This window comes from Haemaphysalis longicornis, unplaced genomic scaffold (genome assembly GCF_048455015.1).
Source record: "Haemaphysalis longicornis isolate Haplotype H1 unplaced genomic scaffold, Haemaphysalis longicornis Haplotype H1 scaffold_14, whole genome shotgun sequence".
Classification (NCBI taxonomy): Eukaryota; Metazoa; Arthropoda; class Arachnida; order Ixodida; family Ixodidae; genus Haemaphysalis; species Haemaphysalis longicornis.
This window is the reverse complement of record NW_027526245.1, coordinates 29,934,160-30,078,338: the sequence shown is the minus strand read 5'-3', so window position 1 is coordinate 30,078,338 and position 144,179 is coordinate 29,934,160. Positions and strand designations below refer to the sequence as shown.

General features: G+C 47.6%; 1 protein-coding gene and 1 long non-coding RNA gene across 3 annotated transcripts; one reads left to right on the top strand and one right to left on the bottom strand.

The window, feature by feature from the left end:
* Positions 1 to 58,052: 58,052 nt before the first annotated feature.
* LOC144165020 (uncharacterized) lies at positions 58,053 to 60,823 on the bottom strand. 2 transcript variants are annotated; one of them, XR_013321312.1, is made up of 3 exons: positions 60,533 to 60,823; positions 58,341 to 58,419; positions 58,053 to 58,254 (listed from the first exon to the last, which is right to left on the bottom strand). It is a non-coding gene; the product is annotated as an uncharacterized LOC144165020 (long non-coding RNA). The 2 variants fall into 2 exon arrangements; XR_013321311.1 differs by having other exon boundaries at positions 60,547 to 60,823.
* A 7,355-nt stretch (positions 60,824 to 68,178) lies between these two features.
* Positions 68,179 to 135,441, top strand: LOC144164825 (neprilysin-1-like). Its single transcript, XM_077695086.1, has 10 exons — positions 68,179 to 68,327; positions 74,267 to 74,289; positions 74,626 to 74,769; positions 93,412 to 93,495; positions 107,175 to 107,336; positions 114,599 to 114,685; positions 116,430 to 116,632; positions 116,710 to 116,892; positions 133,872 to 133,958; positions 135,307 to 135,441. The coding sequence occupies exons 1-10, from the start codon at positions 68,179 to 68,181 to the stop codon at positions 135,439 to 135,441; spliced, it is 1,257 nt and encodes a 418-aa protein (XP_077551212.1).
* The last annotated feature ends 8,738 nt before the right edge of the window (positions 135,442 to 144,179 follow it).

Sequence of the window (144,179 nt, the reverse complement as noted above, 5' to 3'; positions counted from 1 at the left end):
TCGTGCTCCTAGTGTGAGCACGGGTTCAGCCGGCGTAAGTACGCCATTGAAAACTTCCGCGGCGGTGCCGCTTGGGCTCCAAATTCGTTGCCACATAGAAAAATTGAGTTACAACCACCACTCTCAGTAAGTAACCTATGACTGTTATAAATTTGTTGGTTGATCACTATAAGGCTTGGTATAGGTAGGTGTACGGATTCATGACGTTGCTTGAGTTTAGACCTGTCAGGTGTGTTATAGGGGTCCCAGCTATCATACACCAATATTTTAACAAAGAGCAATGAAGTTACTTCAAGAAAACATACGGCATAATGCTTCCTGTGCAGTGGAGTAGCGGCATTGAATTTTTTCGCGAATGAGCAGTCGAGTAGACGCCCTAAAGTTTTTCGTTAATTAGATATTATTAATTGCATTTTATTATCTAACTCGGGAAGTAGTATCTAAATCATTAAAGTGTGAATAAATCACTTGTAGGTACACACGAGAGGTATCTGACGGAGGTATTTTCAGCGACGAATTAATTACCTACTCCTTAACTTTGACTGATAAATAAAGACCGCGAAATATGAAAAATACCACGTGACGGCGCACCCACTTGAGGCCCTATTCTCGACTGCACAAATTACAATGCAATTCGCCATGTTTTTCTGCGTAAGCACAAGGCAAACAATAATAGACATGATGCACGTATGACGACATGCAGTGTAATATGACGCTTCACTCATAAAGATCACAACCAAGGTATCAAACATTGTGCACAAAAGATACAAAAACACTTGGTATGTACTATAAAAATTAGGACGGTAGCTGAGGCTGGCAAGAGAAACACATTTCTGTAGGTCAAAATTGGCGTCAACACCACAAGAAGATCGAGTAACGTTGATCCAAAAGCGAGCTAAAGGCGGATGTCGAGCATCGCACAAGTTTTTTACCGCATCTATTTATTTCATTCGATTGCTTTTAGTAACACAGTTGGGCTCACAGCTTCAATGCAATCTTTGTTGCGTTATCACCTTCCCGGCGCCGCCACCGCCACGCCATCGTCTGCTGCTATGGTACAAGTTTATGGCGTGATCACAAAAACAAAACGGACGCGAACATCGCTTGTATGACACATAAGAGCAGCGAAGCGCTACGCCTGATAACTGCGGAGCGCACCGATGTCGCCGATTCCCTCACTGGCCAAGCTCGACATCAATCAGCGCAGTAATGAACAAAAGAGTCACTTTTATTCGTTATTTTTCTCTCGACTTCGACAAATAATTTTTGATTTTATTCCCAAATATAAAATCAAAATAGTGCATGGTGTTTGTAGGCTGCGTGATCCTTGACTTGGAAACAGTCGAAACTATTATTCGGTACCGTAGAGAACATGCTTTAAACCGCGCACTATGCGAAACTGCGCCTGCTGCAAATTCGGGGACACTTCGCGGCGCCGAAAGTCGGCGAACTTTTTTGCCCTATTTCGCGGCAAAAGCAGCCGCCATTTTCAAGCTGTAACGTAACATTACGTCACTTTTACGCAGGCTGAAGTTGGCTGTGCGTGACGTAATTGTTCCCGCCAGTGTTTAAAATTCGTCTCGCCTTCTCAGTCAATAACAGAGAGAGCGTGTATTACAGGCATTAATGTTGTTGAATAGCAAAGACAGGCCTACGTTGCCATGTCCGGAGCATTTAGTCTAGTTTTTTATTGCCAGCCAAGTATTGTGCACTTCACGTAGAGAGAAATAAGGTAAAATATAGAACTGTTGACAGTAAACGTCATGTAACGTCAAAATGACGAAAGCAAACACAACCGCTTTTCCTATTTTAAGCCAATCAGAAAAGACTTCCGGCAAATTCCCCAGTTCCCTGGGAATTTGTGTATTCGAGCGTAGGGCCCTTGCCTAATAAACCAGCACCCTTATATAACCTGATTCAAAGCAACTGCTTTGCCGGTCACACGCCCGAAGAGGCAGCGCATCCCCTTGATGATGTAATGCATGGAAGGAGCAGCAACAGCAAGTTTCGCAGGGCGCTTGTTGCAGATACGGCACCAAGTCGATCGGGATTTCTTCTCACTCGTATTATTATTATTATTTTTTTTTTGGCTAGCTCGGAGGGAGACTGTTCGAGGTCATGGCTTAACGATGCCGACGGAAGCGCCGCCACGTTGGAATTTAGTGCAGAGCACTTTAGTGGCTCGCCTTGTCATCGTCGCTCGCTGTAACGGTCGATGTCAAACGACTGCAGCAATCAGGCGACGCTGCGAGATAACGGGCCCAATTAGAGCTCGCCATTTCGTAATAGGGCGTCCCACAGAGGCTTCGAAAAATGATTTAAATAGTCATAAGCGTTCCAAACGCGTGAAACGCTGGCGCTTGTCATACATCTCCTCGTTCTTTTGCGTAAAAAAAACTACAGGTATATTTGGCGCAAATATATGTAATTATCCGGCAGTACCCGCGTTCATTTAGTTCGGAACGCTCGTTGGTTTGGTTTTTGCGATAGTAACGGAAAAGTAACGGTGCGCCGCTGGCACGTGTAGGTGGATACGAAAGTACAAAGAGAAGAACTCCCGCTGGCGCTGTTTCAGGCAGGGGGCGCGTGGGCAATACGATGGCGGGAAATTTGAATTTCTTTGGATGGTAACAGTGGAGGACAACGACGTTACAGCCCATCATGTCGAATCACTTTCTCTGAACTACCGTCAGCTTTCACGTTGAGTGAAACGGCTTTAATTTTTTCGTGTTTCTCTCGGTTTTTTATCAGTCAAAATAAATGAGTACGCGATAAGTTTGTCGCTGAAAATACTGCAGTTAGATGCCCCTTCAGGGTACCTACAAGTGCCTCATTGGCACTTTAAGGCGGATTACGCTACTTCTCCAGTTACATAAATATTTACAAATGATTACTTGGTCTCACTAACCGAAACATTACATGCCGATACTTTACTGTACTGGAAACATCATGCACTGGCTTTTGTAGAGTACCTCGTTGTTAAAAATCGCAGTGCATGATAGCTGTGAAACCCTGTATAGCACTAAAATATTTGCCCATGCGTACATGTAACAAGATTGTTCGCAGCATTAACAATGGAAAGAGGAACACGAACAAAGATCTCGCGGCTTCACTCTTTTTCTCTGCAGCAATGCGAAGAGATAAGAAATTACATATAGCCATCTGAGTGTAGCATAAGAGGAGTTGCGCACCTCATTCAGCACATTCAGCATGGACAAAAAATTCGCGTGTGACATCCTGTCGGTTCACGAAAACGAGATTTTCTTATCACTCCAGGCCCCTAAGGCATCTTGATCGGCTATCTTTGCAGTACAGCTAACCAGGCGACAAGGTGGACATTCGCGAATATGTATTCTCCCCCCTTCATAACCTCTCTTCTAAACAAGAAGCATTGCAAGGGCATGTGACCTGAGCTTGCCTTGTCACCTTATTTGGGAACGTAAGGTAGTCAACGTTCATGGAACCGTAATGCGTACCCAAGACACCCTCGTACCTGTTGCCGATCATAAACAGCTCTTTTGAGCAATTACGTAAAAAAATTACACAAGAAACATTACGATTACAAACGTTGAATTATTTACACGACAGTAATTACCTATCGCGGTGGTGTGCACGATACCACACAGTATTTGGTGTGTTGTGAGTGTCATGGCAATCATTTTTCATAACGTGACCCTCTCTTGAAACATGGAATACTATAGCAAAACGTTTTATATTTCAAATTTGTAGAATGCACTGAACGATGCCGATTACTGAAGTTTGTTGGAAAATTTGGGCTCGCTGGGGTGTTTTTGCGAGAGCTGCTTTATATTCTGAAAATGAAACGTTACATAGGAAATGTTCTCTCGCTTTTCTTGAAATTTTTGGTGCACCTGCTACCAGGTTTGAGTGCTAAACCCACTGCACCAGCCGCAATAATAAGCAACCTTGAAATGTTGCATTATGCAAATATTGAAGTCTTCCTCGTAATTGTGTAAATCTTCTTCAGCGAAGGCATTCAGCATGACTTCTTACTGTAAGGCCACCACGAGTGAACTGCGGTTTAGGCAGCTGCAAGAGTACGACAGCACAGAGTGCCACGAGTTCCTCCACACTCTTTTTCCCAGACGTACGCCCTGTTTTGTTGAGGTATCAATGGCAGAACAGTTCGCCCAGCACACAACTCTGCTTGACGTACTCTAGTTCACAAGAAGCTCGCATTGGGGAACGTCAACAGCAGCGCCGGAGCTGAGTGGACCCCAGAAACATGGAATACGAGTCGTCTTGCCAGGTGTATCTACCGGCGGGGACCAACAGGGGCGCGACCGCAAAGTTCAACAGATGGCCCAACTAGGTTTTCGCTTTGGCATGTCTATGTAGTCCTCAGCATCTACCGCAATGTGGCTGTCCTGTCATATTGACTCTATTTCTTGCCGTTATTTAACCACTTCTTTTAGCTTTTATTCCATAACCATTAAAATCTACGCTTTTGCTTAGAGGAAAGGTGGTATTCTCGGTTACGTATTTCCGGTTCTTGCAATCACGCTCGATCGAATATGCATCCATCGTTTTTTCTAGGTGATGATGCCATTGTTTCTGTGAAACGTGTGTTTGAGTATTTGTCAGACGTCAAGTTTTTAAACCTCATTTCCTATCACGCATCATGAAATCTGGCCCTATACACCAGCCATGCTCATTGTCGTTTTGCGATTTCACTTTTGTTTTTACTGACTTTACTTAGTGTTTAAGGTTTCACCCCTCATATATGACTATTGTTTTGGCGCTCTTTGCCCCAGTTGGCCTTGCGCCATAAACATCCAACCATCATCATCATCATCATCATCGATCGAATATGGGCTTGTTATTCACACCGCAGAACTGCGGCCGAAGGGGTCAGTTCTCTGCAGCCGGTGTCGAGGTTTCCAGACGAACCTGCATCCAAGCCGTCCTTCTTCTCTCGGATGAAGGACCTCATGAAGATGGGTCCCGACGACGCGCCTGCCTCAAGGCAAGCAGGAAAAGCGCGTGCCTGCAGAGGCTAGCCCACGTGCGCATGCGCAGTTTGGCACGACGCAAATAAACTGAAGGGTTGCGTGGTTTACCTGCGAGGCTGCGGAAAATGCTTCACCACTGCACCCAATGCCTTAAAATGGGTGTCGCTGCCATTCAAGCCTACGCCTTTTAATATGGGCAGGTGGCGCGTTGGAACGAAGTAATTTATAGTCCAGTGTGAAAGGCAACTCTATAGAGGCCACTATATGTGAAAATAAAAGAATACGCGGAAAAAGCGTGACGTGTAAATGGCTGAAATCAGCGGCTACAAATACTTGCCTATTGGCTCCAGTCGCAGTGAGAACGAAGGCTGAGCTGTTTCGGATTTTTGCTACGACACCAATTGCTAGACGCTAAACCAGAACAATTGGGAAGGCATTCTGTGCGGGAGATGTTTTCAAGCTGTATGGCTTACATCGTGCGCGCTGCTTAGACGAGAGAAGAAAACTCCACAATGCATTCTGAACTCGACCTGTTACAATGCTACAAAGACGCCGGTTTCACGCGAAGAGTCCATGTGCTTAGAGACAATGCGCTAGCAGTTTCACTGGGCGTGGATATCGTTTTCGCCGAAAAACGATACGCAACATAAGAAAACATGCAAATATTATGCTACGCGTGTGCGTTTACCATGTAGAGAAAATATTAAAACAGTTACCAAGCATTCTCTCCCTCCTAGATTTATACTGGTAGTAACGGTTTAGTTTCAATTGATCGCACGAGGTACGAACAAGTGTCTCTATAGGATTCACAAAGTTGCAGAGTCATTTCATCGGGTAGCGGATTTTTTCCGTGGCCGCCGGGGGCATAAACTATTTCTTGTAGTCAAGGGTGCGACCAAAGTTCGTCTGGTGCCACTGACCAAGTCAACAAGTAAAAGCCATTTCGGAAACCGAACGGGTTCCTGGTTCACAATGAAATATCTTCCAAAACGTCTTTACACTTTTTTTGACCTTGCCAGTGACCGCATTATTCTTTCTTCAAACTAGCTCTTGGTGCGATATACAGGCTGAGCGAGAAAGTGTCCGGGGATCAACAACTCCACTTCACCTGTTTTTATAGTTGCTAAAGCGAACTAAGTCATGCCTATAGGCTGACAACTTGCGAACTGCTTCACGAACTGGTTTGGTACGTGATTTAAATGAGTAGGAACCAAATCGGAACGAAAGAAAGCTGTCCAAGCTGAACCTTAACCGAACCGGTCTTCGTTTTTAGACACGCTGCGTTCCTTTTTTCCTAAATATGGCCAATGTTTCGTTAGCGCAAGACATTGCACCGCGGTGGCTCGTTATTGCCGCACCTCTTTCGTCCCTGTGCAGCATACACACCGTTGACATCGAAGTGATTGGGCACCGATTTGCTTTCGGGCTTGCCAGAATTGTTGAGAAACCCGCCGTAAAACGCCTTCAGGGTTGTGCAAAGATGTGCATTTCATATCAAAGGACGCAACTGCTGTGGTGCAAAGTGAAAACAGCTTACTTTCCCACAACAAAGCGGGAGGGCGGTCGTGCAGAAACGAGGCGTACAGAGCCGTTCAGAGGAAATAGTTTTTTTAGGGAAGGGGAGTAAAACCTCTCACAGTCATGCAACTACCTGAAACTACCTACGCAGCAGTAAGTGATAAACAATAAATGAAAATAATAGAAATAGAAATTTAATTGCGAGAAATGAAGGAAAGACGCCGTCTCTCGACGATTCGGCGCACGTTAAAGATACCCTGGGGGTCTAAATAGTCCGGAGCCCTCCACTACTGCGTGCCTCATAGCCCAGGCATAGCATCAGCGCGTTGAACACCACGAGCTATCATATGCGGAACTGCTGTGGGATATCGGTATTACGGTGAGTCCAGGATGCGAGCCAATAGGCCAGCACACGTTCAGGTGAAAGCCTTGAAGGGCTGGTGAAGACCTTTTCAAAAAAAATTTGTTGGGGGCATCACATAATGGTTTTCTTGCCGCTGAATTCTAAAAACATGTTTATTTTATGTGTAAATACACCCAAACCATCGTTTTTCGTGAAAATAAACGACCCCTGCCCGGCGGCGCGGTCAGAGTGCTGGCTGCCTTTCAGCATTGGCCGGCTGCAGATGACGTCATATTCGGAAGTGCCGGCGATGCGGTGACCGCTCGGCCTGAAGATCTCATTCTGTTCCCGTTCAGATACGGGCCGGAAGGACGTCTGGTGAATGGAGGGTTCACACAATCTTTCCTCGGAATATGAGAGCCTGAGGGAAGTATAAATGCAACAAGTTCGATCGCGGCGAGCTTTAGAAAGGGGTCCTCCCCCGACGACTCATGGCCGACTTCTGTTTGTCGGGTGCAGGGAATTTGTGCAGACATCGGTTCGCCGCTTTCACCACCAGCGCTAGTCACAATTCCTGGCACAGTTTTTCGACACACCATCATCCCCTTCTCGCATGTGCGACTTTGCTTTTACATTCGGGCAGGCGGTAACAAGCTGTGTGCAGCGGCCTGCGATGCGCGCAGGCAGCAGCTAGCGAAGGGGCCGCCGCTGGTCGCCTCGTCGGGCGGAGGTGCTCGTGCTGCGTCGATGCGCGGCCAGTCAGCGGAACGTGTCATTGCTGCCCAAACGCAGTTTCAGAATAGGGGAATCGAACGCTGGTGGTCCCCCGAAAGGTAGAGGAACCAAAACGCAGCCCGCTGGTCCCCGACGAACTTTGAAAAACGACTTCCCAAATTCCCAAACAGCTCCAGCCAGCTTGGGTTGCACGGATTGCCTCGGATGTTGGGAACTTTAGGCTTAGCACCGAGGCCGATATTTGGTCGCTGCTACCTGCTACCTACACAATTGCTAATTGCGATTTTTAACACAATTTTTCACAGCACTATCATCCCCTTTCGCTCGTGTGGAACTTTATTTTCATGTTAATAGTCATTCTAGCCATCGGAGCTGTGTTTATTCGTGCGCGCAGTAACGCCATCCATCGGCCTCTCACCGCATCTAGTGCTCGGGCAGGTTAATTTGCTGCGCCGTCGACGAGCTCCGCGACCGGTCGGCGCTCCGCATCGCGATACAAATTCGATCAGCTCTTTCGAAATCACATTGGATGACAATCCCCAGCACAATCTTTCACCACACTTTCTTGCACATTTACCTTGCTTTTCGCGACGGCCTCGTTTCTGGACGGCAGCGAAAAGCGGTCGCTGCCGCGGCATGCGTGGTGCGAGCCGTTTGGGGCGCCATACGGGCATGCACGACCGGCGAGTGTGCGGAGCGCTTCCGCGCGCAGAAAACGCTTCATGCTTTCAGCTTGCTTGATTTCTTCTGAAAGTCTACCTACTCAGTTAAGCTGTCGTTACAGCCAACAACGTTGGTCGGGAAAACGAGCAAGAAGTTCGGGAAGCGCAGAGCGCTGCAGTTTTACTAATTTTCTTATCTCCTTAGAGTAATGGATCAGAAACTTGAAGTACCCCTCTATTTGCATGAGCCCGTCTCTTCGCGTATGAAGCACAGAGCACCCGACGACACGGCTGGCCCCGCGACTACTCGTGAAGGTAGTAGCCACGAGCGGTCGTGTAGGAAATCTCTGGTATCTAGGAGTCGCTTTTTGGAATCACACAGTAGCATTCTGGTTGAAAATCGACGCGGAAGCAACTCTACACAATAAAGATTAATAAAGTGCAGTTTACACGCCTGCTTAATTCGGAACTTCGCTGAGAAAAGTGGGACACATCCAAGTGGCGGCGCACGTCGCTGGACGTCTTCCGAATATGACGATATTCCGGTCGCTGGCTCTGAGTTTCTCGCTCTTCCGGCGATGCGGCAGGGAGCAGTGGCCGGTGCGTCGGGTCAGCTTTAACGACGAATACCCCTGTCCCCAAGCTAAAAATGCCGAAAAAAAATTTTATAGGCATAAACTGACCAATGTAACAATTGTAAAAAGTAGAGTTTTTCCCGGTTTTAAAAGCTCTTCAGTAGCCCTTTAATGTCTCACGATTCCGGCCACCAGGCGAACTCTAAATAAGCCCAAGCAACGCAAAAAGCGAAGAAAACGTCCCTGCTGTGTACACATAAAAATAAATGATGACCAAAATGCTTATAACCAAACTAACCAAACTAATTATTGATTGCGAAGTGATTGACACTTATTAGCAAGGTAGATTAGGTTGCCATTTCGGTAGAGCAATATTGAACAGGTTCGGTTGAGACAAATTAAGATAGGTTATAGAGGGATTTATGTTGATAGCTACAGCTGGTAATGCGAAAGCAACGTGGGAGAAGGTTAAGGTATATTCAGGTGAAATGATACAGGTTAAAGTGTATTACTATGGGCTAATAACAGGATTTGTCAGGAACACAAAAAAGACGCGGCTGCTAGTGTCGATGGTTGGACTATTGTGTAGAAGGTACCAAATACAATTGTGCGCCAGGTCTTAGCCCTGAAAGCACGTATGCATACTTACACTGCAGCGCAGAAAAACCACACAGACAACAAATGACAACTACCCAATGAATGTGTAACTGCACGCGACCCATGTATTCTTATACAGTAAAGCTCGCATATATCGAACAGCGCGAGGATTGTAAAATAGTTCGATATAGCAAAAATTTGATATAGAAAGTGAAGCAAAAAAAAAAAACTTATATTAGAGAAATCTTGCCGACGGAGTCACGAGCTAATGCTGAGCTCCTACCACCCTGCAGTTCACTATTGATAGGACAGTTCTCGGAAAGAAAACAATAATTTATTGGGGTGGAAGAACTGCGTGAGCGTAGCCTGCTTCTTGGAGCACAACGCGTTGCTGGTGATCGACTGCTTGCTCCGGGGTATCTAAACGGGTGGTTCCCGTTTGAACCCAATCCCATTTCATCCTTCCCGCTGGGTCCCTCCCGTTTAAACCCGGCGCAAAAGGACCTTCCCTTTTCGCCCTTTCCCATTTCGCCTGTTCCCATTTGAACCCGTTCCCATTTGAACCTTCTCGTTTCTTCCGTGCCGCTTCAACCCGCTACAAAACGCCCTTCCCATTTAGTATTTTCTCATTTAGCCCCCTCTCGGAATAACAAACCCAGTTTCGACTCGGGTGACTCGGACCGAGGAGTGCGATTTTTGAAATCAAAGTTGCGTCCGACTATATTTTAGCCTCATGAAAAAAAAAAAAAAACGTTACGCCTGGCGGAGGCAAAGTATGCAGACGCCCTATTACCCTGCAAACTTTTCGCAATGGTCCTTTTTACGATACGCGACGCAAATTAAAAAAAATTACGCCCACCTCCCCTCGAGGGAACCCTGGTGTGATGCGACGCTGAGGGGGGTTCAAGCGCAAGCGGAGAGCGACCGTCGACCGAAAGGCCGCCGGAGTTCCCCTCTCCCGCAAAGTTGCACCCCGAACCGAGTCGAAAAAGGGTCGCCAAAATTATGGCTATGTTCTGTGACTCCGTTTTGACTCACCAAGCGTAACAGGTAGTCTCGGCGCCGGGGACTCTCTTTTGACCACCTTTTTTCTTAGAGTGTACTTGTTACATGATGAGTTTAACTTTTCGGCGGGGGTAATGGGGAGGCCGAGTCTAGTACGGACTCTCTGATGCTATACGGACGCCGGTAATTTTCAAGTGAGCTGGTCGTCTGAAAACTGCCTTGCGCCAATTCTTCACCATGAACGAATATGCCTACCACCTACCAAGTTGGAACGCATCGAGGAACCGCTATTTGCAGTACGATGCTCAAAATTCTGTGACATCTCAGCTTCACTGACCATCCACATTCACAGTAGTGAATTGCTCGTGAAACCGTATTTAATCCACTTGTTAACAGGCCGCCGGGTCTTGGGCTTCCACGAAATAGGTGCGGGGTCGTGAGTTGCGAGAAAGCGTTATTGGGGTCATATTCCTACCAATTCCTGTATATTAATCCTTTTATATGCACATGAACAGCTATTTTGCTCTACTTAGTGAGCACTTACCGTCCCCAGGTAAAGTGAAAAACTTGAGGCAGAACGCCCTCAGCGACTGGCGTTTTTGTTCGCAGCCGTTTGCAGGCCGCTAATGTGGTTTGACATCGGCGTCGTAACCGAACGAACGAAGACCAAAGAAAAACGGCAGAGGAAAGTGTGGCGAGAGTGTGAGAGAGAGGGCAGCAGGCTGAGCCCACCCGATACCCTCTCCCGCCGCGACGCATGGCTAAAGTGTAAGGGGGAGGCAGTGAGACATGCTGCGAGATGACGTCATGCGGCTCGTGCCTTCGTGCGCACGACGACGATGTGCGTTAACCTACTGAGCCACAGTACGCGGTCCCTTCCTGAAGCGTAGTTAGTGCTACCGACGCAGAGGCTTGCTATCGTTGCCGTCCAGAGAACCCACGAGTGAGTGCTGCCCCAGCGCGCTGCAGCACTCAGGAGTGAGTGCTGAACGAGTGAGCTAGGCAACCTGGGGATGTGCTTCGCGTCCTCCCCGTTGCGTGGCCCATCCCAACCACGTGACATTTGTGCGGGAGGTTCAAACACGATTTACGACAACATTCTCGGCAGCGACGACGTGCTGCTGCGAGATAACGGCTGAGTAGTGAGCACCGCCGTGCGTAAACTGACCAGGCGATCACCTCCTGAGACGCACCAGATATCAACCGTGACCGCAAAGACTGCAGTTCACAGTGCGCACTGTTGCAACGTTGCCATCCCACCGCTGCCAACCCGTCGTTGCATTCGGGCAGTTGTCCCCGAAAGTGGGGCACTTTTTGTAGCTGTTTCCGCATTTATTCGGAGGTTTTGGACTACGAAACATTTTTTCTTAATAAGTTGTCCCCGTAGCGGAAAGGCCACCCACTGGAAACACCATGACATCGTCGTGCCGAGTCGGCCGCAGCAAGACGCCCTTACAAACAAAATATTTGTAATAGCATTCGTATCGGTTTAGTGTCTTGCGGGCATCCCTTACAAAAAAGAAAAAAAATTTAGACACAGCACCCGTCTCTCAGAAAATTTGTAAGAACCCCCTTTCAAAATAGCTACACGAGCTCCAACAAAATTCGCGGTTTCCTATTTTTCTTTGACGAGATCACTAAGAGACTCTACCTAACAATCAAGACAAAAATGTCTGGCAATGCTCATGCGGCAGTGTAGCTTGGTTTCCTCAGTTAACGCTCACTCACTATCTTTCGGTTGCTAGGTGATTTCAATGAACAGTCTTGACTGGCATAGGCAATGTAATACTTTTATTTTCTTCTTATAAATGCTAACGAGAAAAGAGCACACCAAAGCACATTGATGTTGTGATACGCAGTCAATTATATTGTGAATTTAAATGTGGCAAGGGGCTCCAAAAGCTGTATACCTTGCGAAACTGGGCAAAAGAGTTTATCATGTTCTGCTTCGTGTAAAGTGCCGGGTTATGTTTTCACACGAGCAGGAAATACAGAATCCTGGAAAGAGATTTCGCGTTAAAATGTATGTTTTATTTGTCTTGAAAGGCAATGTCGCGAAAGGGCGTGGGGGGGGGGGGTAGCTTTGCTTTAGGGATATTTAACGTGCACAGAAACGAATAGGCAATCTTAGAAGGGCGCAATATGATACCCGAAGTTTATGAGCATTTTTTTTTTCACACTCAGCCCAGTTAGTGACCCTGGATCTTGAAGTCTGATAAGAACACTGACTTTGCGGCCGCGCCGAAAAATAAGATAAGCAAATCGTTGAGGCTTACATTAATCAGGAACAGCAATGCCTTTACAGTCGAAATTTTCATTTCAGGTAATTTAAAAACGTAAGGCACAGAATGCAATATTTGGGGAGTTCATTTCTTTGATCGCTGTTAGGAAGTGTACAGGTACAATTAATATAAACATTGGAGCAAAAGGTAAACCTGGAGGTGGAAATTAAGCGGACAAAGACGCTTAACCCTCTCATTAGTTTGTACAAGTATGTGTTTCATGGCGTTTATAGGTGTTCTGGGATTTCAATAAGCCAAATATAGAATTTTGGCAGGGAACTCACTGGGTATTTCGTCTCTCTTATCACTATGCTTTTAATATTTATATTCGGCGACAGGGAAGTTCCAAACAGCAAGTCATAAACCGCAACACACATCGAAATCTCCGGACAGTACATGTCTCTTAAACTCTAAAAAGTGCATCAAACATGTGGTAAGGTGCACTCACGGGCAGTGCCTTAACCAACTATAATTAAAACTTATCTTAACAGACCGACGCCTTATGCGATCGTCATTCGGCCGCAACGTGTTTACAAACAGCGATTTGGCGCTAAAATCTCGGAACTATGGTATCCTCAAATGTCATGCCGATTTGTGGCCCCGAACCAAAAAATGCGCTTCCCGTCTTAATAACACACCGCTGCAGCACAAATCACAGCAATAATTGATGTACTTGGAGGGCCCCTTAACACTCATTAGTTATGACTACGAATGAATTACTGCCCTATTACTGTATGGACATGCCGGTATTGTGGGCGTCGTCCTGCGACAAACAAGGCCTCAGGCTCCATGGAGACTGCGGCGCCGCTGTGTGAGGGAGCACTGGTGCACTGTCTCCACGGCACTTCTGACATCACGTGTTCAATAATAATCGCCAGCCTTTCTATTTTCGTTTTTTTTTCTCTCCGTTAGTATAACAAAAAAATCATGGTCAAACGCCTTCGTGAGAATACAGTTCGCGCTCAACGCTTTGTAGCGTTAACTTAACCCCGACAGCGGGCCGATATCCGTTTGATTGTATGTACCACAAGCCGCGGGTACCGTTGTACCTGTTGACGATGTTGGGACTGATAGCGTAACGTTAAGCCTGACACAGTCAATGTGGACGTCCGGTTGGCGCATGCCCACGCTTGCAGTTAGTGCAACCGTCAGGACGGCGCATATTGGTTTTGTGCACGTATCGGGCGCCATACGTTTTATTGCGCAGCACTTAAGCGCTCCTTCCAGCGGTTTCACGGAGGCGGCGCCCGTCGTTGTAACCACGGAGCAAGATATCTTGCTGCGTGGTTGTAACCAAGCGTACGAAGGGGACAATGAAGACAAACTAGATAGAACGAGCAGAAAAGCGGAGGAGGAAAGTATGGCGATAATGTGAGGGGGAAGGCGCTGGGCCAACGCCACCTAGAGAAGGTCTGTGCCGAGACAAGACGGCGCGAGACATGCTCCCCGGCGGTGACGCGCTGCGAGATAAGCGAGAGGCCGCTGAGGATAGAGCGAGCGCGAAAGTGGAGGATGAAAGTGTGACGAAAGACACAAGGCACGCTTCCCCGCAGCGACTAGATGCAAGGCAAAGCGAGAATAAATCGCCAGCTTTCATGCGTTCGATTGTGCGGCTATCACTGCGTGCGACGCAGTAGGTTTTAGCAGTCACCCGTAAGACTAGAGTTCGCCTGCGCACAAATTCGCATCTCGAGTATCTTAACTTTCAGCCAATAATTTTAGTTATTTGCTGACGCATGCGCTATGGAATGCGTCGCAGGTGATAGGGGTTCTGGTAGCTATACAAATCTCGATTGCCGGACAACGATACAGTCGCCCTTTCCGCTATGGCCTTATAGAGCTTTGGGTTAAAAAAACGGTGGAGTCTTTCATTGAAAGCGTGAAGATTTCACACTGCATAAAAATTAGGCAAACTGTGAAGGGTGAGCTTAACATGCGAGAAATTTTAGCCTTCGGTCATGGGCGTCGGCAGGATAAAAGGAAGGAGGGTCGTTGAAAACGAATCAGTCAAATTCCACGGCATCCAGGGGATATCAGGGAGAAAAAAAGACGAAAGCTCTTTTCTGCTCTTAAGGTTTACATAAACTTCAACATGTTCATTTCCGCCTGTATGTCTGAACACGAAACTTTTCCCTGACATAACGGCAAGATTTCCTTAATCAGAACAATCGAAATCGTATTCGCTTTGTGCGAATTCATTCTTGGCCGCAGTGCCGGCTTTTCTGATAAAGACGAAAAGCGAAAAATGCCCGTGTGTTCGAGATTTCGGCGCTCGTTGAGATCCCCCCGGGGGTGAGGGGTGTAATTAATGCGGATTCCTCCACTACGGCGCTTATCATTGCATGTGCAGCGGCGCCGTTAAAACGCCTATTCAATCAATCAAAACAATTTATTCTACACTCCCTGATCGGTACAATCACGGTGCGTCTACAGGCGCGCGTATCTCTGCGAAGTGCATATCTCTGCGAACGCGCTTTGCCGCTCCTTTTCCATTTTTCCCCGATGCAGCGAATGCATATCGAGTACTATCGTGATGCATTTAAATACGAACAACGGAGCCCGTGGCTTTCCGTACATGCCGCGCATCCTCCCGGCGGCCCGCGCATGCACAATGCGAACAAGTTACGAGAGTTTGTGACCAACGTTAATATGGAAACACAGCCGATCGGCGTGTGAGCGTTTTGGTTTGTCTTCCCACCGCATTCGGCGCCAGCTCGCGCAAGCGTTATCTAACTTTGTTGCTGCGACGAGTGGAAACTGCGCATGCGGGTATATCCCTTTGTTTATTGTTTCGTGCTCAGCGCCCAACGGACGATGGAAATGCGACTGTCTTTCCACATCAAGGTGGGTCCCGAACTCTCGTAACGTCTTCGCACTGCGCATACGCGGCCCGTCGGTAGGATGAGCGGCTTGTACTGAAAGCCACGCGCTCCGTTGTTCGTATTTCAATTTATCACGATAGTACAGGCAGCGGCTGTCAGTCATCGTCGAACGACACGCAGAGCGCGCTCGATCGCGACAACATGTCGTCGCGGGCAATATGATAGGGGTTTGCAGAACGCGACTGATAGTGGGATGGATATCTTAGTGCATGCCAGAACATTAATCGGGTACCGATTGAAGTTCGTGTTCATCCACTTCTGATGCCGACGTTATCGAAGTGGAAGTATTGCTAAACTGGCTTACACTGTTTTGTTTTGAAATCATTCGCGTTCCTTGAACACCGTTCGGTGACCCAATACAAGTAAATCGAATTTGGGGGTGTCTCCAAACTTTTTTCTTTACTTTCATTTTACAGCGAAGCTGTTAGCCTCTCGTTGGTCGGAATATTTCGTGTCGTAAACAACAAACCCAGGCAGAACCCAGCAGTTCTCGCCCAAGACGCAGAGCGCATGCGTCAGAATAATCAGGCGCGTAGCATAGAACTCGGTATTCATGTAAAAAACCACAATACAAGCATCGAAACCGCAGGATGGGTGATAAACAATGAAACCCCGCCTCCCAAGTGTTCTCGTAAAGATTAGGTTTGCAGCTGTTCTCGAAAAGGGAGCAGAGTTGGCATCATTCGAAGGGTAACAAATGCATCAGGCTAGGCAGGATGCAGCAGTTCTCGCCTGAGATGCCCAGTGCGTGCGGCAGGACCCAGATTTGCCGCCAGAGCAGCCGAGTGCAAGAGAAAAGCCCGCCATGACAATGAGGAAGATTTCACACCATCCCCCATCAGAATGGAACCAGTGGTTGCCCGTTCGACACGCTCACAACACTCTAAAACACTGAAAGACTTCTCTTGCAGAACGGATTGCCTTTTAAACTTTTTTTTTTTCCGAGAACCATTCGTAAGTGGAATAGGCTAAGAGCAGACATTGTGGCATGTGTGTCCCTTCAATCTTTTCCATCCAAACAAACTCTATGTTCCTATCAGCGTTAAAAAATAACTCTCGATTTACCACCCCATTGTTTGTTCTTTTCCTACTGCTTGTCCTGTGCCGGTTGCTAAAATGCCGTTTCAAAAGCGATTAGTCGTTGAAGGCAACGACGCATTTATTTCTGCTTACCTCTTGTGTTATGCAGTCCTGTTGTAAAATTTTGCTTCTCCCCGGCTTGATTTCGATGAGGTGCTGTATGGTTCGCTGGCAGTGCCCCAGTGAACTGCTTTCATACACATGTTCATCTACGCGTGTCATCTGTAAGCTGTGTCGCTCACTCCTGCCAAGGACCTTCTTTCAAAGGTCGGCAGTATTAGAGAAAAATAAATAAATAAATAAATAAATAAATTAAATGCTGATTGTAGGGAGCCCAACTGGAGGATGACGATGTCACGAGTATTATTCCGAGGTGTTGCCGACTATTCGGCGTTTGCAGTTGGCGTGCGTGATTGTCCTTCTTTCTTATTTTAAAGCAAAGCTTTTTACCTCTACCCCCCAAGGGTTCTTTCGCGACCGCAGGTGTCACCAGAAAACTCCAGCGAACAAACAAACGAATTTACTAGCACCGCCGGGAATCGAACCTGGAACTAATAGACTAACAAAGCGAAAGCCCGTTGTCTTCCCGATTTAGCTACGAACCAACGCGAAGACGGGGAAGATAGGTGGTGTACTCTCCAAGATCATCTACGGGTTTTCCTCCTGCTTTCTCGCTGAATGCACGTGAAAGCGTCACGCGACCACTCACGCCCGTCTAGCGGCCCTGTGCGCACCTTGCTCATGTGCTAAGAGTTACTAAAATTAAAGGAAGCTCACACCAATGCATGGAATCTCACTTCTAGTACGCCAATGTGCTAAAGCCTGTGGCCTCCAGTGTTCACGTAAAAAATCACCGCTCCTTGTCGTCCGCCCTTACGCCAAATCAAGGAATACATTCAAATACTCTTTGATGGCCAGGCCATCACTCCAAGCCCCAGCATCAAGATCCTGGGCCTACATCTCTAGGCTAACACCAAGAGTGCCGTCTCCTTGCAGCGACTTAAAGACAGCATTGATCAAATCATACACATGATCAGGCGAGTTGCCACCAAGAAGCGAGGCCTAAAGGAATCCGCTACTTTTCGATTAATTGAAGCTTTTGTCTCCTCGAGAGTCACTTACGTCAACCCCCTGTCTTCTTCTCTACAAGGAGGACGTAGAGATGCTTTGTATAAAGATTAGAAAGGCCGTCGAGCAGGTCATTGGTCTTCTCATGAGTGCGTCAACACAGAGGCTGCTTACCACGGGGCTCCACAACACGGTGGAAGACCTGATATAAGGGCATCTTTCTTACCACATCGACCGAATCAGAACAGGAGTGGGTAACGGCATGCTTCACCAGATTGGCTGGGCAGCCCGGCATGTCACTCCACTCCGCTTGACGTACTCCCATACTCTTGGCGACTGAAACTAAGGATGCTCGCTTCGCTTAGAAATTGCACCCCTCACTTGACGAGGGTCACCGAAAAGCACGGGCTCAAGCGCTAAATACCACCCTCGGTGGGGATCATGCAGTTATCTGCACAGACGCCTCCAAACATCGGGGGCAGCAATACGCTATCATCGTGGCTACTTCCAGAACCTACCTCCTTGCGTGTACCTCGCTTAGGGCCCAAGAAATGACGGCAGCAGAAGAGGCAGCCATCACCTTGGCTCTCACTCAACCATGGGTTCTGAGGGTAGTCACCGATACCCAGGAAGCCTACTGGAATTACCAGTCGGATTGAGTATCCTGACCTGCACTGCGCGTGCGAAAAAACCACTCCCCAAACGGTTCCATTAATCAACTCTGGACACCTCCTCACACTTCAATTAGGGGTAATGAATACGCCCACCCAACAAGCCTGCTCTATTACCTCCCGTGCTATGGAGCTGCACGAGGACAGTCACCCGCTTGTCACGTTCAGGGAGATAACCTAGCATTATCGCCTTCTGAGACAGACCGTACCATCGTCTTACCCTGACCTTTCCAGAGAACACCTGCCCTACGGCTCATACAATCCGGGCTCCTACCCGCCGCCTACGCGTCTTCACTTAATGCATCCGAATCGCTACGACGCTGAATGTAAATTTTTCTCAGAAGTAGGAACACTCCGCCCCGTAATCGGGATGTGCGACTTTAGCCCTGAGCACCCTCCTCTCTTTCCGTCAACTACCCAACAAGAGCATTGGGAGATGCTGCTCTCCAGGCCCTCTATACATACCCAGCTTCAGCGGGTGGACAGAACAGAGGCCGCGCGGACTGCATACGGGCCCCACAGAGAAGGAATCACTCCCCTGGGCTGCACTCTGGGCCGTTCAGAAATCTGAACAGAAGTATTTCTTCCTCCTCTATCTCCTCCTCGTGCGCCTCTGCCGCAAATCTCGTTGCCTCCGTCCGCGGCGCAGAGACGGAGAGGTGAGATCGTCTAACACCGTGTTGGAGCTTACTTTAATTTTATAAAAAAAGTTTCCACTCTTATCGCCCTTCTAGACCTTCCTAAGCAGCTTTCCGGGATCCCTAACCTTCACCATACTCTCTACGCGGATGATCTTACTTTCTGGATCACCAAAGGATCACCCGGCACCCAACAATCCGCTTTACAACAAGGGGTGGACACCGTCCTCAACTACCTAGCACCACGTGGTCTCACCTGTCAACACTCAAAATCAGCCCTTCTCGTCCTTCGTGCACGTACCCGTGGAAGACCCCCCGAACCGGCACGGGACCTTCAGGTCATGATTCACCAGGAACCTGTCCCGCAAGTGAAGACACTACGAATCCTGGGTGTAAGCTTCCACGCCGATGGATCTGGAAGAGCACTACTACCCCAACTACACTGCACAATATCGCAACACGCCCACCTCATCCGTCGTATATGCATGCACAAACGCGGTCTTAAAGAACAAGACTCGTGTCAACTTGTGCAAGCATTACTGCTCAGCAGGATTACATATGGCACTCCCTATGTCCAACTCCGACCCCAAGAACACTCCAAACTGGATGCTCTCATCCGTCGAGCCTACAAGATAGCCCTGGGACTACCGGCTTTCACTTCCACCAACAAGCTCCTTCAACTTGGCCAACATAATTCCCTCTCCGACCTTATAGAAGCCCAAAGAACCAGCCAACTCTCTCGCCTTACGCTCACCCCCACAGGCCACACAGTCCTCCAGAATTTAGGCCGTCCTACACCAGAACCATATGAAGCACTACAGCCGATACCACCCCACATTCGGGCCACCATCAAAGGCACCCCCATTCCACGACATATGCATCCCGAGTACAACAAAGGACGTCGCAACGCTTGTGTTCACTACCTACATAAGAAGTACTCATCGGACAACGACACCCGCTAAACCGACGTCGCTCACTCAACTCCCCACTCAACCCTAGCAGTCACCGTTACCAACTGCCCCTTATACACTGCGGCCACATACCGCCACCTCTCCCCATCTGCAGCGGAAGCTACTGCAATAGCCCTAGCAATGCATACAGCAACGTGCGACTACCTCACAATTATCACGGTCTCGCAGCAAGCCTGTCGAAGATACCTCCTTGGCAGAATTCCTCTAGCTGCCCTCAAGCTTCTACAAGCCGTAGCATCACCTCCTAACGTGACCATCGTTTGGACCCCAGGTCATGCCTCCCTCCCCGGGAACGAAGCAGCCCGTGCTGCGGCCTGCGAACTTCACTTCCGGGCACTCCCGACGAGGCCTAGCGACTTGGACACCCTGAATGACACGCTACACCCGCTACCAGCCACCTACTCCGATATCTTAGTGCACTATCGCCACACCCGCCGAGAATATCATCCCCCACACCCTGCACTCACCAACGAAGAATCCCGCATCTGGCGACGTCTCCAAACAAATACATTCAACAATGGCACCATCCTCTCCCATATTTCTCCCAGCCGTTTCACCTATAACTGCTGTGACTGCCACACCCCAGACACAACCCCCCCACCTCGTATTATTCTGCCCACACCACCCCTCCCCACTCCCCACACCTACTCTCGAGCAGCGGGAATGCGCTGACCAGCTCGGACCTGCAGGACCAGCAAAGCCTGATCTAGCGGGCCACCCGAGCAGCGACAGCACGCGGCTACCTGGACTAAGGCGGCCGCCCATCTGCTCTAAATATGTAAAATAAACGTTTGTTCCTCCTCCTCCACTCTTGTGCTACACCAATACAACTCAAGCTACCACCGTTCATGCATCATGCATTGATTTAAACTTACCAAGAATATCTCTTTGAAGTAATAAATGGTGTGGTTAAGTGCATTTCACTTCTCTCTGGTTTTACTATTTGTAGAGCGACGTGTCTGAATTTAAGCGACGTCGCATGGGTAATCGTTGTGGGTTCTGTTTACAGCTTTGCTTTCCAACCACATTCACGGGGTGGATTGGCGCGATTTTTTTTATCGTGTGTTTTTATCATGTTTTATTGTTTTTATCGTGTGCTGGTTCATGGTGTACGCATGTGCGGCTGCACCTATAGAATGGCCATCTGTTTACATTTCAACAGATGGCGTAGAATAGAATAAACTAAGGCGACTCATATTGTATTTCACTACTCATCCATTCATCATCCGTTAAGCCTCTAGCTTCCCGGTTAGAACCCAAAGGCCCATACATTACGCAAATCAGAAGCAAAAATGCAGGTTCGATGATGCCGTTTGGAACAAGCGCACGAAATCAGTTACCCAATAAGTTTGTATGCCGCAAGCTAACGTGCCAACTAGCCATGTTAAATCCGAAGGCACGGAGAACAATTTCGTTTGTCCTCAAATGATAATGATATAAAAGAGCAAGAAAAGTGAAAACAAAACAAATTGGTAATAAAACAGCTTCAATTTGTCATTCGCCCAAAAAGTGACTGTTCTTGAAAGGAGTAAACGGCAGAGATTAAATCAGGAATAGCATTGGGTAAGATGAGTTTACCCGCGAGGGATGATTTGAGGGCGAAGCAGAGGCTCCTTCGATGGTGGGTGGCTCGGTGGTGTGGTACAAGTGTATTTGCATTCGGATCGTCGGCCAGCTCCGAAAGTTTTCTCTCCATCAACCAAAGCGCAGCGTGAAAATGACTGTCAAAGTTTCGTCCAGAAAATTTTCTGATGTGCAGTTTTTCTTTGTGGCACCGCGTTTTCCTAAAACAGCTCCGCAATTCTAACGGGCAAAAGTTCACTTTGGCGCACGGATGCTGCGAGGTTCCCTAGCCTGACATTGCTCGTTTCCTTTCCGTTTATCCTACGGTACAGGAGTGGCTTAGGTTGAGATCTTGCTGGAGTAATTGAATTTGAGACGCTTGAATTGAAGGAGCCGTGGGGGAAATGGATAATTTGACGTTTGAACGGAAGCTGCAAGTGCGGCTTCAATTGTCGCAGTGAACTGAGAAGGCCACTTACGAAGGAACAGTGCCCGAGTTCCAAACCGAAGCAGTGCATCTGAGCTCCCTACCATTGACGGATGCATATTTTGTGGATTCCGGTGTTCCCCGTTGCCTATTTTGCTAACAGGGTGGGTACCCGCAGGTAGGACCGTATTATCACATTTACCGTAATCTGGTTCCGGCTCCAGGAAACAGCATTCGAAGACAACGTTATGCAGGAGCAAAGCGTACAGAAGCCAGCCTTTCGAACGAATTTGACAGAGTCCTTGAGGTGGCTCAGCACCTGTCGTTTGGTGAGAGGGTTGATAGTAAAGAACCCAGGCATAGCGGATCCGGGGAGGACAAGGTAGGTCATAGCCCAAGGCGGGAACTGACAGACAGACAGACATTGAACTTTATTGAGTCCGGAAGGTCTAACCTAGCGGCCCAGAGGACCGTCCAGAGTAGACGCCGGCCGCCTCTGCGCGGGTGGCGGTATGTTCAGGACCTCCGCCCCAACGCAGGCCTTCTGGACAGCTCGGAGTTGAGTGTTGTAGTCTTCGCTGTGGAGCGCCATGGTCCATTCTTCCTCTGTGATCAGTTCGGCGTCCTCTTGTAACGCCGGGCACTGCAATTACATATGGTCTAAGTTACAGTAAGCTGCGTCGCAGAGCGGACAGTGAGGGTCAATGTCCGGGAGATATAAGCTAAACCGGCTCATGGTTGGGAAGGAACCGGTCTGAAGCATTCTAAAGGCTGCTGACTGTGGGTGTGTGAGAGCAGGGTGGGCCAGCGGGAGTGTTTTTCGCGTAAGTTGGTAGTGTGTGACTACCTCGTTGAAAGTAACGCGTCTCAGAACCCTCCGAGGGCGTCGGGAGCTCGGCCTGTTCGATCGCCGCGGCTGACGGCTTCTCGCGCGCGATCGTGAGGGAACTCGTTGGCGTTGGGGAGGGTGTAGTGGACTCCGTGGCCCATGTGGGCCGGGAACCATGTGATGTTATGGAACGTCTCTTGTTTTCTTCCCTGTAAAATCCTTGCTGCCTCATTGGCAATAGTTCCTTTGAGGAAGGCTCTTGCCGCCGAGCAGGAATCCGTGTAGATTTGCTTGAACCGGGTTTCCGTCATGGCGATAGATAAGGCGATTTGTTCGGCCGTAGTGGCCTTTGGTGCATAGAAGGACGCCGAGGTGACGAGGTTTTGTACAGTTGTACAGTCGCAGGAGGTTGTGCTCGGAGAGGCTGCCCCTGCGGTTGGAGACGCGCATCATGAGTCGGATCGTCGCTCCCGTTTTACCAGTCAGGTTCTCGATGGTCTTGGTGTTGTTCCCTCGAATTTGAATGAGCATACTGAGTATCCTGATGACATCGACTTTCGGTATGACGGAACCGTCACTCGTGCGCAGCTCAAGGGCCGCTTGATTGGTGTGCAGTTGTCCCGCTCCGCCCTTACGGCTGGACCGGTATAGCAGGAGTTCCGTCTTGCCCGGCGACAGTTTTAGTCGCGTGTCCCGTGTCCTGAAGGTACTCTTCTGTGATGTCTAGCGCCGTTTGCAGGGCTTCTTCCGTCTGGGCTTACGAACCACCACGGTTCGAGGCCGTGATGTCGTCCGCATGCATATCGTGATTGATTCCGGGGATACGTTCCAGCTCGATGGAGATGTCCCGCATAACGAGATTGAAGAGCAGCGGTGACAGTACTGCTATCTGCGGGGTGCCCCTGGGACCGAGTTCGTACTCCTTCGACCGCAGCTGGCCGAGTTTGAAGAAGGCCGTCCGGTCTCCGAGGAAGGACCTTATGTATGAATGAAAGTTTCTTCCGAGGTTGAGTTTCGATATCATCTTCAGCAGGTATTGGTGACGAATCGTGTCGAAGGTTTTTGTGCGGTCGAGAGCTAGGATGCCCCTGACGTCTCTCGAATACACTTCCAGGACTTGGTTCTTGAGAAGCCACATGAAATCTTGAAATCTTGCGTGGACAGTCCGGGTCTAAAGCCGACCATGTTGTGCGGGAAGATTTCTTCTTGCTCGATGTGACGTGAGACCCTTGCGTTGACCACGTGTTCAACGACTTTGGCGACACAAGACGTCAGCGAGATCGGTCTCATGTTCTCGGGCGCTAGGGTTTACCCCGTTTGGGAATCATGACGACCGTTGCTTCTTTCCAGCTTTTAGGAACTTGGCCAGTTGTCCAGACCTCGTACGCTTCTTCCGTGAGCGTCTTGACCGATTTGGCGTCGAGGTTACGCAGCATGCGGTTCGTAACACCATCAGGCCCTGGGGCAGAACGGCTTTTCAGATCCTGCAGAGCCGCCCAGACGTCCGGCTCCGTGATTGGACCGTCAAGAACCTCGTTCTCTTCTTGGTATTCCGGGTAATCTTCGTCTGAGCTCTGACCCACAGAGAGGTAGATGCTAGCTAATTTATCGAAAATATTTTCGTCCGTCATCCACGACGTTCGCAGGTTGTGCATGTGTTTGTCGAGTGCGAGCTGTTGATTGCCTTTCGACTGTTTGTCGTCGATGAGCTTCTTGATTAGGTTCCACTTTCCACCCATACGCATGTGACCATCTGTGAGGGCGCAGATCTCGTCTCAGTTCTCAGTGTTGAGTGTGAGTGCGTGTTCCTCTATCTTGCGGTTCAGTTCCGCAGCCTTCTTCCCCAGTCGTCTCTTGAGTCGTTGCTTGCGCGATCTTGCTTGTACTGAATTTCTTGTCTCAAGCAGCTTCGCGAGTTTCGCGTCCATCTGCGTGATATTTGGTGGGGCCTCGACAGTTTTAGTGGTGGTCGCGACACCCGTTTTAGGCCTGTCGAGGAGATCCTTCAGAGTCTCGTCTTCGGATTGGTCTTCCTTACGGATCCTGCGAAACGCTTCCCAATCAACGATTTCATGTTGCCTGGGCTTTTGCACTTCGATATGAAGGGTAGTGGCCAAGATGTAATGGTCACTTCTTAAGTTCTCTAGGCTATAGCGCCAGGTCGCCTCCTGAATGTTCTTTATGAAGATTAGGTCCGGTGTTGTATCTCTTGTCACGGACGTACCAATCTGCGTAGTGAATTGGGGGTCCGTGATCAAGTTAAACGAGCAGTCCGTAACCGCGTGTAGGAGCCTAGAACCCTTCTTCTGCACCGCGTCTTTCTGGTAACCCCAGGGCTCGTGCGCCGCGTTAAAATCACCTGCCATAACAATGGGGACGTCCCTCGCTAGCTTTGCAGCCTTGGAAATTAACGTGTTGAAAGGTTGTTTATAGTCTCACCGGGAGTCGTAAACGTTGAGAATGAAAAGCCGTGCGCTCCATTTGACATTGGGGACAATTTCGATCATAATGTGTTCGAGCTTGGCCCAATTGATTTGGAGCACGTGCTCTTGGAATGAAACTTGCGCAGATACGAGCGTGGCAAGCGCTGTCTTTCCTTGCTCTCTAGCCGCGACGACTGGATATCTTGGAATTGTGAGGGTTCCACAGAGCGTTTCTTGTAGGAGGATTACCTGGGGGTTGTGATTCTAGATATTGCTGCAATGTGGCTCTTCTTTGCTTGAAACTAGTGCAGTTTTACTGCCAGATGTGAAAGTCCCTTGTTTTACTGTTCATTGCAGGGTCCGTTTGGGTTTGGGCATATCGCCGAGTGAAGTAATACTGTTGCTCCGTTAGATTGTGCAGAACAACTTGGTATATGTGCCGCCATGGTACTCTCTGTCGTGGCCATACGTTGGAATATTCCATTGAGGTCTTCGGATTCTCTTCTCAAGGCTTGCATGACGGCCTCAAGTTTGTCTTCCCCTCGGCCCCCTGAGAGCACGGAGACATTGTACGCTTGGTGCTGCGCGATGGGGTCGTTACCCTCTGCGACTGTAGCTGATCTCTCTGTGTTTTAAGCGAGGCGTTTTCGGCTCTAAGTCTCATGTTTTCTTCAGCCATGTTGGTGATAGCATGTGTGAGCTGATCGAGCTGCTCCTTAATCTCTTTGTTTGCCCTCAATACTTCGTCGGTCCTGTTAATGATATGCTCTGGCAGTGCCCTAGGCGTTACCTGGGCGTACGTCGACGACGTTGGCGGCGTTTTCCGCCCGCCGTGGACTCGATCAGCCCAGGAGGGAGACTGCAGGCGCACTTGCTCGCTGGAACGGTCACGTCCGGATCTCGATCGTCTCCTAGACTGCGACCTGCTCGAACCGCGTTGGCTCCGGGGTGCGACCGATGGCTCGAACGGCTCCGCCTGGCACCGGAACAGGATCGCATCCTGGATTGCGACCTCCTCGAACCGGCGTCGACAGTCGAACTGCCGCCTCTGTTACTGGGCGAGCGCGCCCCTCCCTTGAGGGCGCTGCGGAGGCCGCCGGCCTGGTGGTTGAAGTCATCGGCGCCGTCGGAGCGGTCTCGCGATTGCAACCGCTGTTGTTTGCGCTCCCGACTCATCTGACGTCGTCGCTAAAGAACGAGGAAAGGCACTTAGAATTTCTGCTTCCAGCTCTTGTCGCCGGTGACGTGGCCGCCGCCACACTGGTAACACTTCAGTTTACAGTTGTATTCTTTACCCAGGTTTTCGGCTCCGCAGCCCCTGCAATTATCCCGCTTGAGGTTGATGCAGACGTCGGCTCGGTGACCCGGCTGGCCGCTCGAGTAGCACACGTCGACTTGACATTTGTAAAGAGAGCACTTGACGAGGCACCTCCCAAAGACGACATTTCTCGGCACCTGCATGCCCTCAAAGAGGAGCACGACAGTCGTATAGGTCTTGATACGCTTGGCCTCGAAGACCGACGGATTTCTTTCGGTGACGAAAAGCTCCTTAAGTTGAATGTCCATGAGGTAAGCGTCGATGTTGCGGACGACACCTTGCGGACGACATCGGGCGCAGCTACGTAGGCAGTAATTGCATGTTGCTTGGTGCCGACGATTATTTGGTGTACCTTGGCGTATTCCTCCGCGCTTTTTACAGCCGGCGTCGTTAGTACGTAGATATTTTGCATCGGGTTAGGGCACAGCAGGTCTTGTTTGGAGGCTTCCGCAGTGATTCCCGCCGCCGTCGTTAGGGCTCTCATGACCGCGTACAGGCTCGTTTTCTTGACATCAATTCCATCCCTGGGACTAATGATAACACGAAATTGGCCCCTTGGTAAGCGTGGGAGCCGCAAGGCTGCAGGCAATCGCCTTGCAGGGCAACGCGGGTCGGCTGTGTGGCGGCTTACCCAGCTGCTTGTACTTGAAGGTAAAGTGCCCGTCGAGGATGGGAACTCGGGGCGGGATGTCCTCTTCTTTGATAGTGACGTACCCCATCCTGGACAGTACACCTTTTCGGGGGAAATATCCACCCCCTCTACCATTTCCACCTCGGGCATGGTCTCGGAGCGCTGCCGGTTAGGCCCAGGAGCGGCCGTCGGCGTTAGGCTTAGCTACGCTCCGTCGTGGCCTCCGCGAAAAACAGTCGTAACTGGCCGAAAAGTCCACTCACCGACAAACTTTTGATATCTGCGTAGACCGGAACGATTTCTGCGTTAGATGAGCACTACATCCGCATCATATTACCGCATACTCTACCCCAGAAACATAAAAAAAGCAGGAGCGGGACACATCAACAGCCCTCTTCTCCGTAGGTATGTTCCGCCCTCAGCGGGAACTTTAAATTTCTTAGACAAATGCCAGGGGCAGAAATTTTCTGAAGCAATGGAAGTGTTTGGGCTTCTTGGTTCATACTTCGTACGAAAACAGCGCTCAAGACGGGACAGAAAGAAGGAGAAGGAGACCCATACTCAAGGACCCTGTTCTAGCCCGCTGAGATAGGCATTTACAAGCCGCTTTACAGGGGTCACCGGTGGTAAAAGTGTTTCGCTTTGTAGATGATTTTTCGATTGTGTTCGAAGCTGCGGGTGACGACACTTGCAAACTTGTACACGATGTGCTGAGAACCTCCTCTACCCATTTGATGGGGTTTGAGCTGACAAAAGAAATGCCAAAGAATCAGGAGCTCCAATTCCTGGACATCAAGCTGCATATAGAGGAAACGCACTTATGCTGGAGCTACGCAGCAAAATAAAAGAAGGCACTGCTGCCATTTACGTCTGCTCCCTCGAAGTTAGTAAAGCGCAATGTCGCCACGGCAGCTTTGAAAAATGCCTTGCACAGGTCTTGCCACCATCGCATGAGTGACAGCTTTCAGGCGCAGGTGGGCTGTTTGCGCTCAGCTGGGTACCCTGAACCCCTTCTCCAGAGCGTGGGCAACAAGATTTGGCGGAAACTGCGCACTCCGTGTATACAGGAACCTGCAACGGACAATGCTAAGACTGCTGTAATGCCTTATATTCATGGTTTTAGCCAAAGGCTGAAGAACGTTGGGGGAGGAGGAGGTGTGCGCCTGGTTTTCTCGGCTCCCAACAAACTCAGCAAGATGTGTGCGCGAGTTAATGATGGTTCGTCTTCCCACAGAGATTGTGACATAAACCACGTGCGACCCTTCACCAAGTTCAGGGCCGGCGTGGTTTACTTCATTCCGTTGAACTGTGGCCGCCAGTATGTAGGCCAAACTGGGTGGTGCCTGAACGTACGGCTTATACAGCACGCGTCCAGTGTCAAAGCAAAATCCGGTGGCTGGCTCCCCTCGCACGTGTCGTCCTACAAGTGCACTCCTGAATTTGAGCAGTGTAAAGTGATAAAGCGCTACGGAAATCAGTGCACGCGTGTGCTGCTGGAAGCATACAGGATTTATAAGAGTGGCACTGATTGCGTAAGCACCCCTTCCGTTCTTCTGTTGACTTGTCTCCAAAGGAGATAGCGTTTATTGAGGACTAAGCGAAATGGTCGAACTAGTAATATGATAACGCAAAGATGCTGTTTCTTGTCTATCCTTAACTTTTTTTGTAATCTTTCATGCTTCTCTATTTCCGCTCTTGGTGCAACATTTTCGTTTATATTGCTGAGCGGCAGATAAACACTTTGTTGGTGTTCTGCGCTGTCTGTGTAGCCTCATTCTTTCTGTCCCTTCTGGAGCGCTGTTTTTGTTTGAAGCAGAAATTTGGCCCGGCATGCGCCTACATGGCAGGCCTACAGTTTTATTGGCTGTGTCCAGTTGCGTTGTGGCTGAAAAAAAGACCAACAAAAACGCCCCCATCCCCCGCCCCTTCTTTTGTTACCTTTTGGGTCGCAGTGAACATTGTGGAGTGTTTCTGGAGTTCAGTGTGAGCGGGAAAATAAGCAAGCATGAATGGGGCATCGGGACGACTGAGGAACAGTCAGGAAGGGGGGGACAACTGATGTTGCGGCTTTAGGGGGGGGGGGGATGGCACGTGCCGCATTTTACCCGCCTGCCGATGCCCATGCATTTGGCGGTGCATATTAGCTTTCGCACAGCTGACGGTGCTACACGCTTCACATTGAAAAAAAAAGCAAATAAACAGAAGGATCAATGCGGGTTCATGTAATGTAACGACAAAATACTTTGTCGAGATTAGCGTTACCTTTCTGTAAACTCCGACATAGGGAACCCGTTGGCTGCAGGGCCCCTGTTGACAATTTCCCAAACGTAGTGGTTTACTGTCTAAGGAATTCAGCGTCACGCAGTTAATGCGTGAAGCGAGGCGCACTCTTTCATCCTTCGGTCTTCAGCTCGATAATCGTGCATTGCAAAGTTGATTCCGTGGGCAGACGTGCAATGTTCACCCACGCGCTAACTGATCACCGGATACATCTTTGCGGAACCAGGCCGTCACAGAATCACAAGCAGGAGATTTCCAACCGAGAGTTGTATGCTTACTACGTTGGAGTTCATGTCAACCATCTGTTCGAAACGCTCGTATATGTAACTTCAGGTGCTTAATACACGTTGTAAATGTCCTACGAAACGTGGTTCACAGCCGAATTAAAACCGTGACGCTTCGTGTTCGCAGCACGGCTCCCAAAGCGGAAGCGCACCCCCTCACCGAACCGATCCAGCCGGCTATCGAGAGCTCCCTCTTAATGGCCTCCCCGAGACGACCTTCCCCGGGCCACACCTCGGTGCACGTCTATCAAGCTCTCTCCGGTACGGCTGGTGCGCTGTTTTAAACGCTGGAGAATTGTACTTTGTAGGAATGGGTATGTTGCCTTCAGATATTCCGAGTATAAAGGCTGCCATTATTGCTGTATCAAATCAATTGTTCTTATCTACAAGTAATTTTGCGGGAAACATGCCAAACTGCCAGTGCTCAGCCAGTTCACCCTACTGACGTTTGCAATTGTTGAGAACAGTTGTGTATTCTGTGTAGTCTGTGTATTCGAATATTGTGTTGATATAAAACTGCACAAATGTAAACTGCAGTGAGTGTAAACGCATCGTCTTGCATCTTGAACTGCCTTGGAACAACTGTATAGCTTTGGCAACTCAGATTCGAACAATAAACGTTTGTTAAGATGCTGGGAATGCTTTTTCTGCAGTCTCCGGCTGGAAACCCTCGCTTGTTCGCCCTTTGCGAAACCATCGGCCCACCCAACAACCTATTACGGAGGAGAAGCTTTTGTAATTATCCAGGTTAATTTCGAAACATTTACACTCCGTTTCGATGCTTAACTGTAGCGATTCGCATTCGAGTCGATACAAAAAAAGTCTGTTGTATATTTCCGCTGCATTATGATGAGAATATAGCGTTCAAGGCAAAGTATACATACTTCGTTGGGCGAGAGCCGGATCTGTAAACGCAAACTAGCCGGAAATGGAGTTTTAATCAAGTAATGTGCCCTGAAAAGTACTTATAGCAAAAAATGTACTCCCTAGGCATGGTCTAAACAAGTGGACGAACCTCCATGGTAGTACCGTTGCCCATCCGTGTAGCAAAAGGGAGGATTTAGAACGACATAACACCATTTGTGAGATGGCGTTCGGTCCCTTGTAAACAACCACGTCCACAATAAACTCCCCATCTGGGGTAATCATCTCAAGCGGGCGGTCGCCATGTTAGTCTTGTGTTGTTTCCTTGTGTCAGCACTTCAACCGTGGACTAATGCTAATTAGAACGAGAAAGCAGGACGCGACGGTTGCATGCAGCTACAAAACCGATACCGTACGTATACCCGTATACGGCTTCAGCCAGCGCGATCACAAGCAGACAGCGCGGCCGTGTTGTTTCAATCTGTTTATTTTGGCGCTAGGTGTTGTCAAACTCTGCTGCTAACAAAGAGACATTTCTCGCCGTTGCAAACAATTGCAATGTTCATCTGCTTCGCTTGCTTGCGCATATATATACAATTTAAATTCTCGTGCCAGCGCGCCAACGCACCCGACTGCAGCAACTCAACTTGCCCTGGCGGCACGACTTGCTGCCCGGATGTAAACAACCTTCGTGCTATCAATGCAGCGCGGCCGGTGACTTGGTGCGGCCGGAGCTTCAAGCGCCTCGCCTTGGGCCATCATTTTTTCTTATTTGAGAAGGACTAGTAGTGCCATTTGGTGGAAAGATTTTTATGTGCCCCTGTCACACGACGAACGGCCGCTAACAACATTTGGATACGGCGACAGCTGTGGAAAGCTCGCTGGTAAGTGCTCTTTCATCAGTCGATGCGTTTGTCAAACGTTTCGATAGGGTTAACTGCGAAGTACCCGTGCCGCACACAGAACGTACACGCACGGGCAAAGAAAAAAGCGCACACTCGTTTTATTGTACTTGTTTGTGGCTTTTGGGGTATGCATTCGCATTCTTTTGTAGGCCGGTTTGTAACAGGGCATTCGAGATGAAATCGTTTGTCGCGCGCGGCGTCGTTTCAAAGCAACGTGACGGTTACTCAGGTAGCCGAATCGCCTCCGACAGCGGTGCATCGTCGGGCACGTTCGGTGAATATTGTGGGACTCTGTCTCTCATATGCATCGAACTGCTCGTGTTCTTTTTTGTTAACTGCTCTACTTTGTAATATCTATTTGTTAACGCTCCTGGTGGCTTGCCTGTCCAAATATAAGTCTTTGTGTTGTTTTCGTTCAAGGCTCTGACTCATTCTTAGCGCTCTGGTCGGCGAAAGCCGCAGATCAGACGGCCACCCCCTTCGAAAAGTGTGCCCTGTAGGTTCGGTGGGATTGTTTGCTCGCTTGAGTCGACTCTTCACATCTAACAGCGTACCCTATTAAGGAAACGGTGACATGCGTAAAAGATGCTATGAGCCTATCGAACGATTAAATGCATATAGTGTGGACCACGACGACGACGTGGTTCGAAACCGAAATGTTTTTATTCCCTTTCGGATGATAATGAGGGGTCTGTATACAATCGGGGCCCGTCAGTCGCCAGCTAAGGCCACGTAATTAAAAACAGAAATTCATGCCCTTATGGAAGAGAACAGAGTTTGCCGTAGCATGACACAAGTCTGCCGGGTATAAAAAAGGATATCATTTTTTTACAAGAACAATGCACACACTCTTCTTTTGTTGGTAATAAATTTGTCATAATCAATAGTAAGACCATACACAAAAATTACTCGATTCATCTGACACCCGATTTTGACACGGGGCTTGCAGCTCCAAAAAGTGCACTGTGGTTTTACGTGACGGAAACTTCTACAATCACGGTAAATTAACTAAGGCAGGTGTGTGTGGCATGCAGCGTTGGTAAGTTTGCGAGAATAGCGTTTCCATTTCAGCTGTTTTTTTTTGTTGCCATGCAATCACAAGTAATTTGGTGCCATGAACGAGGTTTACGTTAGCTAACAAGGCTGTAGTAACGGTTGCGGCTACAAATGACCTTATGCACCAATCACGCTTGTCAGCTCGGTGACACAGAATATTAAGGTGTCAGAATACGGATGACTGAGTCGCCTAGTTTAATACTACTGTAAAAAAAGAAAGTGTTTTTTGACCCAGTGAAGGACTTTCCTGTATGACTAGCTGTGTTATGACAAATGACCATACTTGATGAGACAAGCCGTAACAAATTAGCTTTGGATGTAACACCAGGAGCGAAATAGGTGGAGGCATCTGCAAGTATAACTGAAACAGTGGGTGCCTGTCCGGCATGAATTCATTATTTGCTGACACGATTTTCTTCTGCAGATCCTGATACATGATCAAGTTGAATGACTTCATAGATCTTAAGGCAGGATAGGCTGTGCTGTACAAGGCAAGGCTGCATTCGGAAACCAAGTTGGCCCCTCCAGCAGAAGTGAGTATTGCCACGGCTTGCAACAGCCGTCCAGCTCGCAAAAGCTCCACTTCTTCTATGAAAGTGAGCCACCATGGTAGGGGAGAGGCAGTGTAAGGGTTTGCATCTTTAACTGTGTGCCCACTCACTTGAATAGATGCAAGCTGGCATCTTAAAGCAAGAAACAGCAGTTAACAATATCATGCAATACCAAAGTGTTTTTCAGTCAAAAACAAAAACTAATCTATCAACCTACAGAGACTTGCATTTTATCTTCACTGTCATTTAAAGTTGTGCTCGAGTATATTGTGCGGAAGTAATATCATTTTTATTGCTGCAAAAGCCACGACGGTTAATGTACTGGCACTTGGTTTTATGAAGCCTTTGCATTCCTAATTTAGATACTGGAATTCGCAGGGAACCTGGCCTTACAATTTGATTACTGTACCGAATTATTAAGTTCATTTAACCATAGTGTCTGTTTTGAATTTTACGTGTGGGGCATTTTTTTTTCTTTTTTGCTTGTTCAGGCAGATGTTCCTCTGACTCCCTGCCTGCATTCCGTGAACGGGGAAGTTAGCCTCCACATCGATGGCCAGCGTGTCTTGACTGCATCATCTTTACTGGGAGGACTGTGTAGTCTGTTTGCATCGTTCTGGGTTTTCAACATTCAATATCCCAAGAAGGCACACAGAGCTCTAACGTTTGTGGAACATGGCTTTTTGGACCTTGCCTGCACCAAACCACGTGGGAAGGATTTAGAACTAATTAACTTTTATCGCATCAATATCGCTCACTAATATTTGTTTTCAATCCTGTATTCATTGGATAGTAGTCAAAAAGAATTCCGTATTATATTTCTGACTTTTTCTTTTTTCTTTTTTTACTGAAAAGGGAATATTTGATGGGCCGTTCTGTATGCTCATAATACAGCTATCTTTCAGTGAAGCAATAATATGAACAAACTAATTGAAACAATTATCTAAATAATATTGGCAACTGGTGCGAAATGAATCAACTAAAAATTATCCGAAAAACACGAATTTCATGGCTTTTTGTTCTCACTCTAAAGAAGCTGTCGCGATACCACCCATTCTGTTTTATATCATTGCAATTAACCCGTCAGACTCGGTCACTTTTCTTGGCGCATTTTTGTCTTTATCAAAACGCACTGGTATTTTCCGCAGCATATTTTTCGTTCTTTATATTACTCATTTATCCATAGCCATCTCACTGCAGTCTGTCTCCTACATCATTTATCTCTTGTGCCTTTACCACCTACAAAATGCTTGTTACCTTTCAATATCAAATCGTTGCACAGCTCTCGCTTATTTCACGACAAATTGAAAAATTGTTTTGTTGTAAACCACTGCAACCATTTTTTCTTCACTTTGTGTACTTAGCACTGATGTGTACTGATAAGTTCTGATAAATACTGACGGGTTCTCGATCCTCTAGTATTATATAATGATTTCATTTACCATGCGGTTGTGTTTGTGCCTATCTGTTTTTCAAGTATTTCCAGTTCTTGTATTATTATTGTTTCTACAATTTGTTCAACTAGCAGACAGCTCTCGCTCATTTCACCACCTACTGAATTTTTTTTGTTGTTGTAAACCACTGCAGCCATTTTTTTCACTGTGTACTGAGCGCTGATGCGTACTGATAAGTTCTGATAAGTACTGACGCGTTCTCGATCCTCTAGTATTCTATAATGATTTCACTTACCATGCGGTTGTGTTTGTGCGTATCTTTGTTTTTCGCGTATTTCCAGTTCTTGTAGTAATATTGTTTCTACGTTTTGTTCAACTAGCATCGTATAGCTGTCTTCAATTCCTAACTGGCGTGTTATTTAGCAATGTACCACTTGTGATTTCTAATATGAGGTCGCCATAAGTATTTATTTCGGAACCTCCTTGTGTACACCATGTACCATGTAAACTTGTCTGCGATAGTTCGTTTGAAATAAACCTGAAATCGAGAAAAACCGCGTGAAATCAGTACTCCCGCAGGGAACTAGAAATTCTCTCTTGTGGCCTTGAAAACCTCCTTTCGGAAGGCCTACAAAACTCCCCAAGCTTTCGTCAAACTCCATTCAAAAGAAGTAAATGCTTCCCTTGAACCTCCTAAAAACGCCCCTAAACTAACATAAGTACTTCCAAAGGGATCCATAATAGGCTCCTATTCAACCGCCTAAAAATTCCATAAACATCACTTAAAAACGCCCTTCAGGAAGTAAAGAATACTCCATTTTGACCTCCTTAAATTCTCCCGAACATTTCTTAACACTCCCTAAATACCTACTTTCTATAACGCAAAAACTCCCTGTTTTGAGGAGGTAAACAAAACCTCCCTGTTCCATGTAGTAAAAAAACTCCTACAAGTAGGACCACTAGAGGACAGGCGAAAAAGAACCTCTATGGAGTATATGGGAGGAAAAAAGTTTAGAGTGATGCTGAAAAAAAATCAACTCTTTTGTACTGCATGTGGCCTAAACTGTGAAAATGTGGCTACTGGCGAAAGCACTCGCAGGTAGCTCCTCCCACTCGGTTGCTTCGAAGAGGGTATTTTGGGGCACAGCAACCACGTGCCGTTGGCACCCACCATGCCATTGCGTTATAATTACGTCATGCTTCGTAACTTATTCTTAGATATTTCATTACGGACACAGCACACTGGACCAATATTTTCTCAGTAAATGTAGATAACAGTATGGCGTAACAATAAATTGTCTCTAGAAAAAATGTGGACGAAATAAAACTACTGCCATTGATATTTCAAAGAGTATTCGGTATAGCTAAAGCTGTCTGAGAAGTGTCCAGAGGAACAAAAGAGAACTGTTGGAAGTTGTGTAAACAGGAACGTAGCCCTCTGCCCGCCAGGTACAACGGCCTGGCAAGGTTGAAGCAGGACGCCTCTATTGGTCGCAGCGAGTTGGTTGTCAACGTCCGTGGGGGTCCTCGACTGAGGCCCTTTTAATTCTCCATTAACCTTTCCTCACTTGTCATTTTTTCACTGAGCTTGGCTTTCACTAAGTAGCTTGCGCTTCGGGGACGCCCCGCAGGGGTGCGTATTGAAGAATTTACGAGTACAGTCATTCAGAACAATTTATATACCTCAATGTGCATATATGCCGATTTAGAAACTGACAGTGCACACGCAGCTCATCTGCAAAGTCCGAATAGAATAGACAGCTGCCAGTAAATACTGCTTTAAACAATGTCCCGATATATCAAACACCGCCGAAAGGCGGGTTTAGTTCTTTCTAGTCCACTCTCAGAACTAGTACGAAGTCAAAGCTCTACGTAGACTGTATAGTGTTACGGGTACGCAGATTTCACGCATGGATCTGGTATGAATGGCAAAATGCCGGCGCGCAAGGCGCAAAACTTTGCCGCAGCTCAAGCAGGTGAGCTGGCAGGTGATGCAGATAGTACCGCGCACTCACGACACTGACTTATGGCAACACGTTTAACCGAAGGCGCGGATGTTTCTGGGGGGTTGTGACATAATGCATTGGAAGAACAAGGCCGACGGTTCAGGTAAGGAGACTAACGCAAAAATGTGGCTAGTTGGTGACATTAGTTGAACATGGTAACTAGCGCGGTAAAAATGGGGCCACGAGAAAAGACACACACAAAGGACTCCCACGCGTCCCCACAGACGTCATGGACCCAAAGTAGCCGCATATAGTCCAGTACTTTTTAGGAGCCAGTATGGTGCAGTTCCTAGAATGCATTCTACTGAAACTGTGTTTATGTGCAACCTTATATAAAATGAAAATATGCTGCACTTCAGTATAACGTCTGTTATACTCAACCAGATGCATTAAGTAAGTTTGTTTTTCGGGTTGTTTTTCCCCCGAATCACCAGTATCGCTCACACATTAAAATTGATTGCTTCATATAACGGTGTTGTTGGACTTGATATAACCCACTAACTGGCGTTTGGGAATTTATAACATGGACTGCTTTGCTAAAAATCAAGTGAAACCAACTTGCAGAGGCGCACACGGGATCCTTTTATATGCTAATAAACGAGTAAATTTTTTCAAAGTAGGTCATTTAGCAAATTATTGACACATGCACAATAAAACGCACCTCACATACCGACGCGTCTGTGAGGTGTGTGACGATGTGTGACGGGGGTGTTCCTAACACCCAAGACCTTTTTTTGCGCTTTCCCGATCGTGAAAATTTTGTTTGTGCGCGCGTGTGCGCACGCAGGCACACGCACGCTCACGCGCACGTACACGCCCACAAACGCACGCGCACACGCACACGCATGCGCACATGCACGTATACACGAATGTACGCACGCACGCACATCCACACACACAGGCACACGCGCGCATGCACACGCACTCGCATACTAGCACACGCACGCTCGGGCACACGCGTACACACACGCACGCACAAGCCACACACACACATACATGCACGCACGCGCACGCACACACACACGCACACGCACACATGTACAAGTACACGAGCTGCGTTGTGGTCATTCCGTAGCAGTTGGCCACTGCAGTAGTATGTAAACGCTGCTGGCATTATTCGCTCGACTGGGTAGGCTCGAAGTCTTTCATTCATATCCCATAGATCCAAGCTTTCCTGTACTTGGGATAGAGCTTTACCGATCACAGAGTCAGCAAAGCCTCGTCTTGGCCCGACCCTGTCGCGTAGCTAAATGCACCACGATCCGTCATCTCGTTTAATGCAATGTGGGGAGAATAGCCCATATGGAAAACGACATATTCCCCTGGGCAGAGCCACAAAGCTTCGATGACCTTCACAGTTCACTGTGTGAAACTGGCGAACACAGCAACTGTAATCCACTTAAACACGCAGCGTGGTTATTGATGGCGGACAGGAAAGAAACACAGGGGGAACAAGAGGTGACCTTAAATGGACAAACAGATTTTTGTATAGTGCGTTTAATCTATCCCAAATAAAAGGGCATGAATTAAAACATCTTAAACGAAACAGCTTGGCTGTTGGCAGCCTAGAAGTTTTGAAATTAGAATAGTTAGATCTATCAGTCAAACGTGGCTTGCTAAAAAACATGCCGGCACCCATGACAGTGAGCCATGCAGCAACTTACTTTTAGCTGCACGTGAGACAAAAAGCGGCATTTGAAACATTATCTACGGCTATAACAGCTAAAATACGCCTATTCAATAATGCGCTTTTTGAATCAGGCATTGAAACCGGCGTAGTGCTTGGCCGCGTACGTTAGTGTCACGGGTTCACACTAAATGGCGCCACATTTCAGACTTCAGAAAGTTTAGTGCCAATTTAAAATTATATCACCCTTTTTATTTCGAAGATAACAGTAGTTAGCTCACTATATAAAACGCTGGCCTTCATATCAGCTAGAGGACGTGCACTCAACAAAACCGGTAGTACCTCCCTTTAAATAGGAACATAGTCTCTGGCAAGAGCCGAGAGCAGGTTGCGCCGGCGCACCAATCGTTGTGGCCACTTAGCAAAGGCGGTGATAGGATTTCAAAGTAGACAAGGTTACTTCGAAAACTCCAAAAGCCTGCCTTCCATTTTGCTGTTAAACGGTTCGGAATTGTATCTACGCTAGGCGAACAAAAAATACAATTTCCTTAAACATTCGCAGGCTTAGAGAATACTTTCACACGGTTCTTTCTCTCTTGGAAGTGCCCTCTGGGAAGACAACTTGATCGTATTGAGCGTCGCGCTCTGAACAACTCATGCCGGTTTGGTTGTGGGACTATAAGAAGTCTTAACTTCCCATGAACATGTGCGGGCGGGGATGGCGCTGAGACCCTTCTTTTCTGGCAACCGCGGAGCTTGAGCACGCGCCCCCCCCCCCACCCCCCCCCCCCACCTGACCCACCCCTTGCAGCTCCTCTATAAAACTGAAATATTTGTGAGATACAATTTTCTGTTGTTGAATATTCCTGTAAGGGTATTTTAGAACGCGTACGTTGGTGTTTGTACCGGTTTGTTTTACGTACGAAATCAGTCATCCAATACACTCTAAAGGTTGAGGTTACGGAGGTGGCAATATTGGTGAAATAGTTAGATTCTGTACTTGTGAACATTTTTTTCCTGACAGCACACAGCTCACTGTTCTTTTACCTTAACACTGATCGCGCCACCCTTCCCAACTGACCAAATACCAGGAAAGTTTTCCAGCCAGGGCAAGGAGTATCGAAACATTCATTATTCGGGGGCATTCATTTTTGCAACAATAGACACATCTGTTGTGCCAACTAGAAGAGCAACTACGCCTAGTTCTCGCGGAGACACTTCATATAAACATGACTGGACGAAATGCAAGTACAATCGTAAGCTTAATAAGCAAGGGGAAATGTGGGGAGGCTATTGAACAGCGATTCGTGACTGTGATTAAACGTATATTTTATAGTCTGAGATCATTTTGTTGCGGTCGGTTTGGGTAATACGCTCCCCTTGTTCTTAGCAAGAATTATTTAGTTGTTTTACTCAAGCACACTGAAATGGTCTAACTTTTACGCATCCCTGTCAAAAGGTCACCGTTATTCGCAGAGCGCTCCATAAATAGTTTTTCGGCTCAGAATAGTATTAAATATACGAAATGCGAGGAAAGGTACTAATACACATCCAGCGGCTGTTTTTGGCCAGCTGAGCTTCAATCTAGCCAGTTGAGCATAGCAGTGGCTTACCTTTCCAATGGCCAGACGTCTGTGGATTTCTATCAGTAAGCCTGTGCCTCAGCTTATTCTTTCAGAGCCACGTGCAAAAGAAGCAAAGCTGACAATGCTGGCTCAATACCACCGCAGGCGTGCGCGGCAACGTCGTCCGCGGGAAACTTCTTTCGCTCGCTGTCTCTTTTTCGTCTTGCTCGCTGTGCCCACCCCATGCAGGTATGCAGTGCTACCTGCTCCCGAAGTGACCATTATCCCAGATACCTAAGGGGCTACACTAGAAATGTTCAACCATGCTAGGAAGGCCCTTAGGGACACAGACAGCACTCCCTTTCCAGAGAAGGATCTTGCGAACCTGGTGTAGTAGTTGGACGCCACCTCCCATGACTGACTAACTCAACTCTTAGCAGTCAGTCACCAGCAGTTGTCGACGACAATACAACAGAGGGTGCCAGAACCTCTTGCCCCGGACAGGCCGCCTCTGGAACGTGATCCTGGCAAAGTTCAATGCACGCACCCTGTCGAGCGAGGGGAGCTTAGCTGTACTGCTAGAGGTGCTCTCGGGCATTAGGTGCGATGTCATAGAGGCAAGTGAAGTTAGAAGGACAGAAGAAGTCCTCATGGAGCTCACTAGCGGGCATATTCTGTGCTGCAGTGCACACCAAAGAAAACAAAAAACAGGGGGATAGCGAGAAGCCATGGGGGCTTTTTTAGCATTACCGACAGAGTCGCGGCTGTATGACAAAGCTAAGCAAGCTATGCAGGTAGTATAGGCGCGTGCGCCAACAACCAGCTATGATGATGAAGCCGTAGACAGCTTGTACAAGGACGTCAAATCAGCAATGAAGAAGGCAACAACACAGTTTTCTATTGTGATGGGACACTCTAACGCAAAGGTTGGTATGAAGCAAATAACAATCGCAACAATCGTGGAGATGAACTGGTGTGATTTTCTGATACAAGTAACTTGTGGTCAATGAACACAAACTTCTACAAACGAAATAGCAAAAGGACATGGGAAAGTCGCGATGGTACAACCAAAAACGAAATCGGCTTAATATTGAGTGACAACTAAGGTATGGTGCAAGACATGGGGGCGATGAGTAATATTCGGAGCAGCGGTCATAGCATACTCAGATACATGCTAAAGCTGAATCTACAAGGAGAAAGAAAGAAACTGGTCAACAGAAACCTCGCATTGAGTAGGTCTGAAGCAGATCGCAGGAGTTTAAAATAACTCTTCAAACCAGATTCCGGCTTCCGAACGAGCAGAACGAAGTCAGTGTAGAAAGGCTAAATGATTACTTAACGTTGGCGCTCAGTGATTGGGGAGCTGGAGGAGAAGCAACATGCAGGGAACAACCTGGAAAACTAACTAAGGAAACGAAAGAACTAGTTGCCAAGCGTAAGAACGTAAAAGTGTCAAGTACGGCGGATAAGGCTGACTTAGCCGAGCTGCCGAAATGGATTAACAGAAGTAAAACGACTGTCGTGCATATCACATGCCAGTCATCGGGAAAACGTTGCAAACATAGGGAAGCTTGAAAGGGACTAAAAGAAAGCTCGTCATCGGCAAAGCTAGGATATCAGCGCTTTAAGCGAGCGAGGTAACATTGCGCACATGCTGTACGAGGTAACATAAGGTAGCAGAATAATTCTACACCGGAACGCTTCTAAGTTAGACCAGGGGAAACTACTGAGAGTACAAGCTCAACTTGCGTTGTCCCAATGGTAACTAAAGAGGAAGGAGGAAAGGCTCTTAACGGCATGATAATAGGGGAAGCGGCAGGTGGCTACGGCATCACCGCACATCGTTTGAAGGAGGGAGAAGACATTGCACTGGAAAAGCTTGCTGTGCTATTTTCGCAATGCTTGAGACTCAAATAGTGCCCATAGCCTGGAAATAACGCCAACGTTATTCTGATTCATAAGAAGGGAGATCCCAAAGACCTCAAGAATTGAACAGCCCTCGACCTGCTCTCAGTTGTTTGCAAGCTCTTTACTAAAGCTATAGCTAGCCACATAGGTGACAGCCTGAGTATTCCCAACAACCCAGAAAGCAGGCTTGGGATGCGAAAGAATACTCAACCAGGTATCACATCCATGGCACCATTCTAGAGGTCGAAAAATCGTCAGAGTACACTAAACCGCTGTAATCGTTTTAGTACACTAAAGTCGCTGTTTTCAAACCGCAGAGTACACTAAACCGCTAGCTTTAATAGAATATGAGAAAGCGTTTGATTACGTATTAGCTGGAGCCATGCTAGAAGCAGTAAAAGGCTAGGGATAGGGAATTGTTAAGACCTACATAAGACTTCCAGAAAACATAGAAGGAATAGAGAGGCAGAAGAACCCTCCACAAGCAAAGCGATAACTTTCCGATCCAAAAGGCAGTATTACAGGGAGATACAATCTCGGCAAAACCATTCACGGCACGTCTGGAGGAGCTATTTAGAAAGATTGACTGGGGAACACAGCATTAGGAGACAATAGGGAATACGTGTGCCATTTGAAATTTGCGTACGACCTAGTCTTGCTGAGTGACAGTGCAGAACACATGAAAACAATGCTTTAGGAAATAAAATCAGAAACTACAGCCGTGGGGATAAAAGAAGTAGGAATAAAGTTAAACTAATGGAGAATAAGCATGCCAAAAACGTCCTCTTCAGCTTAGGAAACTAAACGCTAGAAGTAAAAGAGTAGAACTTCCTCCGACAAATGGTTTGTGCTCACACCAGCCACGATTGAGAAATTCGGCGGAGAATAGGCATGGGTTGTGGAACACTCGAAAGGCACGCCAAATAAAAAAATTAAGCTACCTCTGTCATTCAAATAAAAAATCTACAACCGGTTCATGCTGCCGGTGACGACATACGGCAATGAAAGGCACCTTACTAAGCAACTTGAAAGCAAACCTAGGTGGGCTCAACGTGCCAGGAAAATAATAATGTTAGAAATATCACTCAGGGACAGGAAACGAACCACATAAATCAGAGAACAAACTAGAGTAGAAGATACCGTAGTGCAAATAAAGAAAACGAAATGGACCGCGGCTGGCCATCTCGTGAGGCGAACCGACAACCCTTGGGCAAGACCATCCGACAAGACCCGTCGGCTTTCTGCAACCGATCACCGTCCCGTCGAGGCCCTTTCAACAGATTGGAATGGACCTTATAGGCCTGTTTGCTAAGTCACAATCACAGAACAAGGGGATTGTAGTCGCGACACCACATGACGCGCTACGCAGAGACCGCCGCTCTTCGGAGCCGCACTGCACAGGAAGTCGCAAAGTTCTTCATAAGCCAAGTTGTGCTGCGACATGGAGCCCCGGAAGTCCTTATCACGCACCGCGGAACGGCCTTTACTGCGGAGCTGATGCAAGGAATGTTACGCTACAGCAACACGGATCACAGAAGAACGACGGCGTACCACCCCCAAACGAACGGACTAACAGAACGTCTGAACAAGACAATCGCAGATATGCTGTCAATGTACGTTGATGTGGAACAAGACTTGGGACGAAGTGATCCCGTATGTCACGTTTGCGTGCAACACGGCCATCTAGGAGACGACGCAGCTGACGCCATTCGGGCTTGTCTACGGAAGACGGTCAACTACGATGCTCGACGCCATGCTTCCGCACGTAGAAGACGACGACCTCAACACCGACGTTCACAGATACCTTCAGCGTGCGAAGGAGGCCCGCCAGCTGGCTCGAGTTCGTACAACGCGCCAGCAGCTCGTGGATGCCGGGCGCTACAACCTCCGACGCCGAGCACCACCCAGGGGACCGTGTTTGGGTTTGGACTCCCATCTGACGACGCGGACTCAGTGAGAAGCTTCTGCGACGATATTTCGGACCCTAACAAATTCTACGACGTGTCGGCCAACTTACCTACGAGGTGATCCCCGATGGTGATTCCGGAACATCACGACGACGCACGCGGCCCGAAGTCGTCCACGTGGTTCGCTTGAAACCTTACTATGGAAGATGACGGACTATTTTTGTTTTGTTTCTGTTGGTTCGGAGTGTCTTTTATTTTAGCATCGGGTCGATGCAACCTTAGAGGGGGGGTAATGCGGCGACGCATGTATTGGCTTGCTTATTTATTGTTTGTTTTTATGTCCGGGCCACGCCCGGCTGTGTTGTCTGCGTTCCAAGCAAAGCGCGTCTTCCATTCTTTATTTTTATGCCGCACGGGCTATCACATTCAGATAAGCAAACTGCTTCGCCCTAACGTCGCTAGCCCAGAATAGTCGTCTGTGATCTACAATGTCCTGGATGTGAATCGACGGTTCCAGAAACACTCGCGCCGAAAGATAAAAAATTCCCCCGCATTTCCCCGAGGGGGAGAATGTGAAAGTGCGAATGCACGGTTGTCGGCCCGCTTGCGGCGCTTGCGCTCGGCCCCCGCAGCCCACCGCCTCGCCGCCTTCTCTTCCATCTCTTCCTTCGGGTTTGCAGTATCACGTGTACACCACGCAGTTATCAAGCCGCTATAACGCCGCTGAGTCGCCAACGCACGCCGCTGACGACGTAGTTTGAATGCGTTAAAGATATAACGCGCGTCACTAACACTGATATCACCGTCGCGTCCGTGGCTTGGTCGGTAGAGCGTCGCGCTGCGGCCGCAAAATCCTCGGATCGAAACCTGGCGCCGGATGCTGTTTCTTTTTTAAATATAGAGGAGCACTGCGGACGCCGACGCCGCCGCCGCCGCCGCCGGCGGCGGTGGATGGTTTGGGGTCGCTTATAAAGTGCATTCGCACTTTAAAGCCTGCAGAGCAGACGCCTCGGCATCCGATTCTGCGACGGTGGCCGACGCAAGTTACTTTGTTGACCGCTGCTTCGCCGCCTGTGTATTCTTTTGAGTTGTTAGGGGAGCACAACTTCGCTCCAATAAACTTATTTCTCCTTTGAGACAACTGCGTCGTCCTTGGCTTCGTGACAATATTATTATTATATATTATTATTAAAAATATTATATTATTATATTATTAATATTATTATTGATGAATGATACTAAGGGCTGAATTACATGAAACAGAGCCAGTTTTTTAGCCTTCATCGATATTAATATCAGCCAGATTATGTGCACTGGTGGACAATGGCTTTTGTCATGTACTCCCCACCACCCTGCAATACCCATTTCTTGGGCAGAATCTCGCGACTTGAGATCTCCGAGAACTTGTCCGTCTTACTCTCTTTACGTCATGCTTTTGGTACGCAACATTTTACTCTGTTGGCAAACTGATCTTTTTGGGCTCATCTGAACAAGGACACCAATACAAGGACCCAAGGACACAAGGATACCAGCATGATGCGTCATTCATAAAACTCCTTTCCCTTCAGGTTCACAAACCTTATAGCAGCAGCGATGTTCTCTCACACTTGTAAACGAAAGACGCAAAAATATTGCAGTTACGATTGCATTATTATTGTTTACTGCACTGAGGCTTCACCCAGCCTGTGACGGGTACCGTATTTTTCGCGTTAGTTTAGAGAACATGGGGAGCTTTAACCTGCGCCGAAATATCCATACACGGGTGGATTTCCCTTTTGCCTCCGGCTGGAAAGTAGCTACAACCGCTGGGATCGAAGTCGCGTTGTTGGCCATAGCCACTGGCTTTGCCACTGAGCCACCGCGGAACACAGATAAACAAGGTACTTCGTGGTAGTCAGTATCAATGGGGACATTTCTACTACGTCCAGGACCTGCTCCTCCTTTGCAAGAAAGCCCGACGCCCGCAAGTTCAGGGAAAGAGTCAGGCCAAGGGACCGGATCCAACAAGTCTGGCGAAGGCGCTGGAAGTGGAAAAACCACTGGAGACGCGGGTAGCCGCGAGAAAACGGAAGGAAGGTTGGTAGTTCTTCTTCAGACATCTTTGGATATCTGTAGGATCTGGAAACCTATCAAGTGGAAAAGGTGTTTAGCAGTATAATTAAGCTTCCTCAGTATTTCGTAGCACTGTAATTTTGAAACAGCAAGGCCAGCAGATGTAAATCGAAGGGTTTAGCGCATTTGGATAGGATTAACGGACATCGGTACATTATATAAAACGTAAGGAGGCTAAATTCTTGTGTATTTTATTATTGTTCCAATCGTCGCTCTGTCAGCAGCATTCAAAGTTTATCAGATGCTGCGGTGAAATATATTTTTAAGATGTGCAGAGTGGGCATGTCACGGGTGGTCGATAAAGCAATGTTCAAAATAAGTTGTGATGTCTATAGCACCAAAAGCAATGAGGGCGGCTGTTTTTTTACCCGGAACGTTTACCCTCAGCAAATAAGCACAATGTACCTGACCCATGCTCTAGACGTCTTCTTCGCTGCCTGAACATTATGCGCTTTTTTTTTCGACAGAAAACGACTCAGATGAATTTATGCTCACAACCGTGGGATTCTACATTTCACCCACTAGTTATTTCCCACCCCGCAGCCATCCGTGCTCAGCAAACATGCCTTGCGAGCACCGGCTGCGGACGGGTCCGTTGTTTGCGGAGACAGACAAAGGCAGGAGGCGGCGAGCGCAAAACATCAATGGCAGCATTTATTGCAATGTGCAAATCGAATACACTGCATACAGACTTATCGTAGGCCATAACGGTAACATTGGGAGCGAGGCATTAAACAACGCTAGAGATAGAGATGGTTGGACTCACCGATGGCATACCGGAGCAGCGGAGCGCTGCTCGTGCGAGAGCGGTTGCAGTCTCTCAGCTCGCCCGGACGCGTCCCATTGTGGCGCGTTCCCCAGGTCCGGACCGGCGCGCCGAAACGTCCGAGCGCTAGCGCGTCCCCAAGACAAGAGAGCGTCCTCTCGTTATGCGACAACCCACCAGACCTCGCCTTGACGCTAGTATCGAGGAAGAACTGGTTCTCGGGTAAGGCAGAGGGGAAAAGGGTCAACGCCTCTACCAGGGCGACAACGAACCGTCCGGTCGCTGGCGCCCTCCCGTATGGTTCCCGTCGCGTTAGCGAGGCGCGTTGTGCACGCCGGCCGCGATGGGAAGCTAGCCAGAAAGAGGTTCGCGTGAAAGTCGCGATCCCCACATCCCTCCCTCCTAAATTCCTTGCGTACGCCGGTGAGAGCAGACTACAGGACTAGAGGCGACGGAAAGTTCGTTCATCGATTAAATTGTTAGTCACTGCATCGTGTTGCCTACGCCGGCTTCGACTCGTCCAATGCCACCGCTGGTAGTGTACCAGCAGTGCCGGTCGTCGCCCGCTGATGTCTGCAGGCAGGTAGCTCCGGGAAGAATCACACCAGCCAACCCAAGCAAGCGTTGCTCAAGTGGCGGCACATCCGTGATGGCCCGTGGCCGCCGAGCGACCAGAGACTGCCGACTCTCTCAGCCAGGCTGGTGGCGGCATGCCGCACCGCGCCGCTTCAGCAGGCTCGTCAGCTCGCCTGGAACAGTAGACAGCAGCATAAACACGCTCCGTCAGGTGGTCCAAGCCGGGCTGGCTGAGCTGCACAAAGAAGCTCCCCGCACCTTCAGTGTACGGCAGAAAAATAGCTCTCCGATCGCACCGCCTTTGTGGCGCGATCCTAACGACAACTGCAGAGACTTCGGCATGATTACCATCTTGTTATCGTCAACAAAGCACGCCAAATTGTCCTAACCCTGCAGCGTGCAGGATATGAAGAATACGAACTCGACTGCATTGATAACGTGACACAATTTGATGGTTCAGCTGCTAAGATTCTCAGCAATGTGACCGCTCTTGAAATGTCAACAGAGCTAGAAGCTGTTCTAATCCTGAAAGGTACAGGGCGCAAAGAACACAAACGATCGCATCGACCGCCCGGCGCGATGCTTAACCACACAAATGCGAAAGCAGTATTTGCTCGCATCTGTAACACTACATTCATACCTATGAACACCGCTTGAACACCCATGAACACCCATGAACACCGCTTGCGCAAAAAATGCTGAAATACGTTTCAACACACTGGCGCTTAGTTCACGTGAACAGAGCTTGATCTCTCGAGCCGAACAAGATGGCTCCTGTGACGTTACAATTATCGGGTGCAAAGTTCGTCCCGCAAAGTTCGTGCACGCCGGCCGCGATGGGAAGCTAGCCATAAAGGGCTTCGCGTGAAAGTCGCGATCCCCACACAGCGTAGAAGCTTTTTTCAAAGGCAGGAGCCAAAAGCTCGTAAACGGCTGAAATTTCTTTCCCGGCTTGTATTTATTTGGCGTAGACTTCTGCTTTAGCAGTGCGTTAGCACTAACGGAACATAGCGCAATACTTACAAAAACAGCGCTAAATGCGCACACACTGCCCTGTGTCGTTACCTTTTTATTTTGGTTGTGAGGTCAATAATGTGTTTTGAGGTCAATAATAATAATGTGTTTTGTGTTTTGAGGTCAATAATCCTCAGTGCTACGTATTTCTAAGTTCTCTTTTGATTGTTGTTAACTCTATAGCACTTCTTTCTCGTTTTATTGCATAGCTCCGGTGGTGCTGCGCAGTTGCCACGACCGCCAGGATTTGCGCCAATAAACGAAGAAGCCGACTGCAGGTAACCTTGTTTCGAAAGCACATGCTCTTTAACTGGATTGTTTGTTTAGAAGTTTTTTCCATCGTCACGTGCCCACATTGAAGAACCTTTGTGATGCCTACATTTCTTTCGGAAGTTGGGCGTATTGAGTTCCGGCTGCTGCTCACTGCAATTTTAATATGTTGTGCGAAAGGTATAATCGCCGGTTTAATAAATTTAACCCAGACGAGAGAAAAACCTATACAAGAAATTGGGACTTCCTAAATGGACTACGTCATATCAGGTGCCACGGGAGCACTTTAATTGTTTAAGAGAGGGAGAGGGAGAGAGAGGGAGAATGCTTTCATTGCATAGTGCTGAGGGGAGCCGACCTGACACTCGATCGTTGCATAAACTGCGGGATTCAGCACCCACACCGTCGGCAAAGCAACACTTCAGAAAACAACTCCAGAACTTGATCCAGGTGCGGTTTCACCGGGAGGAATTTCGATTGGCCAGCAAGTTCTGCCTGCTTTTCAGAGCTCGTGATTGAGGTCACACCCGAATGTTGCACGGGTGGGGGGATGTTAAATCTCCCGCGCACAAGCGCACGCACGTACGTACGCACGCACGCCCCCCCCTTCCCCCCCCACCGCTCACCCCCAACAGACGCAATGCTAATCGCGCGTATACGGTAAAAATACAGTAAAACTGTTTGTTCTCACCTGGAGGGATATTTGCAGTACAATTCCACAATCATACCTTTCTCATATTCAGGCATGGCTTATAGTAAAACTGAACTCAAGAGAGCAATAGTAATTTTGTTAAATTTATGGAACGTCATCTCGAGTAGTCCAGAAATTGTTATTTACGCTTAAAGAGGTGGAAAAGAATAAAACGCTGTTTGGGCATATTCATCGGTTTCCATCCTTCTGATACTAGAAACCGGCACGCATTTAGTTATTGCGGTCGCTAGCGAATATTGCAAGCCTACAACATCGTAATCATGCCATAACCGTTCGAGTTGACTCAGTTCGTCATGATAACGACGGTTGCGATAGAAATTCAGCGCAGAAAAGCTACGTTTGAGTACTGTGTACAACGTAGCCTGCGCTGTTTCGCGGGGACGTAGCACAATCCTCCTCATTGCACTTTCATGCGAATAAACAACGCACGCTACGAATACGCACCTTCTTGTACGCAGCCGTAACGAAAGCCAATTCGTGAAGAAAGTACTGGATGCCTTACAGCCTAAAGAAATTATCCACACGAACTGTGGGACCCTCCAAAATATCCCCTAACCCGCAAATGCTTGTGACGATGCAGAAACATTGAAGCGTTAGGAACACAGAAGAAAAAAAACATTCATCTGATACAAGTCAACAAAAGCGAAAGAAATAAAAGGCAGCCGTATTATTTCCTGGTGTAGGATGCGTTTTATGGGCCCTCTGCTTGGTGCGAAGCATTTATTTATTTATTTATTTATTTATGACATACTGCAGACATACTGCAAGCAGGAGGGGCAGAATCACTGCAGTTTAACGCACTGACAACATAGGGTGAAATACAGCAAGAGTAAAAAAAAACACACACACAGACACATCGCTTCAACTTTCCAAACGATCACATATCTATGATAAACGATATACGCATGTCATTCCACTCAGATATGGTGTGCGGAAAGAAAGAAAATTTGAACACCTTTGTCTTGGCACTGCAGGGGGTTAGCGATGCGCTGTATCTGTGCTGTGTACGTCGAGCCGGCAATGGTTGAATATACTGATAAGGGTTAATTAAAAGGTAGTTAGCCTTCAGTTGGTTAAAAACTTTTAGTCTATCTATTTGACGATATGCTTGCACACTTTGGATGCCATGTTCTTTCATCAGATTAGTGGGAGAGTCCGTCATGCGATATTTCGAGTAGATAAATCGAACAGCCTTGCGCTGTATCATTTCGAGAGCCTGAATGTTTTTTTTTTGTTTTTTTGCGTGCGCGGGTCCCAGACTGAGCATGCGTATTCAAATTTTGGCCTTGTCATGGAGGTGTATGCGAGCAGTTTTAAGCTTCGAGGAGCCTGTTGTTTTTAAGGTTTAACACGTAGACACAACGCAGGCGATGAGGCGTGCAGTAGTGGATGGCTGCGGATTCATTTTGACCACCTGGGAATCTTTAACATGCACCCAAATCTCGTAGACACGGGCGTTTTTAATGGAACCCGCGACCTCGTGTTCAGCAGCGCAACGCCTTAGCCGATGAGACACCGCAGCGGGTTTAACACTTGGAGGAGCTAATTTGAGTTTATGTCTAAGAAAGCAAAGCTTGGTAAATGAAGAATCACAGATGTCAGAAACATGTTCATTCCAGCTTAATTTCTTTGTAATCGTGACACCAAGATACTTGTAAGCACTGACCTCGAAAAACGGCTGTTCTTGGAGCTCGTAGGCAATCGACAAACTATTTTTCTTGTTGGTAATTTTCATAAAGACAGATTTTTGAGCATTTAGCTGCATATTCCACTTTGTGCACCGTGTATGAACGTCAAAAAGGTTCGAATTTAATTTGATTTGGTCCTCGGGGCAAGTTATTTTGTTAAACAGACTAGAATTGTCCGCAAACAATCTGATTCGAACTGGGTGAGTTAAGGTTAACGATATCATTGATATATATTAAAAACAATAAGGGACCTCGTACGCTGCCTGGCGGTACGCCAGATGTCAAGTGTTAAGATTTGGAACAGCTATTTTCAACACTGACAGATTGCATGCGGTTGGATAGATAGGAACAAATACAGTTTGTTATGAACGCAGGAAGTCCGATTGACTGTAGTTTTTGCATAATAAGTGCGTGGGAAACAATGTTATAATCTTTATGGAAATCTGAGAAAATTACATCAACCTGACCGAACTTGTCAAGGACACTAGCAAAACTGTGAACAATACAGTTTAGTTGGGTGACAGTAGAAAAGCTTTTTCGTAAGCCATGCTTGAAGGGAGAAAACAAACTATTGTCGTTAAGAAATTTAGTAATGTAGTTAGCTATAATGCGCTCCACAATTTTGCAACAAGATGATGCAATGGAAATGGGACGATAATTACCAGGAATCATGAAGTCGCCTTTTTTAAACAGGGGTGCAATGTGTCCAACTTTCAAGTCAGGGGGTATACCACAAGAAGTTAATGAAACATTGAAAATTGCTACAAGAAAATGTGATAACATTTCAGCGTATCGAGAAGGAAAAGCATTCAGCATCCCATCAGGGCCAGTTGATGTCTTCCTTTTTAAGTTAAGCAGCATTGAAAAACACCCGACATGGACATGATATCAGTATTACCTCTGCAAACAGGAAGAGGTGCGGGCATTGCCTGATTAACTACAGAAAAGACACTATGAAAATAGGTGTGGAAATGATCAGCGATGTCCGCCTACTCAACGAGGAACGAATAACGATGGTGCAGTTTTTTGATGGCTTGTCTTTTGTTGGGCAAGAAATTCTAAAATTTTTGTAGGACAGATTTAATAAAATTGGGTAGATTGTGCGCAAAATACTTACGTTTAGCAGTTTCCACGGCTTGATTGAGGGCTACTTGGGTGGGTTTAATAAAGTCATGAGAGCACGCTTCTCGCTTGAGGCGTTTTAATTTCCTTTTCAAATGTATATCACGAGATACCCAAGGAGTTGGTTTACACGTCTTTTCCACCTTGCCCGGAATAAAATGATCCATACCATGCAGATACAAGTTTTTGAATGTCTCCCACATTTGAATAACATCAGAACCATGAATGTTGTTCAGGTTTCGTTCTAGAAAATCTAATACAGTTTCGTGCTGTGCACGCAAAAAACCTTTGATGCGGATACAGATAGTTCTAGCAACAGCACACATACCTTCTACAGAGCATGAAAATGACACCACACAGGGACCAGACAGATCATTTTCAACGAATACAGTAAATAGTTCAAATGAAAAACTGACAAAAGTAAAGTCAAGTACAAAAGCACAGGTCACGTCGACGTATGTTGGATAGTTTACTGCTTGACGCAAATTATTGTATCATAATATCTAGAAAGTGTGAAGCATGCGGGAGTTGTACGATATTAGGGAAAGGAGAGTCCCAATTAATGTCAAGCCAATTAGGCTCCCCCATGAGGAATATGCTTAAATGATACCATGTGCTCGTGTAGGTCATGCAGAAACCGAGGAGGCGAATGAGGCGATCAGGGGCACCACAAATAGCAAAAAATAAGGAAGGAACGCCCAAAGTAGGATACGTTTAAAGTAATGCTTTCGTGATTGTCGATCTGATGCAAAAGTGTCTCATCAAAAGGAAGCCTTACGAGGATAGCAACACCGCCACCCCCACGATTTCTGTCACGACGATACACACGATAAGACATGGGGAAAACAACATCATCTGTGATTTCGTCACCCAGCCAAGACTCCCTTATCACAACAATGTGCGGGCTAATGTCATGAAGAATCGACTTCAGTTGCTCGCATTTGTTTACGATGCTCCGCGCGTTAATATTTAAAAGCCGAAGTTTCTTAGGGTTAGGGCGTCCGGGTCATAGTTTTTGTTTACTAGGCTGGGAACCGCCAATTTTGGTTCTTCAGTTTTTGGAGTCATCCCATACAAACGTGTCTCGATCGACGATAAGTTGGTCGGACACCAAAGTAACTTTTTTTCCCTGTTTCTTTTCATCGTTCGCGCTATCCCAAAGTAGCTTTCGATTGCGGAGCGTTTCCTTTGAGTAATCGTTTTGAACCAATGTGTCTGTCCCTTTTAGCTTATGGGCGTTCGAGATAATTTGTTGCTTTTTGCTATATTCTTGGAAAGATACGATAACTGGCCGATTTCTACCGGGCGGACCAATCGTGTGAATTGCCTGATTTGCATTTTACCTCAAGCATGATTGCAAAAATTTCAGTCAGCACTGTTTCTTTCAACATATCCCGGGTTTCTTCATGCTACGCGGGTACGCCGAAAACGACGAAGTTGGACCGCCTGTTCCTGTCCTCAAGATTAGTCATTTAAGCTTCAAGCTAAGCTACTGTCTTCTCACGGGCATCAATACTGGCAGATAGTTTTTCCAATCCAGTAAAACGCGAGTTCCCATCGCAAATGATTTTTTTTCGTTTTTTCTTTTTGGGCTTTTACCGCAGCAATATCCGAAGATATACTCGTTTGACCGTTTTGTGACTCCTTCAGCATTTTCTCAATCTCGGGCCCGGGGTTCAGCTTAACATCCCCGCAGAAGAGTAGTGAGCATACGCAATACACATATGCAATACAATGTCACTGCTTGGGGCACGGCAATACCAACAGACCACGGCAGTCACTCTTAGATTTACAATAGCGTACACCAAACTGCGCAGTGCAGAAGAATGGCGTTTTATGCCGCATTTCCGCTCCGGTTCCGCCATTCCCACTAAAACTGAACTTCTGGATGCCGTCTTTTATAGGGGATGCAGGTGATGTCACATGACACAAAGGGGGCGCATCACGCACGATATCTGAACAGCAGTAACTGATGATGCAGGGCAGACACGGTTAATCCTTTTGGCACGAGTCGAGTGTTGGTGCACCGGCGGCGCAGCGAATATCCGTTCTGGCGAGGAGGAGCAGGAAAACCGGCGGAATGCAGAAAAATCCGCTCTGGGTCCACCGTGTCTACGTCTTCATAAGAAGTATTAATTAGTCTTTATAGGAACATTAAAAATACTTTTGTGAAGCCTTCGCATTTTTAATACTTATCGAAGAGCTATGAGCACTGAACCTCGCAAATAACCTAGAAAAAATGGCAGCATCTCCACTCAGTGGATGATTGCGAGGGCGCAGTGTACGGGGACTTGAAATGACATCCAAGTTGCGCCCCGACTGACATCCGATTTGCGCCCCGACCGTCATTCGATTTGAGCAGTGAGTTGCACCTTGATTATTCCCTAAATGAAACTGCAATTCACGGCTCCAATAAAATTTCGCTTGATTTTAGCTTGATGGTGCTGTGCGCTCGCATGGACGCAGACGGAAATGGGGAGGTCCTAATGTCCTCCGCACCGTTACAGGCAAAAGAGTCAGCCGTTTGACTCTCGGGTACTAACACACGGTCGTAGCCCAGTGGGTAAGATGACTGACACAAACTCTGTCTGGTTTACCAGACACACGCTCGAATCCTGCTGGTGCCTCTGTGATTTTTTGCGATTGTAAAGGCTATGCGCACGGACGCGGACGGACATCGGTACTCCGCACCTAAAAATATAGTTACGCGCGATCTTCTGATCGACCCTCTCAAGAAAGTTGTTCTCTGTCTCCTCATGTGTTGCAAACTTGTGCGGAACACAGCTTAAAATTATTAGGAGGTGTCAGAAGTTGGCAAAGAATTGAACTACAGAAAATACGCTTTATATTGCACTGAAGCATTAAGACAGGCACTCCTGCCGCTCACAATCGGAGTGTAGCAGACGACAGCGGCGCGATTCCCAAAGCTGACGTCAGGAGCCAGGGTGCTCAAATCAAACACCTTACCGTCATGGGATTACGGCCAAGAAAAATATTTTGCCCGAAAATGTCTCCTCACCCGGCTTGAATTAATGCATACGTACTCAATTGGCCGGCTGTAGGGGACAGTAATGAGTCATGACAGGTTATGTCTAATATTAACGCAGAGATACGTAGAAAAAGTGACCAGATGCTGCTGACTTTCAAATCAATGTTTCAATAAGCCTTCCCAGTGCATTGAGAACTGAAATGGAAACCGTAAATTTTGATATTTTTATATTAAATTAGGTACAATTGTTCCTTTAACAAACAAAAGGAGCCCATTTGAATATTACTGATTTTATTACGAATATTACTGATTTTATTACACCTTACCGGTACCGGATGGTTTCTCAATTTCGCGACCATTTCGCATACGGCGAGCATAATAGCTTGAATAGGTAAGGCATAAAAAATTGCCAATTGCGAAAAAAAGCAATAGAACTAGGATCGAATATTTGAATTTTATGCGTTTTTTTCAGTGAAAGGACCTGGTAGTTCTAAGGCACGTTCCTCAGAAAAATAAATAAATATATTCCGAAGCAATATGGTGTGAGTAAATCAGCCGGAAACCTTAATTATTACTAAGTGATATTTCCCCAAAATAATTTTTGCAAAACATGCAAAATGTCTCTGTCGATGCCTGGGTTACGAACGAATGAATGAATGAATGAATGAATGAATGAATGAATGAATGAATGAATGAATTTAGTTTATTAGGAAGGCCCTATGGCCGACGTTGAAAATGGTGGTGAAATGAAGGAAAGATAGTCAGCATTCGCGCGTTCAGGCCCTTCCCCCAAGGTGTGCCTCTTTGGCGAAGGCCCAAATCTCGAGCGGCGTGTCTTCTACTTGCTTCTTTGGGTAGACCCATTCGTTGAGGCTTTGTACTCACAAAGGCGAGTGTTTGTCTCGGATATCTGCCAGTTCCCGGCAAGACTAGATACATGGCTAGAGGTCGGCGGTTCTCTGGGACATTGATGGCAGAGGCGCTTCTCATGTGTCATTTACTCTTTTTTTTTTGCCTAGAGGGCGTCCGACGTGCCGCTATATCAAGTCAGTGATGGCGTGGCCAGCGTGCTTTGGAAAGGAGCACTTTGGCCGCCGCCGGAATATTGCGCGCTACGGGATGTTGCAATTTCGGGATCGTAATTTTGAGCTCCTCCTTGTCGATTTGCTTCAGTGTCGCCCGGTTTTCTTCTGACTGTGGCTCGTATTGATGGCAAGGAGCCGTTCTCTCCGAAAGGTCAGAGAAAGGCGCCTCCCCTCGCGAGTCGGTGGGCCTTCTCATTTCCCGTGTTGCCGCTGTGGCCGGGAACCCACCTTATGTCAACTTCGACAGTGCGGCTCGTGGAGACGTTTTTCGCTGATGAGGTGTTGCGTTTTACTTGGTGTGCCCTTAGGGTCTTGCGAGCTCCCAAGCTGTCTGTATATACTACTGCCTTCAATGTTTTTGGACATGTCTACGTCATCACTGTCTTCATTCCATGAAGAATGGCTTGTAATTCCAGTTCGATTGTAGAAATCACCCTGGTCATGGTGAAGCGTTAAATGCGTACGTGTCAGTGGCAGTGGCGGCCATTGCGATTAACCGTCGGGCTTCCCTGATGGCACCATACACGGACTTTGTGTATGGTGACATCAGGGAAGAGTAAACCGTCGTATGGTAAGAGTAAACCGTCAGACGGTTTACTCTTCAGTGTGCGGCAGGGTAGCTGCTAGCGCTTTGGTGGTTGTCTGATGAACGTGGGCGTCATTATGTGGGCAGCCCAAAGTCATCTTCTGGTATTTACCTGGGTCGGAAGAAAACTAGGGACTGTCATGATCGACCCGCCGCGGTAGCTCAGTGGCTAAGGCTGCTGAGCACAAGGTCGCGGGATCCATCCCAGGCCGCGGCGGCCGTTTTTCTGATGGAGGCGAAAAGCAAAAGCGCTCGTGTGTACGAGATTTTGGCGCACGTTAAAGATCCCCAGGTGGTAAAAATTAATTCGGAGCCCTCCACTACGGCACGCCTCATCGCCTGCTTTGCGTCGGCGCGTTAAACCCTACAATCAATCAATCTGTAATGATCCTCGTCGTCATCCAGTAGGAATCTCCTGTCGTCGTGGTGAAGATGATGGTGGCCTTGTGTGGTGAAGAGGCGTCTTGCGTGGTCCTTGCGAGCTCTCTATAGTGATGCCATTGAAGCAAGGAATTTGGATGTATCTGTGAAGTTCATTCGCTTTTGTGTGGTTCGGAAGTCCTGTATTTACACGTGGGGCTTGCACGTATAGGCTTTCGATCTTCTGAGCTTGAATCTGTGTTAGTGCAAATTCATGCCCCAGAAGCATGTTCTGGAAATCAGTGTGCTTTATACCAAGATGCACGCGATATCTTCGCCACTCCTCCGAATGTGGTTGGAGAACATTTTTATGAGGTCGAGAGTTTTCTTCCACGTAGGCGTAAACTGCCGGAGCCACACGTCTGGGCCGCATTTGGAGCTGATAGGAACGGCGAGTAGCGTTATCCAACCGGCAGCAGCTTGCTTACGGTGGCCGCCTTGCAACGTCAGTGATAGTTTCGCTTGCCCCGTTAAAGGAGTACCTACTATTAAAAATTGCATTTTTTCTGGTGTTACTTGCGTTCCCGTATGACAAATAGTTCGTTCAATACTGAGTAGCGCATTTGTAGTTCAGCGCATGAATTTTCTCTACTTTCGCAATCATCCGCTTCGGTACAGATTATGATGTCATCTCGTAAAAAGTGAGGTGTATCATCGACTATTCGTTTCAGGATGCGGGACAACAGTTAAAAGCACCGCAAAAATTATGAAGTTATGGGGTATTCCTATGTCGGTGGTGTATGTTTGAGGGTTAACCATGCCTGTTGTCACTCCGAAATTTCCATGGTGGAGGAAGCTCTTAATGAAAATGAGCATCCCTATTGAAAATGTGGAGCTGATGGAATCCATCAAACATCAACATGGTGGATTATGGTAATGGCATTAATGATGGCATGATGGCAGATGACTGCATGCTGGCAGGGTGATGGATGACGGCATGCTGGAAGACGTCGGTACGGCGGTAGCTGACGGCATGCGTCGGTAGCTCACGGAAATGGTAGCGTCGATGCTGGCAAGTTAAGTGCCGGTATGACGGCAGATATGCGAAATTGCACAAAAATGATGACGACACGAAAAGGAAAGGTGCTATGCAATGCTAATTAAAAACTGGTTTCCTTTCTTGCGAATAAATTTATAAAATAAGATTTGCAGCAAATAAGTAAGCTTGCGTATGCGTTTTGCTCTGTCCATTCATGTCGTGATCATTTTTCTGCTATACTGCTACAATGCTCTGAAAACTTATTAACCATTTTATGAGAGCTTCGAGGTGTGTGCTGGGGTGCTTAAAAATATTACACAAAACAAACTTGGTTTTAACGTTGAATATGTTATCATTAAATATCAAATATGGTGACTATCTTCGAACAGGTGGGCAGCTGAAAAGAAAAAAAACTGAGTTACACACTAAAGCTTATACAATCCAGATCAACTCAAAACAAATGTATATTCACATTTTACATACCTCCTTAAACATTCTGAGATGGTCACTCCGATGTGGTCCCTTGCTTCTGCCATTCCTCTTTGCCATAAAAATCGAAAGCCTGCAGAAAAAGAACATTTTCACCAAATTAAGTGGAAACCACCCTGCTAGGACTCCCTTCAGGTCATGGAAGGGTGCTCTTGACCGGCACTGCTCTAAAAGCCACCGCATGGTGGCAATGCCTTTCCCGGGAAATGATTTTAGTAAGATGCAAGCGTGCATGCATGCAAGCGAGAATTTCAAGAGAACATGCGTTAGCAGCAGGTAGGAAAGAAGCAAAACACCCTCGTCTAGAAGAATTCTACGCTCAAAGTGCAGCCAGCGAATACCAGGCGCAAGAAAATGTAGCTTCAGGCGAGTGTGTTGAAGGTTAGGAACACGTTAAATTGAAAGGTGAAGAATGCCAGATGACATTTAACCTGGCTGGATGCATTGAAGCGACAAAAAGAAACGCACACAGTCTTGAGATGAAAGTGCAGACTAAACGAACGCTTGCAAAAACTTCAGCAAACTTGTGATGAATTTAGAGAAAGTTCAATACTATGAGGACAACCGAGCTGTGCAAGCACTAAAGACCTTTTCGGAAGCCGCACAAGGAGAACGTGTGTGCCAAATTTGCCATGGAACAGATTATCAATAGTGATAAGGCGCGCTGACTAGGCAGGAACCCACGTTGCGGAAAAGTGTTGTGGACGGCGACTTCTTGTAAAGGATACGAGCATGTGAGGGGCAAAAAACTGCTGAAGCTGCCGTGTCAATGCACACAAAAAATCTTGTCGGACCTTCTGCAAGAGACTCGAGTAACAAACCTAATAAAGGAACGGCTTCAAGTGGAGGGACAAAGCTTGCGGTCACTAAAAGAACCATACTGCAGCCTGATTACTGACGAAATGTCAATGCAGGAAAAAGTAATTTATGGCTGCCAAGTCGACAAATTTTCGGCCTTGATATAAGCTGTGAACCTTGAACCGGCGGTGCCACTGAAATAGCCTGCAGGCTCCTTTGGTTTGTCCTGCGGGGGCTTTCCACGGCTGACGTTATCCCCTTAGGGTATTTTTTTACCGGGAACATGAAGCATGACCGGCTCCGTAACCTGAATTTTAGTGTGCTCAACTCTGTGTAAGAGGTGGGGTTCTTCATTATTCGTATTGTCACAGACAGCCACCAGACAAACAGCGCCATGTTTCTAGGCTTGTCGGTTGACAACACACTACAGCATGTTTTGCAACATCCAGCGCGGCAAAATGACCCATCGTTCCTTTTATTTGACCAAACCACCTCATTAAGAACATTAGAACAAATTTTCTAGAGAGAGAGAGAGGGATGTTTGATGGAATGCAGAAAATTAGGGAATGTTTTGTTCTCAAGACCCTCTTTAAGATCCAACAAAAGTTGTCAATTGTGAACCCAGTTTGGCTCCTAAGCTGATCGCACATTGAGTCGAACCTGGAAAAAATTAAGCTGTCCCATGCCACCTTGATATTTTCGCCTGTCGTCATCAGCAGCCCAAAGTTCCTTCAGAAAAAGCCCAAAGGTCACGAACACGCTACAGAATCGAAAATTCCAGTAAAACAAGCTGAACAGTGCAATGCCATGTTAAGGACTATGCATCTACTCCACGTAAATATTTGATAGCAAGGTGTCTCAAGTGAAGCATGACAAAGCGCAATAACACTACAGCCGAACCAAGAACTGCTAGCGCGGATGGCTGATTGTGTGGCTGCTTTCCGAATTGACGCCACCGCATCACCGATAGCGTGCACCACAGGCGACGCGGCGGAGGGAAAGAGAGCTATCGTTCTCACAGGCGGAGAGGACCATTCGGCGGGCTGCACCAAAAGGGGGATATCAAGCGGCTGTGTCACTTCTAAATGTTGCATCATGTGCATCCTAGTTCTCTTTTTTACTAAGAACTCTCACCTTCGTGCTTGTGTTTCAGCAGTCCAATGTACAATGGCAGCAAAGGTTCATGTTAAACAATACATAAAGATGTTAAACACAATACATCCAAATTCACTGATTCCAAACTCAGAGAGCAATGAATTGCTGAAATGAAGAAGCCGACATGAGACCAAAGCACTGCACTTTCGGTCAAATTAGGCAAGTTCTAGTAACTGAATTTCACAGTGCACGTCATAGCATTGCACTACAATTGTATGGAACTAGGTGCTAACCTATTGTAACCAACCTGAAAAACAGCCAGTGACATCTGATGAGAGGTCCATCCAGATCACCAAGTAGGGCATGCCAGCTGATCTCCACTGCAAGGTGTAACAGTCAGTAGCCTGCAAGATAGAAGTGAGTGGCAAACAACAAGCAAGTTGCATTAGCCTTAATCCTTCAAAGTTCTAAATGCGATATTAAGGTGTCGAGCAAGGTGTTCTTCACACTCCAAGCGAGAATATAAGAACGTTAAAATACCACATTAACTGGATGTAAGGATGGCCGAAGTGACTATCACAGCATAGTGACAATGTCAACGATCAAGACATGACAATCCCTGACAATCCCTGACAAATGACAATCCCTGCAGTGTAGTGTAGACTCCTATGTGCCTCGGCTAAAAGTTACCTAAAGCGTACCACTCCAGTCCAGGTACGAAAAATGATGCGAGGAAGTAGAATATTGCAATTCCTTAAAAAGAACTACCCACAAAAAAAAATTGCGAACTCAACCTGGAGCGGTCGACCGCGCGTATTGGCGATCGGTTGTTGCGAGCAACAAGCCTTTTAGCCAACGTAGCAGTATGATCCTACTTTCTTAACAAAAAGCCTACAAACGGCACAAACATACGGCTTTTCGATTTACAGACTCCAATTCACCGCGGATATTCCGCGGGAGTCCGAGGATTCCCCCAAGCCATAAGGATACACAAGAAAATCGAATGCCTGACTGCTTTCAGGGAATCGGCGGCGAGTCCGGGACTGTAAATCGAACAGCCCTACTGTTGCTACTCCCGCACGCAATATCCGCGGTCGAAAGGCAGATCTACGTAACGACGTAACCCTCAAAATCAGTCGCTGTCAAAAAACATTAGGGCTAACCGACCACGCAGACGTCTAACACGGAACGGAAGAGCCCTGCCCTGTTAAATACACAAGTAAAGTGCAAAAAGTTGTCTAGTCACTTACCTTAAATCACAAGCGACATATCTTCGTCGAAACAATAATCCAATGTCTTCAAAACAACCACAACAAAGCCACTCGACAAGGGCGTACAACTCCACCCTCCACCGACTCGGCGGCCAGGAAGAAGGGAATGCGACGGCGTGATGGCGTGGCGATGTTGCTGGATGGAGCAGTGGAGTACTGAGGCCGGGGTTTCGGTTTCGGCTGTGCCTTTGTTATTTCGTAACGCAGTTCATACAAGGCGCGAAGTAAACAACATGCGTCGAAACAAATTCTGGCTTTAACATAGACACATAAAGCAATGTAAATAGAAAGATCAGGTTGCCATACCCAGCAAAAAGTTGAGTTTGTTGGGCTATCCTGTATATAAGCAAGTTGTGGAATAAACCTCCGACATCACTTGGGGGGAAATCACTTTTGGTTAAAAACGACCAAGAATAAGCACGTTTTCCGTTTAAAAAAAATCACATCATGCTGTCGGCGAAAAAAAAAAACAGCCCGACAGAGGATCAAACCACCAACCTTTGGAACAAAAAGCGAGCGCGTTACCACTGCACCACTGCTACAAACGGAAGGGAAGACCCAACAAGCGGCATTTATTTGGTTTCTTAAACTGAATCGCCAATGAATGCACAAATATTGTGAGTTATGTATACTGCTTCTCGTATATAACCCATTCGGGCAGTCATACCGCTTCTTGGGCACGCACCGTTCTCCAACACGAGGCTCACCTTGAGCCGTGTAGCCAGCAATCTCAACCTAAAAGAGATATCGCACATCCCCGTTCTCCCCGACGATTGCCAACGCAGCTATGAGTGAAATGGCATGCGCGCCCGGAATGAAAATTATGTTGTGTAATAATACCGTGGTTAGATCTGTCTCAAGGCAGCTGAATACAACTAAGGCGGATCGGCGAAGCGCTAGACCCGTAGTCTGCCGCGTACAATTTAAGCCATGCCACGGACGGTTCTGTCCGCGGGCTCAGCACAGCGAAAATGAACACGTACGGTTTGACCCTGTCGCAGCGAAAAAACGCTGGCCATGTTTTCAACGTAAGGGTCGGCACTGCCCCCCTTACACCAAAAACGGCGAGTAAAGGGCATACAGTTTCATACAAGCCCTTCAAGTTCTGGCTTAAAAACAAGAAGCACTAATCAAAGTATCTTTTCTCTAATATGCCAAGTTTTCAGCGGCACCTTATCAAAAAGGCAGTTATTGTTTTTTTTCTCGATATTCCCAATGCCACCGCTATGTTTCTGTTATTATATCAGTCCTTCGCTATCGAATAAAGTTTGGCTTGCTGCCAGAATTCGTTCGGCAAATGCTTTTCCATCATATACAGCAGTCAAGCTTGCCGTCACGCCAGCATCTGCCGTCATTGCGCAGCGTGCCTATTAAGTTTTCTGCAACACCTTTTCAAAAAGGCAGCTTTTGTAATTTTCTCGCAACGGTCAATGCCACCGCTATGTTTCTGTTATTACAAGCGCTTCGCTCTCGTATAAATTTTGGCTTTCTGCCGTCATTCATTCAGAAAATGGATTTCCATCATCAATTCAGCAGTCAAGCTTGCCGTCACGCCAACATCTGCTGCTATTGCGCCGCAAGCATGGAGGGAGGTGGTGGAAGACGATGGAAGGTGCTGGCAGGCATGCCACCATGCCTGCCAGCACCTTCCAGCGTCCCCTTCCAGCAGCTTCCATTACAGTTTCTTACGTACATCAAGCTTTCCAAGGCGACCATCAAACGAAATCAACCTTTCCAGCAATGAATCTTGATGGTTGGTTGATGGAATTTTCAACAGGGATCCCTTTACCATGGTAGGCGTGTTTCGTGCTGGTGATGATAGGCTCATGTGATGTCGTGTCAAAATCTTTTTTTAGGTAAACCAGCACCCTGATGTAAGGTTGTGTCACGCTGTGCTTGCAGGAAATTATTCTAAGCAGCCAGGAGTAAAGATGGTTAAATATTATATGGCAATAACCTGTTATCGCACCAAATTAGCGACATGAAGCGGTTCTGACAAGGGTTGACAAACAAGCTTGTTTGTAGATATGAGAAAACTTTTAGTATTTCCGAGGCAAACGAGTATAGCGAGGGCAAACGAGTTTGAGCGACTGTTCAGTACGTAACAGCTAAACGTGCACCTATGGCTGGGTTGATATAAGAATTGTTATGACAGGTACAACAGTTTCAGCGGAAATAATAATACGTGCATTGATGACATTTTTAGTACGTTTGCCTTGAGTTGAGTTATACGCATGCTACGTGTTGAAAATGTTCAAAGCACTGATGCCCGCTCAGTGCTATTACGATGTCATCGATCAGCTGGCAATTACGGTTTTCCATCGAAGGGTTACAAGCAAGAAAAATTTTGTGAGAAATCGAAGCGAAAGTAGTGTTACCTGTAACGCAGCCACCGTTAGGGGGAAAGCGATGTTTAAATGTTCCAAGTATGCTTGCCTGTTTCTTTTCCCGTAATTAAGCATCAAGATCTACTGGCATTTTTTCTCCATAATGAAGCCAGCGAAAGTAAAACTTCGAATATTCATGGACACAAATAAAATTGGGCAAAGAAACCTAGAGTTGTAACAGACATTTTGGATTAGCTACCGTTATCTGTTGCTGTTATACGTTTCTCCGAGTCTGCAAAAGCGTCTCCGTTTTTAACAACGACTGACTGATTCGTTCCCTCCTACGTGCCAGGAGCTCCAAGAATTTTTCGTGGTTTAAAATCTTTTGATCTTTTTTCCTTTTTTGTTTTTGCCGCTGGTGTTTCTTTTCTCATTCCAGAAGGGGCTCTCGTGGTTCTGCAAAATCTAGACTAGGGTAAGTGCGTTTTGATTGTTCATGTTCGTTTAAACTCTTTTCCAACTATATTTCTGGCCTGTTCAGGCATTTTAATCCTTATCGGTGTGCTTGCTTTTTTAAAACATCGTGGTTAAGGTCGTGGCTCACGCAGTGCACACATGCTTCCGAAGTAACATTTTCTGTGCTTATTTCAAGTTTCTAACCACGCGTTGCACGCCAGGGACAGTGCATGGCCGACCTACCACCCCTCCGTGTTCAGACATAAAAATTTTAATCTCATCACGATGTCTGGGTACAAATGAGCAGAACCAGTGAAAGCTCGGTAATTCTAACCACACTCATTCGAGTTGATAAATAATTCCAACTTAATGATTTGTTCCGACCAAGGTCACTGAAGCACTTTGTATTGAAAATCATGACACATTTTATTCTGGGGAGGTGCATGACCAGCGGAAAAGTTAGGTGAAACGTATGAGAGAATTTTATTTCTCTCAAGCATGGACAGCGGTCATACCTAGTAAGGCACACACAATTACAGCCATTTTTTCTCTAGCAATCGCAATAAAATTGGCTTTACCGTGAGGCTTTTTTCACCCACAGAACGAAAAATAAAGGGCCCTTCCACTTTGCGAAGAAGGACGACGAGCGAAGCTGGACGCATCCGAATGAGTACCAGCAGTGTTAATGTATTTGAGAATAGATGTGCCGTTGATTTTTCCTATGGCAAATAAAAATACACTTTGAAAGCAATAACGTGACCAAGAAATACAAAAAAGTGCTCCTAGTGCCTAGGCCTCTTAGGCAACAATTTCAAGCTCAACACTATCGAAAGGTTCCAAAAGATATCGCTCGAGCAGTGGAACGCGGGAAACCTAAATTCGCTTTAGCAAACGTCCAGCTTGTTTATCGCTGGGGGAGCGAAAAATACGTTTCTTCTCCCGCCACGGTGTTCACGTGGTGTTCACCCGAAGAAAGGTGTTCACGTGGCAGGGGCGATAGCAGACTGCCAGACTGTCATCTTCCGACGACATCTGCAACGAAGTGGGCAGATATGTGACGAACGTCGTTCGCTCGGAGCCAGGAGAGCGGTAATTGAAAAGGTCCCGGTGTTCCGTTTGAAGCAGAGGTACGCGGAAATACTCCGGGAAATACAACCACACCACAGCTACAGCTTTGCTGACTTCCACATTCATAGAGTGGGAGGCTCTGAATTTTTTGTGTGCCAGCCCCTCAAGAACTAGCTATTGTAGCATCCCTTTGAAATGCAATTGTTTACACAGGTTGAACAACAATGCAGGTTTTTTGTTTGAGTTTCGATTTTTCAATAGTTGATTGTCATAAAATAAGTGCCTGAAGTGTGTACCGCCATAGAACTCTGGCGCTTGACCGCGTCATTGGCACCACCTTTCAGTGAATTCTTCTGAAACTACAAAAGTAAAGGTTTGCCTTTTATGACAGCCAATAAAAATACAATTGACGTGCGCGGTCTCTTTTCCTATTATCTTCATTCTGAGCATTTTGGATTGTCGTAATACTTTTAGCCCATATTATTCAGTCTTGAAAGTTCCCTAACGTTATAAACCAACCTTCCGTATTCAAGAAAAAAGCCGTCATTGCACTTTGGCCGAGTGTATAAAGCGACGCTTCGAAGATCTGGCATGTATCTTCACGGGAGTGACATTAAAGGCTGATTGCGGACTCTGTATTACTCATTACACAAATTTTTTGTATGCCAGATGCCACGTACTGTCCAATGGTGTTTAGAATGTACGTAACATGTCCCGTGATCTTTGCACGTTCAGCGGAGGTGGAAGCAGTTGTGAGGCAGGCACACTTCCGATAAGCGGCGTCCATGCCATGCCAATCAACGATCCCAAACTAGGGTGGTCCCTCGAGCACAACTGTAACCTTTCTTGGAGCCTTTGATTCACGCTTCCGGCACAGCTAAATCTGCAACGTTCTGCAGCAGTTGTATTCGCAAGTGTTTAGTACAAGATTATCTTTTGAAACTGCATCCATATGTGGTGCCTCACCGAGGGTGGAACGAACAAGCGAGTTGAAAACTTTTACTTTGCGTGTTTGAGGCTGGGTGAGCAAGTGCTAACGCCATTCTACACCATACACGATACAATTAGATACAATTCGATACATACACCATACAATACGCCACACCACAATTCGCCACACCATACAGGACAATTCGCCAACAATTGAATTGGTGATGTTTTTATTTTTCACTTTATCACATTTTACTATCTGACTTGTGTACCAATGTAAGAGCCTCGTATTGGACGCGCAATAAAACATGAATAAATGAATGAATGTTTCCGTCTCACCGAACTCGGGTTATTTTATCCGCTTTTTTATCGTTTAGCATTTCGAATATTTTGTGTCTCTTAAACAAGTGTGAACGCAATATTTTGTGAATTGCTAACACTTTCGGGATCACGCGATGGCTTTAGTTTGATGAAAACTACCTGTTATTTGTATGTAGCATTTATGACCTGTTTGAACAATTGTTTTCTTTCGACAAAAAGCTATAGCAGGTGCGTTCCACGTGTATTCTAAAAGGAAACGTTTTTATATTGTCAGCCCGCTTTACTTTCAGGGAACCAGGTGCGGCTCCCCCTCCTGGCTTCAAAAGAGACTCTGATGCTTCGAACCAGAGGTAAAGACGTTCTCCTGCACTTCTCACGCGTGCATAGAAGCCAAGACAGTTACAGTTCTTTCACGTGGTGAACGTGTTTATAGCGCAAGAACAAGTGCTGCCCATTGGTGGTTCATCAGTATTCTTACTTTATTAAGTTATTGTTCTTTTATAGCTGGTAACATTTATACGATTTAACAAAGGCGTTTACGCACCAAGAAATTTAAGAACAGGTTTGTTGTTGAATGCTGTAGCAGTGGAGAAGCTGTAGGTATACCTGTGGTTGCTATTGGTTCGGTATGATTGATCATCCATGTATCAATAAAGGGGTACTGCGAACTGTGCCCGTTGGCGCTGAGTTTTTGTACCACACCACGGCAAGAAGAAGACTCAGAAAAGCGTCCATACAGCACATGACACAATGCAAACTACCACCTGATGTTTAGCGACAAAGCCCGGCACAGCTTTCATTTCGGCGTACAGGGATGGTCCGCCTTGGCGTTTGCGAGCCCGCACGCGAGGCATTTCTTGATTGTGGGGGTCGGGCGCACATCCTTGCGGTGTCCCACTTGGCCGCATTGCAGGGAAACGTCGATCTGTTTTCTGTAGAGGTGGAATGCTATTAGGGGGACTCCGTATCGCACCAAGCTGGGTACCTTGGTGCCTGAAATGCCACAATCACGGTAGTCGTGCTACCGATCCTCTTTGCGCCCACTGCTAGGAGTTTCCTCTCATTGACGATGTTCTTCCTATGTAGCTTCTCGGCGCTCGCGTCCACGGGAATGCCTTTGATGACGCCCTCTACAGTATCGTGAGCTGCCGTACGATATGCGCTGACGCCGTAGGGTTTGCCCTGAATAGAGATTTCGTGGATCTTAGCGTACCTTGCGGCGTTCTCTTCATTCGTTCTGGGCGCAATGAACGCGTCGTAAGCAATTTCATGTACAAAACAAAAAACAAAAGGAGACAAACGACATCCCCCTCGCTTCAACACATGTGGACCCTCTTCTTTCGCCTATGAAAAATCAAGAACTGCTATCTGCCTACAGTGGAGAACGATGGACGGATGGCTTGCACAGGTGTCGCACTTTTTGTTGCTTTAAATGGTTTTGATAAGTTCCCTAGACGACTTCTGTATGTGTATAAGCAGCGGTGCAACGATCGCCGCTCCAGCGGCACCGCTGCAGGCACCGCGGCTGGCAGCCCCGGATCGGGAGGCAGGGACGACTCCGGATCCATGGGGGACAACGCGGGCCCGCGAATCGTGCCAGACGAGGAGACAGAAGTGCAGCAAGATCCCCCGTTCGGCGGAATGCCGATAGGAATGGGGATGGCGCGCGCGGTGCCCGAAGCACAGCAACACGAGGCCGCCCCACATTCGTACAGGTACGTGCCGGTCGTGGGAAAAACGACTGTTATCTTAAACTACTTATGTCAAAACCCCACATCCACCGCTGATGGTGTACGAGCTAGGGTGTAACTACATTGCTAGGCCGATGTGTAGGTAACTTTACTTGTAAGAAAAACCAGACAGAGAAGAAAAGGCGTTTGAATAATTCTACCCTGCTGAAAGGCTTCGTATGTACGGAAACACGGGAATACGGAATTTATATAGTGTAATACTGACCCAGGTGCAACGCATGCAAGTAACCTTAACAAAACAAAGCTATTCGAAGGATTTGTCAGAATGGAAACTTTGGTCGTGTTTTTTGTGTTTGTCTTTTAAGCACGAGACACGGCACCATACGTTTCCCGTATGTTTTACTCCGTACATACTCAATTCATACAGACCATGATTCTGTGTTCTCATAATTACGTTTTTAAGGGGCGTTTGAGAAGATTTTTCCTTTTTTTTCGGGCTTTAGCTTCCTCAGATAATCTTGAACTCACCATTTTTTCTTTAACGATGTAGAAGATAAGCTTTCCGCCTGGTGGACCAATGGTATTTGTGTTTGGGTGCGTGTTCTCAGCAACGAACACAAAAATTCTTTTTGCAACGAATGCAAAAACTCCGCTTATCCTTACCATGTCCAGTGCTCTGGAATATAGCTGTGCAGTAAGCTCGAGGTGTATTATGAATTTCCAGACGACTGCAGCGGTGTTCCGCCGGATCTCCTGCATCTCCGACAGTATGGAGACATTGGAAAGCCTGCATTCATAATGTGTGTGGTTTTCGGTTCGGAGGATTATCGCTGCGGTAGGTTGCTCCACTGAGCAGGCTGCTCTACGGACGTCCACGTTTTACTTATTTCTCTCGAGGCCTTGTATCCACTGGTGACGCGGGAGCCGTTTGCCGTGCACTTTCCAAAGGTGGGGACCGCTGCATTCTGTGGACGCGTGTCCTGGTAGCCGCACTAATATTAGCGCACGTGTAATCAATACGCAGACTGGGAGGTCTGGCCGTTAAAAGCTGCCCAGGATGCCGGCATTCGCGTGGAGCGATGAAGCACGTTCGCTATCCTCCTCTGCATCTCCCTTCGGGGAGAACAGGCGTTCCGACTCTTTTCCTTTAAAGACACATAATCATTCTGCCGGCCTTAGCAATCACAAAAAAACTGCGTTAAAATAGTTCTAAAAGTTCGCATCACAGTTTGGTGACATGAAGAACAGGCTTTCCAATGAAGCCAAAACGTTATCGTGGAATGAAGCTCCTCCTTCAGAAGCAGACACACTTATTGGGGCATACGGTGCGAAACTCGAAAGTGTGCTCAAGTACATCAGTGAATACTGGTTCATTCTCTGATTAACAATGCGGTTCTGTGAGCCTTGTAACCGCTAGATACGACTCAATAATTAAACAAAACTCTATTTTTACAGTTTATGCGCAGCAACTATGTACAGACACCTGCTTGAGCAAAATAACATACGCCGACAATTTGGAGCGTAGTCAGTGGCATCCACCTATAGCATGACTGACATTACCATGCGCATTCTTTCATTACCATTATCGTCAGCGGTGCTTGGCCAGTAGCGTCAGGGTCGCCCCCCGCCACAGCAGATAACGCCTCGAGCTTTGCGATCGCTGCGCCGACTGCCGCCGCTTCTCTGCGGCGCATGCGGGATGCGGGATGAGCGCTGCGCAGCTGGTAGCGGCTCACGTTGTGTTTTGTTTCTCTTTCCCTTCTGTTTTCCTTTCCGCGCACTAAACAACCTGTTATGGTGATGTCTGTAAGCACATAGTACGTTTAGGCCACTTCAAAAAAATAGATCTTTGCGTCCTGGTAGAGTGCTAGAACGCCAAGAAGAGCTTTCCGCGGACACGGTTGTGCGCGCTTCTAGGCCGCTCTTACGGGCGTCGGCGACGGCAGCAGCATGTCACCACTGTCACCTCCGAATACGTCAGGCGGAAGTGTATCCTATTGTCGCCTTGTTTAGACCTGGTACTGGCACAGTGAGATGTCGGTTTCGTTTTGCAGCGCGGACACCGAATGCTTCTTTGTATCGAATATATATACGTCGTAGAAAAATATGTTTTGGAGATGTGATTAGCCAATACCTCACAATAACTGGCGCCTTTTATGGGAGTATAAGCCACGCGAAAATGTTAAGCATATTTCAAGGCACTGCGCCTGGAAATTGGTGACACTGGTGCCTTATTGCAAGAACCTACGAACGTTAATGAAACCACGGAAAAATAAATGGTCTGCAAGTCCGGAAGAAACTGGATAACTCGTACGGCAATGAAAGGAAAAACAGTGCAACTTCGGAAATGCTACAGGCGTTCGTGTAAACTTAAGCAGGTAGGTAGGACTCACAAGACCAACTAATAGGAAATGCACTCATATTTTTAGAGACAGGGGGGGGGGGGGGGTGAGGTAGGAGAGGCGCCTAACTATCGTTGCGCACAAATTCGGAGCGAAATCAAGTTATGACTGTTTTATTAACCCCGCCAACACGCTGCACGTTAACTTTTATTTTGTTTTGCGACTTTAACGAACGGGTGATCACTCGGCGGACACATTTTTGAAGTACGCAGTAAGTAAGTTCACAAAGGTGTCGCTGGAATGGTGTGGTATCTGATAACGTGCTCTGATTTCACGTTTGTGCTACATCCTGCAGACTCCCTGTGCCATATGACGATGTTTCGAGGAAGCGTTTAGTCGCGGAAGCCAGTACAAGCAGAGGATTTACATATGTAGCTGATGAATATTTGCGAGGGCTCACCTCGCGACAAGACGACCATGCAGTACATCCTTTGTGGTGTGCTTACTCCCGCACATAAATTTGCATTATCCATCGTACCTTTTTCGTAGAATGGCCGTGAAATGTATGCCCGGATAGTAATCAATATCTGAGATATGAAGCGTAACTGGCGTGCTGACAGGTATGAGTTCTCCGCTAGATTATGTAAGCACACGAAACCGATTTACATCGCAGTGTATGGCCGTAGCATGAGTATCTGAACGAACGCTGCTTACGAAGGTACTGTTAGTAAATTTCAGGGTAGTGAAATTACAATCAGCTCCATGCATATGCCGATTTCGCGACGCCGGGCTGTGACACACACCTGGCGCTTATGTGGACCCAATGTACCACACTAAAATCGCGTCCAAAGCATTTACACTCTCGTAAATACACAACATTTCCGAATAGAGGGACTGATTCCAACGCATATTTTCGACGCATACAAACGGAAAATATCAGACGCGAACGTGCCGCAAAAGCAACGCCGACAGTTGTGAGCGGGCCGGAGACTCCCGAGACTGCTTTAGAAATGGGCTGCTAGGGGGATTTCAGTGGCGCCCCTACAGGCAGCACTCGAGGCTTATAGACGGTCGCGGGTAATCGCCGCTCTTCCAGTTCCGACTGGGCTTACGCATTCACAATAAATGTAGGACGCCACAAATTCTTCGGCTAGTTCCTGCAAATACGGGGTTTGCAATGTTTGTTCAGGATATATGAGGTTGTCAAACGGGAATCCTGTCCAGGGCCAAGTGTGAGACAAAATGTTCACGGTCAGACCAAAAGGAATATAGGTATGCCTTTCGGCGAGAAAAGGAGAAAAATGCCTTTAAAAAATTGGAGCAGCTCTAGTACTAGCGGTGCAGGGCTGGAGAAACAGCAGAGAAGGCGGCCCCTCTCCCTCCGTCGGAGACCCGGCTGTTGCACCTCACAGGGATTTCCCAACTTGCCACCAAAAGTTCTCAATGACCGCCGGGCCCCGGTCGTTTTGTCTGCAGCCATATCTCTCCGAAAGTGAACCGCATAAGCACGCGCTATAACTCCCGGCAACCGGCTTTATGAACCCGGCGTCTGTGCTCCCCACTTCATGCGCAAGCGATGTTCACTGCGAGGGGAAGAGCACACGAGAGATCACGTCACGATGGCTCGGAAGAGCGTTCCCGAAGGTCGAGCTGGCCGACTCCGGGCGCTCCGCTTGAAGCGCAAGCTCACGTGCCATACCCAGCTTTCTCGCTCAAAATTCTGATCTCTCAGGAACCTAGGGAAACCACTTCAGGACAGTGATATTTGGCACAAAGCAAGAAGTCAACGTGCAGATGAAAACACTGGAAGAAGTTTCCAAGATTCTGAATATTTTATGCGCAATTCGCTGTCAAATCTTACTCCCCATGCATTTCTATGGGATAGTTTCCATGGCTCAGGAACCTAGCCACAAAACGTGCAAGTCTTGAAACTGTGCGCAAAGCAAGTTTTCACCCCCAATATTAGCAGCGCAAAATAACTTTCCATTACGATAAATAAGGGCAAAGTAATCGCTGTTGAAAGGGCTGCCATGAGCGGGAAAGCTGCACATGGCTGAGTATTTTTAATCGTAGTTTTAGCCAGCTCCTCACGTGGCCCAAGCATGGCTGACGCCAGGCGCTTCTAACGAGGCGCACGCTCCAATGCGCCGTCTTTCTCTTGACCTTTTTTTCGGTAGCGCTATACGGCGACACGAAAAGCTTAAACAGCTCTGCTGCTAAAGAGTAAAAAAAAAATTGGCGGACGATTACGATGCTCCCTAAGCGACATTCGAGCGCACCGCCAACTGCAGTCTTCGCAGTGACGGCGCATAGCAGCGCGTCTCATAAGTGATTTCGTCATCAGCGAGCGCACGACAGCGCCCTCGATTCTGCCGTTGCCTATGAGCGCGTCGCCGCTACCGAGCATGTCTCGCGCGTTCTCGACATCAATCAATCAATCAATCTGTTTATTTGGCATCTACACACTTACAGATGCCGGGAGCACGGACAAAAAGCCAATAATGTGGCTTGACGGGGTCCGTGCCCCTTAATGTACAGGTCATGTAAAAGTGCACATTCAAATTGTAGTACAAGCTGCGCATGCATAAAATTCGCGTTTATACAATAAAATCAGCTAGCAACAACACCGCAGCACCACCGCATTTAGCGGCATAAAACGCAAACACAAATACACCCTCCCAAGATTACACTAATACTGACAACCTGCAGGGTAGAAAAACAAAATGATAAGACATGACACCTAAGGAATCGAAAAATCCCCTTTCCCTCATACGGTCGCCATGCTTTCCTCCTCCGCTTTGCTGCTTGCTCTATTTCGTCTGTCTACGGTGTCCTCCTCGTTCGCTCAAGTGCAACGAGGATAACGGCGACGCAAACCACAGAAGCGTGCGCTTAAAAGACGCGCTCAGCAAAGTTCAGGATAACAGCTCTGGTGCCATTGGCTGAACTTCCATCTGGTTAGATCTAGGATTCAGAATGCCGTTCCTCGGCTTAACGTTGCGGTGCGGACGGTGACGGGAACACCGCTCAAGGAGCCCAGACCTCCCTGTAATCGCTCTACATAGGGCAATCTGCAGCAGCCCAGCTTGAAATAATAGACTGGTCGAAACATGCTCATACCATCAACGTTTGCTGCGCTAACAGACAAAGGGCTAATAGGCATCTCGACAAGGCACTACTTAGAGTATCCGTGTTATAGGAACACAAAAACCACACGGCCGCCTTTTCAATCGGCGCTCTACGGCGATAAACTCGAGGGAAATAGCATGGTCTCTCTGGTGACCAGAGTTGAAACGTTTATTGGAGATTTTGATGCGGGACAAATGAATAATTGTGTAAGCTAAAATTGTCTGGCTTTTTTTTTCATTTCGCGAAGCTGATATTGAGTGCTCTGTAAGTCTAAAAACTTTTTGTACATGTGATAATAGGTTGAACGGAACAAAATTTTTAACGTTAAGTTATAGTAGTTATAAAACGCAGGTACAAAATCTCAGAAATGTATAAAACGCAGTGAGAGCGTTTTATACCTTTGTTTAGGTAAACTCACGGCATCATTGTGCTGCATGCATGTTAAGAAAGAGCCAAAATAACACTCCCTTGAACCTACCTTCCATGCATCAGATATCATCCAACCCGCAGTTTTGGTGGTCCTGGGGAAAAAGAAATTTTTCGAATTTTCAAATTTTCAAAATACCCGAGAAATTGTTTTAAAAAGAAGCGAACCAGCCTGTTACGAACAATGCTATGCGTTAGCACAACTTTCCTTATTTGGACACGACGCTTTCCAAGTGCGTGGGTCACAAATTTGTAGGTCCCATAGGACTGTGACCAGACGAGTCCCCATATGGCACCAGGGTCAAGCGACAGTACGACTGCTTTTGGCCCCGACCCGTATGCGCACGCACCATCGCGCACATGTTTAGCATAGCTTCTAAGCTGTACCGCATTTCCTGCCGCTTTCGCATGCAGGGAGAGCCGAGGCCGCGGAGCCGTGTACACACCGTACCAGACGGACAGCCGCGTGAATGCGCTGCAGCTCCAGATACGCTGCGTCCAGGTCATCCTCGTCCTGCTGATCATCACCGCCGTTATCACCGGCATGTTCTGCTGGATGTACCTCTACGGTGCGCTTCAGTTTTGACCTCTCCTGTCCCGTGGACATCTCATCCGCGCTCCGAAACAACTGTGCGCCAACCAGCATTTAAAGGGGCCATAATGACAAACCAGAAAATAAGTCACGAAAGGCGCTTTTTGAACTACCAAAAACTAAGGCAATATTTAGATACTTTCAAACTTTGCCCCACACTGACGTTATAGGCAAAAGAGAGACGTAATAGGCAAATAGGCAAAATAGCAAACAGGAAAATGAACGTAATATACAAAAGATATTCGGGGCACCCCTACAACATTTATCTGTAATTAAAATGGGCGTTCGCAATCAAGTGATATGACCACACGGAACTAGAGGCCCCACTTCAATCGTCCTGTCCTGCTTCTTGTGGGTAGCGTAAGTTCGCGGCCCCAAATCACGATAACAATTGTGTGACGTCATAGAACAATATCGGCAAAGTAGGTGGGGATTAGGGCCTGATATGTTTTCTTTGATGTCTCGATTATTTTTTGAAGTTTGTGATAAAGCAGGTGTCTTTTTTGGTGACAAAGAGGTTTTTCATAAATGAAACTTGTATTTTGTCTTCGTGGCTTCTTTAACGACCAGGTGTTTTGAGCGCGGAAATTCTTGACAAGACAATCGACGTGTATACGCTCCGCCGCATCAACTACAAAGGGACTGCACTTGCACTTGGAGGGAGGCACGTTGCAATAGTACTATAAGCACGCGGAGAAACAAAAGTTCTTGTTGCACAAATAAATAGAAGTAGATTAAACCACATCAATATTTCCACCGATTTTTAAATCAAGGTGTGATGTACGTATACAGCCTAGTTTCCTCTACGTACGGTTTTGAAAGCGCAACTGGTTTTGCCCGGACTGCGCTGCTAGTTTTTTGGGGACAGCAAAGATTAAAAAAAAAAAAAGGTATAGAGACATTTAAGACTGCGAATCAGCTCTCGCGTCAACATTGGAATGAGGCCTGCGAGCGCATGGACCTTCAAATGGGGTTATCACAAACATGGAACATCTTACGCAGCCTCATTGACCCAGACAACTGCAAAACAACACAACGACATCACGTCGGCCTACAATTGCACGCCCTAAGATTCAACTTAAAAACTATGCAGGAATCGGCAACCCAAAACTAGACCGCCCCGTCACCACGTTCGAGGTTCGCGCTGCAATGCACGACTTACGCACTAAATCCGCACCTGGTCCGGATGGCGTAACGAATGAAAAGGTTTTGAAATCTAGACGACACATCTATCGAGGCACTAACCAAATTTATGAACGATTGTTGGGAGACTAGCCGCATACCACACCAATGGAAAACGGCTACAATAGTGATGATGCCGAAGCCTGGGAAAAAGCTACACCTTGAACACCTCAGGCCTATATCTTTAATTCGTGTTTGGGTAAGCTTCTCAAGCATGTGGTGTTCAACAAAATAAATGTCTACATAGAGGAAAACGACCTGTACCCTCACAACCATGATAGGTTTCAGTGCGAAATTATCGACCCAGGACGTTATGTTAGGCATGAAACATCAGATAATCGACGGCGAAGGCTGCTCCCCGCTCGACACAAGGCCATTCTCGGTCTTGATCTCACCAAGGCGTTCGACAACGTCCGTCACAAGGCGATTCTCGAGGGCCTCGAGAGACTGGGGACAGCAAAACGAGTTTACAATTACATTAAAAATTTTCGTTCTGACAGATCGGCATCCCTAATGATTGGAAACGTTGAATCGAGCCAATTTGTTTGTTTTTGTTTTGTTTGTTTTTATTGTTTATTTACAAAACAATATTCAGTAGCGGTCTGTCTTGGTGCCAAGGCGAGAGGCGGCACTGAAAGCCACCTGACTGGGCCTTCGACACCAGACAGTACACGCGGCAAACAACATGAGCGCAACATACTTCCAACCAGATTGCTGAATCTCAAACGCTCAAAACACACTATATCAAACATTACATAAAAAAAATGTAAAATGTTCAAACGCATTGCAAACTATCGTGCGCATACAATAAAAAAAAACACGTACAGAGTATCAAACACGATAAGGCGCAATATAGGTGAACAAAAATGACAGAATTTGTAGTCAACACATACATCACCAACATGACACATAATCATTAAGGCCAAAGGAAGAACATGTCCTTTAGGACTGAAAAATTACGCCCACTTCCCCTCGCGGGAACCTTGGTGTGATGCGACGCTGAAGGGGGTTCCATTGTGCGTTTCCGTTGGGTCGATTACTCGAATTGCGTGAGCAATCGCCGGGTAATGCGAGAGAGGGAGAGAGAGAGCAACGTAGCGCGGACGACCGTCGACTGAGAGACCGGCCGGAGCACGGCATATGCGCAGCGCGTCCGAAGGAGAGGACACGGCGGATAGAGAGGGCGCTGCACCTGCGCACAGCGCGCTTGCGCCGCGCGCAGTGCCGCCCATCGGCGAAGTGAGAGAGCGCGCCGCACTGGCGCGCCACAGATGTTGGGGGAGAGGGCGCGCTATCACGGCGAGAGGAGAGGGGGTGAGCGGAGGAGAGACGCAGCTGTGCGGACGCAGACAACGACGACGCAGGAGGACAGGGCCGCAGGCAAGAGATGCTCCTCTCAGTGTCGCATCTAAAAAAAAATGTACAGAAAAATTACCATGGTTCGTGGAAATAGGTTTTACTTAGTTTTCTGAATTGAGATGGGAAGCCGTGGGATGCCGAAAAGCTCGTTACTTTCACCGTTTTTATTTAACGCCGCCATAATGGGGCTACTCCGACAAACTAAATGAGATAGCCACTCTAAATCATAGCTTCTACCCTGACGACGTGACCCTCTGGGTCACCGGCGGCGGCGACGGACTTGTGCAAGACACGCTACAGAGCGGAATAGACGCGATAATCGATTATGTCCGCCCTCGATCCCTCGAGTGCTCCCCCAAAAAATCCGAGCTCTTAATATACAGACCCACTAGCAGGGGACGCAAACGGGACCTTGCTACACCTAACATCGAGCTCTATGCGGGAAGTCAACTCATTCCTACAGTGGCCAGTATCCGAGTCCTTGGCATTAAAATTCAAGATAACGGCCACAATAAGGAAAACATTAAACGATTAGAGAAAAGCACGCAACTAATCATGCGATTGATTGCATGGGTAGCAAAGAGGAACAGAGGCATGAAAGAAGAAATCCTAATACGACTGATTCAGTCCTTCGTGCTAAGCAAAATTACTTATGTACTCCCTTTCTCAATTTCAAAGCGGACGAGAAATTAAAAAACAATGCTCTCATCAAAAAGGTGTTCGAAACAAGCGATCGGCCTTCCATTCAGCACTGCAAATGATCGTTTTGAAGCGTTGGGCGTCCACAACACGCTCGACGAATTAGTGGAGGCACAGAGAACGGCCCATTACGAAAGACTATCCCAGAGCCAGACCGGAAAACACGATCTTCGTTCGCTAGGAATAGCATACGAAACACAGGTGGGCCCGTAAGAGGAGATCCCCGGCGAGTGCACCTCTACGTTCCCCCACTCCCGAAAAACATGAATCCTGTGCATAAGGTCGAGCGCAGACGGGAACGAGCACGCGCGCTGGACAAACGGTTTGAAAGATCAGAGGACGTGGCCTACGTTAATGCAGCCGAATACGGTAGCGATAGCCGATCGTCAGGGACAATTACTCACTGCCTCTGCGCTCGCTACGGTGCGACCTACGGAGGGTGAGGAGGCGGCCATTGCAGTGGCCATATCCAACACCAGCGCAGAAATAATTGTTAGTGATTCGAAATCGGCAGTTAGACATTTTTTAAAAGGTAGGGTATTGCCTCGAACCACAAGCATACTCGCAAAAGCGAAACATATAAGAAAAGTTCAAATAACATGGACACCAGCACACTCGGGTCTGACAGGAAATGACAGGGCCCACGACGCCGCCCGAGGTTTAATTGACCACGCAGACGTCGATCCCTCCTCACCCAACCTCGGCAGGTCAGAAAGAGATCGCATTGTGTCATAAAGAGAAATCACAGATCATTACAGATTGGCAGGACGAAAATATACCGCCGCGCACCGTAGCCTCACTAAACGAGACGCGGTATGGTGGAGGCAGTTACAGACGAACACGTTTCGAAACCCGGTTGCACTCAGTCGCTGCTATCCCGAAATGTACTCAGGAGATTGTAAGCTATGCGCGGGTCGGGCGGACCTCTACAATATGTTATGGTCGTGCCCCGCAAGGCAGAATAAAAATAGTGCAGCAAATGCTGAGTGCAACTCGTTCACTGTAGCGAACATGGATCAATGGAAGACCGCTTTGCTCAGCCCCGACCCGGAAGTGCAGCATCGGGTCGTCTGGATGGCCAAGGCCGCCGCCAGAACCCAGGGGCTTCTGGCTGACGACTGCGGAGAGGGGAGGAAGACGAGTAGAAGACAACACCGTCTCCTTCGTCCCTTTCCTTTTTGACCTCATCACGGGCACAATAAAAGTTTCTACTACTATAAAAACAGCACTTAATATTGGACCCAAATAGAAAGGAAATCAGTTCAGAAAACAGCCATGACAGTGGACATTATTGTTCGACATTACAACTTTCTTTGTAAACAAACCGTGCGTTAACAACGCTTTCAACGGAATAAACCACATAAAGCGTCTTGAAAACAAACATTTCATTAGGAGGGCACAATAAACAGCTAGTCAAAGTTATGCACATTAACTCAGAAACGTACGTAACATTCGAAGTTTCCGTTGATGGGGACGATGAGTTTCTCAACTTCGCGAAAATATCACTCTAAGTAGTCTTACCAACATATGAGGATCGTAGTGACAAGTTAAAGGGACCATGCAGGCAAGACAACAGAACCTGCGATGTCCTATGCTCTGCTGTGCGATTGGGTGAGACCGGCAAAAGCAAACGCATATTAGGCAGGGCTAAGCTTATGGAGTGAGCTATTTAGGCTTAACTGTAATGCGTATTCATTTTTCAGCAGCAAGAATGGTGGGGTAAGCAAAGTAAGTTACGAAACTACACGTAAACATAGAAGTACCGATGATACTACGCGCACTGTGCTGTTTTAGCTGCACAGCACTGCGCCGCTTTGTTGTTGTGTGAGACGACACTGGCTGCTTGGCGTAAGCGACGCTGTCTTACGTGACCATTTTTTTTCGAGCGAACAGCATGTTTCACGGGATGATTACTTTCTCTCTTACTAAGAAAAACAACCCAGGTGCAAATACGATCAAAAACAAAACACAGGCAGGAAACGGCCCAGCGCAGTATTGTTGTTCCATCTAGGAGGACTGAGGGTAAGGAAGGCTGCAGAGCCTAATGGCTCACTGGAAGTTCCTTTGAATACCCGCCATTGTGATTTCATTGCAGACGTCACGAAAGCACACAGATTGGCGGGAGAATCAAAATTTTCACCAAAACTGACCAATTTTGCTGTGAATGCTCCATAGTTTGGTGCCGTACGAGCGTTGGCAGCAATATAAAACCCGAAATCTTTCGAATAAAGCAAGCTTGTAGTTTGTTTGCATGGCTCGTTTAAGTAGTCGTTACTCTTTTTGTGCGGAAAAAGTCAACAAATACGGAAAACGTTTGCCCTCAGTAGAAATAGGTAGAAAATAGACAACCCTTCTCAGACCTATGGCGTAGAGGTTTGGCGTAGAAGCAACAGAATGAATTTTGGTTCAGCGACCTCAAAGTGTCGAGGTATTTATCGGCAGTCATAATAATAATAATGTAACGTGGCGGCAGATGACACGAACCATGTAGCGATGAAGCGATGTATTTATTTAATGGTGAAGAACTATTTACATCCAGCCATAACCGAGCCCGGCATGGCTGCGCCGCGCACACAGTTCTTCTTCGTAGTCATCCCGGGTGGTAGGCCATCGCTAAACAGGGATTGTCCCGTCCCGTGACATCACCTACCCGGTCGATGACGATCGTCCCAGTCGACGCCGAGGCAAATTGGCAATTGAAGGCGGATGAGTGTTGGGGCAAAAAATGCAGTGACGAATCACTTGCCGCCACGGATGACGATGACGGTGTTGATGATGCCTGGCCCAGCAACAACAATGGCTTCAACCGCGGTGAAGCACCAAAGGTCTTCGAGCCACGTCGGACGAAAGGGCGGGGGAAAACATCTTGGGCTTGTCTGGGCACGGCTCGTTTCGTCTGGTCTTCATGCTGATCTTTCGGGCTGGGAAACACGGGGCGGGGAACATCGTCTTGTTCTGGTCTCGACTGAGCTGGGGCGGCCCGGTGCGGCTTCGTTGTCCTTGGCGGCTGCGTCCACGCCGATGCGATGCGATGCGGAGACCAGGATGGGGATCACGAACCCGCGCGTTCCACCAAATGTACGTGGCGGCAGATGACACGAACCATGTAGCGATGAAGCGATGTATTTACATAACGGTGAAGAACTATTTACATCCAGCCACAACCAAGCCGGGCCTGGCTGTACCGCGCACACAGTTATTCTTCGTCGTCATCCTTGGTGGTGGGCCATCGCTAAACAGGCATTGTCCCGTCCCGTGACAGTAATTATCGGCAATAATACCCACGGAGCAACGACTGATTTCCGATACAATTCGGAACAAGAAGCCAGTACATAATAGAAGGAGCTTTCGGCATAGCTTGAATTGCAGCAAGAAAGCCGTTTTCGAAAGGGCTTCATTGAAACTTCCATCGTGGTGGACTCGTGGAGTTTCTTATCCCAGTTTAGTGGCTTTCATTATTGTTATTTTTATATTTAACACCGAAAGCATGAATAGATTTTCCATATCGCTCCAAGCGTGCCGATAGTCCGGATATTTCTTGTCGCCCCGGCTCCCGTCTGAAGCAGAGTGCACAAAATATGGGAGAAGGATCAGTTTCATCCGCCGAGGTGGTTCAGCCGCTAAGGCATTAGGCTACTGAGAGCAAGGACGCCGGTGGAATCTCGGCCGCTGTGGGTGTTTTTCTAACGACGTGAAAAACTAAAACGCCCGAATGTTTACATTTCGGGGTATTTTAAAGATTCTAGGGGCCCTAAATCAACTGCTCCGCGTTGATGACAGCAACCACATTGAAGGCTCGTCTCAAAACAACACGAAACTTTCAAGCAGCCTTTGCGGCCGGTCTTACCTGCTTAATGTTCAAGTCGCTGCGAGAGTACTATGGCGGAATGTGATGCAGCAGTAACGATAGAAACGATGCTTGGTGCGTGGCATATTCAGGGTGCTGCACACTCAGATTAATTGCCACATGCCGACGTGTCCTGCGGTGTGACCATCTCAGTGTGGATAATTGAAATATCAAGCATGCAGAACAAGCCAGAAAATCCTGTCGGAATAGACAACTGCTATTTTCAGTTATTACAGTGAATCTGTGCGCTTCCTTTGGGGGAAGTCCTTCTCTTAAGTAGATTGTTGGGTTTGGAAATGACGGGAGCCCGACGACGCGGCAGCAGTGGCTTACTGCTTTATTCGACGCATGGACTGGCGTCAGCACAAAGTACAAGTCAAGAAGAAGCACACACAGATAGGGCTGCCGGCTTATGAAGCCGGCACCGTCGCGTAGACAGTCGCTCAGATCTTATCAAGAGATAGCATCGGGCGCGTGCTACGCCGAACACTGCAAGATGCCGAGCTGCCGGACGTAACATCCCTCCCCCTCTTAAGCCAAAAGTTCACTTCAACTTTTTTTTTCAGAACATGTACAGCATACGCAGAACAACAAAATATGCAATCACTCATTGCAACAAAATCACTCGCACATCAGCCGGTCAGGCGGCCGTCGACTCCGGGTACTGCGCCGAAGTGGGGTTCGCGAGGCAGCACGGCTACTGACAGTAGAGAGTTTTAGCTAACCGTTTTCGACGGTCCGCTCAGGTATCAGCGGCACGCTCAGCGCAGCCGGAGCCAATGCCGTTCGCGGCCAATCGCGGCACGCATCCGCAATGGCGCTCCCGCTTGCTATCGGAGCGGAGCGGCCCGTGCAAAACGGCCAGCTAAAACTCTCCAGTTTCTGCGCACGAGTCACTTGGGTGATTGTGCTCAGGGAAAGCTACCCAATCAGGTTGCACATCTTGTTCGCTGGTACATTGAGGCACAAAGGTTGCTGCCCTCAAATGATCTGCATGCACAAACCTTATGCGCTGCTGCACACGAACCAGAAATGTGACATCAGACAATCTTGATCACTTTGCCCCGAAACCACTTGATGTTTTCCCCTCTGACCGATTTCACCATGACCGCATCCCCCACAGAAAACGTTCTAGCCGCACCGCGACGCTTGTTTGCGGTACTCTGAATACTTTTCATTTTATCTTTCATTGCTTGAGTCATGTTTGGTTTCAACAGGGAGAGGCGCGTTCGCAATTTCCTACCGAGAAACAGTTCAGTTGGTGTCTTTCCAGTGAAAGAGTGGGGAGTCATTCGGTACGAAAAAAGAAAGTTGTCTACCTTGTGCTGCATGCTTCTGCCGCACTCGGTCTTTTGATCAACAAGTAGGGATTCCAACAGAGCCTTTTTTACGGTTTGAACTGCACGTTCCGCGGCACCGTTTGACTGTGGATGGTAAGGCGGTGCCAGAGTGTGCTTTACACCATTTTTGCGAAGGAATTCTTGGAATTCCGAGCAAGCAAACTGGGGACCATTGTCCGTCACCACTTCAACCGGCAACCCATACGACGCGAACACAGAGCGGACAACTTCAACTGCTTTCTGCGCAGTTGTGCTGGTTATCAGTTTAACTTCCACCCATTTTGAGTGCGAGTCAACCATGACCAAGAAGGATTTTCCCTCTTTTTCCGCGAAGTCCATGTGTACGCGCTCCCAGTTGTTCGAACACCACATCCATTGCTGCAATGGAGCGGCTGGAATCGCAGCTCAAATGCTGCCACAAATTTCGCACTTCTTTACACGCTCCTCAAGATCTTTGTCGATGTTAGGCCACCACACCATTCCTCGAGCCAACATCTTCATTTTGTTAATCCCAGGGTGCTCTTCGTGCAGTAGGTCTAAGACATGTTTCCTCAACGAACTGGGAATGACTACACGGTTGTTCCAAATAAGACAGTTCATTTCTAAGGAAAGCTCATACCTTCTGACAAAATATGGCTCTAACGCTTTGTCGACTGCTTTAGGCCAACCCTGCCACGTAATTTCGCAAATAATTCTGAATTCGTCGTCTTTGTCAGTTTCTTTGGCTACTTCTTTAGCCGTGAGTGGCATGTCTGGAATGGGTGAAAAGTAGTTCACCGTTTCGTCAGTAGACCTCCGAGGCAACGCTAACAGTGACAACCCATCTGCATTGCCAATCGAGCCTCCCTTTCGGTACTCAATATTATACTGATAACTAGCCAGCAAATTCGACCAACGGTGCAGTCTTGCTGCTGCAACGGAATTTTTGAGTGTTTCTTTGGGCCGAAAATGTAGGTCAGCGGCTGATGGTCCGTCATGATAGTAAACATTCGCCCATACCGATATTTGTGAAATTTCTGTATGCCGAACACGATTGCAAGTGCTTCTCTTTCAATGTGCGCGTAGTTTCTTTCCGCTGGGGTCAACGTTCGAGAAGCGTACGCCACCGGTCTATCTTCCCCGTTTACAACATGAGAGATAACGGCAGCCACGCCATGCGCAGATGCGTCACAAGTTAGCCTCAGTGGCTTTGATGCGTCGTAGATTTCAAGAACTGCATCGCTACAGAGAAGCTCTTTGCAACATTCGAAACTTTCTTGGCATTCTTGGGACCAGTTCCATTCATTTTCTTTCCTTAGCAATTTATGCAAGGGTTCGAGCATTTCGGCCAGAGCTGGCAAGAACTTTGCGTAAAAGTTCAAAAGACCCAAGAATTGATTGATTTTGATTGATTGTAGGGTTTAACGCGCCAACGCAACGCAGGCGATGAGGCGCGCCGTAGTGGAGGGCTCCGGATTAATTTTGACCACCTGGGGATCTTTAACGTGCGCCGAAATCTCGTGCACACGGGCGTTTTTGCTTTTCGCCTCCATCAGAAAAGCGGCCGCCGCGGCCGGGAATCGAACTCGCGACCTCGTGCTCAGCAGGGCAACCCCTTAGCCACTGAGCCACCGCGGCGGGTAAAATACCCAAGAAAGCTCGGAGCTCTTTTTCGTTTTGTGGCTGTGGTGCATTCCGTACAGCCTCAACCTTTTTTTTCTTTTGTCGGCCTCAGCCCTTTGCCGCTTATCTCGTGCCCGAGATACCGAACGCTGCTTTGAAAAAATTTGCATTTTGCGGCATTTGAGCGAATGCCATGCTTCTGAAGCTGCTTTAGAACGCGTTCAGTGTTTTCTGCGCATTCCTTTCGAGTTTTACCCGAAATAAGTACGTCGTCTAGGTAGCAAACAGTTCCCGGAATTCCTTTTAGGATTTCGTCCATAACTGACTGGAACAACGCGGGTGCGCTTGCCACGCCGTAGGGAAGACGTCTGAACCGAAACAACCCAAGGTGTGTGTTCACCGTGAGGATTTCCTGGGAGTGCTCGTCAAGCTCCAGTTGCGGATATGCTTTTGACAAGTCTAAAACAGTGAAAACTGTACCCCCTGCTAGAGTTGCAAAAATATCTTCGGGCAGTGGAAGCGGATAATCATCTATCTTCAAATGCGGATTTACCGTCACACGATAGTCACCGCAAAGCCTCACACTTTTGTCGTCTTTCAAAACTGTGACTAGGGGCGTTGCCCAGTCACTGTGTGGGACTCTGTAGATAACGTCGGCTTTTTCCAAGCTTTTCAGCTCAGTTTGCACGCTTCCGTGAAGCGCGTAAGGCACTGGCCTCGCTTTGCAAATAATTGGCTGGGCAGTTTCCTTCAACACCAAGCTTCTTTTGAAACCTTTGATGACGCCAAACCCTTTTTCAAACGCCACCGTACTTTTGTTTCAACGACAACTCCGTTGTGACCATGTTTACGGACGTCACTTGTTTCCAGTTTAAGCGCACTTGCGACAACCAATCCCGGCCCAGCAAATTCGGCATAACAAGACCCTTGACGTCTCGCGCAATGATCAACGGCAAAATGTGGTCCTTCCCTTCATAGGTTATACTAACCTGAACTCGTCCTATTGCTGGTATCGAGCTCCCGTTGTAGGCTGTTAGCCTTACCAGAGTCTTTCAATGTTTTACTGGTCACGAAACTTCGGCGCTCGTTTCATATAGGGACCGCGCGCGCCGCTACAGGCGCCACCGCCGCACGAAGGTCATCCAGCCGCCGCGCGTGCGGCGTATTGGCCAGCTCTTGGCGTGCAAACGCTTGCTGCTTTTGGTGTCTGCGCGCGCTGATTAAGTGTGTTTTTTTTTCGCAGTAGTTACCGACGAATAGCCCAGTCATTGTGTATATCACCTGCCTTCAATGGGGTTTTAGTTTTCGAAGCAAAATACCGTATACTTCGGCCGCGAACGGCAACGGCTTCTGCGTGCTCTGGCACAAGCGCTGCGCCGTCGTGTTTACGGATTTTTAAATCTATATTGCTTTTTTTCGTAAAGCAAAGCTGTAATTACCACATATACGGTAGCTGTGTAGTCACGGAAGTCTGCGGGCCTATCGATAATACAACAAAAAAACTGAAAGAAACCAAGTACGTGTCGTTCAGACTACGCTTAATGAATCCGTTGATTGCTCTGGAATGCACAGAACGCTAAGAGAGATAGCCCAATAGTATTGTCGTTTCGATGAGTTGTTACATACTTGAGAACATGTAAAAACGCTGCAGAAACGCGAAGGATCAAAACACGAAGAGATATATGTTGCACCATGTGTCTTTCTGCATTCACGCTTTGCAATACTTGAACAAAAAAAAGGAAGCGAAAGAAGAATAATAAAACTGATTTTATCACACGCAACAAAAAATTTCAATGTTACGAAGGGAGACAAAAGAGCGTGGTCCAGCGTACAAAAATTTATTTTTTCGCGCTGCGATGTGCAGCACACGGAGAAAACAGAATATTTCCACGTAGCCAAGAACGAAGCAAAGCTTTTTCTGAACGCAGCGAGCAAGCGATCTCCTGCACTACAAAAGACTAGAATGAAACACAAACGTCGAAGAAGCAGCCCTCATTCCCACAGCCGTTTTTCACCCCGTCACGTCACCGTCCCGTCACTGTCTTCCGTCATGGGCGCCGTTTTTCGATCGATTTCTCGCCGAAAACGGTGCGACGGTGACGGGAGGCCGAGCTCTACGTTTCCGTCACGTCAACTTGACGGGACCATGCCCTGCGCTAAATTAGCTAATCAGAAAAATTTTTACGGCTAAATATTGCGAAAAGTGAGCCCAAACCATTTTCCTTACTTTTTAGATTAAAAAAGCTCAAGTCTAGGCTAAACTGATCACTAGGCAGACGACCCTGTAATCTGACGGAAAGCTCCCGTGTAGATCCAGTCTGAACACTTCTCCGTTCCGTCAACGTCGCTTTTTGTTGACGTGACGGTGCCATGACGGAGAAGGTGACGGCTGTGTGAATGAGGGCTGACGTGCACAGATGAACGTCGATAAAGTGAGTTGCGCGGCGTTTGCTATGCATGCATTACTCTCGGAACGTTATTAATTTCAGATCCATGGAAATGGGATCGAGAACATTGTCGAAGAAACAAAAAATCAAGTTAGCGACCAGGTGGCACCCTTTCCATATCAAAGAATATTGCCTGACGGGACGTACGACAAACAGTAAATGGGCGCTCCGGTTGAAACGCCAGATAAGAAACCGGAATCGGCCACGCGCGGTTACAAAACAAACAAAACGAATCCTCAGGGATAATTCGCGGAATATGAAAAGTAAAAGCACAAGGACGTCCCAAAGCTTTTTTACACGCGAGCCTGAGCGCAAGGTAATAAAAGTTGCAAACAGGTAATGGAGCACCGCTACAACCTGACTGATATGACAAAAATCCGGCTTTAAGTTAGCCTTGTACAATTCTAGGTCCACGATGCTCTCAAAATAGTACATTGCTTTTTCCATTCTCACACACAGTGCATTTCCACACACTGTCGCACATTTATAATCGAAGCTGAAATCTCCCTTTGCTTGCCTCGGAATGGCGCGCCTCCAATTCTCACGCAGCTGCCCGACGCTCGGTCAACAGAACAAGGAAACATTTTCTGTGGTATCGTTGTACAAGGAACGACATCCCGGGACGCAACACATGTTCGGCATCGTCGTTGCACTACTTAAGTCGCATCACAAGAGTGCGATATGCCCGTTACATTTTTTTCCCGCACCAAACAAACACAACTCGCCGCGGCTCCGCCGTTCGAGCCAGCGCAACGCCGCCCGAGGAGTGACCTCAGTGAGAGGGTGGCGCCACCGCGCGGAGGCCAAACGCAGCATATGAAGCTCTCCCATTGAGTTACGGAGCAGTTTCGTGACCAGTAAAGCATTGAAAGACTCTGGCCTTACGTTTGTCTTTTGACACTGCTTGTGTGGAAACATTTTTCGAAACTCGCTTTCGCTCATTATTGAGACTCCCGCACCTGTGTCAACTTGCATATCGACCTGTTTGCCATCAATCACTACGCTTAGGCGTTGTTTCCAGCTTAGGCGTTGTTTCCACTTTGAACAGCACAGTCTCATCAGTGGCAGCATCTACGCTCGTTACAGACCTAATGTTAGTTCTGCACATTTTAGCCAAGTGTCCAGTTTTGGAGCATTTATAGCACTTGCTAGCTAAATGCGGACACTTCTTTCCGCCATGTGCACTACCGCACCTAGTACACGCAACAAGAGTCTTTGGAGGCGGAAAGTTCTTTTTACCTGATGCTACAGACTTTCGTTGCCAGCAGACGTCTTCCATGGCACTGGCGCTGCCTGCTGTGTCGTTGCTGCGCACTTCCTTGCTCTGTGCTTGCACTTTTTCCATCCCCAACGCGGAGCTGTAGGCCTTTTCGAAGGTGAGGTCGTGGTCTTCCGTCGCGAGAAGCTTGCAGCGGATGGCGTCGTTGTGTAGTCCCACGATGAAGCGGTCTCGAATTGCCTCTTCCAGAAACGTGCCGAAGTTGCACGTGGCTGCCATCTTCTTGAGCTCCACGACGAAGTCACTGATGCCTTCACCTGGGCGTTGGTCTCGCCGATAGAACTTGTACCTTTCCACTACCACGGAGCGCTTCGGTGTGTAGTGCTTACGCAGGGTCTTCACAACATCTTCGAAGCTGACTTCTGCAGGAGTCTTCGGAAACAACAGGTTTTTAGGCGTTATAGACGCGGCCTCCCCAATGAGCGCCAAGAACGCCTGCTGCTTCGTTGCCTTCTCTATCTTGTTTGCAGTTGCGAATGCTTCGAAGCGTTGAACGTAGACGTCGAAGTCACCTTTTTCCGGCGAAAATTCCGGAAGGTGGACGAAAACCCCGCTGCTACTCGCCGTGGTAGTTGGTTGTCCCGTTGTCATCGCTCCCTGCGTTGAATCCATCCCATCCTCGTCGCCACTGTTGGGTTTGGAAATAACGGGAGCACGACGACACGGCAGCAGTGGCTTACTGCTTTATTCGACGCATGGACTGGCGTCAGCACAAAGTACAAGTCAAGAAGAAGCACACACAGATAGGGCTGCCGGCTTATGAAGCTGGCGCACACTACGTCACCGTCGCGTAGACAGTCGCTCAGATCTTATCAAGAGATAGCACCGGGCGCGTGCTACGCCGAACACTGCAAGATGCCGAGCTGCCGGACGTAACATCGATAAATGTTGAGGGACTCTTGCCTGCCTACTATTTTGTGTATTATATGGACAAAATAGGTTTCTGGTACCTTGGCAGTAGCGGCTCTGTTGCTTTGAGGCAAATGAAGCCACAATTACTGGACCTCGTCGTCATATCCTCATATGCGGAGCACTGTTTATGCCTCCAAAGAACGCTCAAGAGTCACCCGCCGTGGTGGCTCAGTGGCTAAGGCGTTGCGCTGCTGAGCACGAGGTCGCGGGTTCGATTCCCGGCCGCGGCGGCCGCTTTTCTGATGGAGGCGGAAAGCAAAAACGCCCGTGTGTTCGAGATTTCGGCGCATGTTAAAGATCCCCAGGTGGTCAAAATTAATCCGGAGCCCTCCACTACGGCGCGCCTCATCGCCTGCGTTGCGTCGGCGCGTTAAACCCTACAATCAATCAACGGTCAAGAGTCAAGATTAGTTTTAAATTTACGTCAAGCAACACTGATGTATTGTCGAGTTGTATGTTTCATTTCTGTCGATGTATTTCTTTGTGTTCACTCCTGCATGAACCCGAGAAGGGCCTGCAGTATCTGTAAATAAAAATGGCTGCGTATCTGCTCCTTTCGTTGCAAATGACGTCAAAAGACGATAGTCTTCATCGACTTTCGCCAAGTAAATGCCTCCTTTTGCTTTCCCGCTCAGCTCCCATGTTGTTCCTGTTGCGTCGCGCTCCTCCCAAGGTAAAGACGCCAAAGGTTTGCTTAAATCATTTTAAATTTCCCGCGTTCCACTGCTCCAGGCCGGGTGTCTCGATGCCAACGGTGCCGTACGGCGAAAACGCGCGTGAATCGAGGCGCCCTACTTCAACGTTTATAGAACCGCGTATCCCTACTCCACGTGCGTTGAAAACAGAACGTAGAACCCCTGTAGTGGAACCTTTCGTAACTGTTGCCGGTTGATTTCTTAAAATGCCGCCAGAAGCTATATGGCGCGGGCGACAGCAGGCGACGGTGAAGTGAATTTTTTTTCTGCAGTTGATAAAGGATTTAGTTTCGCCAAAGTCAAGCATGTATGATTTTTTGTAAAGGAACACTGCAAATATCACTTCTGTATTAATTTGTTATATATTTTGGTAATGTCTTGTTATTCTTCAACGATGTTGACAAGCATGAACATTACACCGGACTTAGGCGGGTAGATTTAGATGTGACTATATAAGACTATTGCGCAGGCACTGGTTTACTTTGGCCGGGTGGCTGAATCGAGTCACAGACAGACAGACCAAAATTTATGGGTTTAAGTAGCCCAAGAAAGACTATCGTCTTTAAAAAGTGCACTTCCAGGAAAGCTGTGTCGGATAGTCTACTACCCAGTTATGTAAGGCATAATGGTGGTTACGGAAACATTGGCAGTACAGAAACAGCGGCTATGTAACAATAACTGACCGTGATTTCCACAATAAAAACTACTTATTACCGCCCCGACCTAGAAATCTGCACTCCGGTCTGTGGGAACGTCAACAGCTTAGGTTATTGCTTACTCATATGCATTTCTTTTGGTCATTGCATGTTTCAGCCCTTTCGCTTCTATAGGCCTACTGTCGGGCGGAAACGTTCGCCGACAAACAAAGATGTTCTCTCGAGAACGAACAACTTTCGCCAGGTACCTTCAGTGCGCTTGCGCTGGGGTATTCAGTGCGATTTAAAGCGACCGAGTCCACAGTTTCTTCGCAATTACAGGAGACGCACATGGGAGCGTCTGCATAGCAACTCCTGCCTAAATGTGCGTGGTGTGGGCATCTGAGGACGGCAAATTTGTGCATTCTACTATCTCACAGAGCTGCATACAATGAGGGAAAATCTTTGCAGTGGTAGTTGACATGATTTGAAACTGAAACATTAATGAAATGTAATTTTTGTCACGACTGTAACTAATGTCTTTGCAGCGAAAATCTCTGCATGACGCTGTACAGAATATACAAATGATTTCACAATGTTTCGAGCGAAGTCTATTGAAACACTCAAATATATTAGTTTTGCAGTGTTTTATGACAGCACTGGTTTTTAGAAGCTGAAAGTTTTCTAATCGATCTAACGAACCTAAATAGTCTTCGTTTAAATTTCTTGATACATTGGTATGACCATAAGGATGTCCTTTCGCGGATTTTCAGAGATGCGAAAATCCTTAGCTATATGGCTCCATGTCGCTGTCGAGTGTGTACAGTTAAATATTCGGTTTTTCGCAGTGAAAGAACGTGGGATGACGTTTCCTATACAGAAGCTAAAGCACATTTAACTGCAGTCATAAAAAAAAATCCCGGGCCCTCTCTACTAACGTGAAACCTGGGGAGGGGCGAAGCATGCAGTGTATAAGTGAATTCTTTGCGCCTTGGCGTTGAAACGGAGATGGTGGGATTTCTGGGATCGGAAATTGGGAGATTGGTGGGAAGACGACAGCTTTGCTTTGCACTTGCTTTTAAAGCACGAGGCTCCCTAGGGTGAGGCTTACACAAGTGCCGCGTGTGGTTTTTTTTAGCACGCAATACGAAGCGTTGCAGCGAGAGGCGTAAATGAGTGTCCTGGCGTTTTTTAGTACGCGTTACGTTCTTGCGCGAGGCGTAAACGAGTGTTCCGGTGCTTTAGTACCGTGAATACATGAAACGACGATTACGACGACGACGATTGGAGATTCCAACAGCCCAGCCTAAAGCAGTCGATAGAAGCAGTCGATAGACAATGACCCAAGACAGCGGGCAATAAATGGAGCGTCATTTGCTCGAGTTGCCCTTGAACTGTTTTCCGGGGAACACAGTGTTTGGGCTGGCACTCTAGCACACGTCTTCGTTCGGCTACACTCGTACGACTGACATGACTGATTATAGTTGCGCAATGCGATCGCTTCGTAGAATCATATAAAGAAACCGTCACGCGCTGAAGCGCAGTAACATCTCCGACTGCTCTCCCCTTGTTATTTCCCAGTATAGCATTTTATCATTACTAGCAACACCTGTTGCGCCTCATCAGCGAAGGACAGTATCAGCCGAGTCAAAAATGTATATTAACGATTGCAGCGCTAGAAAAAAAGGCATGTGCGCAGGTGCATTTTCGTGTGCGTGTGCGCATGAGTGCGTGCGTGTTAGCGTGCATGTGTTGAAATATGGGATGTTTGTAGTAGACTATTCAGTTGGGAAAGAATTGGGTTCGAAAAGTTGGTACCCCACGATTGCATTTCCGGTGCATAAAAAAAGACACCGACAGGCAAGAAGGGGCTGAGCGTGAATCAGCATCTTGTCGATCCGTGCCTTTTTAGGTTCGCTGGCAATACAATCATTTCGTTGGAAGTTAAAATTCATGCCGCGTGCGTTTATTTTCTTCCGGTTATTGTGCGAACAATAAATGGGGCATGTCTTCTACAAGTTTGTGGTGCTCCGTTTATTTTAGCGTGGCGCTGTCAATATTGGCAGAGATAAGGGAGTATAGAACGGCAGAGGGAAGATAGTGCTTGAACAGAGCTGCCTAGGAACACTGGTCACGCCCCCATATAAGCGACATGTGGAAGAGCGGTAGGAAGAGCCGGTGCCTCGACTGGTCTTGTGACTCTCGCGAGCGCTGGCACGCCTTGTGGAGTCGAGTATCCAGCAATTGCGTTGACAAGAGTGGAACGGCAGCGCAAAACAGCGGCTCTGGGCAGCGAAGTACTGACAGGCGGCTAATTCAGGCGCTACAGCTGGCAAACATGTCCGCTGACACGATTCGAGGGCTGTGCGCTGTTGGCACATTGAACGCGGAGCGCGCAAGAAACGCCGCATTGCGGACTCTTGAAGCGCGAAAAAGGCGTAGGCATCGGGGCATACCTGAACTCGCGAAGATTGACATGAAGTCGCCAAGGTCCACCACTATATCTTTAATCATATTTTGGCCGCGCTTTAGTTGTAACTGAACCTCGTGTTGAATTATTTGTTACTTGATTACTTTTGTTTAGTTCAAAACTGATATGTCCCTGTATTTTTCCTTTTCCAGGTTGCTTGAATCCACCAGCCTTTCCTAGCATCTATATGATCAATGAAACCACAAGCTGCATCTCGGACGGTTGCAAGGATTTTGGTGAGTTTGTAAGGCGATGTTTTTGTGCTCTTCAAGGAAAAACCACTACAACCAAGTTCTTGCTTTGGGTGATGTTTTGTTGGTTGGTATATAAAATACCTAATCTTCGCTTCTGGTGACCAACAAGAAACGTAGGAAATAATCACCGCCGTCTGTGTAACGGGATAAGGGCAGACGCTTCTAATTTTTCTGCTGGTTTAAAGAAAACAACACATGTAACAGTGGTTTTCGCATATTACTCTACAAATCAGAGGCTAGCGCAGGGTAAACGTTTTATTGTGGCAAAATGTATGCCTGTTTGGCGGCCTTTTTCCGTATCCACCGATTAATAAGTTACTGTAGCAGGTTTATTTTTATGAATTAGGTGAAGCGCGAACGCACACACTCTAAGAAAAAAAGGGTGTGGTAGTTTCTCCCTTAAGGGTGAAACAGGAATGTATCATATTGCCGCGAACCATGTATAGGTTTGTTTATTTATTGTTTGTTTTTACTCCCGGGCCACGCCCGGCTGTGTTATCTGCGTTCCAAGCAAAGCGCGTCTTCCATTCTTTATTTTTATGCCGCACGGGCTATCAAATTCAGATAAGCAGATTGTTTCGCCCTAACGTCGCTAGCCCAGAATAATCTTCTATGATCTACAACGTTCTCGATGTGAATCGACGGTTCCAGAAACACTTGCGCCGAAAGATAAAAGCCTGCAGAGCAGACGTCGCGGCATTCGATTCGACGACATTCGCCTGCGCAAGTCACTTTGTTGACCTCTGCTTCGCCGCCTCTGTATTCATTTGAGTTGTTAGGGGAGCAGAAGTTCGCTCCAAAAAACATAGTCCTCCTTCAAAGACAAATGCGTCGTCCTTGGCTTCGTGACAATATATTACTCCCTAAGTGGTAAAAAGATTCTTTCTTCAAGATGGAGGACAGCGTTTCTCCCATAAGAGTGGAGGAAGATTCCCCCCTTTCGTGAGCTAATGAAGGAACGTTCCTCCCCTGGCAGCGTCACCCGAGCAAGGCTTGTTATGCGAGAAAGGCCTAGCGAGATGATCGGTTTGAGGATCGAGGAAGTACAAATACGTAGGTTACTGTGGTTGTGTGCGCTTAAAATGCGCTAAAATAACCAAGAAATTACCTACTGCGGTTAGCAAGCCATGTCACCAATCGTATATGCGCGAATTCTTGCATTCGTCTCGCTGCGCGCTCCGCCTACACGTTCAGGGCATACGCGCCGCCGTGAACACAGAAGTCATACCGATTGCTTTCAAAATGCCGCCTTTATTTACGAAAGGCTCGTATCTCCGCCGTTCACCGCACACGAGATCACAAGCATTCAATGCGGCCGTTTGAGAACAACCAGTTGTTGTTAGTCGCCGTACCTTGCTATAACCGATGCACCAAAACGCAGATCGTCTGCAATCGTAAATCTCAGCGCAAAGGCAATGCAGGCGACACGAAAAACGTATCCGTCGCCGTTACATCCGTCCGAGCGAGGAGATGACACTGCTCGCCCTCTAGCGTGCTGGAAGGTAAAGCAATCGTCAACGTTTTAAAATTACCGATAGATAACGCAAAAAAAGTAGGGGTGGGGAGGGGCAGCTACTAAGCATCACCATCAGTGGGCACTTACATCAAGGCGCTTCCTTTGTTTCCTTTATGGATAACGTATATTATTATAGCCAACATCACGGAGGCCGCATGTGGGCGGGCACATATTGGGAAGAAATATAGCACAACACAGCGACATGCACTTCATTAAAGACATTGCCAACGTACAATACACGCAACACACAATATCACAAGCATAATACACGTATACGTATACTCCACAATATATAGTACACTTTTTACATGGCCGCATGATCACAATCCACAACTAAATATTGCAACGCCGAGAAAGTATTTATAAACCTGATCAGCGAGAATGCAAGTAGGAACAATGAGCTTGGTGCTTGTTTCGATAACCCACGGCCGTGCGTAAGCCTTAGGGGGGTTTTGTTATTTCATCAAATGAAACTCGTGCAATTGCAAACTTTTATTAATTTGAGGTTTTGTGAGAAGCCGTAAAATAGCTCTAAGAAAAAAAAAAAACGTTTCACGAAACAGTACGGCAGGTATGTTTGGGTAATGATACTCATTTCCTCGCCTTCGCTCTTTTAGCGTAGAGCACACCGCTGGTCTGGGAACCATTAAGCCAAGATGTTACCGAATGGGGGCTTTCTGTTGTTGGTAAATAATGCGTCAATATGCTGCGGTGCGTGCTCGTTGAAGGAAAAAGGGGCAGTTTGCTATCATCGCTGACCTCTTTTACCCTTGGGCGTCAGTATAAAACGTCCACAAATTCACTGGTAACGTTGAACAGGGCGCAGGCGAGTCGCCCACAGCAAGCATGCAGCGGTGCCCACAGAATGTGCTTCAAACACACGGCTGGCGAGCCGTGCGTTAGCGTGGCGAGCACATGGTATATATAATAATAATAATAAAAAAGACACCGTGAAAACAAGCAAGCCGCACACCTCAGGGGCGCTGTTGCTCGTAGTCGTCGTATGCGCCCGATCGGCGAAAGCCACAGTGCAACGATGAACAGTTTCGTTTTCGGTGTCGGCGGCGACAGCAGATTGCAGATGACAGGGGAGAATATTTCCTCCCCAGTTTCGGTGTTTCGTAGAGGCCGTACAGAGGGTGCTACGTGTAACGAGATAAAGGGAGAGTCTCGCTGGTCCAGGCGAGAAAACCCCCCCAGTGTCCTCCCTTTTTCTACCCTTTTTTCTTAGAGTGCAGCACACAGTAAGATAAGACACGAGCACAGTGGGGTCGGTGTCACTTACCGTAGACGACTGAGACAAAATATATGCTCGTTTAATCTGAAAGAATGGTCATTTGGTAATTCAGTCCGCTTCCTTTCAGCCTCTGCGAACATTTTTAGCCTCTGCAGACACCAAATAGAAAACTACACAACACGAGGCTCTACTTCGTTGGTAATGAAAGGTTTTACCCCAGCACTGTTGATGGGCAACTATACGTACCTATTTCATTTCATTTCATTTATTGTACCTTCACGGCCCGAAGGCCTTTCAGAAGGGAGTGAAGTTAATCATAATGCAAACACAGGAAAGGATATAAAAAAGTTAAAATTGAGGAAAAAACAACAAGAACGCGGATTAAAGAAAGTGTTTTTTCATAGCATTTTTAAATGCAGACAATTCGGTTATGCTAGCAATTGAGCCGGGGAGGTGGGTCCATGCAGTGGTGGTTTTTGGAATAAATGAGTAGAAAAATAAATTCGAGCGGCACTGCGGAACGAACAATTTGTGGAGGTGATCAGTTCGAGATGATATATATAAAGGTGCAGAGAAAAGTTGACTTCCTAATTTTGGATTGTAATAGTAAATTATGTGCAGTAGTACTAGCCGTGCTAGTTTTCTACGGTGTGAGCGGAGAGGAAGGTTTAAAGTAGCCTTCATAGATGTTACACTTGCTGTCCGAGAGTAGTTAGCAAGAATAAAACGTACACTACGACTTTGAACAGATTCAATTGCATTTGTTAGATATTCTACTCCAGGGTCCCAGACAGAAGGGGCATATTCAAGCATGGGCGTATTAGTGTTTTGTAGAGAAGTTGCTTTACGTAAACTGGGGCCATTGAGAAATTGCGACGGAGGTAACCAAGCATGTGGTTGGCATTGTTAGTGATATGGTTAATGTGGTTTTGCCAGGAAAGGTTAGATGTTATGTAGACACCTAAGTATTTGTAAGAGGTGACCTCGTCGTGTAAGGAATCCATAAGACTATAATTGTGTAAGTTAGGCGGAGCAGCACTGTGGGAAATTGTCATGAGTGTGCACGTTTGGCGGTTAAGACACGTTTTCCAAGTATCACACCAGGTAGAAATCTTATCTAGGCCAGACTGTAATGTTAGAATGTCAGAAGTTGATGATATTACACGGTAATAGACACAATCATCGGCGAATAACCTTATTTAGGATGTTACGGAGTTAGGAAAGTCATTAATATAGATAAGAAAGAGCAAATGTCCTAGAACAGAGCCTTGCGGAACCCCTGAGGTGATAGGACAAAGAGCAGAATCAAAATTGTTAGCAGAGGCAATATGTGTTCGGTTGGACAAAAAGTTTTCAATCCACAAGTTATTATTACGGTCAATGTTGAGGGCACTTAATTTATAACAAAGTAATTGGTGAGAAACAAGATCATTCGATTCCCGGCCGCGGGGGCCGCTTTTCTGATGGAGGCGAAAAGCAAAAACGCCCGTGTGTACGAGATTTCGGCGCACGATAAAGATCCCCAGGTGGTCAAAATTAATCCGGAGCCCTCCACTACGGCGCGCCTCATCGCCTGCGTTGCGCGGCGCGTTAAACCCCACAATCAATCAATCGAGAAACAAGATCAAATGCTTTAGAACAGTCTAAGAAGATGATGTCAATATGAAATCTATTATCTAACGCGGCACTAATGTCATGTGTAAATGAAATAAGCTGGGTATCACAAGAAAATGATTTACGGTAGCCGTGCTCACTGGATGAAAAGAATGAATTTGTTTCTAGAAAATAAATAAGCAGAAAAAATATTGCCACGTGGGTAGAGACGACGCAGTTGTCTTTAAGGAAAACAATTTTATTGGAGCGAACTTGTGCTGCCTTAACAACTGAAAGAATATAGGCGGCGAAGCAGCAGTTAACAAAGGCACGTGCGAAGGTGAGCGTTGATTCGAATGCCGCGGCGTCTGCTCTGCAGGCTTTTATCTTTCGGCGGGAGTGTTTCTGGAACCGTCAACTTACATACGGAACATTTTAGATCAGAGAGGATTATTCTGGGCTAGTGACGTTAAAACAAAACAGTCTGCTTATCTGAAGGAGATAGCCCGTGCGGCATAAAAATAAAGAATGGAAGACGCCCTTCACTTGGGACCCAGTTACCAGAGCTGCGCGTGGCCGAGAAGTAAAAACAAACGATAAATAAACAAACCCATACATGGTTCCCGGCAATATTATATGCTCTAGAATCTTGCATGGAACACTTGTTATAGAAATAGGACGGTAATTTACAGGTGATTGCATGTCGCCAGATTTAAACAATGGAACCACCTTGCCGACTTTAAAATATTTCGGCAACGAACACGACAAAAGAGACTTCGAAAAAATATTGCTCAAATTTATAGATGAGTAGACTTCAGTTTTTTTTTCAAAAACTTTGAAAGGATGCCATCTGTTCCTGAAGAAGAGGAATTTTTTAAATTACGCATCAAATTCGCGACACCATCATAATCAATAATCAAGGGATTCATTGCCGAGAAGTTTATCTTAAAAAGTTCAGGTAAAGAAGTGCAAAGTAACAGGTTATTCGAAAATGATTTATAAAACACGTCATTAAGTACAGAACAGCATTTTTCAGGTGGAACAACAGCACAGCGATACAGTGTTCTTTTCAGAGGCCTAGATGATTGTCCAAAATTTTTTAATATTATCAGACAAAAGAGGTGGCAGGTTGGTTTAAAAGTCAACGCGCTTAGCTTTTTTTTATGGAATTTTTAAACAGTGCGGAAACCTCATGGTATGCACGCCAGCTATCTCTTGTGTTGCGTTCCTTAGCTTGCCGGAACAGTCGCTTTTTTTTGTTCAAGTTGCGTTTTAGAGATACATTACAGCATGGTGATCGATGGTTACAGCGAACGATTCGGAGAGGTATGTAGTTGTGTACTAACTCAATAACTTTGTTTTTAAGAAGTGACGAGTTCTCTTCTACGCTTCCAGCGTAGAATTCTGGCATATATTCATATATAAAGGCTTCAAGTTGTGTGTTTATTGTTGCGTAATCGGCTTTCCTGTAGTCTTGGATGCGTTTTTGTTTACCGTTGGAACGAGTAATATTTTCTTTAAGCTTGAATTGAATAAAACAATGATCACTAAGACCTGCAAAGAACTCAAAGAATTAACAAGGCCGGGAGCACTCGTTAAAACTAAGTCGAGGATGTTAGCGCTATGTGAAGTAATACGAGCAGGCTGAGTAACGAGTTGAGTAAGATGGAAATTGAAACCTATTGACCCGCCGTACACCAGAAATCCGGATGGGGGCGACCAGGCTGAACATGATGCAGCATGGGAGAGTCTTGATAGTACGCCTCCCCTGGTGGACAACGCGTCGCCCTCAGCCCCCTGGCCCTGCCTTCAACTTGAGAACACACGCGAAGCACGGAAGTGCCGTCTTTTTTCCGTTACCCCTTGTTAGAGATGAGGGGCCCTTGGGTTGTCTGACTCGTTCAGGCCCGCAGGTCCCGGCTCGGCATGGTGTCGGACTAGAGACTCGAGATGACTGCTTAGGAGGAAACTGTACAGGAGGTTTATTCTACATGATGACAGTCGAGACAGGAGAACAAGAATAACACGAATACAGTGGTTTAAATAAATTTCGTATTCTCCAGATCCCTGGCTGGGGAATTTAACTTCACACAGGTTGTCCAATCAGGTGGGCAGTGGATGACACTGGATGTACCGCCCACGACATGAGGCGTGGCTGATGCACACGGACCACTCGGTCGATGGAAAGGGTGAATATCCACGTCATCGATCGTGTCTTGTGCCGGAGTTGCACCACTTCGCGCAAGTCTTCATTTTGGAGGCCCCGTGAGAACGGAATTTCAACTCGGCTCCCAGCACGTGAAGACGAGTGAGTTCCTGCTCTCCCCGACGGTTGGAAACCGAAGAGCTTGGGCACTTGAAACTGCAGCTTCCTTTCGGTGGACCCTTCTTTCATACGTGTATGAAGAAAAGAAGTGGCCCGCAGCGTCCGGTGAACCGAGGATATAGAAGCCGCCACTTGAAACCGCCGCCGCCGCTGGCGCCAGGGTTTCTTGCCTCCTCGTGCCTCTGGGTGATTCATCCACGCACACTTTGCTCTAGGGCTTGCGAGGAATTCCTATGTTGGCCGATCCTAACAGCTCCTCCGCTGCAAGAAAAATCTCGAATGGCCAGCGTTGACGACCGCTGGGCAGGAAGAGATGAGCCTGGAACTGGGTGTAGGGGCCGTCTTCCACCAAGGAACATACGATCTTGAACAATTAACAAAGGAAAGCACCAGTGGGCTATCCCATGCAACACTGCACCGCCCCACACGCAAGCGTTCAGAATTCGCCAAAGACCCACCAGGCTTCCTGCACCGACAACGAAACACTTTACTACAGAAGCTATTTGATTTTGGCTGAATTTTGGTGCCGCCAAAGCAAGGGTATAGGTCCTGTAGAAAACGCCATTGGCCGACTGCCCTAAACAAGGTTAAAATAAAAAGAAACCCCGGAGGCGATCCAACTGAGTTTCCTCATAACAGTCGGCTCAAGCCATCAGCATTCGCATGCAGTTTTCCCTTCTTGTAGCGTACAGAGAAATTATACTCCTGGAGAGCTAGACTCCATCTGAGCAAGCGACCATTTTTGGGGGACATTTGCCTCAACCACGTGAGAGGGCAATGGTCGGTCTCAAAGATGAACTTTGCTCCATTCAAGTAACACGACAACTTCTGCGCCGCCCATACTAAACAGGCGCACTCTTTTTCCGAAGACCTGTACGTTTCCTCTCTACCGGTCAGCTTACGGCTGACGTACAGAATCGGGTGTTCTTCGCGGTCGTCGCCCACTTGGCTTAAGACAACACCCATCCCTCTATCACTGGCGTCACACTGGACTATAAACTCTTTAGAATAGTCAGGGGTTCGGAGCAGAGGTCGGCACTTAAGCACTGCCTTGAGACTCTTGAATGCGTTTTCTTTTTCGGCATCCCAGGGTACTTCAGTGGGTGCTCCCTTTCGTAACGCGTCAGTTAAGGGCCTTGCCAGTGTTAAGAATTCCTCCGTTCTCGGAAGGCGTGTCTAAAGTTTACACGTCGCTGACGGGGAAGAGATCGGGAGGACTTTGGAGGCCCCGGATCAAGTAACCGAAGACGAGGATCGGAACGAAAAGCGGCCGCTGTTTACACCATGCGGCGCATCCGAAGTGCCACAGACCCCCGGACGGTGCGGCGCCAGCGAGCGACGTGTGTTTATATGTGTGCGCGCTTGCAGATGAACCGACGCCAACCATTGCCATTTGAGGCACCGAGACTCTCCTCTTTGTTCGTGCCCTTACCCTCTTTCTGTAGTGTATACCTGTGCGTATAATAAAACAGAGCTTCAAGTGAACCCCACACTGTTCGCATCGTTCCTTGGATATCTCCTGCGTGCGCGGCACCAGCCGCCCCGTTAAGTTACGCGCAGTCGAGCGGGAACTCGCTAATATCTAAAGGCAAGTTCACGCCTGCGGTTTTCCGTACTGTTTTCGACAAAGAAACACTACTCAACAGCCAGCTGTGAATAGTTCGGGATATACCGCTGGTAATATCCGACCAGTCCCAAAAAGGATCGAATGTCCGTCTTAGTTCGAGGCTGGGGAAATGCCACGATCGGAGCAATTTTTAGCTCTGATGGGCTCCTAGTTCCCTGGCCGACAACATGGCCCAAGTAAGCCACGTGAGCGCAACCAAACCTACACTTTTCCGCCTTCATAGTTAGTCCGGCCTCTCGCAACCTAGAAAACACGCTCTTAAGGTGTTCTAAATGCTCTTCCCACGTTTCTGAAAATATAGCGACGTCGTCCAAATAAGGGAGAGCCCTGCATATCCCCGAGTACGATGTCCATGAGTTTCGAGAAACTGAAGGGGGCATTCTTCAGCCCAAACCTAAGCATTAAGGGTCGAAAGGTGCCAACCGGCGAGATAAAAGCGGCATACCTGCTCGCACTTTCTGAGAGCGGTACTTGCCAATATCCGCGCACGAGATCGAGGGTGGAAATGAATTTTGCGCCGCTCACTCTTTATAGTCTTTCTTCTATGTTGGGAATCGGGTATAGTTGGTCTCTGGTAATAGCATTCAGCTTTCGGTAGTCTACACAGCGACGAGGCTCTTTGCCTGGTGCCTCAACTAAAATCAGCGGTGAGGTGTAGTCACTCTCAGCTGGCTCTATTACCCCTAAGTTAAGCATGCGCTGTATTTCAGCTTCCATTATCTCCTTCTGCCGAGGTGATACCCTGTATGGTTTTGACCATATCGGCTCGTCAGACGTGAGCTCTATTTCGTGCGTCAGGAGGTGTGTCTTTCCTGGACGGCTGCTGAATCGGTCAGCGAATTCGCTTAACAGCCGCTTTAGAGCGTTAATCTGGCCCGAACTCAGAGATTCTGTATTTACAGAAAGAGCCAAGATTTTCTCCACGCTGACGCTATCTCCTGCGTTCTCCTTCCAATCCAAAATCTCACTATCGAGCTCCTCGGGTTCATTGAGCATTAGATTTACGATCCCGCTGCGTTCCATGTACGGCTTCATGAGATTGCAGTGATAAATTCTCACCTGCTTCCCTCTTCCTGGAATCTTTAGCGCGTAATTCGTCTCAGAAAGTTTCTGCATAACTTCTACAGGACCGTCCCAGTGAACTTCCAGCTTATTTTTCCTCGATGGCCGAAGAATCATGACGCGATCGCCCACGCGGAAAGTTCGAAGGCGGGCGTTTTTGTCATAGTAGACTTTGGAAGCCTCCTGGGAAGCTTTCATATTGCGGTTTACTATCTCCCTCGTACTGTTAAGGCGGTCCAGTAGTTGAAGCACGTACTCTACTACTGTCTGGTTCTCTCCTGTGCCCTCCCACATTTCTCTCAGCATTCGGAGGGGGGAGCGCAGGGCTCTTCCGTACACAAGTTCCGCTGGGGTGAAACCCGTAGTTTCGTGGGGAACCGTACGCAAAACGAATAATGTGGCCGGCAGACAGTCCTCCCAGTCCTCTTTGTGCTAATAGCCCAGAGCACGTAGCACCCGCTTTAGAACCGAATGCCATTTTTTTTCCTGGTAGTGGCGATACAGTAAGCCTCCTTTCTCATGCACAGTTATATTGCGTCGAGCAATGCCTTCTTTGGCCGTAACGTGCAATCTCTCCAAAGTGGGGTCCTCTCTCTGTTCTTTTATTAGTGACTCCCGGTTAACCTTAAGAAGGCGATCAAAGTTGCGTGAAACTGGAGATAACACTGCCCCTTCAGAGCTCTCTGCTTCATTTGCTGGCTCAGTAATCGAAGTCCCTGTTCGGTCATAGCCTTTTGCATCTGTCTGCCTTTGACAACCCGTCACTTCTTCCTCCTCAAGTGTTTCCAATGGTAGGTTGGCGTGTGCCTCTCTGGCTACATTAGGTTCGGGAATCTGACTTAACTGAGAGGCGAGCTGGCGAGTCTTAGACCTTGTCAAAGCTTGCACCCCTCCCTCTCCGAGTTTCTGGCCTCCCTCGTTAAGCAATCGATCCGATCGATTTGAGAAGAGGTAAGGGTATTGAAGTGGCAGGGCCTTCGAGACTGCGGCTTCAGTGATCAGCTCCCCAAACGGCCCGCAAATCCTCACCCGAGCCATTGGCACGCATACACTGTGTTCCTCCACCGCCTGTTTTATCCATGCGACTTCCCCCGTGAAATCGTCTGCTGCAACGTAGGACGGATGGACAACGTCCATCGTTGCGGCGCTATCCCGAAGCACGTTGCAAGGTTTTCCATTGACTTGCAGTTTGTGCAAGTATGGCCTAAGGAGCTCTAGATTTTCGTCGCTATCATCGACGCACTTGAACACTACCCTAGGTTTGGTGCATTTGGCTGCAAAGTGCCCGACACCACTGTAGTTGTAGCAGAGAAGTGGCCTACTAGCCTCAACTCTTTTTTTCCTGCTTTGTCTGCACCCTCTCTCTTCGACTGATCTTCCCGCTTTTCCGGCACTCTTTTTGGCGCCTCCGCCTGCACGGAACTTTTCGAAGAAAGGTTCTTTTTGCTGGGAAAATGACTCCGCGTCGCGTTCCTAGCGTGTGATGCACTCTCATCTGTGCTCAACCTTCTGCGAGTAGCGTACTCTTCCGCTAGCTCTGCGGCTCTTTCAACTGTGCCGACATTTTCCCTGTCTTGAACCCACAGCTTCACCGCTTGGGGGATGCTTCGATAAAATTGCTCAAGGCAAATGCATTCGACAACTCCATCGCGGCTTTCATAGGCCCCTGCTTCCTTAAGCCACTCCAAAAGGTTAGTCTTAAGGCCATACGCGAAATCCGGATAGCCCTCGCTGTCGCCTTTACTTGAGCTTCTAAAACGTTGGCGGAAAGCTTCAGCTGAAAGCCTGTATCTCTTCAGCAGGCTGCCTTTGACTTTCTCGTAATCCGCCGCATCCTCCGTACTAAGTCTCGCTATCACTTCAGCTACTTCACATGGCAAGAGTGTCAGAAGCCGTTGTGTCCAAGTACCGCGAGCAAAGTTCTCCCGTTCACAAGTTCTCTCAAAATTTCCTAGGTACAATCCTATGTCCCGTCCAGTTTCATATGGATGCATGTACTTATCCATCCGATACCTCCAGTCGCTTTAGCTCTCTTTCCGCTTTTTCAGCTTCCCACTTTTGCCGTTCCTTCTCTTTCTCCCACTCTTGTTCAGATTCGTCCTGAAGTCGTTTCTGTTCCTGTTCCGCTTTCTCTTTAGCTTCTCGAACCAGGTTCCATGCATGTACAAGCTCGTCGTTATTCTCGACGCTTTTAGGAATGATCTTGCACAGCTCTTTTTTCGTTATTTTGCTTGGCACTTCTACTGACAGTTCCTCGCATAACAAGAGCAAGTCCGACTTTGGCAATTTCATTAAGTCCATGACCCCGCTTTCTCTGCTTTGCTTTGGCTCTGCTTCCAAGCAATGTCGTGAGATTAACCCTTCTCAATTGACAAGCGCTTGATTCCCAGTGCAAGATTATTCTCTCAAAATCTGAAGCCTGGCGAATCCCATAGCAAAAGCCAAACGCTCACCCGCAGAGACAGCACGATGAGGCACGGTCCATCCCAGCTGCTGCCAACCAGTGTTGGAGATGAGGGGCCCTTGGGTTGTCTGACTCGTTCACGCCCGCAAGTCCCGGCTCGGCATGGTGTCGGACTAGAGACTCGAGATGACTGCTTAGGAGGAAACTGTACAGGAGGTTTATTCTACATGATGACAGTCGAGACAGGAGAACAAGAATAACATGAATACAGTGGTTTAAATAAATTTCGTATTGTCCAGATCCCTGGCTGGGGAATTTAACTTCACACAGGTTGTCCAATCAGGTGGGCAGTGGATGACACTGGATGTACCGCCCACGACATGAGGCGTGGCTGATGCACACGGACCACTCGGTCGATGGAAAGGGTGAATATCCACGTCATCGATCGTGTCTTGTGCCGGAGTTGCACCACTTCGCGCAAGTCTTCATTTTGGAGGCCCCGTGAGAACGGAATTTCAACTCGGCTCCCAGCACGTGAAGACGAGTGAGTTCCTGCTCTCCCCGACGGTTGGAAACCGAAGAGCTTGGGCACTTGAAACTGCAGCTTCCTTTCGGTGGACCCTTCTTTCATACGTGTATGAAGAAAAGAAGTGGCCCGCAGCGTCCGGTGAACCGAGGATATAGAAGCCGCCACTTGAAACCGCCGCCGCCGCTGGCGCCAGGGTTTCTTGCCTCCTCGTGCCTCTGGGTGATTCATCCACGCACACTTTGCTCTAGGGCTTGCGAGGAATTCCTGTGTTGGCCGATCCTAACACCCTCCTGGATACTTGGCTCTGGCTCCCCCGATGCCTCGCTCTGCGGAAGTATTCGTCAACAAAGCTAGGGCCAACGCAGCTCTCACACCCCGAATCACTGGAAAAGGGATTTACCCAACGGTGTCTCCACCTCCTTACTATCCCCACTGCCAGATGACCGTATTCGCCACCCTTGAGTGCCTAATCTGGCGCTGCTCCGCGTTTTCACTGTACCGGCCTATCCTCACCAATGATATGCGTCCCGATGCCTCAGAAGAGTATCCTCCATTTCAAGATTCAAATTTTATCAGAGCACTTGGGCTGTTCGGAGTAGAGAGTCAAGATTTGTGTAGACTGGGGCCTACTCCGGTCGTGAAAATCCCCTAATGGTAGATCTTCACTTTAGCCCGACCTCAGCACTCTGAAGGGAACCCCAGCGCGGTCTTCATGGATGCATAATCTTTTAACTGAAATACTCCTCCCTTCTCCGGCTTTCACTACCCCTATTTTGGCGGCATGGCCTTTCTTCTATTAATAAAGGTATAAAACAACAACAACAAGTCCTTGCGCGCGATTGCGTGCACTCGCGAAGATGCACTGGTGTGGGCACGTGCACATTTTGCGTGTGCACGCTCCTCCCCCAACATGAAAACAATGTCACGGTTTTACCGTCAAATAAAAATTAATACGTTCAAAAATTTTTCTACTGCGATAGCAGGTACCATCCCGTTATGTAGGTATGCTTCAGATAGGCCAGGTACAAACGTACACAATTTTTCTTCGTACAACATCTAAAGACGTGGCTGGCAATTGTTCCTTCCTATTTTATGAGGCCCCCTTGAGCGATGAAGAGAAGGCCTGTAAGCATGCCTGATTCCCTGGAGAGCACGCTTTATATAACCTACTTGATTTGGGCCATCTACGAAACTTTTTGTACTGGCGGTATAAGGGGTATCTACCCTTAATTGCCCTTAATAGTGATGTTGAGAATGGGTATCGCTTTTTTTATACAAAATCAATGGTCCCTTCGTAATGCCAGGATTCATTGATTACATCTTTGCCTCCTTTTCTCGCTACTCTCACTGGTCGTTTGTGCGTGCAGTGGCACGTTTTTCCGAAACTGTCCTGCCCATGGTGTCTCCATGCGACGACTTCTATGAGCACGTGTGTGGCGGGTGGCTGCTGAAGACGCTCGTGCCGATGGACGCCTTCGAGGTGAACGTGATGTCCGAGAGCCAGGCCCTACTCTACGACGACATTATGGGTGAGCACCTGTCTCCTGCTGTACATCTCCTTTGCTACACTCAAATTTGTCCGCTAGTCTGCTTCACCACATTGAAGAGAGAGGTTCAATTTGGGTGGTCGATATGGAAGCAAGGTAGGCCAACGGCTACAGAAACCTTTACATTGTGGTGAAGAAATCTGAAGTGCGCTAAGAAACAGCGGCATGCAATATGGCCAATTTGCATTAGCTGATGAAGATGTTTTTATTTACAGGGATTAGAATGGTGCAAGAAACCGACCAATAGGAAGCAGTGTTAGAGTGAAGACGCCGGAAAAACAGTATACCAAAATCAGACCCTTGTTAGAACGACGCCCGTGCTTGCAGGAAGGATTCATTTTTTATCACTTGATTCCCCCCGAACAAAATGCCTGAGTAGTGTCCCGTTATGCCAGCTAGCGCCTGCACATAAAATTGAAGCCTGCCTTATCGAAGAGTGCAATGAACGCACACGCTAGTTGCACTAGGAGAAATGTGCGATTCTGACGCTTCGATGTTATAATTTACGTGTAATAGTTTCTCAGGTATTTAAACCTCCTTTGCCCACCGTCACACACTTCTTACCACACATAGTATGATCGTTATCGGGAATGATGAAATTTATCTGCACAGATATGAACTGGTGGCTAGCTTTTGGGAGAACCTGCCTCAGCCGCCTTCACTAGTCCCGCAATCCATAGTTGCGGGTTCCATATTTCTTGAAGCCCACTCTTTTTTACAATTACATTCGTTTTTTTTTTTTCGCAGAAGTGGTTTCGTTGTAACTTGTGCGGATGTTCTGCTCTGCTTTTCGCGCCACCTGTTGCTCATTCTGACGGATAAAAGACGACAAATAGGGCTCGTTGGTTCTCCGTTATCCAGAAATGCTCTGAGTGCAACGACGACGGTTGGAAAGTGGACGACAATCGCACGATGACAAGTGCATCGTCTCATCCACTTGCAGCCCACTTATGTACTGTCGTACTTACAAGCAGCGCTATTCCATTGGATTAATAGGCATTCTGCAAAATAGGTAATAAAATTTGTTAGACCATTACTTCAAAACTTTTATGAAGGCGAAGGAGGAAGATTTTGTTTTATATGGCTGTCGCGCTCGGATTCATTTCCATAATTACGTTTCCAACTTAGGGAGCTTTATCAGAGTTTTTTTCTTGAATAACTAATGGAAATTACCTTCAGGTATTCTAGGTTACGCTACGAATATCCCTACTACTACCGAAACAATTGTCATACGTATACTTTGGGCCCAATTTTTCTAAATTCCTGCTATTATTCGCAATTGCTTTTGTCTTTCCTAACAACTTTGTAACGTAGCAAAGACTTCAACGACGTTCACTTGACTTGCTAGCTATAGTAAAAAAATAATGCATGATTACAATGTACGTGAAGGCCGCCTCTACAGTGAGGTTTTGCAAAATTAGGTGGTAAAAATTGATGTCGGTGGGTTAGTTAACTAAAACTGAATAATTAGCATTTTAGAGTCTCCAGTGAGTAAGCATGTTTGTATTGAAAAGTTAGACGCCATCGCGCTTCTACGCTTTGGCAGCATTATTCGAGCACATCCGTACTCCGAGATATCGAATTGCCAAGTTTAATGGTAGTTCGCACAATTACGCATGCTAGACTGTGAGGACCACCACAAAGCTCTTCCCTTTTGTTCTCAGTTTCAATGTAGCGTCCAAATACTGCAGATTGCGATAACGCGAGCCAAGACTGAAAGGGTGTCAGTTTTCAGTTTGGCTATGCCTCCACCCCGTTGTCAAACTAAAGACCGTGGACAGCAGGCACGTCACAAAAGTGAGGAGCTTTGCGCTGGTCTTCACAGAATTGCCTGCTTAATCATGCGAACGGCAATTAAGCATCGCAAAGTCTGATGTCGCGGAATACGGATGCGCTCGAAGAATGCTGCCAAAAGAAACTGCGTAGAAACACAATTACATCTAAATATTCAATATAAACGCACCTGCTTACTGCAGCCACTAAAAAGTTAATTATTTAATTTTATTAATTAGGTCACCGGCATCAATAGTTACCAACTAATTGTGTCCCTCCCTGGGCGCATAACCACACTGAGGAGGTCGTCTTCACGTACATCTTTGCGACAAATAAAAATATAAAACATCGACTAAATTTCAATCACCCAGTATACGTGCCCTTCTCCGATGGAACCTAAAACGCTTGCCGATTACGGGTTTCTACAACACTCAGCAAGTCGGTCTCAGTGGTGTTATTTTTTTAGGCCTCGTCCATCCGGCATAGTGCCAACTTTCGCGCCGGAGCTTTTTACGGCCAGTTGGGTACGTTTCGAAGACTTTAACCATGTATATGTGAATTTTATTCCTCGGAAGATACACGTTTGTTGGTGTAAGTACGAAGTCTGCCAAATAAAGGGCGCGTGCTATCGAAAAGAAAATCCCGGGCCATCTTCTCCAACGTGAATCCTGGGGAGGTGCGAAGAATCCAGTGTATAAGTGTATTCTTGGCGCCTTGGCGTTTTTTGCCAATGGAGAAGAAACCGTTGTGAGGTAGGGGTATGCAGCTTTGCTGTAAAAGTATCGTGTCTTTGAAGCACGAAGGATTCTAGCGCGAGGGTTAACCGAGTGCCCCGGTGCTTTTTTACTGCGCGTGACGAAGCGTTATAGCGTAAGGCATAAACGAGTGTGACGGTGTTTTATTTAAAGCGTGTTACGGTCTAGCTCGAGGCGCAAAAGTGTGCCCCAGGGCTTTAGTACCGTGACTAAACGACATGACGGCTACTACGACAACATGAGACGCCAACACGCCGAGCCCCTGAGGGGCTTTGCCACTAAAAGGTCACGGCTGTATTTCAAACCATCGGCAAGTGTCAGCGGAAGCCGAGAGAGAGCGAGTCCAGGTAACGTCACTCTCCCAGAATGTGAAGTCTCTGACTCAAAGGCATAGAGGAAACGAATACCGCCCAAGCACGAAGACGCGCTAGTAGGCAACAGCCAGCATGATCAGCGTGTGGAGCGCTCCACCTGCAGTAGCCGTTCTACTTGTAATACCTTTAATAAAATGACTTTCTGTGTTACGCGTATCCGTATAAGCTGCTGCCCTGAACATATTAAAGTTGATTAAACTCGGCATAGACACAAGGACTCGCTAGAAAGATTACAGCGTTGGCTCACAACTAAGGTTTTCTTTCGAATCTACACAAACTCAAATGCTAACCTTGCACCCGTGTGACCGCCGTCTCGACTTTTGTACTGTAGCCTATATTTAATGAAATTTTCTTGTCTTACTTTATTTAGTGTACAGCCGATGTTATTCGTTCAATTGCTGTGTAAGCTTGTAGTGTGTTTTACTCATGTAACTGCTGATCGCGTCGTCCCTTGCTTTTCGTTTTGTGTAGTTGTTCAACAAATGCACGTTTATCCTTTTTTATCTTCTTTTATCCCAATATTGCAACAGCTGAAGGTAGCAATATATAAACGGATAAAAAACAAATAATAAATATATAAATAAACAAATAAATAAGCAAATAAGGACCCCTATATATTCGTTGTTTCTACAGTGACACCTGCTACTGTGTCATTGCACCTGTTTGCATATAGAAAGAGGTTTTTTTTATATGATGAATACCGTTCTACAAATGGCCCTCGGTAGTAAATAACAACAATATTCCAACTAAACAAATAATAAACAACTAGTAACAAAAATTCTTTAAACACCCGAACTGCAGCGCCTTCTATGGACAGCTTCCAATCGCCTTTGTAGTTTGCTGGGCCAGCGCAAAACAGCCTGCCATTTATTCTTGAACCTTTCTTAAGGTTTAAAATGGACTTTTCGGCTACTTATTTCGCTCTTTATTTCGTGAGTTGAAGTATCCCTACGGTGCAAGCAAAATAACCGTTCAAAAATAAATTGCTCGTAATGGTGCCCCAGAGAACATGGTTAAAATAACACAAAGAAGCTGTGAAGTGGAGGTAGAAAGTTACAAAGACGGACTCTGTGCCTATATGCCCAATCCTAACCGTAACATGGAAGCTGTACCAACTCGCCCATTGTCTTGCTTAGTACATATGTATCCACCTGAAGAAAATACCGTTGATGGCACCAGAAGTTCAAAAGAACACGCGGGAAACAGAGTTGAATCACACCGCTATCAAAGTATGAAGTTTTCGTCACTTATTGTTGGGTATTTTCATGGAGTACTTTTAATCCACCGAAGATCCAGGAACGTTCGTTCGCTCGTAAGTTGGTGTAATGCAGAGGAAGCCACCATTGCAAAAATGAAATCATAATACTTTGTAGAGGCCAGTTAGATGTTGTTCACACAGCGAGCTAAGAAAAACGCGGCATCGCATGAAGGTGTGGCGTTTTATTCCACGTAATGTCGCTGAATTCGTGAATATTTTTCTAGGCTGTAATTCGCCAACGATGTTTATCGGCAATTATAATTTTCTCGGTGCGCTTCACAGTGCTGTCAGAGACATGCTGTGAAGGCAGTTCTATCCACCCCTGTATTCTTGTACCACGGAATCGTTTGGTATTCTTATATTTATTTCCCTGCTTCTTCCATTTGAGCAACCAACCATTCGCAAAGGCCCGATAACTTAAACTCATATTAGTGCGCAAGCACTTTGGCGGCTGCCGCTGGGGTTTGGCGGTGGGGATGGTGACGGCGACTTGCGACGGCGTTGTAACCAACGTTACTTATTATTCTAGTAACGTTGGTTGTAACCGAGCTAGCGGAAACAGAAACAAAACGGCTGAGGAAAAATCGGCGAAAGTGTGAGGGCGAGAACAGTATGCGGATCCCGCAAGAGGCGCTCGTCGGGGCAGCTAGAGAAAAGGAAGAGGAGGGAGGGCGGAACGCGCTGCTATGTCGTCATCTCTCTCATATGCCTTCGCCTCATCTTTCGTCAGGCGCTGCTGCTCCGTTCGTCCAGGTGACATTTACGCGGGAAGTTCAAACACGATTTGCGCCAACATGCTCGCCGCCAGCGCCGCCGTGCTTTCGCTGATCACGTGATGACTTCTTGATATACAGCAGAAATGCGCCGTGACCGAGAAGACATAAGATCTCACTGCGCACAAATTTCGCATTAGGGAGTACAGAAATCGTCAGCGCATTTCTTTCGCCGCCGTAATTGCCTTGTGATTTTTAAAACAAAATGTTGCATTCATAATTACCACATGATTCCCATATCGGAGGCATACGTGGAATCGAAACGTCCCGCACTTCAAGATCCCAAAACACAATCATGAGCCACTCAGACTTAGTTGTGTGACCAATAAGAAGCCACTCCATAGCGCACCTGGAGCCGAATCCTGTAAAACAATAAGGTCGGTTTGAAAGGACGTCGTGTTGGTGTGAAAAATACATGTTTTGTTTTGTTTTTGCTTGTGCTGGGAACCCCGTTGGCACGCAAGAGCCCAAGAAAAACGGCGCAGTTCGTCGTTTCTGCGCCGCTTCGACAGACCCAGTTATTCTTGATGCTCCTGTAGCCTCTTGCACGCTCACAGGTCTCCCAAACGAAGTAAAACATGCGTTTCTCACTCCAACATCGCGTCAATTGAAAATGACGCTGCCGTTGTATACAATGTAGCCCAAAAGTTCTATTATTCTAATCTGTATGAATGGAATATTGCTATACAAAAGTTCTTCGGTGTGATTTCTCGTTGCTATTCAATTTCACAGCTCTGACAAAGGGCGCAAAGCTAGAGACGAGAATACGTCTGCGTGATTTTGCGCTCACTTTGTCTCGCTTAAGGTTTTGGGAATCGAAATGTCAGTGTACTTGTGAATTCAGACTTGAGTGCTCTCCTCCAAGGACTCATTTCTCTCCCGTTTAGAAAGCTCCAATGACTTTCGACAACAACAGCAAATTTCCCTCTAACGCCAACTCCAACGGTTCCTACCAAAAATAACAAATGTATAAGTCGTGTGCGCTAGTCAGCATATCCTGCTACCCGATGCAATGCCTACTCGTATAAACACATTCTCGATTGCCCTCACTTAATTCTTGATGTTCAGATGCCCTGGTAGGGTATCGAGGGTCACCAAAGGTTAACGAGCCCTTTTTTGCCGGTCCGGCGTGGTGAGCATGTGTTCGTCTCCCGTTGCTGCTTTGTACTAATCGGCCCGATCACGCTGAAGGCGCCGCCAAAAAATGTTTTCCGCTGCAGAAATTCTGGGAAGCAACGCCAGGCAAGAAGCACGACACATTGCAGGCGCAGGTCTATGCTGATAGGAAGACGAAGATGACACTCCGATTTTTTTACCAGGGTGCTACGGCCTTCAAACATCCTGGAGGTGGAAGAACTAATCATAGCTCACAGATTTAGCCGTAGATAGCGCGAGCAATGAGAAGACGTTATTTGATGTTTCATATCCGTTCCCGCCACACAAGTCCTACCCACAAAAGCCCCGACAAAGAAAATCCCGGGCCATCTCCACTAACGTGAAACCAGGGGACAGGCGAAGCATGCAGTTTATAAGTGCATTCTTGGCGCCTTGGGGTTTTCGTCCACGGAGATGAAACCGTTGTGGGGCAGGAGTATAGAGCTTTGCCATAAAAGTGTTTGTCTTTGAAGCACAAAAAGTTCTACCGGGAGGTGTTGGAAAACGAATGTCACGTTGTTGTTTTTTATACGAGTTGCGTTCTAGCACGGGGTGCTGGAAAACGAGTGTCCCGGTGTTTTAGTACCGTGGCTACATCAAGCTACGACGACGACGACTGGAGACGCCGACAGCCCCGAGCCCCTAAGGGGCTTCGATCCTTATAAGGAAGGTGAAGACCTTTCAGGGGTATTTGCGTATGAATCACACACGGCCACTGTCGGAACGTTTTTTGTTTTCGAGCATCTACTTTACCATGAACAGCAATAAATGGCAGTATCCCTAATCACTTAACCTCACCTGACAGGCTGTTTCCATGGTTATGAATAAGGAACAAGTATTTTAGCGAATAACGTATTGCAATGTTGTTATTACCACTCTGCGCATCATCGCATATAACTATGTGTGGTGCCCGCTCATATTTTGTGCAATGCAAGAACGTTTAGAAAAATTGTTTTGACCATTGCAATTCTCTTAGAAGAGCTGGTAGGATAAGCTCCTCCAGGCAGTTTTATTCTAGAACAAGTGCTTCCACAGTTTCGCAGCAACGAATTACGTTGCCTGAGATAAAAAGGAACATATTCGATTTTAAACTGCCTTCCTTCCGGCCCAATGAAATTGGGCATATAGAGCATCGCCTGTTTTTCTCTCGTTTCAGACAAGCTGAACCACACCATCGTGTCTTACAGGGGCCAGAACGCCATTCAGAAAGCCGCAGCGTTTTACTTGGGCTGCCTTAACATAGGTAAGTCGTACGGAATCTTTAAAGTGACCGAATGTTCGATACGGTAATGTTAAGTAATGTTAACGCAGATTTATCCTAATAGGAATAGAGGAAAAGTTTGTAGCACGAGAATGTAATAATGTATTCTCTCAAGATACCGTACGTAGTACTATGTAGCCTACAACAACCTACATATAACATCAATCTGGCTGCCCAAATTTGCTTTACATTTTCGAATAAAAAAGTAACGTTTACGGTCGAACAAAAAGCCGCGAAGGATTTAATAGTATATTTTTAGGTTAATGTGAAAGAGACAATGTTCTATTCGGACCATTTGGACCTGTGTATTCATACTGCCATTAACTAGGCCAATCAAGACAGTATTGTTCAAGTGCCAGTTTCACTTGCACTTCAGTGTTTGCTCTTTGTGGCCATGGAGCTGTTTGGTGATGCGCCGCAAGCAATGTCGATAGTCTCTAGGTTAACGATTGCGAGAAACGGCCCTAACGCAGGAAGATAAAGTGGCAATTCTTCACCAGTAAAATCACTCGCAATGTTTGCACTATTTTTCATATATATCACTCAGAACGTTTTAAAGGCATGAACATCACCTAAACGCACTTCTATTAGTTGTCTTCAGCTTCTTTATAATTTACCGACTTTTCTGCTTGGCATCTGATATTTCGTAAGACATCTTAGGTGATTTCCTCGTCGGTGACATCTCTACTTGACCAGACCTTGATTCCACATTGTTGAATGAGTAAATGGAAACTGTCCTCGCTTATGGGGAAAGCTTGGGTTCGGGGAACCGTTAGGAGTATGGATGTAGCCGAAACCACACGGGAGAAAAATTACAAGGACAGTTAAGCACCCCTTATCATGTGAAGATAATGCATTAGTATCCAATTTCTTAACGTGTCACCTGATTATTATCATCCTTTTGCCTTGCAGTGTCGTCTTGTTATCGCCTTTACGAGAAATGAGAGCCTTAGACAGTACCCTTCGTTAGCGCTTTACCTTGAAGAAACGTTACATAGCCGTAAACTTAACATTACGACATGCAAAGCTGCATCACACTCAGTGTACATCATGATGCAGGTTACGCGGATGACGACGTTCGAACTCAAAGCCCAATGTTAGCCTGACGTGACTCCCACACTTACGCCAGTGCATGGTGTACACCGTGCCACAGTATTTCCACTGCTTGCGCGCTATATGTTGGGCGGTGCCGTGCAATGCGAGGGGATAGCGCATGACGGTGATAGCAAGGACAAGCTGGCACATACCCGCATTGAATTTGGCAGGCAAAGAGCACTTTTAGTGGGAACGTAACTTTTCACTGTAATTATTTCTATTCCACGCATTTAAAGCTTGTCTTAGTCGTGTAGGACGAAATACAGCCTTCAGGAGACGTTGCTTACTCAATTGCCTGAATGCAGGCACTTGATCCACATTTTGTTAGGTAGACTGGCCGAACTGCTCTCGCCTGAGGGGTGCGTTCAAGTGCTGTGCAGACAAGTAAACACATTTTTTTTTGCTTAAAGACTGCACTACTGTTCCGTGTGCACTGTCGGTCATTTCGACGTCCTTTTTTTCTGCGTCTTTGTGGTTTTTTTTTGCTTTGTTTACAATGAACCTCCGCCCCACCTGCGTCAGTAATGCTTCATCGGTTATAACGGTGTGAACACTGAACGTCCGATCCGCGCGTCTGAGTACCAGCAAGAATCCGTAACAACGTCCCCACCTGCGTTGTCGCCCACCGCAGAGATGCGCAACACCAAGGGGATCAAGCCTTTGCTCGACCTGCTGCAGAGAAACGGCATCGTCCGGTGGCCCATGGTGCAGAGCCAGTTGTCCCTGGACGTGTTCAAAGTCCTCGGCGACTTCGTCAGGGAAGTGGGCCTCAACGCCATCATTTCTGTGCGCGTCGGCATCGACCAGACGGACAACAACAAGCACATACTCTACGTAAGTGCAGCCACTTCAGATGTGGCCTGCGCATTGGAACTGACCCCAAGCCGCTTTGTCTTTGCCGTGTCCCACAGCTGGGCCGGCCCGCATTCGGCGTCGAGAGGGTCGTCCTCCGGGGCAGGTACCGGAGCCCCTTCTTCCGCATCCTGCACCGCTACAAGCTCTACATGTACCGGACGGCACTCATTCTCGGGGCCACGGTGGCCGCCGCTGACCTCATCAACGAGATCGCTGCCTTCGAGGGACGCCTGGCGGCGGTTAGTGGCGTCCCCAACTGCAAGAAAAAGTAGCATAACATTGGTTGTTTTTGCTGGTTGTCGCGCTGTTTTGCTACAACCCAAACCAGTCGCTGTCATGAAAGTTTAAGCAAAATGTATGTGGCTACGGCAGTATGTACTTTTTCACCCTAAAGAACAAAACCTCTTTAAGCTCCAACTAATTTTCAGGTTGGAGGCGTTCTGGGGCCCAATGATTTGCAATACGGATGCCCCTGTGTATGTGGTTTTAGCACGGCGGCAGCGCCGAAGCCGTATGACGTTGAAAAAACACCGTTTTAACCTCAAGCGCGTGCATCTGGCGACTTGAATATGAATTTCCGGTAAATTACTTAACAATAAGAACTCTTTTCAAACTAAAATTATGGCTTACACCTCAAGCTTCTACGTTTCATACCTTTCGAAGAAAGCGGGCGCAAACAGACCTTTCATCCCTTGAATACCCACCATCAGAAGCTTACTTATTAATAGGCATACTTTTCAAGGACTAAACTTGTGTTACACCTCACGCATATACGTCTTATCATTTGAGCATGCTTCTGAGCGAGTTAGTTAAAATTACAGTGTCTGCCTGTACATACGTCTATTCATTAGACATTATTGCCGTCAGCGCCCCATAAAAAAATTGGTCATACCATGAGCCTGAATTCTGTACCACTACTAGGTGGTAAAAAATTCCCCGCATTTCCCCGAGGGGAAGAATGTGAAAGTGCGAATGCACGAGTTGAATTTGCGCGGTTCGGTAATGTTCGCGAAAGAGAGATCACACACACACACACAACTACAAAGAAAGAAAGATGCATTTATTCACAGACACCTATTTGTGTTGTCGTTGTACTTGATTGCTAGAGCGGATCTCAGCTTTGAAATTTCGTGTCAGTACTCCTTTAAGCGGGTGCATTAGCTCTTCTCACGCCCGATTCCTGGCCAATCCCCCACGTGGGTATGTGCCATGTCAGCGGCCAGGCAGCACGCGCCCATCTCCCCCCGTTGCCAAGGAAGACGAGGAGATTCCTGGCCAATCCCCCACGTGGGTATGCTATGCGGACATCGCCGGTGGACGCAGGTTCAGGGTCGCTTAAGAAGTGCATTCGCACTTAAAACCAGCGGAGAATTTCAGCTCCGCTGGTCATCCACTCTTCACAACATTTAATAGTTTGTGATAATTGACCTGTTTTAAGCGCGTTTTTTATTTATTGTCGTAAAAAGAAGTCCAAGTTAAACCTTTAAATAAATGGAGGTAGTGACCTCATTTTATACAGCGTTGGGCTATGAATATGCCTGATTGTTATTTTGCGCTGAAGATTGCGGACACGTACGAGCCATGAGCCAATTTTTAGCTTGTAATGGTCTTGCGTACATTTAACTCGTGTTCACGCTATTATAGCAGAGATGCTTTCGCAAAGTGCAGATAAAGCGCCTTGAAAGAAATGAGGCGATGAAAAAAGAAACACTAAACCTTCAAATTTGCCAAAGTATGCTTCGCATGTTAAAAAATATCAGGCAATACTTCCGCCAAAAATGCGAGACCTCAGGATGTTGCATTCGAGATTTTCCGCACCCATTTCGATGACGAAAGTGCTCACAGAAACATTTCGACGTCATTGCCCAAATATTCTCGTACTACCACGCGATGGTTGTTAAGTTGTATTTCATGACAATGATATTAGAATGAAAATATTCTCAGAAGTAAAGTATTTTGCCAAATAAAGTTTAAATCACACCAGTTGGCTTCCAGGATTGGTGCAAAAGTATTTTAATTGGATAAACTTGAATGGCGCTCTTTGTCCAGCAGGCCATGTGACAACCGTGCGTCTCACTTGTGCAGAGCAGGAATTGGTGAGAGGCGAAGTCGGCGTAGGTCATCAAGTTATTTCACAGTCCGTGCAAGGAAAGGAACGTAGATAAGCTTGGAGGGCTGCGTCAAAAAGCACATCCCGGGCTCGTATGAATTAAGGCAGGTACCTGAGTGGAATCAGTATTCACATGTTACCGGGTGCTCAGCGGGGTAGATTCGTTGTAGCCCAGTTGAAATACGCAAGGTTCGAGGTGTTCGCGCTATCATTTTGCGTTTACTTGTTTCGCTCGAAAACAGATGGCCTGTAGTTACCAAGGTTACCAGGGGAACAAAAATCAGTGCTTTCTGAGAATCCTGGGAAGAGAGTGCGCAGGCTATCTGATCGGTGAATTAGGGGACAGTATACCCGCTAGGAAGCTGTTTTAGACAGCTCGGAATTCTCTAGTTAAGCTCGTTTTGGGATTGTAGGTAATGGCGACGTTAACGGCCAATTTGTGCACTTCACAGGCTTTTGTGGCCTTGGAAAAGGCGCAGGTTGGAATCGGTTACTGCTATTGTTTAGCCATCGGAGAGACATTCGTGTAGAAGGCACTGGTATTCAAACCATTTGCACATTCCTCGACTGGGCTTCGTGCGTGGAGACAACCCTATGGTAAATACGAGTGCATGTTGTATGCTCCAGGACAGGAGGCTCGAACCGTAAACGTACGATAATGACGTACCACGAAACCTCGGCGTGGTGGGCTGCCGAGCGGGGAAGAACCCGCCATTCAACCACGGAGAAAAAGCGTGTTCGCACCAGGCCAAGTGTCTGTTGATTCTGGCCTGTGCCCACTGACCGCAAGCAGTCGGTGCTTATGGCAACAGCACGCCAACGAGAACTCGCTAGCGCGCCAGTGCCAGCCTGCGCGCGTTCTGTGAACTAGTTCGTGGAGCAATGAACGCTGCGGCCCAAAATAAAAAAAAACATCCCCCTCGCGAGGTGCACGATCAAATGCAGAGCATTTCTGCGGGGGGGCGCGCCTGCAAGTCGTATGGATTACGTATTGGTTGTTGTTGTTGTAATTGCTGTCTTCCAGCGTAGACATTGTCGATGAAGTCGATGGTGAAACGTGCCGTGAACCCCCTGCCGCGGCTATGACGCAACGTGGAGCGGCTATGACGCAACGTGGCGCGGCTATGACGCAACACAATCCAACACAATCCACTTTCATCCAATCCAATCCAAATCCAAGCCAATCCAAGCCAAGCCAATCGAATCCAATCCAATGCCCCTCGCGAGAGAGTGTTATAGCGCCGAAATCGCCACCACGCGAACGCGTGATGCTGACGTCACGATCACGCCACAGATGTTAGCGACCGCAGCGCGCGCGAAGAGGGGATAAAAGGGGGAGGAAGAGGGGATAAAAACTAGGGAGGAAGTTAGAATTCAGGAGCAGCAACGGCGCAGGGACGAAGGTGATCGCGGTGCGTACGACACCAGGTGGCTGGCGCGGTGGTGCATTGGGAAGCATGGCAAAGTAATCAAGAACCCATAACCGAGCTGCGACAGACCCTTCCTTTAGTTTTGGACAAGGGGCGTACATAGAATAAACGGCCGAGTTCCTTTACACACTTCGACGCAAAGGGCAATGTTACCAACGGCAAGGGGGTTAGTTGCATGGACAAAAAAAAAACGAACGGACAATGCAAATCTAGGGCGAGTATCATACGTAGGAAAAGTGGCGCTGTCGTTGGTGCTGGTCACCATAGAGGAAAAGCCGGTCATTGAGGCTGTAGTAGTCTCTACGTTCATTTGCCATTCGCCGGGGGTCACTCGTTCCCTGCATTGATTACCAGCCCGGTGGAGACTCCCCATCAAGCTTCTCACCTGTAGTGAGTCGAATGACTATGACATCACTGCTGAGTGGAAGGAAATGTACGCGCTGGATGGACACCTTTGCATGGGTTCAAGTGCAGTTTCGCTATCTCTGGTTAGCCGCGTCTGTTCTAGCCGTTCGCTGTCTTTCAGTGCCTGCGCGCGTATGCACTGAAGCTGCACTTCGGTGGAAGAGATCGGAGTCGCGATCGGTCGAAGAATAACGCATTCCAGGACTTACCAGCTTTCAGTGGAATAACCAAAGGAAAGAGGCAGGCCCGCCAATCCAAGCATGTCTGCACTTATTTTTATGAAAACCTATAACGAAAAAGCCACGTCGTCCGATCCTTTTTTAATTCTTTCGTTTACTCTACAAACCTTGTGTGAGCCTAAGTGTTCCCTTCAATAAATAACATCAAATACCATTGCTTCTGTTAACTGCCCTTACCAGTTGCCGTGGTATCTGCAGGGATATGTACTAAGCCCTCCCGCGCTCATTACACCTACGTGAACCGGATGCAGTGCCGCTGTTCCTTTCTCGCCTCCTGCAATGATGTACTAGTGCTAAAGATTCTTACATGAGTGATCAAGCATGGTTTCATAGCCTTGTGCATGAGCAAAGCTTTGGAAAAGAGACGGTGACATTGAGTTAAGAGCGAACGTAATGTTTGCCGAGCACCGACGCGTTCTTAATACCTGCCGCAAAAGCTAAGCACGTCATACATAAAAAAAGGCTCCGTGTAGAGACCAGCTGTGCTCAATGACTAGAACGGGAATACTCTAATATCACTTTGGGACACTATCCATTTCGCGGTTTTAGCGGTATCGGTAAAAGAATCGGCTTTTTTTCTCAGAAATAAATACCTTTAAGGACTCAATGCTTCGGCGCAGCGTTTAAATTCGGGGCGTTAATAGTAGACATCGTGCAGATTAGCGCACGACAGACACAACTGAAGTGTAATTCTTGCGTGGCCAGAAATTATTAACAACGATGTTGTTTAAGCTGTTGGTTGGGTTGGCGAATGCGCCTAATAATCAGCAAGAAAACCTCCCGCGCAAAAATACCTCGCCAGGCGAAGACGTCATTGCGCGCGCCGGTACTGCAGTTTTACCTAGCTTTGTTTCGCCGCGCTCGGGCTGGACTCGTGTCGCCGCCTGTCGGCGGCGCGATGCAACTCGTTGAAGCACGGCTTTGGAAACGCGTCGCGGGGTGGCTCACATGTCGCAATCGTTGCGAGGAGTGGTGCAGTTTTGACGATGCAAAGAAGAACTAACGCCGAAATAAAAGTCAAATGTCAGTGAAAGGGTTTAATCAACTGCCTAATTATCGCCTGACACGTCAGACTGAACGGTGGACACCGAACGCTCGGTACCCATCGTCCTCTACGTCTCCCATTGCGCGGGAATATGCCGATAGCACACTTTGTATGGCACCCGTTACATCCTCGAGCCTTGAGGGACGCGTCGATTCGCCGTCACTGCAACCTGACGTTCAGGAACGGTGGACGAGCCCTACTGCGCATGCGCCAACTAGACATAAAAAAACAAAGAAAGCGACTTTTTTTTTGCCGGACGTGACGTCATAGTTTTAAAAAATGGCAGCTGTTGTACGGTTACCTCGTTGCGATCTTCTCGCCGTGATTTTTGTCTGCCGTTGCAGCGGCGCATAGGTTTGTGTGTGAAGGCACTCTTGAAGAACTTCTGGAGAACACTCACGGTGGTGTACAGCGTGTGATCGGGACGTTGAGTGTGTGCGACTGCCTAATCTTCGCGTAGTACGTTGCGACGGTGACCACGGGCGCCCCAACGTTGGGGCGACCTGCATCAGTTCTTCCGCCTCGATTTGCGAGAGTGATGAGTGCGCTCGCGACAAGCTTCTGCGCTGCATTTCATTAGAGCACCGTGTTGAGGCCGCTGGGCGTTTCGTCTCCGACGTGCGAGTGCGCGTATGCCTTCAACTTCAAACGGCGGTGCTATTATGGCCAGCCGCGAACGATCGTTCGCACGAAACTCTTGTCGCTCACCACACGGTCATTGTCTAAGAAATATCAAGACTATTGCGACCTACAAAGATGATTCCTACGCGTCGCTTTGGTTCGTCGAACCCCGTGTCTTGTAATCGCTGCGTGCTGTCATAAGCTCCGGGACAATATATTCAGGAGGTCATAATGCTGCTGCATATTCTCGCTAAAACATTGCACAGGACTTTTGGCGCGCAGAAATGAAAAGTTTGTAATTATCCACGTTAGTTTCGTTGGTCTCCAGAGGGTTGCTTTCCTGACGAGCGTATGAATGCGTATGTCGCGGTATGGGAGCTGTACAAATGCGTTGACGGATGTGGAGGGGCACACTTTGTAACTGTTCTTAGGGCGCTGGATATACGAGGAGTTCAAGGGTGTTTCGTCTGGTAGGTGGTTGAGGCGGGAGGTTTGGGGCTGATGGTAAGCTTCGTGCAGTTTATCTAAGGTATTATGTACTTCCAGTTCGACCAACTTGCACGTGGGTGTCGAGAGGGCACCGTTCGGTCTGTGAAAATAATTATTTCGCCCCCCACCATATTTGGTGCCCGTTTGTGCTTCTGCTATCAGCCTTCGTCGTATTCTGCTTGATCCTACACAGTCACAAAGTTTGATAACCGTAGCGGGCCCCGCACGACATACGGCAGTGGGCCAAATTAACATTCTCAAATGCTATTTACACAGAAACGTTGGGCACCAATTCTTGTAACTTGTTCGTACTGTGACTACACAGCCCTTTCACCATGATGCACAGCATGTACTGAAAGTCACATGCTTTGTTGTTCGTATTTCAATGTATCTTGATGGTACATAGGGCAGACAAGGCACTGCCCTAACAGGCGGTGGTGGGAGCATCCCGCATTGCTTACGACTGGAACAGAAACCGATTTTGTGCTCCACTCCAAGACCCAATGCACACCAGGTGGCTGCATGCCAGAATTTGATACAACGAGAGTGCTGAAGTTGTATGGCACAAAACAGGAACGAGAAATCTTTGAGGCCTATGTGATAAAGATGGGAGACAGATGCACTATAGATTACTGAATAATTAGTGTGAAGTGTGCAGCAGCTGTAATTACTTTTTACATGTGGTGTTAAAGCAGTGTCACATGAGGGTTTTGTTTACTTTGTAATCACTCTCAGAGGGAAATGAAGCTCATTCCTGTCTCTATCCTTTCCTTGAGTCATGCCTGACATTTGACCAAAATTTCCACGAAGTCTCAACTAGCCTGCGTAGCCACCTTCATTCAGTTCACTGTTCTGATGCATATTTAAGCACAAAACCCTGGGACGTCTGCCATTAATCACTCATAAGAAACCCTTGATGCCCGCCACACTCACCACTTCCACAACTTTGCAAAAAACAGATGCAAGCATAGCCATGACAGATTCCACCGTGCTTCCCAGTAAGCATGTCCCTTTATCAAGAAGGATGCATCACATCTCAAATACACTACGACGCATACAAAAGCTAGTGATCATCTACCTCATCTGGACATCACGCCTTATTAAACTACAAGGGAATGAGGCGGCACGCACTGCTGCCCTCAAATTTACTAGCCACGGATTCGTAGAAAGCAGAAAAGATCCGCCAGATTCCCTCACCGACCTCTAAGTCCAAAGCCGTTGTACAGATGCCTACAAACCCACACATACTACAACACAACATATTACCCAACACATGCCCCTATGAATGCCCACCCTGTAAAGGAAGGAAGGAAGGAGAGAGAGAAATTAATCCGGAGCCCTCCACTACGGCGCGCCTCATCGCCTGCGTTGCGTCGGCGCGTTAAACCCTACAATCAATCGAAGGAGAGAGAGAACAAACTTTTATTTCTAAGTCCAGGTTCTAATTTGAAAGTTCAATTCACCGGATCCACGTAGTACTCCTGAATGCCCGTGCGGATCCAATGCACGTGTTTGTAGAGAGCTTCCTGGGCAGCCTGGATGTTCACTGTCGGCGGGGAAGACAGCCAGAGCTCCCAGGAGGTGAGGGATGGGGCAAGAGATGGCGGGGTGCAGTCCCAATAGGAATGAGGGATGGATGGGTAGGAAGAACACCTGGGGTAGGAAGGATGGCCAGGGCGCCGATAGATGTGGTGAAGAATGTGATGGGAGGGGAGTGAAGAGGTTTGAGCCTGCCGAATGAGGCACGCAGCCTCACGAGTTAGACGGGAACTGGGGGGTGGGTACAGGGTGCGTGATAGGCGTTGGGCGTGTAATTGGTAATGGCGGGAAGCGCGGTGTTGAGTACGAACCGTCGGTGGGTGGTACAAGGTTGGCCAGGACATGGGCAAACCCGGGAAAGGTACTCGGGTGAGCGCGTCTGCTAAGGCGTTTCCGCACATGCCAGCGTGGCCAGGAACCCAAACCAGTGTGAAGCGTGGCCGAGGATTCGATGCAAGTATCGGAGTGACAAAATCAGTGGTGTGTGGGTGGGTCTCATGGTCAGCGAAATTACGAAGGGCTGACTGACAGTCGGAGAAAATATATACTGGCGTGGTGGCAGGAACATTAAGAGTAGCGTGCTCTATTGCAAGGGCAATGGCGTATTCTTCGAGGGAGGTCGAATCCGGTGGAGAAAGAAAGGAAAGCATAGCAGTGTCTAAAGAAGGGAGTATGAGAAATGAAACCATGCTCGTTGAGTTTGAGGGGATGTAGGAGATAGTACAGGGAAGACAGGAACCATCCAATCAACTGCACCCAATGCTTATCAGTGATTTCAAATAAATGTGTCAAACTTGCATGAGGAACACCTTATGGCATTTTTAACTTTCATTCATGGAATTATTTGTACAAACTTGTTATACACTTATACTGAAGTGACCAGGCAGTATATTTGAAGGTGAGTGAACATTCGCAACTTAGAATACTGTGCGAGTACTTTTTGATATTCGATTTGCAGCTCTGTTTCAAATATTTGAAATTTACAAATAGTAGAGGAACGAATGTTTGCTCTATCTGAAGACGTGCAAACTTTCAAGCTTTACTACATGGTACGACCTTGCGGGTTGGTTTTTCTGCATGACACCGAAGCCGTGCCAAAAGCCCAATGTAGATGCCTTGCACCAAACAAGTGTTCACTAACTGTGGTGTATGTTAGGTCAAGTGCAACACTACGAGAGCGGAATTTAAAATCTAAAATAGGTTTCCTATAAATATAATAGCAGGAGTGAGAAATAAAACGTTATTGTTGGCTTGTTGGTGAGGTCCCACCGGTAACTAGCATGCCCAGCCACCTTTCAATCATTGAGGAGGGTGGGTGCAGGGCGGGGGACTGCTGCCTATCATACATATTAAATATACTTAATATGCTTAGTGTGTTCACAGTAATTTGAGGAACCCATATTTCTCCATGGCATAAAATATGCAAAATTCTTGTTGCACTGGTTTGCATGTCTATGTTTTATTTTCTGTTACATTAAATGTTTTGTATGTCAAACACAAGTACCTGAACAGAGATGTGTCTAGTTGTGACTACCTAAGCTGTCTTGTTTGGTGTAGTTATGTTTTATACACTCTAGAAACACCAAAACAAAGACAGTGTGGTTTGAAAATATTCAATTCACAGCCACCTTTTACTATTCGTATCCAAAAATATTTTATTCAATTCACAGCCAAGTTTAACTTCTTGTATTCAATTCACAGATGCAAAGCTGATAATCACACACCTCTAAATATATATACAAAAGGTAAGTTGTCGTTTGTAGCGACAAAAAACACTTAGCTGCAGTGGCGTCGCTAAGGGTGGGCCGGGGGTCCCTGGGCCCCGGTTACCAGCCCCTCGGTAAAAGGGGGGGGGGGGTGCCACTTGTGCTCCTACAATGTGTAATGCTGACGTCAAAAACTGGAAGACAACTGTAACGAGACCACAGCTTTGGCCTGTTCAATTTACGTCCCCACCAGTCTATTCAAATTTGTTTCCCGGTACAATGGAAGAAAGCGAGGAGAATTTTGACATCCAGGAATGTCGCGGTAGTCGAGGATGGGTGCAGCTTGAGGAGTTAATTGGCTGCAGGGGGAGTGGAGGCGAACAAGGAATGATTCCTGGAGAGGGGGTGCGTCGTTATACGACTGCAACGCTCGGAGGGGTGTAGCGAGTGAGCTTGCTTTTCAATGGGATGACAGGGGGCTAGCAAAGCCCCTTCATCACGTCCAGGACCACTGTTGGGGCGACGGGGGGGGGGGGGGAGGGGAGTGAAGGGGGAGGTATCCAAGCCTACGAGACTTTGGTCATGTGTCCGGTTTTCTATGTGGCTTTTATTACGCACATGAGATGTGTACGGGCTCATGGTGAATGTTTAGCATTTTCTGGAGTATTCGTGGTGACGCGCCGGAGACCGTGTACCCCGGTCCGGTTGTCATATTTTCAGAAGGAAACCAAGGTGAAAATGACCTGAAAAAAAAAATATATATATATGGGGAATCTTGAGGAAGTGGGGACTGAGAATTAAAACGAAATGAAAGTAAGTGTGAAACATGCAATGAAGGTTGGTGCGGAGGAGCTAACAGTACAAATTAAGCCTGTGTTGGGGGGAGGGGTGGGAGCTCAGGTGTCCAACACTAGACGAGACAAATGGGTTGTCGCGATTTCCCCTTGGTTGCACCAGATTCTTTCAGTGCTTGCACTAACCAACCAATTTGCAATCCAAGCAATCGCGAAGGATCTGATATCGGGTGTTGATAGCTCATATTTTTTATGTCGTTGACTTTCCTTCATCGTGCCCAGCGAAGCAGCCAGCACATGGCGATTGTACAAAGATGGCATTATATGGAAGGGGCGTATCCCATGCGGACCCGTGTAATTAAACTAGAACAACAACAGACGAGTAGCTTGCCGAACAAATTATGCAAAAAATAAAACAGTTATGTAGGCATTTATTTTATTTACCTAACTTTTAATCAGGTAAATCTGTTTTTTTTTTCATTCTCCTGTAAGTTAAGAGCAATATAAATGAGTACCTGCATTGCGCATATAAATAAAGCGGATAGCCTTGTGTTCCTCTTCTTTCCATTTTATAATGGTTTTCGTGTGGCTGTCCCAAGGAGTTCTAAGTGAAGAAATATTTGAAGCTGATGACCTAAATATTTTGCTTTGGTAGGTTCATCTTTCGAGGTGGAGGGTGAGAAAAAAAAGAACAGGACAACGAAATTAAGTGCATAACAAAAAGATAAACACCAGGTACGTCACCCACTTTCTATCATTAGGCAATCGATCCGCTGAGTACTCCCATCCCGGAATATGGTCGGGAGACCCCACGATAATTGAGGCGGGAGTGAGGGGCAGTTTCTGTGTTAGTGAAAGCGTTCTGCTGAGTGCTTTGTGAACATTACTAGAAAAAAAATGTTGAAGACTGTGCGACAAAGGACAGAACGCCCGGTGTTTTATACAAGATTTTTGAGCTGAGTGCCCCTCCCCATGCATTGGGGAGAGGAAAAATCTACTGGAACGACTCGGGCAGCACAACGACGACGTCCGGCTGCAAAACCGTCACCCAGTACTGCAAAACATCAGAACGCAAAAGAGACTTCGGTGAAACGCTCCAGAAGCGTGACCAACTGGAGGAAAGGATGCAAATAACATAAATCCTTCCCTCCGAACCCTCACCACTTGTGTACACGCGGGCACCGCGCTCCACAGCAAGGCGCTTTGTGAGTGACCGGCACTACAACGCGACCCCAGTCACCCCTGAAGGAAGAGGGAATCGAGATGGGTCCCAAACGTCTTGTTCTTGGTTATTACTTTTGGTTGGAGAGGGCGATATTATTTCCTCAGCTACTGGGGAAAGGTTGCTTCATCTAGGATCTGTCTTGACCTAGTCGACTGTACAACGACGTCAATGAAATCGTTGTCACCAACATATCGGGATGGGCACGACCGAACGGTTGTGAGCCAGCGTGTGGCGTCAATACACTCGGGCCTGTACAAATCTGATATTTTACCCAAGAGTTCTTTCTTTATCGCTTCGTAACCTCCTTCCATTCAGATTTCCTCCATTGGCTGTTTCACTGGTAAGCCCGAACCTCACATTTTATACTTTATACTGTGTTCATTTTCCCAAGACACCAATGTCAATTAACTTATTTGCAAAGGAAACAACAACATCGTCGCAGACAAACATCCACACGACTAGCCGTGCACTGGCCGCTTAGACAACTCATGTACGGCCAGTCGTCTCTTTCCCCGCTAAATGTTCCCTTTCTATCTGCTTCCATTATCAGTAATCACATAACCATAGAAATAAAGAGACCCGACAATGTATCTATTTCAAACGTACTGAAATTCTCACTTAGAGAAATTTCTAGCATGCAGTTGCATGTTGCCGCAGAGGCTGCCTGCAGTGACAAACGGGCAGGCGGTTTTTCCGAATTTCTGGGGCGGCCGTTTCTTTCACATTTCATACCACTTTTCCTGCACAATACTTGGAAATAGCTTTTTTTAAAGCCCGGCTGTTAATTTGCTGGGACAACTTCTATTTCTCCCCCAACCTTCTTTCACCAGGCTCCGCCTGTGGTCCTTCAAGCGTAATTTGTTCAAGGTGTGTTCCTAGACACAGGAAAATTGATGTGAATGAAGCGACTATTTGTCTTGCATGAGTTGCCTTTAAACAGCCCTATCATTGCTGGCCACCCTCCTCCAGGCCCACGTGACGTCTGCATGATTTAGTCGGCACAGTGGGCTGTGAAGCTTTCCGAACGCCTCTGGCGACCACCTTATAGTGTCGTTTTCCGACGAGGCCCGAGACTCTCTCACACCTCCATTGCTCTTGCAGGCATCCATTCGCTTGGTATCGACTGTAAGATGTGGTACTCTCACACTGCCGTGTATCAGCTTTCACTTTCCCCTACCCCACTTTGGTTTGGCACCTTGCACCCTGTGCTGCCGCAAGTAGCTCTTGGCCACTCCTTTCTCGGCTCCTAACGGTGTTTTCGTGCTCACGAGTGACACACCATGATGCTTCTTACTGTTAGGATTTTTATCGATGCCTAATTCACTGAAAAGGTCGGTGTTGTGTATCAAGGTCTGCACCAGAGTCGTCATTTGGGGTTCTCTAACCCAAGCTCGTGTAGCTATTATTGCCTAAATAACACACGGCTTCTTATGTTGCTGCTTACTTTTCTGATATATTGCCAGTTCTTTATAAATAACTACACATCAATTATCCTGTGGCTTCAATTCGCATTGCATGTCGCATATTATGCATGCTTGCATTGACGTTTCGAAGCCCACGCATTCAGTATCTGTAAAAAGTTTTTTTTACATTGGTATCCAAATGAAAGACACAAAATTTGTCGAGACCAATCGCTCTTGTCGCGCGATGAGAGCAATGCCGAGCGACAAGAGTGACAGAAATTGCTTTTGATAGGTCCAGTCGCAAGTGTGAACCAGCCTTCATATGGTCACAATAGAAGAAATTAATATTACCAATAATAACAATAACACTAGTTTTATTATTAATTGTTTTGTATATGTGAGGGGGTGACAAATTTTCTGGGCCCCGGGTGCAAGTTTATACCCAGCAACGCCACTGCTCTGCTGCCATTGTCATCACTGCTGGAGAGAGAAATCTGACAAGCAAAACCTTATCCCTGACTAATTTCAGTTTTAAGTTGTAGTGGTACTTTTATGCTGTTTGACAAGCAATAACTTATTTGCGGTAAGATTGCTGCAGACAAGTCCTCAGTCACGCTAAACACAGAAGAAATGAACTTGAAAGCATTGCACATCATAAGATCTGTTCCTAAAAGCACCAACTGAAATACAATATCGTTCTTCGGCATGTGACAGCACACATCAAGGACATATTGGGTGAACTGTTCAGCGTGTGTTAAATGCATGGCATTATACCAGCTTGAACGGGTCTCAGAAGGGATAATTTTCAAAACGGTAACTTGAGAGGGCCCACGAAAAAAAAAATGCTTTGCACCAGGGCTAAGTGCAACTAGTTAATATTTTCTCATTCACTACCTGAGGCCTGGATGTATATTATTAAGGCTTGGTTCCTACAGCTGGTAACAACAAAAAAACCTTTGTCCTGTGCGCAGCCCTACCTCACACCGGGCTGCAACGAAGTGATTAGCAGACAGATTATTCAGCATGGTAGTTACTACACCTTCGCAATGGTGAACATTGCCTGCCTGCCTCACGACTCCGAACATTATACCTTCGCACAGGTTAACTCCGTTATACTGGGACAAAAACACAGCCCTGCGGTCTACGTTTGCAGTGGCTAGCTTGGTTACGATGGGAGTGGTCATGCGCCGTCCCAGTGCCCTCGTCTGACCGGCGTTGCTGCCTCTCGCCACGGCATGACGGCGGCGAAACGCCCAGCGGCCTCAACACGGCGCTCTAATAAAACACACCGCAGAAGTTCGTCGGGAACGCACTCATCACTGTCGTAAATTGAGGCGGCAGAACTGATGCAGGGCGCCCGTGGTCACCGTCGCAACATACTACGCGAAAATTAGGCAGTCGCACACACTCAGCGTCCCGATCACACGCTGCACATCACCGTAAGTGCTCTCCAGAAGTTCTTCAAGAGCGCCTTCATCACAATCGTAAGCCAAACACCTATGCACCGCTGCAACGGCAGGCGAAAATCACGACGAGAAGAGCACGGCGAAATGACCGCGCAACAGCTGCCATTTTTTTTAACCATGACGTCACATCCGGCAAAAAAAAGTTGCTTTCTTTGTTTTTTGATGTCTAGTTGGCGCATGCGCAGTAGTGCTCGTCCACCGTTCCTGAACGTCAGGTGTCACTGCATCGCGCACACGCATATTGCGGTCCCATCATAAACGATCTCGACGGCCGCTTGTCCCATCCAAACAGCCACGCGCATCGTCAACTCAGCAAGTTCAAACAACTGCATGGCGCCCTTTACCGGCAAAATTACCACCCAAACGCCAGAAAACGGGTTCCCGTTGTGCCTCGCACACTCCGGCGCCCTATCCTCGAAGCCTACCACGATGCGGCTACCGCTGGGCACCTTGGCTTCGCAAAACCTTACGAGCGAATAGGTAGTCGCTACGTTTGGCCTGGCCTATCCACTTCTGTTGCCAAATACGTCAGCTCGTGCGCCTCTTCCGAGCACCGCAAGCGTTCAACTACTCCTCCCTCCGGACTACTTCAACCTCTTCCTTGTCCGTCGGCGCATTTCGGGACCTTCAACATCGATTTGTTCGGACCACTACCTCTAACGCCATCTGGATATCGTTGGATAGTTACGGCTGTCGACCATCTGATACGATAAGCTGAAACAGTGCCCATTCGCTCTGCAACAGCTGCTGTAGTCGGTGACTTCATACTGCACAACATTATTTTGAGCCATGGGCGCCACGCGTCTTTCTCAGCGATCGCGGCAGGGCTTTTCTGTTCTCGGTAGTCGAAGAGCTTCTGCTTGCCTCCAACACGGTGCACAAAACAACGTGCAGGTACCATCCCCAGACGAATGGTTTAACAGAGATTCCATCGAACCATCGTGAACATGCCCTCCATGTACATCAGCCCTGATTATCACAACTATGCTATCATCCTGCCCTTTGTGACTTTCGCATACAATACTGCAACGCAAAAGACGACTGGAGAGAGAGAGAGAGAGAGCTCTTTATTAGATAAAAGCAGAGAGGTTTGCCTGCATGTTCCCGCCTGCATGCTACTCTGCGGGGATGGGGAGAAGGGAGTAAAGGCCTTGAAAGAAGTAGGGCAGAAGAAAGAGGGGAAAAGAACAGATTAAAAGAAAAAGTGAACACGAAGCTTTGCGTGGTGACTTAAAAGTCCACACGATCTCACACATAAAGTTCTAAATTGTGTCTGCGAGGCCGATTCCGCGTAAATAGTCAAATAAAGCAACCAAAACTTTTCTCTGGGACGATGGAGAGGGCCAGGGTCCAAGGAGACCTTTCAAAGATATAGATGCGTTGTTGAGGCACTCAATCTTTTCTGCGAGGTGATTTCTTTCTTGGATGTATGCCGGACCCTCTAGAAGGACGTGCTCTACTGTTTCGGGCAATCCACAATTATCGCAATAGGGGTTTGCAGTTAGACCGAGGCGATGGTGGTAAGAGTTTGTGAGCGCTGCGTTGAGACGCAACCGGTGGTAAAGGGTTTCAAGCTTACGTGGAATCCGCTCTGGTAGCCTCATTCTGTGTCCATTCACCATTCTTCCTAGTCTTCGGCCGTTCTATGCTCCTGTAGCTTCTAAAGCGCCATCTCAGGAGCAGTACGTTTCTCGGCTCGCCCACTGCCGCCAACTCGTGCGATGTAGAAAGGAAAGTCAGCAACACGAACGCCAAACTCGCTACGATGTGGCACACCGCTCTGTCCAGCTTCTGCCGGGTGATGAAGCATTGTTATGGACCCCTGTTCGTGTACCCGGTCTGTGCGAAAACATTGTTCCCCGTTTTGTTGGTTCACACAAAATCACAGAACAGACATCACCAGTTAATTATCATGTGGCGCCAGAAGAATGTCATCAGATCAGCTCCGCCATGGTACTGAAATCGTGCACGTATCTCGTCTCAAGCCGTTTAACCGCAGGACCGCAGAATAGGTCGCGGCCAGGCGGCTGCTCCTGACCGCGGAGGGTAATTATATGAGACACTCTGACCTCGCTCCATGTGCCCTTCGATACGTTACGGACAGTTTCTCATAATTAGCACACTGTCATCAGGCCTCAGCATTATCATCACCCATACATAATCGTGATAAACACTTTAAAGGCTTACCTCGTCCGAGTATCCGAATAAACAGGCAGCGTTTTCCACCATCTCTCAATATTTTATTGATCCAGTGCTCATTGCTATTTGTGGGGCTAACGCAGACACCAGGCAGAAAACGTGGCCTGCTCTCCAAGCCAAGCATTAACTTAGCGGAACCGAGACCAACCAAGGTGGCGCCGCCAGTTTCGCTCTTTACGCCACTAGTGCCAAAAATCCTCAATGTTTTCTTAGAAACGCTTAAACGGTCACAGATGAATATATGCTTCAAGAATAACATATCCATTAACGTAATTTAAACGTTTGCATTTAACGACTGCATTCTGTAAAGCCGAACGCTATTTAAAAAACTGTATTGACGTTTAATATCTCATCTCTTACGGGAAACAGGAGTGTTTACGGCATCATCACGCGTAATTTTTTTCTGTGGTAGTGTAATTTTACACAAGGAAGAGCACGTCAAAGCGCTTTCACTTCCCACATTTTTTTGCGCGTTTGCAACTAAAATGGGTAGTCTTACCCCGATATGTTTCATTGCATGCTAAGGTTTGTTTTTGTTTCCTTGCAGGCCGTCACTGACGCTGCGGCAGCATCGAATCCCGGCAAGGAGTTTCGCACCATTACCTTGGAGTCGCTTGAAACAGCGATACCGCTGGTGCGTACTTTTCTGAATTGATAGTTTTTGGAGCTTTAAGTTTGCCTCTATTAAACGAAAGAGCCATTTCACTTGATGATGAATATCAGCTGCTGAGTGTTCGCCCTGAGGTGAATGTTTATCTGGCTGCAGCATATACGTCTTTGTTTTCTTAAAGGGTTCCCCCGGTTGTATTTGCTCCTTTTTATTCATTACCACGGAATTTTTCTTTTGGATTTGAAGAATTTTTCGGACCGAATCTTTGGTCCCGGTTTGATCAATTGATTGTGTGGTTTAACGCGCCGACGCAACGCAGGCGATGAGGCGCGCCGTAGTGGAGGGCTCCGGATTAATTTTGGCCACCTGGGGATCTTTAACGTGCGCCGAAATCTCGTACACACGGGCGTTTTTGCTTTTCGCCTCCATCAGAAAAGCGGCCGCCGCGGCCGGGAATCGAACCCGCGACATCGTGCTCAGCAGCGCAACCGGTTTGATCAAGTGCAGGGGTTTTGACAACACGCTTTCCTAAATATTAAGAACAAGCAATACGGCCGCGTTTTTTTTCGGTTGGGGAGTCCGGCACGGCTTTTGGAGAGAATTTTCTAAATGACGCAGCGGCGTCCAAGCATATTATATTACCGGCTGCGGTGGTCCCGTCTAATATTAATCAAATAGAGTTACCACGAGAGAAGGTGCTTGGCTCGATAAGACCAGATGCATGCGAAAATTAGCTTGTTTTTTAACACTGACCACACAGAAATTGGCTGACTGATACCAAGGAGGGACTTACATTCGGAACTTTCAGATTTGCAGCTAATACTATGTGCGCCATGCACAACTTGCTGGGAGAAAAATACATTTCAGAAAAAGTGCCGCAACCTAATTACAAGGACGGTTCCTGGGAAATTCAAACAGCCACAGGCGAATCATGTCATCATCGTGCAATCCTCAGTGTAGTAGTTGTACAATTGAGTACATCATAAAAGTAAAAGGTGAACTGGGGCATGGTAAGATTGCATTCAGCAAATACTCAAGATTGTGCAATCAATCGTTGCACACGACATAGACTCCAAATCGTAGTACCACGTGGTTACGCTCGGCGTTTCGTGGTGGGGAAACGTGTCAATCTGTGACAATAGCCGTCCAAACCACCTCTTTCACACCCATTTGCCTACTTTTTTCACAGTGCACATTTTCGCTGCCTGCAGCTCTGTTGATTTCAATAGCAGAACAAGGAACCGCTGAAAGAGAATCGACAATTAAGAACAGGACCTCACGTTGTCGACGTGATATGTGCGCAAAGCTCACAAAACGAAGCACGTGCGCTGGTATTGGCTGGTATGCGAGCTGGATCATGTTTTGCTTGCAGGTGCACTGGACCAACTTCCTGAACAACATCCTGACAGACACGCAGATGACCCTTGATCTCAACGACAAGGTGGTGGTCACGCACCAGGAGTACCTGCGCCGCATGGCTCAGATCATCAAGGAGGAGCCCGTGTAAGCGCAGTCCCTATGCAGGCATTTTGCGGGAGTTTTACTTTGTATTTGTTAGTTTTGTGTATTTATTCACACAGTACGGCAGCCATTAGGTGCAAGCAAGAGAACTAACGGCAATACTGAGCAAAGAGGGCACGCATCAGGCCTACCATTACACCAAAGAACTGTGTCGGGGGGTTAAAAAAAGGCGGATTGACGAAAAATAAAATCCCGGAAAGCAAAAAACAGAGGAGAGTATAATACTAAAACAAAGCAGATACGAAGGAACGGCGCAATAAAGAGGATACTCCAAACCATTAATGCGTCGGTAAATAAAACTTGCCCGTCAATACAACTAGTCGACTGAAAAAGTTTAAATGAACGAAGGTAACTTGGGCTCGGAAGAAATGGAATTTTGAAAACATTTGTTTCGGAGAAGTATAGAGCTAACACGTGAGCATGTGAAGGACGACTACGGCGCGTTTACACGGGACTAATATGGGGATCGAATGCAGTGGGAGGTTTTGATTAATTATATTAGAAATAAATTTCAGGCGGAATGATTTACGTCTTTATTTTATTGCCGGAATATCATTTCTTTCTAATAGGGCAGATAGAAAGTCAGCATCTGAATAAGTAATCGCCAGCGAAAACAAAAAAACTTTTTGATGTAATAGTTGGTCCTGTTCTGCTGCAATTGCACTTTTGAAAATTACAGGACCCTAGAACTCCTGGGAAAAATTGTTATTCCACAGGTCCTCTCCGTTCCACCATGTATTAGTTTCCCCTACAGCTCGTTTTACTTTTATGAACCCGAAACATTTTCATTTCTTGTCGAGCCTGTCTTGAACTCCACATCAGTTGTGTTATGTGAGCGGAAAGATGACACAAAATATTTTCCACTTCTAAATAACCAGAAATTCATGCTGTCTAATATTTGATGTTGTGCATAACTTAACTTTGTCATCAACAATGCTGCCCAGAAGATGATGAAGGGGGCCGTAGGATAATACGCAGGCCTCATAACGTACCACGGAGGGGTCAGAGAGCTCACTCCATTATTTCACGGTCACGGGTCATTAATTCAGAGAGCTCACTCCATTAAATCAAAATTACACAGAAAATGCACATCTCCATCTAACGACAATGGTTGTACGCTATAGAAGGTCACAGATTGCCTGCATCAGTAAAGCTCTAGAGGGCATAACTGCAGTGCAGCAGACCGTCCCTAAAAGAATCAAGTGCTCAGTATTGGGTAGTTAATTTGGTGTTGGACGTGATTTTAGAAAGCTTCACGTCCACCGTTTATGTCGTTTAAACAGATGGGGAGTTAATTTTAGTAAGTCTTCCTCTCAATAATTAGGCCACAGCTACATATTTGGTTGTCATACTACCAGGGTGGTCCGCGAGCAGACGCGGTCTGTCTGCTGCTAATATCGAGTGTACCACAAAAAGTGCCACTTTTAAAGGCATTGACCTGCCTTCCTTGTACCCAGAAAGGCTGCAGACCAAGGCTTGCCCTCCAGGCCCTGCACCAACATTATAAGGGCCAGGTCCAAGCACTTTTTTACACTGGAAGCCCTCCTATGCAGAAGCCGCAGGAACAGGATTAAATGCTGTGTCAGCAAAACAGTGGAAGAAACGTTTATTTAGCCTGTAAAACTGACGCGACGTGAGCCGTGGCCCACATCACGCCCATCGACCGGGCCTAGGTCGCCTTCGAGGGAGCGTCCCGATCCTGTCGAGCCGCTGCCTCTCGGGCTTGCTGGACGGCCCAGAGCTGGTCGTCTTGATCGTACGACGACAGTGCCGCTTCAAGTCGCCGTGGCAGAGTCCCTATTTTTGCTTCTTCGGCATGCTTCTTGCAGTCCCACAGCACGTGCGTGAGAGTCGCCGTCTCCCTGCGGCAGACCTTGCACTTCCTGTCGGGGTAGGTCTCGCGATGCATCTTGTGCAGGAGTAGCGGTGTCGGGAAAGTCCCCGTTTGCAGTTGTCGCAATGTTGCCTTGCCGCCTGAGCTCTGTCCAGCTTTTCGCTGGGTGGAGGCAGCTTCCTTCGAGCCAGTCGGTACGCCTTCGTGATCTCGTTGTAGGTGGCCATTCTGTCATTCGTGCTGTACCACAGTCTTTTGGCATCTGCCTCATTGCCGGCTGCGCGGAGAGATCGTGCACGCGCCGCAGCGTGAGCGGACTCGTTTCCATTTTACTTTTTTTCCGACACGTTGCCCTCGTGTGCTGGAAACCAGACGAGGCGCTTCTTGAACCTAAGGTCGGCCCACTCCAAGATGCGGGCGGCGGCGTGTGTTACCTCCCCTTTGGCGTAATTTCTAATGGCTTGTCGAGAGTCACTGAGCACCGTGGGGCAGTCCCCGTCTACGATCGCCAGGGCGACGGCCACTCCATCTGCCTCTTGAGCTCTGTCGCACTTGCTACCACCGCGGCTGTATAGCTTGAGCTGTTCGGGCATTCCGCAGCATCGACGAACCGTGCGCCAGGGCCCTCCCTGAACTTGTCGGTGAGGGCCTTGGCTTTGGCTCGGCGTCTGCCCTTGTGTTTCGGGTGCACGTTTCTCGGAATTGGGTCCACGCGTAGAGCCCGACGGACGTCTTCGTGCAGCGTGGTCTTGACTCCTTGCTGATGGTGGTACCCAATTCGTAGCTTGTCAAGGATGTAGCGGCCGGCCTTTGTCCTCGAGAGTCGCTCGAGCTGGGAAATCTGCTGCACTTCGATTATTTCTTCGAGCGTGTTGTGAGTTCCCATCTCAAGCAGTTTTTCGGTACTTGCCGTGTCGGGAAGACCGAGTGCCGTCTTGTGCGCCTTTCCTATGAGAATGTCAATCTTTTTCTTCTCGCTCTATAACCACTGGTGGTAGGGCGCCCCGTATGTTACGTGACATATCAGGAAAGCTTGTACTAGCCGGACGAGGTTGTCCTCCTTCATACGCCCTCTTCTCAAGATCACTCTTCTGAGCGGCCTGCAGGCGTTCGCCGCCTTGCTCGTCAGACGGTTGATCGTCTCCGTGTTTCGTCTGCTGGCCTCAATCATCATCCCGAGTACCCTTATCTTGGGTTCCGTGGGAATGACGGTGCCGTCCCCAGGCCGGATCGTGATCTGATCGCACTGTGTCGGTCCCACAGCACGTGGTTACATTGCATTCCCACTCTCTCCCACTCTCTGTCCCACATTCTCGGTCCCACAGCACGCGGTGTCGTTGCATTCTCGATGGTTGGTACTAGAGCAGCTCGGATTTCTTTGGCGAGCACCGGAGGCCCGTGTCTCGGAGGTAGTCTTCTATCTCTTCGACCGCTCTCTGGAGGGTCGTCTCAATGTGGCCATCATTTCCTTTACACACCCACAGGGTGACGTCATCGGCATAGATTGTGTGTTCGACGTCTTCTAACTTCTCAATCTTCGTGGCACTCCTGTCATGACGAGATATAGATCATCGGGAAGATGACAGACCCTTGCGGGGTGCCTCTGTTTCCCGTGCTACGTTCGCCCACTTTGAGATCCCCGGCCAGGAGTTCGGCGGTTCTGCCCGAGTGGAAGTCTCTCACGCAGTTATAGCTTCGTTCCCCGAGGTCGAATTACGAGACTTGTCGCAGGATCGCAGCGTGGTCGACTTGATCGAAAGCCCTCTGTAGGTCTAGGCCCAGTACGGCTTTGCTTCCGACAGTTCGGCCGTCGATCACTTGGTGCTTGATCTGAACCATGACGTCTTCAGTGCTGATGTGGTCTTTGAACCCGACTATAGAGTGTGGGAAGGCCCCTGTTCGCTCTTGGAACTTCTGCCATCTGTTGAGGACGACGTGCTCTAGCGCCTTGCCGACGCATTACGTCAGCGAGATGGCCTCAGGTTGTCTGGGTCTGGCGGCTTTCCTGGTTTCGGAATTAGCATAATTTTCGCTTTCTTCCACCGGAGGGGAAGTGCGCCCTTCCGCCAGCACTCGTTATAGTATTTCGTGAGGTCTTAGATGGACCGATCGTCGAGGTTTCTGAGCATTCTTTTCGATACCCGGTCCGGGCCACGTGCTGACTTGGCGTTGAGGTCATGCAGCGCCATTATCGCCTCCTCAACGCTGATGTCTCGGTCTAGCTCGTCGTTGGGCCCACCGGCGTACGGGCCGTGTTGGAAGGTGGGCGAAATCGGGAGGTATTTGTCCAGTAGCCTCTGCTTGACGGCGTCTTCTCCCTGGGTCTTGACCGCTTTGTGCAGTAGTTTGGGGAGTCGGTCTCGTTGGTGTGTCTTCGTCTTCGTTTCGTCCAGCAGGTGTCTTAGAATGTTCCACGCCCTTCCGTTGTGCATATGCCCACCGATCGCGTTGCAGAGTTGGTGCCACTATTGTTTGCATAGCTCTCTGCAATGCGCCTCGATGGCCCGATTGAGCTCGGCGATCTTCTTGCGGAGTGTGTGGTTGAGGCGTATTTCTTCCACCTCGCAGTAACGAATTCTTCACCTCGATCATGTGAGCCAGTCTGCTGTCCATATTCTCCACTTCTAGCTCGGTCTCGATTTGCTTGGTCGCCGACGCAACGCTGCCCACCAGGCCGCGGCACCACTCTTCGATGTTCGTGATTCCTTCTTGGGCGCCTCATCGCAGTACCTGCGCCTCTCTGATCTTCCGGAAGTCGTTCCTGTTGATCCACCTGAGCTTTCGCTTCTCGGCGAGACGAGCACCCGGAAGGGGATTCTTGATTTCTATGACCATGTGGTAGCTTCCCATGTGAACGCCGGTGTTATGCCAGCTGGCCGGGTGCGACCCGAAGTTCTTGATGAAGGTGAGGTCGGGTGCTGTGTCACGGTACACCGAATTTCCCAGTCTGGTCGGGTGGGCCGGTTGGGTGATGAGAACGAGGTCATTATCTTGCGCGTTTTGGGCCAGATTTTGTCCCTTAATGGAGCTGTGGTTATAGCCAGAGGCCATGTCGGCGGTGTTCCCCTGCAATCAGAAGTCTCTGTCGGTCCGCGGTCTTGCAGGCTCTGTGGAGTAGTGCCTTGAGTCATTGCAGCCTCTGCGATGGGTTGCTGTATATGTTCATGATGAAGATGCTGCATTTACGGTTCTTGGTAGGAATGAGCTCTACGAATGTGTGCGCAATTTCGGTACATTTATAGTCGTGCTCCACGAAGGGGGATGCCTTTCTTGACTAACGTGCCCCTGCCCTCCATCGTTGAGTGCGACTGGTACAAGGGTAGGGTCGTGGTTTATTCCATGGTTTCCTGTAGAAAATATCGTCTGGTGCGTTACAGCAGCGCTTGGTGTGTTGTTGCAGGGCCGCTTTTTTGTTTTTAAAGCTTCGACAGTTCGAGTGCCAGACTGGTACTTTTATTTCGTCGGTGGCCATATCGGTTGCGGGGGGTTGCGCTGCAATTCCTGCGCCTGGGAATAACTGCATGAAGATTGGGTGCGCCGTGATGAATTCTTGGATGGTTCGGAGGGTTTTTTGATGCCTTGCATTTCCGCCGTGATACCCTGCACCTCTTACGTGACACCTTGCATCACCACCTTGATGCCTTTAATCTCCGTCTTGACTTCTTGGTTTGCAACTCGAAGCTCCTTGATGGCTTAGCGGGTTTGGGATTTAAATGATGATTCGCTCACCGCCCTCTTTTTGGGGGCCGGTGTGGTGTCATGCTGGACCTCATCCGCAAATTCTTCGTCGTCTTCTACCGCCGGCGTGGATTGCTCGATCCGTGTGGCGGGGGCGTTCGTTGGTGCCAACCGTTCTATTCTTAGTGTTTCTATCTCTTCCGTGAGCTTTTGTATTGCCGCCATCATGTCGGCGTTTTCGGCGTTGAGCTTTTGCATGTTCGCCCTGATTAGGGCGTTCTCTTGCCTGAGTATGTAGTTCTCATCGTGCCATTGAGGGCCTTGGTGGCTGCCATTCGCTGTAGTAGTACAACCTTTACTCTTCCTTAATTCGGTCAACTTGGCCTTGTCGGCGCAGGTTACATTTCCGTCGCTGGGCAGGCGTCGCCCGTTGGCGCTTGCGTCTCTCCTCGTTTTGGACCGTGAGCGCCTGCCAGTGCCGTCGTCGCCACCCACTGCGGGTGCGCCGGTTGTCGATGCCTTCTTTGAGGAACCTGGTGTGCAGCTACGTCTCCTTTCCCCTCCTCCTGAGAGAGAGCGGCGCCGCGACCACGGTGTCCTTTCGCAGCTTGCCGATCTACCGGGATTTCTCCCGACTTGGCTTGCGTGCTTTCTTTCCCATTGCCGCCTGCGCACCACGTAAGGAATTTTGTAGTGTGCGCGGCAACCCTTGTCACCGCTCGGATGGCCTCCGCCGCATAAGCTGCACTTGGGATTGCACGTGAGAACCTCACGTGGGTTCGGCGCACCGCATCCTTTGCAGACGCGGGCGTCAGGGTTGGGACACACGTCCATGACGTGGCCGGCCCTCCCGCACTGGTAACACACGTCGATTTGCTTCCTGTATAGCGTGCACTTTGCCAGTAATTTCCGTATCTCACGTAGTTGGGGACCTTGTGGCTATAGAAGGCAATCACTACGGATCTAGTGTTGCTAATGTGTTTGGCTTCCACCGCGGTCCACTTCGACAAGGTCACTATTATTTCGTTGATATCTTCAGGCGTGTGATGCAGGGGGATGTCGCGAATTATGCCCTTCACCATCCCGTCCGGTGCCGTGTTGTATGCGCTGACTTCCTGGACTGCGCCACCTAGGATGATCTTGTTTAATGTTACATTTGAAAAACAAAATGCGTAAAAGACGGCGACGTAGAATAAGACCACACAGGAACACCCACTACAAGAAATATAACCAACAGCGCATCGTCCTGTGTGTTGTTTTCTGCAAAAGCAAAAGTTGGCAATCTCCTCATATTGATAATAACAAGGTTAGTCCGAGGAAAGGGAGGAACGAGTGCGGTGTTAACCATGCGCAGCCTTTAGTTCGTTGTACGATTGGCATGGTTGTCATGTAAGTCCGTGTATGTGGGCCAGACAGGACACTGTCTAAGTGTCCATCTCCGAGAGCATTTGTTTACGACAATGAATTCAACGGGCACAAATCTTCCTGCGCATTATAAAAAGACTGGGCGTTACCCCTTGTTTGATGAAACTGTGGTGTTGTATAGACACAATGATCAGATTGTTAGGGAACTGGTTGAGGCCTTCTTTATTGATGAATATAGTAACCAGTGTGTCAGCAAATTGTCTGTCACTCTACACGGCGCTAAACGGCACTACATTTCTGTGATCTATTATTTGTTTACGTGTATAAATTTTGGGTTTTTCAATAAAACGGCAGTTGCCAGTAAGTGCTTGTGTGCGTCCCTGCTGCCTGAACACCCTATTTGGGCGGTTTCGAATTTTCAGTGGCTTTATGCCCTGCCACGTACCATTTGTCCCATAATACAGCTTCTTTCATTCACCTTCAATGTACACTTTACTGACAGTTGCTCCTGCTGCCTTCTCATAAAGGGCCCAAATTGCCGCATAACTTTCACAGCTCCTTGGACGATCTGATTCTGCCGCCATCATTTGGTCTATCCTTTCTCTCTCCCTCTTCTGTCTTTTTTGGCTCATGGTTTCACGCTTTTTTTTTCTTTGGCCGCGATATTCTTACGTTCTCTGTACAGAAGCGACGTTTCCCATTCATCTCCCGCAACGCAACTTTACTGCCCGAAGAGATAGAACTCTTATACATGCGCACGACATACTCGTGAGCTTAACGCTATCAAACACATGCATACTTACATTCGAGGCACTGCACCTCGGACATCCAGGACTGTGTGCTTTGGGGAGTATACGCCAACGGTTCGATCAAACTTGAGCAATGTTATGGGCTCCTACACAAAAGGAACAATGAAACGCTTGAAACTGCGGCCGGAGTGTTTGGGACATAGCATCATAATTTGAATTTAGCGGACAGGGACTGGAAAAAGACGAACCACAGGCGCTTTGGCTACACGAAGCAAGTGTTGGTTTGCGCGCCAGTGTCTGGTTTGTCTGTTTTCACTGTCTCTGTTCCACGTCCAAGTATGCAGCGCACGCTAAATTTGAATGCAAGATTATACAAAAATTGTTAATGGCACAGTACTATCGGGAACAAGAATGACAGCTAGGAGGCCGAGGCGGCCACGCAAACAAGAATTCACGCAGCTTTAGGTACACAGTACCGTGACATAAACACAAAAACTAGAACAAACATAAAATAATGATTTCACTGACCTTGCTGGGAAAATGAGCGCATAGATGCCCTCTTTTCCGCTCTTCCGTGTTTGTGACACGGAAGAACGGAAGCTGATCTACGCTCAGCTCAGGCTGCAAGTCTCTCTTGAAATGTCGCAGTAGGTATGTAAACATTTATTCGGATAGCGAGATCACACCAATACTAGCATTCACGGTATATTCACGCATCTGCACCTTCGTTTCGTAGCAATCAACACAAACTGACACGCTGTTCTGACAGCGCAAATCGTTCACTCGGGGGGAGCCACGGAAATGCTGCGCCTACTTCGGCGTTGTCCTTAGGCGGTCATACAGTGGCTATAATCCTATTATAGCCACTGTAGCGGTCATAAACAAGTCAAGTGACGTCACGTTTTGATCACGTGATCACAGGATTTCTTTCATGGAGGAATTACTTTCCTTCTTCTAGCCGCTCCGCCCACCGGGCACCCCTCGCTTCTTGCGCCTGCCACAGACCAAGGGCGCGTGCCATAGTGGAAAAAAAAGGTTCTTTCCTCCATGGCTCCTGCGAAACAGATCTTTCCTCCATGCCGATGAGGCTCTTTTCTC

Bases quoted from the DNA above. Each gene is read 5' to 3' on its own strand.
- LOC144164825 (XM_077695086.1), top strand. From the start codon at position 68,179: ATGGGGGACAACGCGGGCCCGCGAATCGTGCCAGACGAGGAGACAGAA. The intron at 74,290-74,625 runs GTGGTCCTGGGG...GGGAGAGCCGAG, and splicing joins TCATCCAACCCGCAGTTTTG to GCCGCGGAGCCGTGTACACA. The intron at 116,893-133,871 runs GTTAGTGGCGTC...GTTTCCTTGCAG, and splicing joins TCGAGGGACGCCTGGCGGCG to GCCGTCACTGACGCTGCGGC.